The sequence below is a fragment of the Mastigoproctus giganteus genome, chromosome 8, assembly GCF_048544385.1.
Source record: "Mastigoproctus giganteus isolate SK-2022 chromosome 8, ASM4854438v1, whole genome shotgun sequence".
Taxonomy (NCBI): domain Eukaryota; kingdom Metazoa; phylum Arthropoda; class Arachnida; order Uropygi; family Thelyphonidae; genus Mastigoproctus; species Mastigoproctus giganteus.
In genome coordinates, this window is record NC_143582.1 from 137,690,631 (window position 1) to 137,812,526 (window position 121,896).

At 37.2% G+C, this 121,896-nt stretch overlaps 1 protein-coding gene across 1 annotated transcript; it reads right to left on the reverse strand.

Annotated features, from left to right (window-relative positions):
• Positions 1 to 45,655: 45,655 nt before the first annotated feature.
• Positions 45,656 to 115,946, reverse strand: holn1 (CD2 antigen cytoplasmic tail-binding protein 2 homolog holn1). The gene is made up of 4 exons (XM_090379750.1): positions 115,630 to 115,946; positions 81,101 to 81,267; positions 64,889 to 65,372; positions 45,656 to 46,035 (listed from the first exon to the last, which is right to left on the reverse strand). The coding sequence occupies exons 1-4, from the start codon at positions 115,802 to 115,804 to the stop codon at positions 45,830 to 45,832; spliced, it is 1,032 nt and encodes a 343-aa protein (XP_090235876.1). The 5' UTR covers positions 115,805 to 115,946; the 3' UTR covers positions 45,656 to 45,829.
• Positions 115,947 to 121,896: the final 5,950 nt, after the last annotated feature.

Here is a 121,896-nt window from a genome sequence, read left to right on the forward strand (position 1 = left end):
TCTTGAAAATGTATCATACTTGTGAATAAGTCAAAGCATAAATTCTTGTGGAGTATCTGTTGTTTCACATTTAATTTTGGGTTGGCTGATGCTGGTAGTTTGAGAAAATAATGCAACATTGTATTATGTTTTTCTGTCAGGGCTACCTGGTGACACTTTTGTCCCTCCAGTGCAGAGCTTGGGCTTAAGTTCTTTAGAAATGACTACATTTATTCATAAGTAGACTTCTAAAGTAACTATAGCAGAGAGAAAAACAGGTGACTCAAGACAACTCACACAGTATTAGTGGTGGGTGGAAAGTCAATTGATACCTTAAGCTGTCTGTGGTTTTTCTCCCTACTTAATATAATTTTTAATCAAAGAAACAAATTCACCTCGTAGGTGAATTTGTTAAAAATTCAGTCACTATTTGTGACCAGTTTTAGATTTATTTGGGTCACTCATCAGACAAGTAGTCTCAATTGATAACTTTGTGTCTGTAGTGAATAAATAACAGTGTTGCACTATTTTCTTACACTATTTTAATACCTGTGTTGAAATAGTTTTTAATATCAAAGATAAGTTACTTTCCTGCCTGGAGGATCTTTCTGACATTAGGCCTCTCAATGCAAACGAATGTATGAGGTAAGAGGACCTTCCAACGATGCTACTAGTCATCCAGAAGCATCAGTGGTGGGGTGGGATCCAATACCCACACCACAGGAATCCAGCACAAAATGCCACTGCAACCAATGGAAACTGGAATCCTGGGAATTGGAGTCCAGCTTTAACATGGTGGGAGATTCTGTGATGGCTTGCCCAGAATCAATTGGTTAACCCATTAGCTGATTAACCTACCCCCCTATGCTCATGGTCTGAGGAATAGGATTTAGGCTGGTGGAGGGGGAAGTTTTGGGCTTTGGCCTGGTATTCGACTCCTGAACACATTCATTCATTCTTGCAAAGTAGTTGGCATATCTCTTTGGGCTCCATGGTATGTGGGAAGCCTAAGTACCAAAGTAAGAAAACGCTCATGAATTCTGATAATCTATATCTTTCTTCTTGGTCCCTATCAGAAAATAATGGTTCTGAATTAGATACCATCACCTTAGTGAAAAGGCCCCAGAAAGTGAAACCCTATAAAGTCCAACACCTAAATACCTTACAATCCATTCCACTGGTAAGAAACCTATAGCAAAACCCTTCTTTGTTTGGAAGGGCTGGCCAGTTCCGAAAAACGTAAAATCTGTAAAATGACTGTGCTCAGGAAACATTCTCATTTAAACAAAATTTAAAAAGCATTCAGAATGGCTCCTCCAAACCAGCTCTATGGGGGAATGCCATTGTGATAATACCCCACCAAACTCACCCTTAGATATCATCTCAGAATGAATCTCCTTGAAGTGTCTGAAGAGGAAATCTGTTTGGAACTGAAAACAAGGAGTGACAGTTGCAAAACAAATATCCATACACACTGATGGGAATCTAGTCCTCCCTACTAGAAACCTCAGCCTTACTTTTAATCTTGTCTCTTAATTCAATAGCTGGGTATCCCAGTGCCCATTATAGCCACATATACCAAACCCTTTAAAGTCTCCACTTAGTGCTGGAAATTTGGACACTCACAAATGGCATTGTAATGACCTTGTCGCTATCTATTGTAGTCACAATAATCACACCACAGGTGTCACTCATGTGATTTCATGATCCACTGATCATGAAACCACAGTATATTCAGGAACAAAACCCATATGCATTAACCATTAAGGAAAACACCCTGCATACCAGTAGTATATAAAGGCAGAACTGAACATTTCATACCAGGATGCAAGAGAAGCCACGAAACCCATAAATAGCAACAAACCTCTGTACACTCAGAAGACTGAATGGAGGTTTTCCATTGGAACACAAACTAAAATAACTAATCCATCTACTACCATTCCATGCTATTTATTAAGCTTGCAAAAACTCACACAGGATATCAGCTGCACTATTTGCTAACTGTGCCCTTCTTTATCAAAACCCAGAGGTAAAGAAAAACCACAGAAAACTTGTGCCACCAGTAGCACACCAAAAAAATGAATGTAGAAGTAAAGGGTGAATTTTTGTGATTGAAGAAATAGACACTAGTCAATGGCCATTCTTCTCCTAAAAAAGATACAAGACTGGGGGGGGGGGGAATCATACCCTCAACAGACAGATCCATTAAGCCCAAATAATGGCTACATTCTGGCAGTGTAATTGTGAAAATTCCAGCAAAATAGTAGTGGACATATACATGAAGGCAAATGATGACCCACATCTTGCACAATTTTACTAACATTCGTAAGGGTTAGAGTGAGCATAGTCCCACTCATGGAAGAGTTGCTATCCTTGTGAGCAACCAAACTCTATTTTAGTATTTGTTACTCACAACCAACAGAGACTAAATTTATTATAAACCCAACTGCAGTAAGATGCAGTTGGGTTTATAATAACACTGTTCTCCCTCTATTTGCCACCTGGGACTGATATCCTCCAGAATGAACTTATTAAGCAATTGCTTTCCGCAATCATATTATTAGGGGATTTTAATGGACATAAGATCCTCTGGAGTAGGACTGACTTTAATGGAAGGAAGACCATATCACAGGGCAGCTCACTGATTTCTCCCTTTTAACGTTTTCTGCATTGAATGGTACTATAAGTGTTGCAATGCCATTGCATGGACGTGTAATGGCACATTATGGCAAGTGCTGTGCCTGGGGCTTTTTTTTCTGCTGGAACAGTGTTCCAGAAGTTAAAAAAAAAAAAAAAAGAACATTTTTAAATAAAAATTTATCATTACTAGTGTACTGTTCTTGGTCAGAGAGTTAAGCTAGAATTGCATCTTGACTTTGTGATTCATCTATTGAAGCATTCAACAATCAGAATGCTTAAACAGTAATTAGACTGATGAATAAAACCATACGCAATCTGCTTCCTCTGCATCTAAAAAAACTGGGTTTTCGCTTTTGCTCTTGGTGTTACTTTTCTGTCAAACAGCTGTTCACTCTATACAAATTGCAAATCCGCCCTACCATGGAATATTGTTCCCACAAAACCTCTCAGGTTTTTAGATTCCATTCAAATGAAGGCATTTAGGTTAATTAATGACTCATTTCTAAGAGTCTGTCCACTCTGTCTCATAGACATTCTGTTTCTGCTGTATGCCTTTTCTATAGATGCTTGAGATCCCACCATGTTTTCCAATTAAAAAGGGAGCACATAGTGGCAGCAAAATGAATCAGGTGCCCTTGTGTCAGACAGATAAGTAAGAGTCTTTCATTCATTCCCAAAGGAGTCTTACTCCCTTTGGGAATGAATTACACTTAGGAAATTTTAAGTTATTTCAAACTTTAGCAATCTTAAATATTAACAGAAAGTAAGAATAAAAGTTTCACTTACCCTAAAATATGTCTTTCTCTCAGCCCTGAAACTGAATTCACTACAAATTGCAAACCCTGTTATAGCACTTCTGAAGGGACAATCTCAAAGAGCACTACAAGTGGGAAAATGTTATAAGTTATTTTTCATAGTTCATCAATATTTGGTAAATATAATTATTATTTTTTTTCCTTTTTTTTTGCAGAATGTGAAACAATGGCTAACATAAGTTGAAAACCTGTACTTGTTTTACGCTTGTTTTTTTGGAACCCTCAATCTGTTTTTTCATGCCATTAAAAAAGAATGAAAATTTTTTAAAAGATTTTATTAAAATTAAACATATCCAGAGAATTATAAATGTAATAAAACTGTCATTAACATATATGTTACCATTAATGAACTGATGCCTTGTTCAACAAAAGACTTACTACTTTACAAGCAAGGAAAGCAGATGAATAATGTTGAATTTAAAAAGCTGAGCAGATTGTGCACAACTTTGATTGTTAATTATGAAATCAACAATGGAATCAGAAGTTTCATTTGGTAGTGATTCAACTTTTAATATTTTTATCTAAATTCCTTTTGTTTTGCAAAAATAATGAACAGTTAAAGAGAAAATCTTTTCCATTTTGTGATTGCTTGCATCAGAGATGTTCCAAAACACTGACTTTTTTAAATCTGCCAATAAATCTTGTCTACAACATACCCAAATGTTTTTAATAAGAGCTGCAGTTTTAGTTTTGTGCATAAGTATTTACCAGCTATTTCTGAGTCACAAAATATTTCTTTAAAGTTCGTTGTTGCAATCAGCTGATCTAAAGAAATGGTGTTTAATAATATGACAGGCCATTGTCAACTCACTTTGCTACAGTGAGATGGTCATCGACTGGACTTTTCATGAAAGTACTATGTAATATTTTGTGAAAAACCATCATTTCCAGGGAAAGCTGATTTGATTTTATCCCTTTTTGTATTAACATGGTTGATTACATCAGATTTCCCGCAGTGACCAATGTTTATGTGGCACTTGCACAGTTCACACTCCACTTCATTATCAGTTCTTCCTCTCTTGATGAAGCTCCACTGTTTTGAATATTCATCATTAAAGGTACATTTTCTCTTCTGCATTTCTGCTTAGAGGCTCTTAAAAACTATTACCAGTGAAAATAAAAATTTACTTAAACTTTGGCAGATTATGTAAAAATACATAATTTTTCATCACTCAGATTCAAAATAAATTTAATAATTTAAATTTGGACTTTTTGGACTATTTAAAAGTTTTAAATAATATATAAATTTTTTTTCACTGAAAAGAAATAATTTTATAATAAGCAAAAACTAAACTTTTATATCCATAGTACTTTTCATTAACACTTTTAAAAATGAAAGCCAAACAAAATTTTTTCTACAGTAAAAACAAAATCTAACTTAGAAACAAATGGAGTTTTAAAGGTTCATAGTAACACAATTAAAAACACACACATACATCACTGATAAAGAGTAGTTTTAAAGGTTCATAGTAACACAATTAAAAACACACACATACATCACTGATAAAGAGCTACTTGGGAATACTCAAAATTCACCTCGGAATTTTTTTTTTTTTTTTTTTTTGCAAGAAAAAAAATATTTTCTCCATATTCGTATTTTTTGTAAATTAAAATTAAGGTATAATTATTTTTTTCACTGCAAGTAGGCACACAATTATAATTTTTCTAAAGCTTAAAGTACACAATCCACAGACTTGTGGATTGTGTACTGTCAATGTTTACATTTTGTAATGTATTTATTTCACTAACCTACACAAATATATAATTAGAGAAGAGTAAATAAAAATGCCTCACCTTTGAACCATAAATAACATCCTCTGTGGATTTGGATGTCCACTCCAGTTATCTACCAAAAAGAATATTTGCTATTCTTTCTTCTTCTCTTGAAATATCACAGGAGAACAGATCACAATGTTCTTTCACCAGGTACAACAGTGTAATGTGTTTACAAATCTATGACTCACTGAACTTAGCAAGAGTTAAAGAATATGGTTGGAAATTATATCTTGAATAATGACCATTTGGTTAAGGCATATGATGCAAGAAAGCAAACTTGTGCAGCATCAGCCAAAAAATGATTCACCCTCAGGTTTGTAATCTGAGTAAGAGGAAGAATCCCATCAGCATTGAGCTTGCTCTACAAGGACTTATACACCTCAATCAAACCACCTCACAGTTGCCTAGTCTCCAGGCACTGCAATTTGCAGGTCTTAAGCCAGAGATTCCCAAACTTTCTCGGTTCACGGCGCCCTTAGTGTCCCACTAATTTTTTCATGGCACTCCTAGGCCAAAAGAAATACCTAACACAGTGGTTTTCGACCTTTTAATATATAATATTTTTTTCTTTATATAGAGGTACTAAATAAAGATCAATTATCGATCACCACAAAATTAAAAAGATACGGTACAATGGATACCGTACACTGTTTTATAATGAAATAAATATACAAATTAAAAAATAATAATAAAAACAACTTTAAGTAACTGAAACCCAAATTACATGGCACCCCTATAATGTTGTTGCGGCACCCCGGTTGAAAACCACTGACTGCCTTTATTGGTAAGGCACCCCTTTGCTCCCCTCACCAATCTTCTTTGTACTCGTTCTAGCAACTCTACATCCTTCCTAAAATGAGGGCTCCAGACGTGTACACAGTAATCAAGGTGTGGCCTGACCATTGCCTTGTACAATGGGATAATCACCTCCTTGTCCTTAGCAAAATTCCTATATATCATTGACAAGACTCCATGACCTGCTCTGGCAGCCTGTCTGCACTTCTCAGCAAACTTCATATCTCACTGCACAATTACCCCCAGGTCTTTTTCACTCTCCAGTTCCCTGAGTGTAGCACCACACAGTTGGTATGTTTCTCTTGGATTACTGCTACCCATATGCAGTACTTTGCATTTGTCAATGTTAAACTTCAGTTGCCACTTTGCAGCCCATTTACCGAACTTATCTAGATCCTTCTACTGTGACTATGCTACTGCAAAGTCTTTACTATTGTTAACAACCCTACCAACCTTTGTATCATCTGCAAACTTAGTCATTAAGCCTGATATACCTTCATCAATGTCATTGATGAATACACAAAACAGCCATGGGCCCAGCACTGAATCCTGGGGAATTCCACTAATAACATTAGACCAAGAAGAGCAGTGTCCATTGATTACCACTCTGTCGTCTCCCACTCAACCATCCCTTTATCCATTGTAGCAACTTGTCCTTAATCCCATACTGCTCTAATTTGTACAGCTGTCTTCCATGTGCAACAGTATCAAAAGCTTTCCTAAAATCCAAATATATGATATCAAAATTATTTTTTGCATCCAGTTCCTTTGTGGCCACATCATAGTATCCATTCAAATTGGTCAGACAAGATCTCCCTTTAACAAACCAATGCTATGTCTTAACTGTTACTGCAGTCTTGTCTAGATGATCCTGCAATGCTTCTTTAACGAGTGACTCCATTATTTTCCTCGGAACACAAGTTAAACTAACAGGCCTATACTTACTTGTATCACCATTTGAACCCACCTTTGTGAATTGGGGTTACATTTGCACATCCAGTCCATGGGGACCTCCCCTGAGTCCAAGGAAGTTCTCATAATTATGACTAAGGGTTTGATTACTTCCATTTCTGCCTCTTTTAATATAACTGGATAGATCCCATCCACCCCAGGTGCCTTCATTTTGTTTAACTTCAACAACTTCTCCACTTTGCCCTCAGTTATTACAAGATCACTTAGCTCCTTGTTAACTTCTGGCATTTCCCTCCTTGAATAACTCCTCATATCTGAATGATACAAAATACTCATTCAGTTTATCAGCTACCCGAGCAGGATCATCAATAGTCGAACCATTTATGTTAACTGCACCAATATGATTCATTAGTTTCCTTCTAGAGTTTATATAAGTAAAGAACTCTTGGATGTTTTTCTTTGCATCCTTTGCCAGAGATCTCTTGTAATCTGCCTTTGCCTGCCTAACCTCCTTTGTGCTTGATTACAGACTATCTTATATCTGCCATAGCCTTCTGTGTCGCCTGATAATTTATATTCATCCCATACATTTTTCTTCTCTGCCACGAGCCTTATTAATTCATCTGATATCCATTTAGGCCTAAACCTTGAACAGTACTTCTTAGTTGGTATGAAAAGCCTAGTAGCTTCCAAGGTTAATTCCTTGAATGCTTCCCAATTAAAATTTGCCATTGGTCACATCATCAATTGATCACACTGTATAAAATTTAAAAAATCTCTGAGACCACTGTAGTCACCTTTATGAAAGCAAAAACCCTTCCCTTTACCTCTGATGGTACGTACATCTTTAAGTAATAAATCCCACATCAGTACACTGTGATCACTGTCACCCAGTGGTTCCTTTACCTGCAAATTCATAATGCATGAATAATCACTGATGATAATCAGAACAAGAGTATTACTCCCTCTGGTTGCCTCTCGAACATGTTGCTGTAGAAAACAGTCATCCAATAAATCCACAAAAGTCTTGCTAGTGTGCGAGTTACCAATCTACAAGTTCCAGTCAATATCTGGGAAGTTAAAATCCCCTTATAAGACATTATGATTTACTGGCCCAATCTATTTCTCTTCACAATTGTTCACTATACTTATCAGAGTCATTAGGCCTATAACATACACCTACTCTCATTTTCCCTTTCTCGGTGCTTATGTCACACCACACTGACTCAACATTGCACTGTCCACCAATGTCAATTGGATGCACTTCCTTAGATTTTATGAGTTTCTTAACAGCATAACCACTCCCTTTCTGTACACATTGTACTCCCCAAATTCCAATTCTGCACTGCTTATATCTGTGTGACACCATGTCTCTGATATCCCAATAATATCCATCTTTGATGTCTTGACCAGCACTTCAAATTTATTAACTATACTTCTAGCATTGGTTTGTGCAAGTATACATGCACAAACTCTAACACAGTCCATGTATTTATTTGTTCTGCGATGACTTCCAGCTGTCCTTGAATTCCCCAGCACCTTGCTTTCCAGGTTGCTGCTCATTCTAATAGCGGTGCGAGAATCACTTTCACCTCTGCCTGTGGCCACTGTTAATCTTTCAGTCTGTGAATCTTCCCAAGCTAGCAGTTTTCCGACCACCTAACAATGCCTCGACATCATCAGCAAATATTCTTGCACCCTTTCTATTTAAGTGTACCCCATCCCTGTAGAAGCAGTCTCTCCTGTTAACAAGCACAGACCATGCTTAAAGAAATTTTAGCCCATGAGCCTTGCACAATCTTTCCAGGGCTAAGCTGATTGACACGGCTCTTATCATATACTCCCCGCCTATTGTATCTAGGCAGAATTGCAGACACTTTGGAATTCAACCCTAACTTAGGACTTTTTTTTTCAACATTGACCTATATTTGTTAAGTAATTCTGCAGAACTCTTACTCTTAATGTCATTAGTGCCAATGTGAAATACAATATCATCTTTTGTGCCCTTAAAAGATGTTATCTACTCTACATCAACTTTTGCCCCTGGCAAACATACCCTGGTCCTGTTCCACCTATCCTTTTTTGCATAATATATTCCCCGTCTCTCTGACAATAGAGTCACCAACAATAACTAGTTCATGTGGGAACAGCGCATTCTGCCTTGGAGATTGCCATTGTGTTGCCTGATGCACACAAGTGAGATCTGGCATTCATTTGGGCAGCTGAGAGCTTGATGGGCCCTCATATTAATTTCTTCGAGGGTATCTACCCTACACCTCAAACACTCAGAGATGCCCACCAGAAAGCTGAGTTGGTGCCTAATTAGAAAGGATAGTGAATTACGTAATAAAAAATATGTTAACAATGAACTCTCAGTACTGCCTAATGACACTGTTTCGGAGAATTACTGGGTTCAGACAGTAAGCATGGAAGGTGGTTGCCATAACGCACCATTTTATTCTTAATGCAAGATTCTAAGGAAAAGTAAATTGAGTGAATAGTTTGATTTCCAAAATAATTACATATCAATGGGTGAAAAACTACTGCATAAACCATCACTATTACTAAAAAAAACAGAGACATTACTACATCCGGAAAAAAAAATTTTCAGGACACCAGGAAAAAACTATGAAATCCAGGTAAACCGGGACACCAAGCTAAAAGACAAAATATTTTTAAAATCTTGGAAATATTTTAAAAGGTTGTTTCCGATATTTTTCAGATGAGTTTGTTTTTTTTAATGCAGATACAAATACAAATACAAAATTGTATTTGTATTTGTATACAAAATTGCCAAATAAAAAATTGTTCAAGGTAAGTCACTGTTATGTAAATGAACTTAAACTTTTTGACAAAGTTTAATTATTCTATAAACGTGAGAAATTCATATCATAATATTAAAGTGACAGCGCAAACTGTTTCTAAGGAACTAGAGTTCTTACATTTAAAACTGATCTGCATTTACTCAAAGATAACAAACTTTGCATGTTAACTTCACAAATATCGTAAAACTGTAATCTTATAACATTAATACTATCCACTCTGCATTCCTATAAGGTTTCAGAAAGATTGTTTCATAAATATTTCAAAAATTATTCATAAAGACACCAGAAAAAGATAAAAACTATGTAAGTACAGCGAAAAGAAATGCACGTATTAAAAAATAATAATAAAATATATATAATCCATTATATACCAATCTAAGAACAATACAAATCAGAACTCTATAAAATCTCAAAAATAAAACCAAAACTATTGTAAACAGTTAAAAAGTATAAAAATTAACTATGGTAAAAAGCTCTGAATGACTGCAAACTGCTCTCCAAATGGATATTTTGGATAACAATGGATAAAATGCATCATGGAAAATAGATGTATTAAAAAAAAAGAAAAGAAAGGTAGAAAAAATCACTTCGTGTAGCTGTGGCTCCTATGTTATGATACACCTGGAAAATGGGGAAAAAATCATCAACACGCCATCCAAACACATGAAATAAATACAGAAAATAGCACCATGTGAAAATCAAAGAAACAAGCATACCATTAAAACTGCAAGAGAGAAGGGGAGATGTTAAATGTCTGAAATGTAAACAGAAGAGGCTTCTATGATATGTGAAAACTACATAAAATTTGTAAGGCAGTGGGAATTAGCCATAATTATGAGAGCATCCTTGCACTCGGGGGAAGTCCTCACAGATTGGAGATGTGCAAATGTATCTCCAATTCACAAAGGGTGACACAAGTAATTACAGACCTGTTAGTTTGACTTTTGTTCCAGAGAAAATAATGGAGTCACTGGTTAAAGAAGCATTGCAGGATCATCTAGACAATACAGCAGTAATAATTCAGACACAGCATGGGTTTGTCAAGGGTAAGTCTTGTCTGATCAATTTGACTGGATTCTATGATGTGGTCACAAAGGAACTGGATGCAAAAAAATAATATTAATTTTATATACTTGGATTTCGGGAAAGCTTTTGATATTGTTGCACATGGAAGACTCCTGTACAAATTGGAACAGTATGGCATTAAGGGAAAGTTGCTATAATGGATAAAAGGATGGTTGAGTGGGAGAAGACAGAGAGTGGCAATCAATGGGTACTGCTCTACGTGGACTAATGTTATTAGTGGTGTCCCTCAGTGTTCGATGTTGGGCCCATTGTTGTTTTGTATATTTATCAATGATATTGATGAAGGTATATCAAGCTTAATATCAAAGTTTGCAGATGATACAAAGGTTGGCAGGGTTGTTAATAACAGTAATGACAGTATGCTGCTGCAACAGGATCTGGAAAAGTTGGGTAGATAGTCTGAGAAGTGCCAACTGAAGTTTAACATTGACAAATGCAAAGTACTGCATATGGGTAGCAGTAATCCCAGAAAAATGTACCAACTGGGTGGTGTTACACTCAGGGTAGTGGAGAATGAAAGAGACCTGGGGGTAATTGTGCAGTCAGATACAAAGTTTTCTGAGCAGTGCAGACAGGCTGTCAGAGTAGGTCATGGGGTCTTGTCAACGATATACAGGAATTTTGCGAGCAGGGATAAGGAAGAGATTATCCCGTTGTATAAGGCAATGATCGGGCCACACCTTCCAGACCTAAAATGAGGTCTGGAAGCCTCATTTTAGGAAGGATGTAGAGTTGCTAGAATGAGTAAACACTGGTGAAGGGAACAAACGGGTGCTCTTATGAAGAAAGGAAGGCTTAAGTTCTGCAAATTGCAGCTTCTGGAGACTAGGCACCTGCAAGGCGATCTGAGGTGTACTAGGTGATTAATGTGTACTAGGCCTTGAATGGATTGAGCAGGCTCAGTGCTGATGAGATTCTTCCTCTTGCTCAGATTATAAACCTGAGAGACATAGATTCAAAACTGAGGAAAGACAGTTTTTGAATAGATGTGTGGAAGTTCGCCTTTAGCCAGCAGGTAGTTGATTGCTGGAACAAACTTCCGTCTGTTGTTGTGGAAGTTGATAGCTTAAATAAATTCAAGGCAGAACTAGACAAACATTTGGAATGAATGATCTGTGAAATGAGAGGGTTTTTTTTTTTTTTTTTTTGGCTGATGCTGTATAAGCTTGCTTTCTTGCATCATGTGCCTCTACTAATGCTAATACTAATGATGGAGGGCTGGCAGTAAAGAATGGGCTCTGGCATTCAGTCAATAGCTGGCATTTTATTCATTATTACTATTTAAAATTTAGTTCTATAACCCTATATTATTTGTTTAATTTCCAAAGTGCACACACCCCCAGGGATGGCCACATGTGCCGTAACCTTAAGACTTCTATGACATTTGCAAACTAAATAAAATTTGTAAGGCAGTGGGAATGAACAGTAATGATGGAGAGCTGGTGGTAAAAAACAGGCTGTGGTGTTCAGTCAATACCTTTGGCATTTTATTCATTATTAATATTTAAAATTTAGTTCTATAACCCTATATTATTTGCTTTATTTCCAAAGCACACACACCCCTAGGGATGGCCACCATGTGCAGTAACCTTACTTTCTGTATTGAAACTACACATTGCAATGTTGTACATTAAATACAGTAGTTTTGATAATTGTAGGTAACGGGCCCAGAGCTAACTTGAATGACTGAAAATATGGATCGTATAGAAATATAGGGTAAAAGTGTATTTTGTAATTTCTTTTATTAAAATTAATAAAAATCTTTGAACAAATGAAAGAAAAGAAAAGAAAACAAAATTATGTATTTATGAAAAAATAGATCAAATCAAAAGCATATATTTTGTTTGCACTTTAACCATGTAGCAAGTTATACAGTCAACACGGATTTTAAAATTTTTTTCAAAAGATGTTTAAACAGTTTTAATGACAAAAAATGAATTTTCATATTTTTGTTTTGATATCTATACCAGTCAATAAAGTTACTAGATAAATATAACTTACTTTTTTTTTCCTGAGAAGAAACTCAGATTATTAACACTTGTTTGTATTAAGTTTTCCATTGTAATTTCTCCAGACTTTTATTTTTTTTTTCCCAAAAAAATGTGTACGCCAGAATCACTGAACTTATTATAAGAATAAGTTCAGTAATTCTGGCTAGTGTCGGAGGAACAAGATATTGTCCCTCTGATGCTAGCAGTGACACTAGCAGTTCAGAAAGAAGTAAAATTAATGTGTAAATATAATCAAGGACACTGCACTCTCTGGTCTCAAATTTGTTCATTTATTCTTCCCATGTATTCTTTTGTTAACTGAAACAAGCGATAATTACTGGAGGCTAAAAATCCAAATTAGGTTGGGTTCATGATTTCCTAGCCAATGGCTGCCAAATGTTATTGTTGTCAAATTCTGTACATACGGTTTTAATGACAGAAAAAATTAATGCGCATAAAATTTCATGTTGTTCTCATATAGCAAAAGTACAACCTAACTCTGTTCTTAACTGCCGCAGGCTAGCAACTTCTTCATGGCATTCAGAAAACTTCTTGCACCAATGCACCCTTTCTCTGACAGATCTCTTCTCCATATGTACACATAACTTGCAGCTGATAATTTAACCTGTTTTACCTTCTCTTTTAACAAAAATTTTATTATTATTATTAGTAGTAGTAGTGGCATAATATGATGCAAGAAAGCATCAGCCAAAAAAAAAAAAAATTCCCACATCACCTGTCCATATCTCTAATAAAGTCTATATTATTAGTCCAGTTCTTCCCTGCATTTATTCAAATTACCAACTTCCACAACAGATGGAAGTTTATTCCAAACTTCCATCTTTTGTTGTGGAAGTGGGTAATTTGAATTTGTTCCAACAACCAAACACCCATTTGCTGAAGGCAAGCCTCTGCACAATCAATCGTCCTTCAATTTGAATGTATGTCCCATCATGCATGTCATCAATACATTCAAAGCCTTAAACACCTCAATCAGATCATCTCACAGGTGGATAGTCTCTAGACCAGGGGCAGCAAACCTTTTTGAGGGTGCGTGACAAACTTTGCTAAATCTTTTAAAAAACTACCCTCGTGTTCCCCCCTCAGAATTTTTCATGTGCTCCTCGGAAGGCGATATTTGGAAATGTGCTTCTTGGAAGGCATGATCACAGAATTTCGTCAGTACATCTCACATCTCACCACTCCGTCTTCAAACAAATCACTGCAAATAAATCAAACAAATACAGCTATTTACTGAATGGTGTGACGTCACTACATACCTGGCAGAGAGAGAGAGAGAGAGAGAGAACGGATGTGCACAGGTCACGACTCAAGGTAGATAGATTCCTGTAGTGATGTTTTGAAATTTTTTTTGGGACGCTCTGAATTCTGTGCCCAAAAAATTTCTATGCGTGCCATAGATTTGCCACTCCTGCTCTAGATGCTTCAATTTGTAGAACTGACACCTTCTTTGGTTAAACCACCCTTTCATTCCTTTTACCAATCTTGTTGCCCTTCTCTTCACCCATTCCAGCAGATCTGCATCCTTCTAAAAAGAGGCCTCTAGACCTGCATGAGTACTCAAGATGCGGCCTAACTACTGCCTTGTACAATGGGATAATCACCTCCTTACCAATGCTAGCATTTGTAAGTGTAAAACAGCACTGTTTTACACTAAGAGTGTCTGACACCATCTTGTACTGCTTCTGACATGCATATGAAGAGGGCATGAGAGCAATGTTTCCACCACTATCACAAAAACAGTATTCTGCCATTCTGGAGTACAAATCCAAAAAAGTAAAACAATGTAAACAATCCTTGAATCATCCCTTTATATAAAGAGCTGATAACATCTAACTATCCATAAACTAACAAGACACTACACATTGCCTATTACACATACTGTATATTAAACACCACTTGCTGGCAAAATTAGAATGCCCTCCATTGTGATTAATGTACTATGCCAGTACAACAAAAGACAGTGCTGGCAGCCTCAGTTATATCAAATGGTAAGAAGTGCAGCAACAATAGATAAATATTGTGATTTAATATATGATTTTTAAGAAAAACTATTGTCAGTAATACAACATGTCACAAAGGCCAAAAAGCGCATAACATGCAGCAATTAGAAATAGCATCCTGAAAAATGGTAGGTTATCCCATTGGATGAAAGAGTGGTGCAGTATTCTATCTGGCCAAGAGGAGTGCAGTAGTGGAGGAAATTGCCATGGGATGAAAGAGTGATACGGTATACTATTTGACCAACAGGAGGTCAATAATGGAGGAAATTGCCATGGAATATAAATAGTATACCTCTTCTGGCCACAGGAAGCCCACAATGACACTGCAAATCTGATTCAATGCAACAGAAAATACCAATTCTTGGAATTGCTATTTTCTGCCAGAAGCATTGTAACTGAGTCTAATAGTGTAACAAATAATGCTACCTTTTACATCTTTTTATGATGGCATGAGTATGAGTGTGCATAGTCCAGTACAGTCATATCAGATCATCTTCCCACAGTTCCCAACAGAGATAGCAAGTTTCCAAGAAAACAATGTACCATGTCACCGGCAAAATATAGACATTTCAGTTAACATTTGTAATATTCACACTGCTCCTCCGTCCAGCCACTGCCAAGGATTTCATACTGAGCAAACATTTATGGAACATACTATGGATCCATCACCATTTAGAGTATCATAGTTATGGAGTAAATCTGTGGGCAGATCATTACACAACTAACATACTGTAATAATTTCTTTTCTGATCATTATAAACCACATACTCTGCAACCATTTTTTTCTGATAATAATTGTAGTGTAACACATGATGCCTCTACATTAACTTGTAAAATGATAACTCTGAAAGTTATGCTTTTCTGCTGTTCATTTATTGACAAATGAATAATTTATTCAAAATATATTTTGAAGCAATTAATCATTCATAATCCTATCCAGTTCTTAAAACTGCTAAAATCACTGAACAACATTAACACCAATTCTTAAAACTGTAGCTATTAATAATATGCTTATCTAACTCTTAATATTCATATTAAAATTTCTTCTTCATTGTCCATCAGTTAGTTTTTCTTTTGCAACTATAGGTTGCAATAAGCTGATCCAGACTGTCAACAGCTACTTTTGTGGAATTATAGTCCAATATCATTTGCAGTTTAAAATCATTCTAATCACATATCTGGTTGTTATGGTGAATTGCACTCATAAGAATAATGTTCTTGTTTTTCCTTAGGAACATAATCTACCATTGTAGCACGTGGAATAAAATAAAAAGTAGATCTATAAACTTCCTTTTTTGTTGTTATCATAGGTAGTTCAGTCTGATTTTTCTAATAGTACCTAACATTTTAAGTTTGCATTTCAGTAGCATTTGACCCAATTTATAGATGCGAAAAAGTTATCACAAGTAATGTTCTGCCCAATATATTCACATCCGGTAACACTAACACTACACGCATACCTCAATTTTTTTTCAGGAGCTTCTCCAGGTCCTTTTCCTGTGTAAACCTGCATTTTTCGGATGTAGGAACTTGTACTATCAGAGTCTAAATTTTGATGCCAAACTTAGGCTGATTTGCTAGGAATATATTGTTTGAAAGGATGCACAGTCCTCTAAAACATACTGACTGTTCATCCAAAGTTACATTTTCACCTGGTTTATATAACTTTGGAAGGACAATTCAAACCACTTTCCCCATAATTCTCTTATTGCAGCCGACTTTTCATTTGCTCTTCTTTCTACACAATCAGTTTTATCATCAAAGCATAAGACGCATGGATATGCAGCAAAAACGTTTATGACACTGTTGCATGAACAACAGGTCTATCTGTCTCTAGATCCCACAGATTCTTAGTCGATCACTATATGACTTATAAACACCAACCAACAGCAGCAACCTTAATAAACACTGATGTTATCAAGGTCTTCCTAGTTGTTGCCATACACTTTACTCCCTTCAATGTTACAAAATGTTTTCAGGATTAGGACCCATGATGAGCTGAAATGCACTCTTTATATCCTTTATTCTGGAAGTGTCATATCTGTTCGAATCAGGAGCAGTTCTTATTATATTAGCAGAAGTTGTTCACCCATGTTGAGGAAATGATTCCATCTTCCAATGTATATTTTATTCTTTGACTAAACTGATCGCACTGCTTACACTGTTGGTATTGCTTGCACAGCTTGCCCTGTATTACAAAACCATCATGGTCCGAGGTATCATAATCATCTTCAAAAGCAGGCCTGGCCACATGCGGCCCGCAATATTATTTTTTGCGGCCCACCAGATGATTTTTATACTACTGACTACATCAATTGGAAATCATTCACTAGCTGCATGAGGCACAATAACGAGAAATATAATACTAGACCAGCCGTACTTGTTTGAATCCCAACCACTCATTCCCTTCTTTGAACCAGAAACTGCAGATGAAAATAACTGACTTACAGTGAAAAATGAATTAAAACACACATACCATGACATCAAAAATCAGCTTTTACAACACATATCTGACAGCGGAAAAGTATCCTAAATTAAGATTTTTTGCACAAAAAATTGTGAATACCTTCGGATCCACATACATTTGTGAAACTTTCTTTTCAAAAATGACATTTATTAAAAGTAAATCTCAAGCTTCAATAACAAACCAATTAAGATGTGCAACTACCGACATTGAAGTAGATTTTTAAAAAATTTCAGTGATCACAAAAAAAAAAAAAAAAAAAAGAAGCAAATATCGCATTGATGTAGATATATAATAAAAATGAATGAATAAAATAAATTTTTATGGCATTTGATTTTTTATTTTTAAAAGATTGTTTTATTTTATGTGTGGCCTGCAGAAAATTTGTAGTTCATCAAGGTAGCCCGCAGAACGATTTGAGTTGGCCAGGCCTATTCTAAAGATTTGTAATCATTGTCTTCAGATGTGTGATTTTCTTCTTCAGATAAAACATATCCCTCATGATCCTAGAGTCACTGGCTTATTTCAGCCAGTTCATTGTCGGCAAGATAATGCCTTGTCACTGTTTCACCGTTATACAGCCAAGAAAAAATCTAACTAAATATTTATTTATATATGCACAAAGCAAGATATACACACACAGTAGTCAGAATCTCAACATCTCAACGTATATTCATTATTCGTTAGCATTAGCATTAGTAGAGGCATTTGATGCAAGAAAGCAAGCTTATGCAGCATCAGCCAAAAAAAAAAAAAACACTTCCACTTCACCCCTCTGTTCGTTCAAAATATCTGTCCAGCTGAGCCTTAAACTTATTTAGGCTATCAACTTCCACGAAAAGGGATGGAAGTCTGTTCCACCAACCAACCACCCGCTGGCTAAAGGCAAATTTCCGCACGTCTATCCTACATCTGTCTTTCCTCAATTTGAATTTATGCCCTCTCAGGTGATTATTCTGAGCGAGAGGAAGAATCCCATCAGCATTGAGCATGCTCAAACCATTCAAGACTTTATACACCTCTATCAGATCACCTCGCTGGTGCCTAGTCTCCAGACACTGTAATTTGCAAAACTTAAGCCTTTCTTCGTAAGAGCACCCCTTTGTTCCATTCACTAATCTTGTTGCCCTTCTCTGTACTCGTTCCAGCAGCTCTACATCCTTCTTGAAATGAGGCCTCCAGACCTGTATACAGTACTCTAGGTGTGGCCTGACCATTGCCTTATACAAGGGAATAATCACCTCCTTATCCCTGCTAGAAAAATTCCTATATATCATTGACAATACACCATGAGCTACTCTTGCAGCCCGTCTGCACTGCTCAGAGAACTTCATATCTGCCTGCACAACGACCCCCAGGTCCCTTTCATTCTCTACCACTGTCAGCGTAGTACCACAGAGTTGATACGTTGCTCTGGGGTTGCTGTTTCCCATGTGTAGTACTTTACATTTGTCAATGTTAAACTTCATTTGCCACCTCTCAGCCCATCTGCTCAACCTTTCCAGATCCTGTTGCAGCAGCATAGTGTCAGTAGTGTTCTTGACAACCCTGCCTACCTTTGTATCGTCTGCAAACTTCGACATTAAGCTTGATATACCCTCATCAATATCATTTATGAATACAGAAAACAATAATGGACCCAACATTGAGCCCTGAGGGACTCCACTAATAACATTAGTCCATGACGAGCAGTGTCCATTGATTACCACTCTCTGTCTTCTCCCCCTCAGCCACCTCTTTATCCACAGCAGCAATTTGCCTCCAATGCCACACTGCTCCAATTTGTGCAGCAGTCTTCCATGTGCAACAGTATCAAAAGCCTTTCTAAGATCCAAGTATATAATATCAAAGTTATTCCCTGCATCCAGTTCCTTTGTGACTGCATCATAGTATCCAATCAAATTGGTCAGGCAAGACTTCCCCTTAACAAAACCATGCTGTGTCCGAGCTATAGCTGAAGTCTTGTCTAAATGATCCTGCAGTGCTTCTTTAACTAGTGCCTCCATTAATTTTCCTGGAACAGAAGTTAAACTCACAGGTCTATAATTACTTGTGTCAGCCTTTGATCCTCCTTTGTGAATTGGGGTCACATTTGCACATCTCCAGTCTGTGGGTACCTCCCCTGAGTCCAAGGAAGCTCTCATAATTATGGCTAAGGGTTTGCTTACTTCCTTTGCTGCCTCCTTTAATATAACTGGATAGATCCCATCCACCCCGGGTGCCTTTCTTGTGTTTATCTTCAACAATTTCTCCTCCACTTTACTCTCAGTTATTACAAGATTCTCTAGCTTACTGCTAGAGTTGAATACACCTCTGGCTTTCCCCTTGCTAAATAACTCCTCACGTGTGAATGTCGATGCAAAATATTCATTTAGTTTGTTAGCTACCTGAGCAGGATTATCAACAGTTGAACCATCGATATCAAGTGGACCAATCTGATTCATCCCCTTCCTTCTAGAGTTTACATAAGTAAAGAACTCTTTGCTGTTTTTCTTTGCATCCCTTGCCAAAGATTTCTCGTAATCTGCCTTCGCCTGCCTAACCTCCTTTGTAACTTGGTTACAGATCAACTTGTATCTATCATAGGCTTCTGTGTCATGTGTTAATTTGTATGTATCCCATGCATGTTTCTTCTCTGCCATATGCCTCATCAGTTCATCTGACATCCATTTAGGCCTAAACCTTGAACAATATTTCTTGGTTGGTATGTATAGCCTAGTAGCTTCCAAGATAAGTTCTTTGAATGCTTCCCATTTTGAATTTGCTGTTGGTAACATCATCAGTTGGTCCCACTGTATAGAATTTAAATACTGTCTCGGTCCATCGTAGGAATGTCATTTAGTCCATTTAGAATGAAACTAAATCCATTTGTGCTGGATTTCAATTTATATGCTTGCATAAATGCATGCATGCATTTATGCAAGCATATAAATTGTACAAAACAAACTTGTACAAAAATTTGAGAAAACAAACTTTGTACAAAAATATCTTAAGATAGTAGAAACATTCTATCCTTATCATTCTATTCATATCATATCATAGTTTAGAATTTAATTTTAGACACAAAAAAAAAAATTTTTTTTTTCCACATTGGGTCAAACTGACCTGAAGACAATTATACAAAAATCGTAACCTGTATTTTTCCTAAAATAAGAAAAATATAAAACTTTTCATCTGAGAAACAAAGTCATGAAGCATTAGAACAAAATGTTAATAAGCAAAAAAATTATAGGCACTTAAATATCATTTTGGATCATATAGAATATGATGAGAACATTACTATGAGAGAACTGCATGGTTAAAAATGAAACACCTTAAGGGATGAGATGCTTGATTGTGTGACAGCAATGAGTGCCTGTTGAAGGGTTAAGGTGATTTGGGATGAAAAATATTTTGGGGTTATAATAAAAACAAACTATGTAAGCAAGCATGTGGGGACACATCAATAGTATAACCTAAGCCAAGAAGGCTCAGGTTATACTATTGATATGTTGACTGTCTGCTGCCTGACATTGACACCCATCCACTGTGGGATAAAAAGCCTCGAGTACTTCCTTCACAGTCTGCTACGATGGAGAAAACAAAGCTTATCACACTGCTGCCACTGAAGGATGACATGGTACAAGCAGTTCCTGACTTTGCGAATTAATTCGTTCCTAGCGCCTGCTCGTAAAGCAGGAATTTATTTCCCATATACATGTTAAAATATGTTAAAAACGGGTTATGTTCTCAACAATAAAATTAGTTAGCTAATTAGATTTTATTATTACTATTATTATTACTACTACTAGCCATATAGTGGAAGGAAGCCTGAGGCTTATTATGTGGCACCAGCTAAAAAAAAATTTCAGAGGTAATCTGAGAGAGTAAGAGAGTCAAAAGTAGAAGAGAATCACCAAGAAAGAAAAGAATAATGATATCCGGCTCAGGACCCCTGGTGTGCCAAGCCCATACTCACCAGATGTGAGCCTCTGAGGGCAATGATTGATTTATCTAAAGAAATGAAAACGTAGCCTGTAAAATCAAGCAAATTATAATAATAAAGAAATTATTTATGACTTACAAATGTTAAAGCATGTTTATCCTTCATCATCATCATCATCATCCACTAAATGCACACTCATTGATCACTCACTATTGGCCCGGCACTCATTGGTTTGTTGCACAAGGAGTGGTTTTCTTTATAAATTTAATGATAGCATGCATAAGCATTTTTTAAACAGCATGTACAAATTTCGTGTTAGATGCAAATCGTGTTAGATTGCATCTAACACAATTTGCACGGAGTAACAAGTTTACAAAGCTTAAAAAAAAAAGGAATGAAGAGAAGATTCTGAAACTATTAATGTTTTTTATATGATTGAAGATTTCAGTAAAAGGGAAACACATTTCACCATAATAATGTAAAAAACTGCACAATTCCAGCTATCATATTTTTGCAAATACAATAACATCAAGTTTACTATCCTTTTATAATTGCTTGTACTAACAGAAAAGCCCAATAAACTAGAAAGTGTAAATTGTTTCTACTGTTTTATGGTCGTGACCTCCAGAAATGTGCTTTAGAAAAATATCACAAAGGCATTCAAAATTTATTCTTATAACAGAACGTATGATAACGATGAAAGTGTAGTGCATTTTAAAGATTTTAATTGGTAACTAATACAATTTACACTATAAAAATTGCCTTTTAGAGAAACAGCTTAATTATATAGCGAAAATTTCAACTTCCGAGGTCTTGGAACGAATTATCAAAAAACAATGTGTTATTGGGTTCACATTATATTTTCACAATACGTTGGTGTCAGTAAGAGATATCGTAAAGCGAGGTACACTATATTGTATAGCTACACGCATGGTTTGAAATGTGGTATTTATGAATGTTTAACATTAATTCTTTTGCAATTAATGTTAATATTTTCAATTTTGTTGATACTTGATAATAATAAAAAAAAAACTCTTAAACCCAGGAACTTGTAAAGCAAAAACTCATAAAGCAGGAACTGCCTGTATTGTCAGCAATCACATCTATTCTCCACTATTCTGGTATTCTGATTAGAAGAGTCAGAAGTAGCAGCGGCCGAGCAGTTACAACCTATTCTGTTTGCTGTATTACTTTGATTGGGCCCCTTAAGCAGAGGCCTTTCGGTATGGGGCTGCTGTCTGTGCATTGGATAAGAAAGGACAGCTGGCAGCATTTGATGAATTTAGAGTTTGCTAAATCACATCCCTTCAATTCTTGGGGAATGCTGTACCTTTAAGTACTTATGTGAGAATTAGAGAGCATTACTATCAGTCAGGCAGGTATCCGAATGTGGAAGGTAGATACAATAGCAGAAATTTATTAAATTTTGATTTCAGATTTGAACATTAACACTCGAGTATACAAGGAAATTCTTCTTTTTTTCTCATTTAGGCATGCTGCTTGTTGGGTTAGGATAGATCATCCTCACATTTTCTTTTGGCATTCCTCTACTTTGTTTGTCTATGGCAGTGTTTCTCAACTTTTTTTTATTATTGCCCTCTAAAGGGTTTTTTCCAGACATTTTTTTTGCTAATTGCCACCCATGAAATTTTCAACAAGAAAATACTTTATACCTACTCTTTTTATTCAATGAGATCCCTGAGCCTTTTTTTTTTTTTTTTTTATGAAAACCCCAAACATGAGAAGTATTAGAACCTATAGTACTTAGTACCGTGCTTGGATTGGAGGTTGAGAAGACGAAAGAAGATAATTGTTGACATTAGATTTGAACTTCTGTAGACTGTAATTTTCAGGAAATACATATGAAAGAAGGTTGTTCCAGAAAACGGCAGTTGAATGAATAAACGAGGAATATGAAAAGTTGGTTCTGTGAGTTTTAAGTTGGACAGTAAATGGATGTTGGCTGGTGGCGGCACGTGTTCAGATTGTTTTGAAAGAGAGAGCTGGAATTATAGAAGCCAATTCAGAAGAACAGTGCCCATGGAAATATCTGTAGAAAAGGCATGCAGCAGAAACAATACGTCTAGGAGACAGAGAGTGGAGAGACCCTGTTAGAGAGGAGTCCTTAATTAACCTAATTGCCCTCTTCTGAATGGAATCTGAAAGCCTGAGAGAGGTTTTGGGGGCACCGCCCCAGCTGTGGGAACAATATTCCATGATAGGATGGATTTGAAATTTGTACAGTCAGAGTGAACAGCTGTTCGAAAGAAAAGTAAAGCCGAGAGCAAAAGAGACAACCAAGTTTTTCAGATGCAGAGGAAGCATTATTTGTAATGTGCTTATGCCAAGAGAGATTAGAAGTCAGGGTAATCCCCTAGAGATATATCATTTTGCCTAGAAATCGGAGTGTCACCAAAGATAAGCACAGGAGCAGAAGAATCCTTTTTACGAGATATAAGACAAGACTGAGTTTTAGAAGGATTGAAATCAACTAAGTTGTCTTTGCCCAACTGGAGAATTACCTGAAGATCAGCATTTAAGGAACTGTTGGCGGATATTCGAGAATTTGAGCCTGATTGAGAAGGGCAAGATTTTTCAAAATGAAAAGTGGAATACAATGTGCTATCATCAGCAAAACTATGGATAGGATTTCCAGTCAATAGAAGAAGGTCATTAATATATAAGAGGAAAAGAGTGGGGAAAGAACTGAACCTTGGGGGACACCAGCATTAGTGGAGAAGTTAGAAGACAGAGAAAATCATCTACCATCACCCTCAGCGAGCGGTCAGAGAGAAAACTGGATAACCAATTACAAAAAAACAATTGGCAAACCATAAGATGGAAGCTTATGTAGAAGACCTTTATGCCAAACATGATCGAAAGCCTTTGAGGTGTCAAGAGCAACTGCTTGTGTTTCACCAAACTTTTCCATTGAATTTGTCCATAAATGGGGAATGTAAGCCAGAATATCACCAGTAGATCGACAGTGACAGAATCCATACTGGCAATCGTTCATCAGACGGAAGGTTTCTAGGTAGTTTAAGAGTTGGTGGTTAATTGATTTCTCCATTACTTTAGAAAGAGTAGAAGTAATTGCAATTGGACGATAATTAGATGTGAGGGACTTGTCACCATTTTTAGGAACTGGCTGGATATGAGCAAATTTCCAAGCAGAAGGAAAAACACCTTTGGAATAAGAAAGTGAAAAAAGGTGGCAAAGAACAGGAGTAAGTTCAGGAGCACAGGTATTGAGAACAAGTGAAGAAACACCATCAGGACCTGGAGCTTTCTTAGCACTGAGATTCGACAAAATCCTTCTGACATCCTTTTGACGGAAGACCACAGGAGGCATTGAATGGAGCGTGTTGGGAATGGTGGGAGGTGTTTTACCAAGATCATTAATACATGAGTTGGAAGGAAAATGGGATGCTAGCAGGTCAGCTTGATCCTTGGCTGAAGTGACAACAGAACCATTTGGTTTTGAGAGAGGTGGGAGCAAAGATTAACAAAAGTTTTGTCCATCTCTGCCAATAGCTTTGGCAAGAGACCAGAATCCTCGGCTACCATTAGGGCAAGAAGCAAGTTTGCTACTCTTAGACTGTTCAAAATCTAGTTTGGACTGATTAATAACTGCTTTACAATTGTCGTGAGCTTTGGTGTAGGCAGAAAATGAAACGGAAGAATTGGAAACAAGCCAATTATGATATGCAACATTCTTCTCTTGAACAGCCTTACCACATTTATTGGAAAACCAAGGTTTAGATAAAGGACGAGATTTTAAAGTGGAGTGTGGAATAAAGGATTCCATTCCTACAAGAATAATTTCACTGACATGATCAGAGCAAACAATGACATCAGAACTTTTGAAACAGTAGTCTGACCAAGGAAAAGAAATCTCGCAGGTCACCCCATTTTGCATTCTTGTAATGCCAAAGAATACTAGGTTGGGAATAGCCATGAGATAAAGGCTCCATTGGAGAAGAGACAATCACCAAGTTGTGATCTGAGGTACCTAAAGGACCACTCACTTCGACAGTGTACTTAGAAGGGTTGTTTGTGAGAAAAAGATAAGCGTGTTGGCTTGTTGGCTGTATGGTTAGGATTGTCCAGTATTCTTGTAGGTAAATGTACAATCTGTGCAAGGTCATCAGAAATTGCAAAAAAGCCTCAGCATCTCGACCAGCTGATTTGGTGTGACTAGAAAACTGAAGCCAGCTGGAGTTGTGAACATTAAAATCACCAATAAAAATTACCTCACTGTTAGGAAGGTTGGACTGGAGAAAGTCAAGTTGCAAAGAGTGGAAGTCAAAGAGCTCCAAGTGATTAGTGGAGTTGGGAGAATGGTAGAGACAGCAGATGAATTTGACACAATGAGGTTGAGAGATTTTAAGCCAGAGAAGATTGAAAAAGAGGATATTCCAAATTACCAATTCTCTGACAGGGAATATCGGAACAGACATATGCACAAGTACCACCTTTGAGGAGAATGGAATCATACAGTGAATGATTTGGGCAACTGAGATGAGCAGTATTTGAATCAACTGATAACTAAGATTCTGTCAGAAAAAGTACATGGGGTTTGGCATATGGCAAGTGGAAATGGACATCGTTGAGATTAGAATTGAGACCACGTATGCTTGTGAAATGAACTAGGAAGTGTTTGGGAGGTTTAGATCTTTTTGCAGATAAGCTTACTCTATTAGTTTGACAATTCATGGTGTATTCAATAATAAGAAAAAGTGTAGTAATGAAAAAAAGTAATGAAATTTTTGGATATGGCATACACATGGTAAGGATATACCCAGATCCTTGACATAACGTGGCCTCGACAATGCCCCCCCCCCGCATACACACTACTCGGACTCCCTCCAGTCACTATCTGGCAGAGTAAAGGTAGCAAGATTATACACTAGCTGATCCGGAAGCCTCCTAAAGAGTTACCAATAGGTTCAGTGCCGTGTACTAACTAGCAGCCAGCCTGTGAACTCCGTTTTAGAGCTGTACCCTCTAAATGTAAGGAAGATTGGATCTTGCCATGATGTTCATCATATCCTCAAAAGTCATCAGTCATACTACATGATGGAAGAGTTGACCGGAACTTAGCTCTGGAGACTAAACATGGGTTCCACCACTTCAAGCCTCCAATAAGCAATGAGGTAGTATTGCACCAGTTGATGAGAGTCATCTACTACCTAGTATTGTCTGGTAACACAGAGGAGTGGCATTCCTCCACGTGGTGTAGGCGCCACACCTCGACCCCTGCTTACGTTGGTTCATACCTGGGTAGTCACCCACAGTGTGCTTGTGCATGGAGGTTATACCCAGCATTACTAACAGTCCCCACCATCGTGAAAGTGCAAGAAGAGGATTTGGCTGTCACAGACCATCCGGACTTTGCCAAAATTGGGTCTACTTGACTTGAATGTCACCTGAATATCAGTTCCATCAGCGTTTTAGACCCCCAGGTAGCCAGTACAGCTTGTCTGGCATATCTGAGAGAAAGTCTGTGACATTCTCAAGGACCATGATGCTTCTTAACTAAAAGTTCAATGTTCGGTATGATGTTAGTAAATTTAATTCTAATATCTCCTCTTGAACATATATCAATTCTGTTTCTTTCCTTTGTTAATATTTTATTTACTGAACTAAAACCACTTTCAACCATATAAGACACCGGAAAACAAAGAAGTACTTTGGCCATTTCAGACCACATTGTTGGATAAAGAAGTTTAGTTCTTTTTGATCCCCACAACTCAGCCATTTCACCTTTTTTGAATTTATATTTGCATTCTTCTTTACATTTTAATTCAACAAGTTCTTGAATTTCTTCACTAGCAGACTCGGCATCACATCCAATTGGATCCAACATCCAAAGCTTCACTTCTAAAGAAAATAAATCTGAAAATCTATTTTTCATTTCACCTTTTAAAGAACACAAATGATCTGAATAATTCTTAAGATCATTCTCGGTGGGAGATTCAGGGAGATTCATTGATTTCAGCTAACTCTTGCATACCATGAAATTGTTTTCTCATTTAATTGCTTTCAAATATTTCCAGTTTTTCAGTGAAGGCTTTTAACACACGTTTGCAGTCTATCATTATAATTAATTTCCCTTGAAGTTGAAGTGATACTTCATTAAATTTTCGAAAAATCCAAGCCATATAGTGTATGTTGTTTTTGTGCTTGCTGATCTCCTTGGCTAAATCTGTCTCCTTTGCTTTCTGAAAAACTAATAATCGTATCAAAAAGGTTTATAAATCTTGTGAGACAGATTCCTTTAGAAAGCCATCTGACTTCTGTATGAAAAACAAGCCTCACATACTGTTCTTCATTATCAACACAAAACTTTCTGAAAAGGCGATGATATTTGCTATGTGACTATTTTATTGATGGTTTTAATAGTTATGCTAAGAGATGGGTAAAGAACTGGACTAATATTTTTTGCAACCAGATGACGTCGGTGCACAATGCAGTATATTTCAAGAACTGTTGCACGTGGAAGACTACTGTACAAACTGGAGCCAGTATGGCATTAAGGGCAAATTGCTACAATGGATAAAAGGATGGTTGAGAGAGAGAAGACAGAGAGTGGTAATCAATGGACACTGCTCTTTGTGGACTAATGTTATTAGTGGAGTTCCCCGGGGTTCGGTGTTGAGCCCAGTGTTGTTTTCTGTATTTATCAGTGATACTGATAAAGGTATGTCAGGGTTAATGTCTAAGTTTCCAGACAATACAAAGGTTGGCAGAGTTGTTAATGACAGTAATGATAGTATACTACTGCAACAGGATCTAGAAAAGTTGAGCAAATGGAGAAGCATCGACTGAAGTTTAACATTTATGAATGTAAAGTACTGCATATGGGTAGCAGTAACCCCAGAGTAACGTACCAACTGGTACTATGCTCAGGGTAGAAGAGAATGGAAAGGACCTGGGAGTAATTGTGCAGTCAGATATGAAGTTTTTTTATATGAAGTCAATGATATACAGAAATTTTGCTAGCAGGGATAAGGAGGTGATTGTCCCCTTGTATAAGGCAATGGTTAGGCCACACCTTGAGTACTGCATACAGGTCTGGAAGCCTCATTTTAGGAAGGCTGTAGAGCTGCTGGAACAAGTACAGAGATGGGCAATGAGATTGGTGATTGGAACAAAGGATTGCTGTTACAAAGAAAGACTTAAGTTCTGCAAACTGCAGTGCCTGCAGACTATGCACCTGCAAGGTGATCTAATTGAGGTGTATAAGGCCTTGAATGGGATTCAAGCTGATCCGGAAGTCTTCTCAGATTACTCACCTGAGGGGACATAAATTCAAATTGAGGAAAGATAATTGTAGAACAGATATGCAGAAATTTGCCTTTAGCCGGTGGGTGGTTGGTAGTTGGAACAAACTTCTATCTGTCGTAGTGCAGGTAAAAAACTTAAATAAGTTCAAGGCAGAAAGAACTACACAAGCATTTGGAGTGAATGGATGGGTGAAATGGGAAGGTTTTTTTTCTTTTTTTTTTTGGTTGATGCTATATAAGATTGCTTTCTTGCATCATATGCCTCTAGTAATGCTAACTTCGAGGCATATTTCCTTTAGGTGGGCTATAAAACCTTTATGTCTTATAGCAGCATCAGTGGCACAGGATAACAAATTTTCCAATTATACTTGTTTTTCATTGAATCGTTTTTACAAGAGCAAAAATGGATGCTCCAGTACAGTTAGTTTCTATAGATTTTACAAACAACATCTCTTCTAGCAATGGTATACAGAAATAATGAACATATGCCATTAGCTCATCGATTCGGCTTCAAATTGAATCGTTAATCAATGGCAATGCTTTTAAAATACTGGAACAGTTTTTATGCATCTCTGTTGAAATTAGAGTCTCTAACTGGGTTGTATAACAGTCCAGCAACTGTATGAGCACTACCACTTTTTGCAATGATTTCTGCAAATTTATAAGATGCAGTCATTCCATCGTCATTTGTTTGTGTATTCTTCTTAAATAAGGAAGTAACAGTGTTACATTGCTCAAAATTCTGTTTTAAATTTTTAAAATATTGGATATTTTCCAACTTTATCAGGATGTTTCCTTTTTAAGTGATCTAAAAGTCTTGATGGTTTCATAGCCTCATTTGAAAAAGAACTATTACACATAAGATAAATAGGCTGTCTTGATTTGAATGGGCCTTCAATAAAACCATAAGCTAGACTTTCATACAGATACTGTCAACATTTTCTTTTCAGCACTTCACATAATTGATGATGGAATGAATAACTACAAGGAATTAAATAATAAAATATAAACTATTTTTATTTAACTCTCGTAGCCCATGTCACTCACAAAAGCACTGTGGATCAAAAATAAACAACTTCCACAAGAAAACAATAAATCAATACTAATTATCGCTTAGGAAGCAGAAACAATAGACAAACATTTCCTCATCCCATCCATGTCTCATATATTGACCCATGAAACAAAAGAATAAATAAATAAATAAACCACACTCACCACACCACCGCCAGGGTCGCAGCTGTCAGAAAGGCGCAAACAACTAGGATTGCAGAGACATTACCTCTGGAAGCACTTAGGCATCTAATACCCATGAAAAGTAAAAGTGGTTGAATTAAATCAAGCCACTACCTTCCTTTTATCAAAATTTCTCACTCATTCCTAACATAATATAGCTATATGTTAAAAATCAATTCTCTCAGGGGAAAAGAAAACCCAACGAGAGAAATTAAATATTAAGGAATAAGATGTCAGATAGGGCTGAACTTTGGAGGGCCACAAACCATTGTAATCCTATTATTTTTTCACCTCCCAAAAACCAATTTTTGCCCCCGGTGAGAATCCCTGGTCTATGGGTCTCCAGTTTCTTACTATTTTTGCCCACCTATCATTATCCATTCCATTTATATATTTTTCCCATTATTTTTTTCTATTATATATTCATTCATTAATAGGTTGTATTTTACGCTGTTTTCTGATTTCCTCATTTTAAACTTTATCTCTTAATGTTTTATTAGTTATTTTCCTTAGTATTTTTGTTTCTATGATTTCATTTATTTGTCTTATTTGTGCTGTTGTACCTCTTGTCTCAGCTTGTCTGTTATAAGTCTTACTATCATTTTATATATTTTAACTTTAGTATCCTGATTGATGTTTAGATTCTTCTAAATTATATAAGTTACCCCCTCCCCCAATATTCTACTCACTTTCAATGCTTGTTCTTCTTCATGAGTTATTCTTGAACTATTTATCTGTATCCTAGGTAGTTAAATTTCATTATTTGTTCTATCATTTTCCCTTCTGAGAACAGAGCCTAACAATAGCAAAAGAACCACTCAGATTTATATCTGAGTGGTTCTTTTGCTATTGTTAAGATTTTTGTTTTCCTTACAGATATTTCCATATTATACGCTTTTGCTCTTTCATTAAAATGATGTAGCATTCTTTGTAAATTGTTTTCATTTTCTGTCATTAGTACTGAATCATTAAATAAAATCTACATAGCAGATTATATTTAATTTTTTTATTCTAATTCCATTATTTACTCTATTACTTCATTAACTAATTCATCAATTATAAAGCTGAAGAGAGCTGGACTCAGCAACTCGCCTTATCTTATTCCTTAGTTATTTCTATTTCTTCTGTATTTCCTTGATTGTTTTGTTATATATATATAACAAATATATAATTATATTTGTTATATATTATCTATGCTATATGTTAAATATTATCTTATTTTAATTATAAATAAATTAAAATAAGATTATTTTTATTAATTGTTTTGGAACTTTGTGCAACTTTAAGATTTATATTATATCTTTTATTTTAACTGTCGAAAGCTTTTGTTAAATCTACGAAACACATAAATTGCTCTATTATACTCTGATGATTTTTCTATTATCTGCTTTATTATAAATATTGCATCTACATGTGATCTATTTTTTTCTAAATCCTTATTGTTCATCATTTAATTCTAAAATTTCATTTATGTTCAATAAATTTATAACCCTAATTTTCTAGCAATCACTTATCTCCTATTTTTTATATATTGATATTGTTATTTTCTGTCAATCACTTGGTATGTTTCTTTCTTAAAAAATCTGTTTAAATAATTTTATTAATTCTGTAGTTAGGTTTTCCCCTCCATAGTTTAATAACTCATTATTTATTTTATATATACCTGCACTTTTTCCTATTTTTTTTTTTTTTTTTTTTTGCTGTTCTAATTTAATTTCTTTGGCATTTAATCCCACATCCTCTTCATCGAACTTATTTTCTTTGTTTATAATATAATAATTTAACATTAACAGGAAATGTTGCAAGAAAGCAAGCTTATATACAGCATCAGCCAAAAAAAAAGAAAATTTCTGATTTCAACCATCCATTCATCCCAAATTTTGTCCACTTCTTCCTTGAATTTACTTAAGCTTTCAACTTCCACGACAGATGGAAGTTTGTTCCAGCAATCAACTACCAGCTGGCTAAAGGCAAATTTCCACACATCTATCCTATAACTGTCTTTCCTCAATTTGAATTTATGGGCCCTCAACTTTATAATCTGAGCAAGAGAAAGAATCCCATCAGAATTGAGCCTGCTCAACCCGTTCAAGGCCTTATGTATCTCAATCAGATCACTTCACAGGTGCCTAGTCTCCAGATGCTGCAATTTGCAGAACTTAAGCTTTTCTTGATAAGACCACCCTTTCATTGCCCTTCTCTGTACTCATTCAAGCAACTCTACATCCTTCCTAAAATGAGGCCTCCAGACCTTTATGCAGTACTCAAAGCTTGCCCTGTCCATTGCCTTATACAAAGGGATAATCACCTCTTTTTCCCTAATAGCAAAATTCATGTATATCCTTGACAATACTCCATGACCTACTCTGGCAGCCTGTCTGCAATGCTCAGAAAACTTCATATCTGACTGCACAATTACTCCCAGGTCTTTTCCATTCTCTACCACCCTAAGTGTAGTACCACACAGTTGGTACATTTCTCTGGGCTTACTTCTACCCATAGGCAGTACTTTGCATTTGTCAATGTTAAACTTCATTTGTCACGTCTCAGCCCATCTGCACAAATTTTCTAGATCCTGTTGCAGTAGCATACTCTTATTGCTGCATTGACAACCCTGCCAACCTTTGTATCATCTGCAAACTTTGACATTAAGCCTGATATACCTTCATCAATATCATTGATAAGTATACAAAACAACAGGTTTCGGTGGGCTCAACACCAAAACCTGGGAGACACGACTAATAACATTATTGATTATCACTCTCTGTCTTCTCTTCTCCCAATCAACCATCCCTTTATCCATAGCAGTGCAATCGGAATATGACAAAGCAATTGCCAAGTTGGAGATCTACTTGGAGGGAAGGGCAAATCAAATTCCACAGCGTGCCCCTTCCTACGCACAAGTGCTGAGGACCACACCTTACCAGACGCCGACTGCAGACTCTAGTGCACAACCTGCCAAACAGAAAACACTCCTAAAGCAACTACATCTGGTCGTTCTACGCCCTGTGACACCGGACAAAACGCAATCCAGCGAAGAGCTCAAGACACAAGTAATCACCAATCTAAGCAATGACCTCAGAACAACGAGGATATAAGCAGTTAGGAAGACCAGAAACACCAGCATACTAATAGAGATGGAGACAAAGGAAGAAGCAGAAAAGATCATCAATAACCCAAAAATCCCAGAACTAGGCCTTACCGCAACCTTGCCCAAGCGAAAAGGACCATCCATAACAATATATGACTTAGAAAATGACCTGACGCCAAACCAATTGGCAGACGAGATCTACCAGAGAAATTTCTCCGACTCCCTACCTAACTCTGACGCCCAAAACCTGCTCACCCCAAAGTACTCCTACAAATCTAAAGACGCTAGATCCACCAACTGGATTGTGGAACTTAACCCTGTCGCCTGGCAGGCCCTGAAAGGACAGACAAGGATCTTTGTAAACTGGAGCAGCCACCGCTTCCGCGAGCACGTGGGTGTGCTCAAATGCTTCCGTTGTTGCAGATATAGCCACACTACACATACTTGCACACAAACGGCACCAACCTGTGGTCACTGTTCTGAAAAAGGCCATTATTATAACAACTGCCCAAATAAAAGCACACAACCAGTTTGTACAAATTGTAAAGGCCTAAAAATGGACTCTGCGCACTCCATAAGAGACAGCAAATGCCCAGTGTACCTTAAGGCTAAGAGTTTATACCAGGCAAGACTCGATTATGGGGACACGCCTTAAGGAGTACAACACCACTGAGGTTAAGTTCATACAAATAAACGCACAAAGGGCCAAGGCAGTAGCTGATCAGTTACGACTTAAAGCTGAAGAGGAGAACACTGACATCTTAATTTTGCAAGAACCATATGCCCACATGAAAATGGTCCGGAGGTATCCCCTGAAATACAAGACCATCCAGGTGGAGGATGAGACTCCCTGGGCAGCCATTGTCACCCGGAATCCAGACATCACAGCTACCAGAATTACACACCTCTGCACTGCCTGGGCCGCATGTGCTCACATTGTTACTGCCATGGGAGCCCTTTATGTTGTGGCCCTGTACTGCCGCCCAGGTGAGGACATCACCTTCGCCATAAATTACCTTCACACGGTAATCAACACCTTTCCAAACTCGAGAATAATCATTGGCGTAGATGCCAACTGCAGATTTCCGGTGTGGCACAGCCACACACCTGATCAACCGGGCACAAGGAACGGTCAAAAACTAGAGGAGTTCCTGGCAAGTGCACCAGTAACGGTATTAAACCTCCCACACAACCTGCCGACCTTCTGCAATACATTGTGGGAGTCAACTATAGGTGTCACCATGGCCTCCAGAAACATAGCCAGAAATATTACTGGGTGGTCGGTACAAGATGCCTGGACCACCTCCAACCACCGTGCCATAACCTTCCAGCTTACCCACTCACTAACTAGGAACCCAGTACCAAGACAAATACAGCACAGGTACGCTATTCAGAAAGCAAATTGGGACACCTTCCAGACTGAAATCTCAGTTGCCTTACAGGAACATAATGCCGAACTCCAGACCATTAGCAACCCGGAACTCCTTCAGCAAAAGACAACAGCCCTCATCACTCAGGCCTGTGAAGCTGCAATACCTAGGAAACACCCAGCCCCGGGTGCAGTGCCATGGTGGAACCGGGACCTGCAGCACCTTAGAAAGGAAACTCAGATCCGACGCAAGGCTTTTCAAAGGGCCAGAAGATCTTGGCCAGTTGCAGAAGTGGAGGCCTTACGGCAGCGGTACAGAGAAGCGAGAAATTCCTACACGGCGCAGATACGTTACTGCAAACAGGAGACTTGGCAGCGATTGGTCACAACTACTGGCAATAATGATCCCTGGGGAGTGGTCTACAAGATCACCACAAACAAGCTCCCTCGGGGGGAGGTTGTTGCTACTACTAGAACTCCACAAGGTGCCATGACTACAAACTGGGAAAGCACCATAAACAATATTCTTGACGTGGTCTTTTAACCACCGGCTGAACCGCAGACTGACGATCAGAAGAAAATGTGCCAAGATAATGCGACCTACAATAACCAAGCAATGGAAATGCCTTTCACCAGGGAGGAGCTAACTGCAGCAGCATCAACTATCAGAGGAAATAAATGCCCAGGGCCAGACCTGCTAGAACCAGAAATTGTTAAAAAGACAGTGGAACATGCCCCTGACCTGATGCTAAATCTTTACAACAAATGCCTCCAGGCAGGAGGCTTTCCAACATCTTGGAAGGTTGCCAATGTCAAACTTATCCTAAAAAATCCTTCCAAGTCGCCTATCCTCCCAGACTCTTACAGGCCTATAGCTTTGCTCTCCGTGGTCAGCAAGCTCTTCAAGCGCCTATTACATGCTCGTCTCCAACATCACTACAATACTGCAGGACTAACAACGTCCAACCAGTTCGGCTTTCGACAGGGTCATTCTGCCATAGATATGTCCACCAGCACCTCCTGGGAAAAGTGGAGAACTGCAACAGAAAATACTTCTTGGTGATATCTGTGGACTTCGCTGGGGCATTCGACACACTTTGGTGGCCAAGCGTCCTGGCCAGACTTAGAGCGACAAATCTTCCCAGCAACCTCAACAAGACCTTACAGAACTACCTATCCAACAGATTCATAGTAGTGAATGCGCCCTATCAGACCCTCTCTAGAAGCATCCACCAGGGCTGCCCGCAGGGTTCGGTCCTGGGACCATTCCTATGGAACGTCGTCTTGGACAGCTTCCTCGCCTCGGACCTTGGAGAAGTGGATGCTCAAGCATTTGCCGATAACCTCATTCTCTCCGTCTCGGCAAACTCAAGGGCAAAACTGGAAGAATATGCAAACCTGGCCTTGGAGCTACTGCAGAACTGGACAAAACAGAATCACCTGAGAATATCACCAGGAAAAACCAACTCAGCCTTGCTGAAAGGGAACTTGGTCCTACGACGGCCTCCTCAAATTAAGATAAACCAGACGACAGTAAAATTCTCCAAACAACTCAAGTATCTAGGGGTCATCCTAGACCACAACCTATCCTTCAAAGACCACCTACAAAACATCCGAACCAAGATTAGGAAATATGCTGCCCTCGTTGCTAGGGTGGCTCAAAGGGACTGGGGCCTTGGCCGGCATACGCTACATATCTTGTACAAAGCCATATTCATACCTATCATCACATATGCCTCTGGCATATGGTATCACAAGGCTACTACCGCAGTCAACCGACGTATCATCGACTCAACCCAAAGATCGATTCTACTATTTACTTCTCGTGCCTGCAGCACGGTGAGCACCCACGCTTTACAGGTCCTGAACAGAGTTCTCCCCCTTGACCTAGAGATTGTGGGCAAAGGATTACCTTATCATCTGGCAAAGGGCACCTCAAGGACTTGTCTCAGACATACAACTGACCAAGCAAATAACCACACCGCTGAAAAGAAGAAGCTCTACGCTCACCTGCTGCAGGTGTGGCAAGAGAGATGGACAAACTCCCATACAGGGGAGATAACCAGAAAGTTTATACCTGACGTCGGCAGGGTCTACCCTAAGTTCCCAACATGGTTCTCACCTGGACTCCATGCGGCATACCTTCTCACCGGACATGGCGGCATCAATGCCAAACGTTTCCTTTTGGGAATTGAAGAGGATCCTACCTGTGTTTGCAGCGGTCTGGAGAGCTGGCAACATCTAATGTATGATTGCGAGCTTTATGATGACCTCCGCAACATCCTAATAACAAAGATCCGATATTGTCGTAGGGGACGGGAGCACAAAATACTGGATACAAAACAAGAGTACCTGGCTTTCTCCTGCTACGCCCAAGAGCTCTTTGCAAGAAGATGAGTGCTCGCTGCAGTGGAGCACAACTGAACCCTATACATGACAAACAGGAATAACAACTGAACCTACTTAATAAAGGACAAGAACTGACTTGACTAAACTGGATGGGACCTGGTCCCATGAGTGATATCACAAATGGGAAGACCAACTGCAGCTTGCTGCTGGCCATCTTGGCTCTCAAACCATGCTCCCTTGCATGGTTCTATCCTCTCCCCCAGCAGGGGGAGGGGACAGTATTTTTCGTCCCCTCACCTCCTTGCCACTCCTCTCTTCACCTGGTGGGGAATGGGCCTGCCCCACTGATTATCTGGGGTCACCTTCTCTATCGTCCCCATATTTCTGTCTTTTCCCCCCAGCCTTCTGTCTCCCCCCACTCTACCTAATACGCAAGTGTATACCGCACACAACTTAAAATTTAATGACTAAATTTAATTGCGTTCATACTAAACTCATTTGGCCTTTCTACTCAATTTTCTTAACCCCCACTGATCGAAAATTTTATTTTATTTTATTATATATATATATGTATATATATATATTTTTTAGGTCCTAGCCACTGAAATCTCAGGAAATTAGGTGGCAGGACCTGCCAGAGTAAATATTTCAATACTAGTGTACCTGGTCTGCCTCCACGAGGCATAGTGTAGACAATGTTGGGCCCCAGCAGGGGGTCTAGCGGCTAAATGGCCAGAAGAACGATACACAACACTACACTCATACAATATCCATACACTTTTAAATCTCTGGCCTTTACAGTGAACTGTTACACCCACAATGAAAGCAACGCAGAGATGGGGGAAGCCCCTGGTGCCGTTAGAAACGAACACACTATACACTATCCATAGCAGCAATATGCTCTTAATGCCATACTGCTCCAATTTGTACAGCAATTGTCCATGCGCAACAGTATCAAAAGCTTTTCTGAAATCCAAGTATATGATATCAAAATTATTTGTTGCATCCAGTTCCTTTGTGAATACATCACAGTATCTAATCAAATTGGTCAGACAAGGCTTCCCCTTAACAAACCCATGCTGTGTCTGAACTATAAGTGCAGTCTTGTCTAGATGATCTTGCAGTGCTTCTTTAACCAGTGCCTCCAATAATTTGCCCGGAACAGAAGTTAAACTAACAGGTCTGTAATTTCTTGCGCCACCATTTGATCCCCCTTTGTGAATTGAGGATACATTTGCATATCTCCAGTCCGTGGGGACTTCCAGAGTCCAAGGATGCTCTCATAATTATGGTTAAGGGTTTGCTTACTTCCTTTGCTTACCTCCTTTATTTATAACTGGATAGATACCGTCCAAGGATAGGTGCCATTCTTATGTTTAACTTTAACAGTTTCGCCTCTACTTTGCTCTCAGTTATTACAAAATAATTTTGCTCCCTGTTACAGTTTGGTAAACTGCTAGCATTTTCCTCCCTTAATAACTCGTGTGAATGTAGATACAAAATACAGTAAACCCCCGCTATTCGCGGTATCTGTATTCGCGGTTTCGCGATCGCTGATTTAATATAAAATGAAACCTAAAAAAATGTGAATTTTAAAGCGCCGTGAATATTTTCGGCCATAAAAAACATGGGCGTGGCTAAAATTATCTTTCCCGGTCAAAACAGCATTCAGTGGGTGGGGGAGAGGGGTGACAAAATCGCGAGTGTGGATGTTTCTCGCTAATCCTTCTTCAGTATGTGTTATGCGCTTGTCATGGAAGGTTTGGTCGTTTGCTTTTAATTTATATGCTTATAAATTAAATAAATTTATCAATTTATAAATTGATATGCTTACAAAAGTGATAAATCTACCGTAAATGCAGTGCAAAACAGACTTTTCGAGTGTGTTAACGGAAGAAAGTGCCTTTATTGTGGACAAGTTCTTTTTTACACGTACAAAAATATGGCTAAGAATAACAAGGGAAATGTGAAAATATCAAAGAAGGTGATGACATTAGCGAATAAAATTGAGTTATTAGACAAAATTTCTAATGGTGAAAGTGTCTCTTCAGTGGCAAAACATAAAATCAATGAGTCAACGGTACGATCAATCAAAAAATCGGAAGAAAAAATCCGCTGTAGTGTCTGAAAACGCACTAATTGCTTCAAAAATTTGCTCTGTAACTGGTGATGTTAAATTAGAAAAAAAATGGAAAAAGCTTTAAATCTGTGGATAGAAGACCGAACTCAAAATAAAATTCCGTTAAGTTCCCTCATCATTCGTGAAAAGGCAAAACTCCTTTATCAACTCTTTAGCGAAACTGGTGATAGCACTAGCGGGATAAGTTTTTTTGCTAACAAAGGCGCTGGTTTGAAATTTCTAATAAATATTACATTTAATATTAAATTGTTTCTTATTTTCATTTCGATGTCATATGCTTGCATTTCACTATGTACATAGTCATATTATGAAGGTACATATAATACATACATAGACAAAATTTTAGACTAGTTTTTCTTATATATTTCATACTTTGGAACGGAACCCCATTATTACTATGGGAGCCATAACTCAGTATTCGCGTTTTCGGTATTCGCGACATTTCTCAGGAACGTAACCCCCGCGAATAGCGGGGGTTTACTGTACTCATTCATTTTATCAGCTATCTGAGCAGGATCATCAACAGTTGAACCATCGATATCAAGTGGACCAATCTGATTCATCCCCTTCCTTCTAGAATTCCTTGCTGTTTTTCTTAGCATCCTTTGCCAAGGATTTCTTGTAATCTGCCTTTGCTTGCCTAACTTCTTTTTTTATTTGATTACAGACTGGCTTCTATCTATCACAGGCTTCTGTATCACCTGATATTTTACATGCATCCCATACATTTTTCTTCTCTGCCACAAGTCTCAATATTCATTCAGGCTCAAACCCTGAACAGCACCTCTATCGGCATGAAAATACCAGCAACCCCCACGACTACCCCCCGAATGCCTCCCATCCAGAACTCCGCACCTGCTTGAAACAACATTTGAAAAATTCCAACCCTACACTTTGCAGTTGTTTGAAACATTCCATAATACAGGCACTCCCTGGCTTAAGTAATACTCAACTTACAGAAATTCACTTCACGTAAGTTTTTGCTGGCCGGTGGAAACAAAAAAATCGTGGAAATGTATTTTGCATCCTGTAGGAATAAATGGATGGGGGGGGGGTCATGAAAATATCATAATGTGAACCCAATAACACATTGTTTTTTTTTTTTTTTTTGGTAATTCATTCCAAGACCTTGAAGTTGAAATTTTCGCTATATAACTAAGCTATTTATCTCTCTAAAAGGTAATTTTCATAATGGAAGTTGCACTACACTTTCATTGTTATTATATGTTCCATTATAAGAATCAATTTTGAATGCCTTTGTGATATTTTTCTGAAGCACATTTCTGGAGGTCATGCCCATAAAACAATAAAAACAATTTGCACTTTCCGGTTTATTGGGCACAATCAATTATAAATGTGTAGTAAACTCGATCTTATTGCTTTTGCGATAATACTGATAACTGGAATTCTATGGGTTTTTACGTTATGGTATTACGGTGAAATGAGTTCCCCTTCACTGAAATCTTCAATCATATAAAAAACAAAAAAATTTTCAGAATCTTCTCTTCATTCCTATTTACTTATTACAATGGTGAAGGGAAAGGGGCCAATGGAAAGTGCAAGTGCTGGCAGTGCTAGAAAAAAACAAAATTGATTTAGAATGAAGATGATTAATTAAAAAGTTTGAAGCAGGACAAAGTTTGTCATCTATTGCATGGAATTAGGTCTCCCTGCTTCAACAGTGAATACTATTTTAAGGGACAGTGCAGATATAAAAGAACAAGTTAAAGGATCGATGCATTTAAGATCAACAGTGATCACAAAACAGTGTTCAGGTGCCATATTGAAGATGGAAAAGTTATTAATAACATGGATGGAAAATCAGATTCAGAAGCAAGTGCCCCAGAGTCCAATGACCATTCAAGCAAAAACAAGAAGTATTTATGAAGATATTAAGGATAAGTATGGCAACCCCAAGCCAAGTTCATGGCAAGCAATGGGTGGTTTAATAGGTTCAAGCATATCACTGGTTTCCAAAACATTAAAGCATGCAGTGAAGTCACCAGTGCCAATTCTGCAGCTGCAGAGAAATTTTGTAATGTTTTGGAAAACACCCCTTCTAAATCTCCACAGTCCTCAACTTCCACAGCAGCGTGCTTATCAGCTAGAGAGTTAATTCTGGTAACGAAGCTAGAAAGGTAAAACTTGCTGCCAATTATGCCTATCTCCTCTCTCTTTTTGTAATTTTATCATTTTGAAATTTTTGTAATTTTGTACACTTTTTTCCTGCGCATGAGATAAAAAAATTAAATAATTCAATTTACATGTTTTTTTTTTTTTTTTTTTTTGCTTCAATCAAATTCAGAAAGCATAGTTGCGAGTGCTGCATAAGCATTTAGGGAAATTCCGACTTACGTAGAGTTCTGCGGAATGCAACCCTTATGTAAGTCAGGGAGTGGCTGTATATAATACCAACAAATTTTCAAAATTAAAAAAAAAAAGAACAGAGTCAAACTAATAACTTGATTCTTCCTCGTTTTTAAAACTAAAAATTTCCTAATTTTTTCCTATATTGTCCTAATTTAAATAGATCTGGTAACCCTACTCAAAACATACCTACTGAGGAAACCAAATAAATATGATATCAAGTTGCATTTAATGAATTTTAGAAACTCACTTTTGTTCATATTGGGAGGAAATACACAGCAACCCTTCACTTCCTGGACAATCAGTTCTCTGGCTTATTAGTTCTAAGTGTCATAAAAATGAACAAACTACAGACTGCAAAGGAATTCGGGCATTATCACAATCAAGTCATTAGTTCAACTGTGTTCTCTTTTTTTTTTTCTCCTTTTAATTCTGAAACTTGTTGGTTACACATACAGAATTTTTTAAACAACTGTCTAATGTTAACCTCGCAGCTATGTAATTCTATCGATATATTATAAAAATATATTCCTAAGATAATTTACATAAACTTAGCACAATATATATGTATAGTATACCCTACCTTCACCTAATGTATAAGTTTATAAAATAAACTGTTTCTTAGATAACTTATGAGTTTTTTTTTGTTTTTGTTTGTTATTTAGTTTTTAGGAGCATTAGCAACTAAGGCCATATTGCTCCGGGCATATGCGGTGGTCATTCCCTGACCTTTCAGCATACTCCGTATTTGGTGGTCATGGGCTCGAACATAAACTTATGAGTGCCATTTTTTTCCCCACAGGCAGAATTGAGGTTTATTTTTAAATACATTAGAGAAATTCTTGATATTTGGGAATGAAATACTCAATCACAAAACTGTTAGCAAATTAAGCAGCCAATTATGTATGTACAAGTGTCCATATCCCAGTATTCAAAATGAATCGGTCACTTCACAATGGTTATCTTTCGTACAGCAAAACGTATACAATGACCTGCACACCTATAGTTTTAAACAATAAAATTTCACAAGTCACCTTTTCAAAACAACAACATATAAATAAGTAAAAATTATAAATTCTCATGGTGAATAAAAATCTGAAGTTGTTTTGCTTTTCCATGAAAGCTACGTTCAAAGGAAAAAACCACTTAAAAAAATTAGTCAATAATTGAAGTGAATCAAAAAATACTACATCATATGAAATTATATACTATTATACTGCAGAAAATGTAATCAAATACAAAAATCTATAAGATTTTATTTTTTCTCACCAAACTGAAATTCAACAACAGCAATTCACAACCGTTTCTCCACTTTATTAAGATATCCATGTAGTCAAATCTGTTTATTATTTTAACATATTCATTTAATTCTCTTCTTTGATTTTGTATTATTCATCAAAATTTAAGCTAATATTTAAAAACTGTACATTATGACATCTTTTTTAGATCAATATCTCTGATTAAAAATAATAATAATAAAAAAAAAAAGACCAAAAAATTCACTCAAACGACTTATGTGCTACCTACAATGCATTGTTGGCTCATTGCTTTTTCACTTGCGTTTATGCTCCGATCAGACGTTCTAGAAAGTAGTACATGATTGTTTGAAAACCTGTTTTGTGCTGGACTTGGAGTTATACTATACTAGGAGAAGCTGTAGTTTGTGGGTCCACTGGTTCTGAAAGAGTAATGAAAGGAGTGTCATTTAGTCTTCTGTCCTTTCCTCCTTGCCATGAACAACTATGGCTGATCTGAGGAAACTACTGGGTTGTAGGATGGCTAGACATCTGCACGCCTACTTCTTCCATCTGTTCTATTCCCTTCCTCTCCTCACCCTAAATTCTAGTTTTTACCTCCTCCTGAGGCTCTGTTGTGTGTGTGGGGGGGGGGGGGGTCTGGTCTTCTGCAGAGACCCGAAGTAAAGGTTGTAGATGTTGCTCCTTGGGCTGTTTGTTAGCCTAAGAATCTTTTAATTGCACCATCCTACTGTGGCCAATACAAAGGATGTGTACACCCTTGAGGTGAAATCAGTGGTTTTCATTAGAGTGAGAAGTAATGTTGCTCGCCCCCTTCCCCTGGTGTCAGTGGAATGCCCTCCAATTTGGAGCTAGAGCTTTTTGGTAGGATTTATTTCGCTATTTAGTGCTTTTTGCACATGGCTTAAAACAGCCATCCATCACGCTTTCATCATTACTGGATCCACCCAATTATGGCTTCTTCCAGTATAACTAGCCTGATAAACTATTACAACTGTGTCACTCACAAGAACTTGATCCAAGAAACAAGCCAACCTGTAATCCTTGGATAGATAGGTGGCTAATGGGCAATCATTTACAAGGAGAGATTTCAAACATGTAGGTTAGACATTAAGGATGCTAGAATAAGGAAACAAATACGGTTTGTAAGAAGTATTCCTTTGGACACTGAGCTGTTAATCACTGGAATGTGTCCTCACAGGAAAATATACAGTGTAGTTTTTTTTATTTTTTTGACTGGTATAGCAAAGCTTGTTTCCTTGCACCGTATGAACAATACTAATAACATAATGCCTCAAACCTAACAACATTTCAGAAAGTGGTAACCAACCAATCACATTCCACCAAAAACAAAGATCCAAGTAGGTTATCAATGACTAGGTCAAATATTAGAGAAAAAGTGGTAACAATAAAATTCTCTCTGCAGTGCACACAAGCTGCTAGAACAGCTCAGGCATTCTGTTAATGATATACAGATGACTCCAGGGTAATGCTGATAATTCGTTCCAGAAAAACCAAGCACTAAGTGAGTGCCGTATTCCCATAAGGTAATATGCATTTCTGAGTTGCAGTCTGTAGCATGGGATATTTCCTAATCAATAATGGAACAGCTGTCTTTCTTATCTGCCATTATTAACTTTTCGAAAATGTAGCTGTGTTGCATTAATTATGACACAATGTTCGAGTAAACTGTCCGTTACGGACAATGTCTAATACTGTACTGAGTGATGACTAGACTTTGGATAAATGCATATAACACAAATATTACAAGCAATATTGCATATTCCTTAACTTGATAATTTTTTTCAAATGTTGATCTAGGAACTACGTAACAAGTCCCTAGACTGAAATTAAATTAGCGTGGGAGAGAATTTCACTGAGCATGGGAAATGTTTTAATGTTGTTTACCCGATTCAGGTTTCAACTAATAAATTCTGTAATATCTACTCTATCCACAGAGCTGAAACTCGCCACAGATGGAGCCAGAACTGTTTTCTTTTATCTTCCCAGTTCGAATTTCTATTGATTATCATGCAAATGACAAAAATTTACCATTGCCTTTTCAGTTATTTTTTCACCCCCGCCTTAACTAGCCTAGTGCTCGTGAAATGCGATACACCATTTGTTTGTTATTTTAGCAAGCACACACCTCTGTTTACAAAAAGGAGTTGTGTTTACGTTGGGCCATGAATGCTTCGGCATTGTGTCATAGTTCTCCATACATGCCAAAAATTCAATCCGTAAAAGAATTCAATTCAAAAATTCAATCTGTATGCTTGTAAAAGAACGTTATAGTGAGTTGTGACAGCGTTATAATGAGATAGGGTTATAATATAAGAACAGCATTATAGCGAACCAGCGTAAAGCGAACCGAATTACAACAAGGGCTTGCTGTATACAAGAATTTTGCCAGCAAGGGAAAAAAAACAAAGGTGATTATCTCATTGTATAAAGCAATGATTAGGCCACATCTAGAATACTGCATACAGGTTTGAAAATCTCACTTTAGGAAGGACATAGATCTATTGGAAAGAGCAGAAAGACAAGCAACAAGATTAGTTGGTAGCATAAAAGAAAGATCGGGGTTTTGTAAATTGCAGTCTCTGGAAGTTAGGCATCTATGGAGTGGCATAGTTGAAGTGTATAAGACTCTAAAAGTGCTGGCTAAGTAAATTAAATACTGATGGCATCACTACATGAAACAATGAAATGAAGTGAAACATTTCACAATAATGAAACATACAAAGGAGAATAAATTTAAATTGGAAAAGGATGGCTTCAAAACAGATTTGCAGAAGTTTGCATTCAGCCAAAGAGTAATCAACTGTTGGAATTAACTTCCATCTAGTGTTGTGGAGGTGTCCAAACCTTTAAGGAAGGTTTTGGACAAATTACTGGAAAGCAAATGAAGTTTATTATTATTTTTATTTTTATTTATTTTTTGGTACGATAAAAGCCTTGCTTTTTTGCATCTTATTGCCCATTCTAATACTATACTAAACTGTAGGAAGCATGCAAGTGTTTCCGTAAATTTTTTGGGTTTTTTTTTTTTTTTTGCTATGATTATCTCTAAAACTAGCTTATCTTAAATTTTTATGTACACACAAGCGCTAAAGTTTTAGACCACAAAATTTAATACTTTCCATTGTTATTGTACACGTGAACTTTTTTTTCTCTCTCATTCAGGATATATGTACGAATGACAATAATTACCTTCGATTTTCATATTCTTCAAAGAAATATAATGGAAATATAATATAAACAAAAATAAACGTGTGTGTGTGTGTGTGTGTGTGTGTGTGTGTGTGTATATATATATGTTACAAATACACTGTATGTATTTATTTATTTTTCAAATATATAATATCCACACAGCATAAAACCTCTGGGTAAATTCATGCCATCATGATCCCATATTTTCATTTTTAGTATTCCCAGTTAATGAATGAAGTTTTATCAGTGAAGATAACACACCACTTCTTTAGAATAATAAATTTCATTTGTTATATATAGAGTTCAAAGTCAATTCTCTTAGAACTGTAGAATGGGGCATCTTGTTTTCCGTGCTTTCGAACCCACACTCCTTCTGTAAAGTAACCTTCATTTACCCAACGGATCATCTCTGTAGTTGGATGTGGTCCATATATAGGAGCCTCATCGGTATTTTCCCATTTAAATTCCCACATTTCTTCTGATTCTAGGTTGTTATCTAGATCAAATATCAAAAATAAATTATAATATATTTCTCCAATGTATATTTCAATAGCCTATAGACAGAACAGACTATAAACACACATTTATGAATTCTATTTTTAACAAATGCATATACTATCCATGAATTATGATATCCCTTTTATTTATGTTAGAAATTATGAAAATATACAAACCTACAAAATACTAAACGCAGTAATCCTATCCAGTGAGGGATACAATCCTGAAAAGACTAAGATCCTATTGAAAATGAGGGATTACAGGAAAAACAATAGTCATGCCAATAAAATATATGATAAATTTCATTTTCCATTTATATAACAAAAATATGATGATAATAGTAGTAGTAGTAGGCATATGATGCAAGAAAGCAAGCTTATGTAGAATCAGCAAAAAAAAAAAAAAAAAAAAAAAAAACAATGCATTTCACACATCCATTCCCTCTAAAAGTTTGTTCAGTACCTTGAATTTATTTAAGCTATCAACTTCCACCACGACAGAAGGAAGATTGTTCCAGCTATCGACTAGGGGTGGCTAAAAGCAAATTTCCGCACATCTATTCTACAACTGTCTTTACTCAATTTAAATTTATGCCCCTCAGGTTCGTAATCTGAGCAAGAGGAAGAATCCCATCAGATTTGAGCCTGCTCAACCCATTCAAGGCATTATACATCTCAATCAGATCACCTCGCAAGTGCCTAGTCTCCATACGCTGCAATTTGCAGAACTTTAGCCTTTCTTGGTAAGACCGCCCTTTCACTGCTCTTCTCTGTACTCGCTCAAGCAACTCTACATTCTTCCTAAAATGATACCTCCAGACCTGTATGCAGTACTCAAGGCATGGCCTCACCATTGCCTTATACAAAGGGATAATCACCTCCTTTTCCATACTAGCAAAATTCCTGTCTATCACTGACAACAACCCATGTCCTGCTCTGGCAGCCTGTCTGCACTGTTCAGAAAACTGCATATCTGACTGCACAATTACTCCCAGCTCTTTTTCATTATCTACCAGCCTAAGTGCAGTACCACACAGCTGGTACATTTCTGTGGGGTTCTACCCATATGCAGTTGTTGGGCTTCTGCACATATGCAGTACTTTGCATTTGGCAATGTTAAATTTCAGTTGCCACTTCTCAACCCATCTGCCCAACTTTTCTGCATCCTGTTGCAGTAGCACACACTGCCATTACTGTCATTAACAACCCTGCCAACCTTTGTATCATCTGCAAACTTGGACATTAAGTCTGATATACCTGTTAAGCCTGATTTTGTATATTTATCAATATCATTGATAAATATACAAAACAACAGTGGGCCCAACACCGAACCCTGGGGGACTCCACTAATAACATTAGTCCATGAAGAGCAGCGTCCGCTGATTACCACTCTCTGTCTTCTCCCACTCGACTACCCTTTTATCCATTGTGGTAACTTGCCCTTAATCATACTGCTCCAATTTGTACAGTAGTCTTCTATGTGCAAGAGTATCAAAAGCTTTCCTGAAATCCAAGTACAGGCAACCCCAGCTTTGCATAGTTCTGATATCCACGAATTTCAGTTACCACGGTTTAGTTAAATAACACCAGCCCCCAACAACAGTTCAAATTTCAGTTACCATGGTATATTAACTGTGAGTAATTGCATAAAGTATAAACTTCGCTGCTAGCTCTTCAGTCTAGAAATCACTAAATAACAGATGCGCATCATGATCAGTGACCAATCATGTCACTTCTTTCAAAGTCTGTCAGTAATTGGTCATTGTATATCTGTTATTCAGTTCATGCACAGACATCAAAGCATGTAGCTGTGTTGCCTCCTTGTTTCCCAGTGATAAACCCACATGCATCTTACAAAAATGGATAATCGAAAGAGGGAATTGGCCAACAAAGATGAAAATGCAGCAAAGACACAAAAAGTGATAATGCTGGAAGTGAAAGTGGATGTGATTAGAAGAGTTGAAAATGGCGACAGCAAAGCGAAGATAGGATGAGAGCTAGGCCTGCATGAAGCTATGGTGCAAACCATATTGAAAAAGTCCAATAAATATAAAAAAACAAGGTAAAGTCGTTTCAACATTTTTTAGTTTAAATTGCACTAGAAACAGAAAGCCACTTATGGCTGAAATGGAGCGTTTACTTCTACTTTGGATTGAAGACTGGAATAATAAAAAAAAAAAAAATTCCAATCAGTTTGGCTAGCATTTGGGCCAAAGCGTTGAAGTTGAGAGTGGGTGCGACAGTACATGTGAACAGGCGAAGTTTTTACAGCTCCAGCAAATAGAGAAATTTTTGCTTTTTTATTGGCATATTAATTTATTTTTTAGACTTGCTTTATATTCCTAGTAACAATACTTTAGTTTAAATTGAATTTAGATAGAGATTTTGTAGGTTATTACTTAGTATCGGTAAGGGTATCAAATTCACGTGTGGACAGGTTTTGCAGCTCCCGCAAACAAAAGTTTTTAATTATACTTAGCCGCTTTATTGACTTAATTGTTAGATTAAATTATTTTCTATAAGTAGCTTATAGACCTAGTCAAGCTCTGTGATTTATTCTGAATTTAGATAGCGCGATTTGGAAAGTAAATAATACCTCGTGTCCGTAGATTAATCGTTCATAACTTGCCACCATTGTTATATGATAGAACATGTGCTAGCATAAGGTATAACGGAAAACTAGATAGCGTAGGGTTTAATGGAAAACTAGATAGCGAGTATAGCAGTATCAATTAATCAGTAAAATTTGTTAATCTTATTAAATTTCATTGTCAATTGAATTGTACTTTTTTTAACTAAATAAATATAGCAACCTAGTTATTACAAACGTAACATCATAAATTAATACATATAAGTTGACAGCGGATAAGAAAGTCATATAACATAACTCGGAGATAATATTCGATACCGAAATACATATATATAGTGTTATAACTGCATTGGGATATAGGTTTAGGGTTATATTTTGTATTGGAATTTTACTGAACTTGAATAGAAATCATGACTCAGACCAGAGCAGCAAAGCAAAATGCTCAAACTAGTAGAATGCTATCGCTCAGGGAAAAACTGAGGGGGGGGGCGGTTGTCCTCTGAATCACAGTCTATTGAAATACACTGCTTGTCTGATGTTTGTGGAGCAATCAGGAACGGGACATGATATTGCCAAAGGGAATGTCTTTGTGTGTGTGCACGCGATGTACGGAGTCCGAGGAAATCAGGCACCAACTCGGCATTGTTATGGGCTTATATGAGAGCTTGAAGGACAGGGGGGATGCCCTCGAAGGATTTAAATTGAGGGGCCCATCAAGCTCTCAGCTGCCCACATCAATGCCAGAGCTTGCATGTGAACATCACACAACACAACGACAACCCCCAAGGCAGAATGCGCAGGTCCCAAAGGAACTAGTCATTGTAGGTGACTCTATTGTCAGGGAAACGGGGAACATATTGTGCAAAAAGGATAGATGAAACAGGACCAGGGTATGTCTGCCATGGGCAAAATTTGATGATGTTGTAGGGCAGATAGCATCCTTTTAGGGCACAAAGGGTGATGTTGTTGTACACGTTGGTACTAATGATATTAAGAGTAGGAGACCGGCAGAATTACTTAACAAGTACAAGACAATGCTGAAAAGAAGCCTTCAGTTAGGGATGAATTTGAAAGTGTCTGCAATTCTGCCCAGACACGATAGGAGGCAGTATATGATGAGAGCCTTGTCGATCAATTCGGCCCTGGAGAGATTGTGCAAGGCTCAAGGGGTAGAATTTTTCTAAGCCTGATCTGTGCTTGTTAACAGGAGAGTCTGCTTCTACAGGGATGGGATACACTTAAATAGAAAGGGTGCAAGAATATTTGCTGATGCTATCGAGGCAGAGTTAGGTGGGTCAGAAAACTGCTAGCTTGGGGGTATACAAGGACTAATAGATTAACAGTAGCCGCTGGCAGAGGTAAAAGTGATTCTTGCACTACTACAATTGAAATGTAATTGAGCAGCAGCCTGGAAAGCAAGGCAATGGGAATTTCAGGACTGCTAGGAGTTATAGTGGAACAAGTAAATACATGGGTTGTGTTAGGGTAACTAAGAGCAGAAACAGGTGCATGTACATTTGCATGTACACCAATGCTAGGAGTATAGTTAACAAATTCGATGAGCTTGAAGTGCTAGTCAGGACATCAAAGGCAGATATTGTTGGGAAATCAGAGATCGGTGTCACACAGACATAAGCAGTGCAGAACTGGAATTTGGGGAGTACAATGTGTACAGAATGAATAGACAGGACAGGAAGGGAGGAGGGGTTATGCTGTTAGTTAAGAAACACATAAAATCTAAGGAAGTGCATCCAATTGATGTTGGTGGACAATGCAATGTTGAGTCTGTTTGGTGTGACATAAGCACTGGGAAATGAGAGTAGGTGTGTGTTATAGGCCTAATGAATCTGATCAGTATAATGAGCAATTGTGCAGAGAAATAGAATGGGCCAGTAAAGCAGAATGTCTTATAATGGGGGGATTTTAACTTTCCATATATATTGACTGGAACTTGTGGGTTGGTCACTCACACACTAGCAAGAATTTGTGGATTTATTGGAGGATTGTTTTCTACAGCAACATGTTCGAGGAGCAACCAGTGAGGGTAATACCATTGATATGATTATCAGTAATGATTCTTCATGCATCAAGAATCTGCAGATAAAGGAATAACTAGGTGGCAGTGATCACAGTGTGCTGAAGTGGGATTTACTCAAAGAGGTAACTACCATCAAGGGTAAAGGGAAGGGTTTTTGCTTTCATAAAGTTGACTACGGTGGTCTGAGACAGTATTTAAATTCTATACGATGGAACCAACTGATGATGTTACCAACAGCAAATTCAAAATGGGAAGCATTCAAAGAACTTATCTTGGAAGCTACTAGGCTTTACACACCAACTAAGAAATATTGTTCAAGATTTTGGCCTAAATGGATGTCAGATGAACTAATGAGACATGTGACAAAGAAGAAAAATACATGGGATACATATAAATTAACATGTGACACAGAAGCCTATGATAGATAGAAGCTGGTCTGTTATCAAGTTACAAAGGAGGATAGGCAGACGAAGGCAGATTACAAAAAATCTTTGGCAAAGGATGCAAAGAAAAACAGCAAAGAGTTCTTTACTTATGTAAACTCTAGAAGGAGATGAACCAGATTGGTCTACTTGATATCGATGGTTCAACTGCTGATAATCCTGCTCAGGTAGCTAACAAACTAAATAATTATTTTGCATCAACATTCACACTTGACAAATTATTCAGGGAGGGGAATGCCAGAGGTGTATTCAACTATGGCAGTAAGATAGATAATCTTGTAATAACTGAGAGTAAAGTGGAGGAGAAATTGTTGAAGATAAACACAAGAAACGCACCTGGGGTGGATGGAATCTATCCAGTTGTATTACAGGAGGCAGCAAAGGAAGTAAGCAAACCCTTAGCCATAATTATGAGAGCTTCCCTGGACTCAGGGGAGGTACCCATGAACTGGAGTTGTGCAAATGTGACCCCAATCCACAAAGGAGGATCAAAGGGAGACACAGGTAATTACAGACCTGTTAGTTTAACTTCTGTTCCACGGAAATTAATGGAGGCACTGGTTAAAGAAGCACTGCAGGATCATCTAGACAAGACTTCAGTTATAGCTCGGACACAACATGGGTTTGTTAAAGGGAAGTCTTGTCTGACTAATTGGATTGGATACTATAATGTAGTCACAAAGGAACTGGATGCAAAGAATAATTCTGAATAATTAAGCCTTTGATACTGTTGCACATGGAAGACTGCTGCACAAATTGCAGCAGTGTGGCATTGGAGGCAAATTGCTGCTATGGATAAAGGGATGGTTGAGTGGGAGAAGACAGAGAGTGGTAATCAATGGACACTGCTCTTCGTGGACTAATGTTATTAGTGGAGTCCCTCAGGGTTCGGTGTTGGGTCCATTGTTGTTTTCTGTATTTATATATGATATTGATGATGGTAAATCAGGCTTAATGTCCAAGTTTGCAGACGATACGAAGGTTGGCAGGATCGTTAATGACACTAATGACAGTGCACTGCTGCAACAGGATCTAGAAAAGTTGAGCAGATGGGCTGAGAGGTGGCAAATGAAGTTTAACATTGACAAATGTAAAATACTACATATGGGAAACAGTAATCCCAGTGTAACGTATCAACTCTGTGATACCACACTGACAGTGGTAAAGAATGAAAAGGACCTTGGGGGTAATTCTGCAGGCAGATATCAAGTTTTCTGAGCACTGCAGACAGTCTGCAAGAGTAGCTCACGGTGTCTTGTCAATTATATACAGGAATTTTTCTAGCAGGGATAAGGTGATTATCCCCTTGTATAAGGCAATGGTCAGACCACACCTTGAGTACTGTATACAGGACTCAAGGTGTGGTCTGACATCATTTTAAGAAGGATGTAGAGCTGTTGGAAAGAGTACAGAGAAGGGCAACAAGATTAGTGAATGGAACAAAGGGTTGCTCTTATGAAGAAAGGCTTAAGTTTTGCAAATTACAGTGCCTGGAGACTAGGCACCTGCAAGGTGATCTGATTGGGTTTTTAAAGCCTTGAATGGTTTGAGCATGCTCAATGCTGATGGGATTCTTCCTCTTGCTCAGAATAATTGCCTGAGAGGGCATAAATTTAAATTGAGGAAAGACGGTTGTAGGATAGATGTGCAGAAGTTTTCCTTTAGCCAGTGGGTGGTTGATTGCTGAAACAAACTTCCATCTGTCGTTGTAGAAGTTGATAGCTTAAATAGATTCAATGCAGAACTTGAATAACATTTGGAGCGAGTAGATGGGTGAAATAAGGGTTTTTTTTTTTTTGGTTTTTTTTTTTTGGCTGATGATATAAAAGCTTGCTTTCTTGCATCATGTGCCTTTGCTAATACTAATGCTAAGTTAGTTGCCACATTGAAAGAAAACAGTAATTACAAAGAGACTGAAGAAGAACCTTTTACTGCCAGTAAAGGTTGGTTTCATTGTTTCAGAAGTCGGCATGAATTTATTAATGTAAAGCTATCTGGTGAAGCTGCTAGTGCAGATAAGGATGCTCTGTGAAATTTGTGAAATATTCCAAGGATTAGTTAAGGCAGGTGGTTATGATGATCGTCAAATATTCAATATTGATGAGAGAGGTCTTTTTTGGAAGGCAACCCCATAAAGAACTTATGTGATGAAAGACGTAGGATCGCGAAGTGGCCACAAAGGATTTAAAGATAGATTAACTCTTTTATTAGGAGGCAATGCAGAGGGTGACTTTAAATTAAAACCTATGCTTATCTATCGGTCTGAGAATTCCAGACCATTAAAAAATCATAACAAAGCATCTCTACCAGTCATTTGGCATGCAAATAAAAGGTCATGGGTTACAATAACATTGTTTCAAGACAGGTTTCTATTGTATTTTTGTCCAGTGGTAGAGAGATACTGTAGGCAAAATAATTTAACTTTTAAAGCACTACTACTGTTGGATAATACTCCAGGTCAGCCTGATTTTGGATAATGCTCCAGGTCCTGCCTTAACATGTTCAACAGACACTAAAACAAGTTTGATTACAAACACTGAGCATGATGAATATTATATTTTCTAGTTAAGCAATTATAACAGGTTGAGAAAGCATGCTTTACTTATATGCCTGATAAGAATGACCTTTACAGACACAATGTGAACAAACTACATCTTTTATTATAATATCATGCTATGGTGTTCGCCATAGCAGAGGGACTGCAAACCTAGTTACCAAATAAAAGCATTTAAATTTGTAATTCCTCTGTCCAATAAAAATCATTTCTGACTTTCCAAAAAAATTAAACCTCTCCAGTAACTTGACTCAATCAATTTTGACCTGTCCCGTTTTTATTTATCCTTGAAAACCCATACCAAACATTCCACCTTAAAGTCTACTGTTGATATCTTGAACCTCACAAATGTGATTAATAATTCCTTAATTAAGTCATCTTCTTCTATCTTTAAATTCACATCACCCATAATCATTTGCATTCCTAAGGCCACTGTCTTCTCATAATTCTTTATTAAAATACCACGTCCCTCAGCACTTCATTCCTTTGAACTATGTCATGATATACTATATCCATGTTTCTAGTATCTTTAATTGATTTCATTTTGAATTCATATATACTTGTATTAATTTCAGTTATAAACACTTTCTTAATATAACTGGAAGAGCATGGAGTTTTATCCTCCATCTATATGCATAATAAGAATTTCATAGTGATCATCTAAGAAGTTTAATACTGCACTCATAGCTACTTTAAAATTCCTCCTCATAATTCATAATTGTAGCATCTTTAGCTACCTTCTCATCAAAATCTCCAATGTGCAAGATTAGGTTAGATTACTTAATTTTGCTACCTATGTTTAAATAACCTCAACAGGGACTCACATCTGGTGAGTATGGGCTTGGCACACCCAGGGTCCTGAGCTGGATATCATCATTCTTCTCTTTCTTGGTGATTCCTCTCTCTCTCTCTCTCTCTCTCTCTCTCTCTCTCTCTCTCTCTCTCTCTCTCTCTCTCTCTCTCTCTCTCTCTCTCTCTCTCTCTCTCTCTCTCAGGGTAACGCAGAAATTTTATTTTTGGCTGGTGCAGCATAAGCCTCAGGCTTTCTTGCACTATATGGCTAGTAATAATAACTTTCCTGTTATTTTGAAATTTCCCAAATACATGAAATATCATTCAGTGAGCCAAGATTCCCTCATAATTCAGTCCCAAGGTCAGATTTTAACAATCATAAGATAGTAATTCATCATCAGTATCAATTGTATTTATGACCAGAAATACTGATAATTACTTAAGAAACTATGATTCAGCTAGACACCCTCAACTATCAGCAAACTCAACCTAGAAGGGGTCCTCTTACCAAGAAAGGCTTAAGTTTTGCAAATTGCAGCGGCTGGAGGCTAGGCACCTGAGAGGTGATCTGATTGAGGTGTATAAGGCCTTGAATAGTTTGAGCAAGCTTAATGCTGATGAGATTCTTCTGCTTGCTCAGATTATGAACCTGAGGGGGCATAAATTCAAATTGAGGAAAGACAGTTGTAGAATAGATATGCAGACATTTGCCTTTAGCCAGCAGGTGGTTAATTTCTGGAACAAACTTCCATCTGTCGTTGTGGAAGTTGATAGCTTCAAAAATTGTAGATCTCTTAAAGTACCATTTATAACTGACACAATATAATAGCGTAGCTTAATTTAATTTATTATGATACTCACCTTTTTATAATCTGCATTAATGTTGGAATAAATTGGATGATAATTTTAAATTTAAGTTAGCATGAATAAGTTAGAATTTAAAAACAGAATTAAAATGTGCGCAAGGAAGTAGAAGTGCATGTCTTCGTCCTTGGTTGTCAATGTTGAAATTTGAAACGATTTAAGTTATACGGTTGGAAACAGAAGGCCAATAGCCATAACAAGTGGCTTTCGTTTTACACGTCTTCAGTTGGCAATGGTAGAATGAGAGTAAACGTGTGTATTTAAGAAGACTAAGTTCCCGTGATGCTCCTGGATACACGTGGGAATCTCAGGTGCATGAGATTCCAGACCAGTGCTATGTTATAGGGCAGTTTGGAATTTAATACTTGGAGAGTGGAATGGCGGCAAAACCATTCTATAACTAGGGCTTCATACTGGAAAATTTTAAAATTGGATTTTAATTTGATAATAGGAATGGCTGAATCTACTAAGGGGGTGTGGTTGTGGGATTGAACATGTGTTGCTAATTCGGTATTGGACTGTCCCGTCCTAAATCTATCGTAGTGGTAGTGGTAGTACGCACGTGTGTTTGATGTTTTGGTAGAACCGTATTTTGTGGTGGTGCTACCAATGTAGCAAGCGTTACAGTTATCTTGACATTTTATTAAGTAGATGATATTATTCATGTCACTAATGTGGTAATTTTGTGTATCTTTATATGAGTTGAATAATGAACCTAGTTTATTGTAAGATAAGAATGTAAGGGTGATATCAGTACTTTTGAATAAACGGCAGAATTGGTTGGCAAAATTACTATGATAAGAGAGGATAATACGTGGATTATTATTGGAAATGCATTTGGGTGGGTTGTTGATATTATTTTGGACTGTGATGATAGTTTGTTTGATTAATTGAATAGGATATTTCCTAGATATGAATTTACTTGTAAGATATTGTAGTTCATTATTAAGGTCATAATGTGTGGAACTGTATTTTATAGCATTGTAAATTTGATTATAAAGGACTGCTTTTTTTGTGTTGAGGGGGTGATGCGATTCAAAGTGTAAGTATTTGCCCGTGTGAGTATTTTTTCTGAAATTCTTGTTCCTAGTTTTGTATCGCTTCTGTATATAGTGAGGTTTACGAAATTAATTTGTCTCTTTTCTTCCAATTCCAGGGTATATTTTAATCTATTATGCATGGAATTAAATTTAATGAAAAGATCATTTATTGTGGATTTGTGCCCTATTAAGAGGATATCGTCAGCATATCGTATAAATAATTTAATATCTGGGGGGTATGGTTGTAATATAGGATTTTCTACGGAGGCTAGGTAAATTTCAGATGGGGGGGTTGAGATCCCTAATCCCATAGGTAGACCATAGGTTTGCTGGTAAATCTGATTAAGAAATCTGAAGTATCTGGCAGCTAATAGAAAGGTTGTGAGCTCTAGTATGCTATTAAATGAATTAAATGAGATTTAAATGATATTAATTAAATGAGATTCCCACGTGTATCCAGGAGCATCACGGGAACTTAGTCTTCTTAAATACATGCGTTTACTCTCATTCTACCATTGCCAACTGAAGACGTGTAAAACGAAAGCCACTTGTTATGGCTATTGGCCTTCTGTTTCCAACCGTATAACTTAAATCGTTTCAAATTTAAACATTGACAACCAAGGACGAAGGCGTGCACTTCTACTTCCTTGCGCACATTTTAATTCTGTTTTTAAATCCTAACTTATTCATGCTAACTTAAATTTAAAATTATCATCCAATTTATTCCAATATCAATGCATTATAAAAAGGTGAGTATCATAATAAATTAAATTAAGCTATGCTATTATATTGTGGAAGTTGATAGCTTAAATCAATATCTCTCTGCTCATAATGATTCTTGTTTTCTTTACCCAGAAAAGAATCATACTCCCCCTTAATAAAATTCCACAGTTATAGATTCAGATTCTTCCGAACTGGATCCAACTACTTCCCACTTCAGGATCTAGCTCCTTGCAGATTCACCATTCATTGTACTAAGTGGATTCTGATTACAAGTCACTGGAACTGCCGGAGTACTTAGACTTTGATCAGTCACAAACTATCTTACATCCATTTGAACTTGGGATAGCATAGAATTCTAACTTTTAATAAATTAATTAATTTAAGCCTAAGATACAGAGGATGACAGATTACTTTACTGTAAAACCAACAGTCCAATATGAAAAATCAGAACGTGCACTAATACATGTTTCTGCATGCAGATGTCAACAACATATCTGCAATAAAGAAGAAATAATTCAGTTTTCAATAAAAATTGCCGTTGTTGCCTTTCAATGGAAAACTTCATACATTACGCAATGAAGATTATCTTAAATTCTCCTAACAACATCTGACCTAAGATATAAGTAACTACCCACTTTCTTAAACTATCAACTGATATACCCAGTATATAGGCCCGATGTAGTTGAGTGGACAGGAGCAAGAGTAGCGATGCAGTAGCATGTGCTCTTTGAGTGGACCGGGGTTCAAGCCCATAACTACTAAATACGATTAACATTTGTATCAATGATTTACTGTAAACTCCACTGACCTGGTTCTCGTGCTGGAATATAAACAAGAAAAAATTTTTTGTTTTTATAAATATCTAAGTTATTAATCTTTTTGTAGTCCTTGGCTTAACTACCCAGGATTTAATTCAAACCTAGAAGTATTTCAATGGTCAGGTGATAAACTGTAGTGACAAATGTTGCCTTCTCTATTCAATCAAACTTACCTTCTCCTCTATGATATATGTAACAACTTGCAGAACCAAAAGTAAGTATGTGTAATGCATGAATTAGGCATATGTTTCCATGGAGGGCTCAATAGCTGAGTGGTCAGAAGTGGGAGTGCAGTAGCACACAGTCACTGAGTAGACCAGGGGTTCAAGCCCCTGATTGCTAAATACGGTTGATCCGCCAACCCACGCTGGACCAGAATGGCAGATTATAGTCCATTTCCCTCAACATGAATTGTTGAGGAGACTTCTATCCTGCAGTGGTTGCAGCTTACCTTTCCCCCTCCCATGGAATACAATAAAGAGAAGCCCACACTCACTAAATACAACAGCATTCCATGTCTCCCTTCTGTTGCAGAAATACAGTGGACATATTTTATGACTACTTTCAAATGTTCTACTATGCAAACAAATGATTCAAAGATTAGAGTCAGCAAAAATAAGTTATTTCATTCATAAGAAACCCATGATATTATAATTTAAATTATTAAAAAACTAATTTTATAAATATGAAATACAATAAGCAAAACTAATGTACAACGTGGATCAAACTGTTTTATCGAAAATGTTACAAAGTTAACCAAAAACGCCTCAAGAGAAACACTTAAACAGTTTGGTGATGTTCCAAGAAGTCACTGTTTCTCAACATTAGACCTACAAAGTGGGTTACAACAACAGCCAGTTAAAAATTAAAACCAAGACTTAATATGGATTTTTATTCAAAAGAATATTAAACTTAAATTTGCAACTATAGTACTAACTATAGTACTAGTCTCAATGATGTCCATTTCCACTTACAGTCTGCCAAACCCAATGTACTTTTTCTGACAGAATCTCAGTTATCTGGTGATTCAACCACTGCTCATCTCATTTGTCCTAATTATTTGCTGTGAATGACTCCTTTCACTTCAAAGGTGGTACCCCTGCATATGTTATGTCAGTTCTGATATCCCCTGTCAGAGACTTAGTATTTGGAATCTCCTCTTTTTGATCTTCTCTAGCTAAAAATCTCTCTACCACATTCTGTCAAATCCATATGTTGCATCTATCGTTCCTCCAACTCCACTAATCACTTGAAACTCTTGGACTTCCTCTCTTTGAAACTTGATTTCTCTAGTCCAAATTTCCTAACAGTGAGGAAAAATTTCCTTGGTGATTTTAATGTTCACAGCAACAGCTGACTTCCGTTTTCTAGTCAAACGGATCCAGCTGGTCGAGATGCTGAGGCTTTTGCACTCACTAATGACCTCACACATTTACATATGTTTCCAGACAATCCTAACCACACAGCCAATACCCTTGATCTTTTCCTCACAAACCCTTCTAAGTACATGGTCAAGGTGAGCGGTCCTCTACGCACATCAGATCACAAATTGGTGATGGTCTCTTCTCCAACGGAAGCCTTTCTCTCATGTTATGTTATGTTATTTGGTTTTTAGGAGCATTAGCAACTAAGGCCATATTGCTCCGGGATATGCGGTGGTCATTCCTTGACCTTTCCGCATACTCCGTATTTGGTGGTGACGGGCTCGAACCCCGGTCTAATCAAGAAGCATGTGCTACGCACTGCTGCTCCTTCCCACCTGGCTACGGAGGCGCCCCCTTTCTCTCATGGCCATCCCTAACTCATGTTGTTTGGCATTACAAGAATGCAAAATGGGATGATCTGTGACATTTCTTTTCTTGTTTTCCTTGGTCAGACTACTGTTTCAAAACTTCTGATGTTAACATTTGCTGAGATCATGTCAGTGAAATTATCCTTGTAGGTATAGAATTCTTTATTCCACACTCTACCTTAAAATCCTCACTGTTTATCTAAACCTTGGTTTTTCCAATAAATGTGCTAAGGCTGTTCACGAGAAGAACACTGCATATCGTAATTGGCTTGTTTCCAAATCTTCAGTTTCATTTTCTGCCTACACCAAAGCTTGCAACAATTGTAAAGCAGTTATTAATCAGTCCAAACTAGATTTCAAACAGGCTAAGAGTAGAAAACTTCTTGTCCAAATAGTAGCTGAGTATTCTGGTCTCTTGCCAAAGCTACTGGCCACAACTATTACCCATCTCTGTTCCCACCTCTGTCAAAACCAGATGAGCCTATTTCCACTTCAGCCAAGGATAAAGTTGACCTGCTAGCACCCTATTTTTGTCTCCAATTTGTGTATTAATGATCTTGGTAAACAACCTCCCACCATTCCCAGTGTGTTCCATTCAATACCTCCTGTGGTTCCGACAAAAGAATGTCAGAAGGATTTTGATGAACCTTGATGCCAAGAAAGCTCCAGGTCCTGATGGTATTTCTCCACTAGTTCTCAAAACATGCGCTCCTGAACTTACTCTTATTCTGCATTGGTTTTTTTCACTTTCTTTTTCCAAAGGTGTTTTTCCTTCTGCTTGGAAATTTGCTCATATCCAGCCAGTTTCTAAAAAGGGTGACAAATCCCTCACATCCAATTATCATCCCACTGCTTCTACTCTTTCTAAAGTAATGAAGAAATAAATTAACTGCCAGCTATCCAGAAACCTTCCATCTGATCAACAATCACCAGTATGGATTTTATCAGTGTCAATCCACTGGATATTCTAGCTTATGTTACCCATCTATGGACAAATTCAATGGAAAAGTGTGGTGAAACTCAAGCAGTTGCTCGTGATGTTTCAAAGGCTTTTGATAGTGTTTGGCGTAAAGATCTTCTAAATAAGCTTCAATCTTATGGTTTGCCAACTGTTTTTTGTAATTGGGAATCCAGTTTTCTCTCTGACTGCTCACTGTGGGTGATAGTAGATCTCTCTGTCTTCTAACTCCTCCACTAATGCTGGTGTTCCTCAAGGTTCAGTTCTTTCTCCTACTCTTTTCTTCTTCTTCTTGTTCATTAATGACTTTCTTCCATTGACCGAAAATCCTATCCATAGTTTTGCTGATGATAGCACATTGCATTCTACCTTATAGTTTGAGAAATCTTGCCCTGCACAAACAGCTTCAACTTCCTGAATATCCACTACCAATTCCTTAAATGCCAATCTCCAGGTAATTCTCCAGTTGTGCAAAGATAACTTAGTTGATTTCAATCCTTCTAAAACCAGCCCTGTCTTATATCTCACAAAAAGGATTCTTCTGCTCCTATGCTTATCTTCGATGACACTCCGATATCTAAGCAAGATCATATATCTCTATTGGGGATTACCCTAACTTCTAATCTCTCTCTTGGCATAAGTGCATTACAAATATTGTTTCCTCTGCATCTAAAAAACTGGGTTTTCTCTTCTCTTTTGCTCTTGGCATTATTTTTCTTCCCTGTACAAATTGCAAATCTACTCTGCCATGGAATATTGTTCCCATATCTGGGGACTACCCCCAAAACCACTCACAGGCTTCTATATTCCATTCAAATGAGGGCAGTTAAGTTAATTAATGACTCATCTCTGACAGAGTCTCTCTCCACTCTGTCTTACAGACGTTCTGTTTCTGCTGCATGCCTTTTCCATTGATACTTCCATGGGCACAGTTCTTTCTTTTGAATTGGCTTCTGCAATTCTGCTCTCGTTTTGAAAGCAGTCCAAACACATGGCTAACCAGTCAACATCCTTTTACTGTCCAACTTCAAGCTCACAGAACGAACTCTTCTTATTCTTCATTTATTCATTCATTTTCTAGAACAAGATTCCTTCATACGTATTTCCTGAAAATTAGTCTACAGAAGTTCAAGTCTAATGTCAACAAATATCTTTCATCTTCTCAATGTCCAACCCTTGCACTGTACTAAGTACTATAGGTTCTAGATCTAAAACTCAAGACCAATAGTGTGAATACTGTAATATAAAAATTAATGTATAATAGATTAACATTAATTATATTGCAATAATCACATTAACAAACAAGTTACCAAAGTCGTTGAGTTATTCTTGTGGTGGGGGGGCTGAAAAATATAACCTAGATTTAACCACTAACTATATTACTTGTAAGAACTGAGAGGGTTGAAATGAGGTACTTTCAGTTGTACCAAAAAATAAAAAATAAAAAAAGGGAAGGAATTGCAGTAAATAGCTATATACCATATTTTTTGTTGATCATGGACACTGAAGCATTTAATAAAGTAAGCTTTTTTGAAGTCTTTCTTCAGAATAAAGGGTCAGTTGGGAGGATGTTTTTACTAGTGAAAGCCCATGAACTGCAGGAGATGAGCTACACTTTCAGATTTGTTAGAGTCTCTTAGACCCTGCAAAACTGCCCCCAGGATTAGTCTTCATCTCTAGGGATTGTGTTATCTTTGTTTATAGGCTTATAATATACATCTTGATCTGCTAGATGCTCCAGGATTTTCTGGCAGCAGTATTCCTGATTTGGAATTACTGTTGCAATGCCTGTGTCCACTCTGGAGATGTGGGTTGTTGACGCAATCTCCCTATATGATTTTGACTGCTGCTGCTTCTTGCTTGGAGATATTGATGGATCTTTCAGTACTTTTTCTTCCTACTCCACCTTCAATGGCTTCCTTCTTCCAATAAATTTCAGTGCCAGGAAACTCACTGTGCCCAGAACTGAAAATTTTCTGTCTCTTTTTCTATCAGAATTCTACAGCACACCCTTTAAAGATTAAAATACTGATGATATATGCCATCAACATCCTTCACATTTTGAAACATAGAAAGATCACTTCAATTATTCTTCCAAAACTACAATGGTTTTCACCAAAAAAAAAACTTCACAAAAGAACTAGAAGAGAAACAGCAGTTACCGTTTCTGGAGATTCTTTTAACCAGAATTCCAAATTCCAAACAGATTAAAGAGGACAGTCTACAGAAAGCTTGCATGCAAACACAGGATTTAACCTGAACTGAACTCATCCCACCAACACTCAACTATGATAGTAGTCATGAGATTGTACATTCTCTGACCACATGGGCTCACATCTGGTGAGTATGGACTTGGCAAACCTAGGGTCCTGAGCTGGATATCATCATTCTTCTCTTTCTTGGTGATTCTCTTCTCTCTCTCTCTCTCTCTCTCTCTCTCTCTCTCAGGGTAACTCATAATTTTTTTTTTCCTGGTGCAGCAAAAGCCTCAGGCTTCCTTGCACGATATGGCTAATAATGACATTATTATTCCATGATTCCACCTAGCAGCAGTCTCATAGCAAAAGTAGCCAAGGCATACAACATGCTCACTTTCTACACAGGCACTCTGTCCTTAAAAGACAAGCTCTCCAGAAACACTCAATAGGCATCCAGCCCTAAAGGTCTAGCCTATTAACTGTACTGCTGCAACGCATCATACACTGGCAAATCTTACAAGACTAAAAAAAAAAAAAAAATGCAGCATCTGGGAATATAGAATATCCCATCCCATGTTATATCCAGAAAGCCCAAAACCACAGTCCATGCCATAATTTGCAGAGGTATGGGATTTCATCAACAAAATTATCCTCCCACCAACCCCATTCATACTCTAGAAGGAAAGGACCTTCAAAGACACTTACTTTATCAAATGTTTTGGCGCAATAGTGATCCAAAAAAAAAAAAAAAGTCCTTCAAATACAGCTTAATCCAATTTACTTCACACAAAATCTTAAGAAAAACTTTTAAGGACTTTTTCAAAAGACTTTCCAGCAAGGCCATTAGCATTAGTAGAGGCATACGATGCAAGGAAGCAAGCTTATACAGCATCAACCAAAAAAAAAACTCCTTCCCATTTCACTGATCCATTTGTTCCTATGTTTGTCACATAGTTCTGTCCAATGTTTGTCTTGAATATTATAAAATAACTTAAGAATGGATTCTTAAGTTATTTTATAATATTCAAGCTTATTTTCTTACTGTTCTGCATAACCTTCCTCCCCACCCCTTTTTTTCATGTCTTCCTTTCCAACTCATTTTTCTCATTTCACCCTTCCAATCATAATCTTGTCCTCAACTTAAAGCCCAGTTACCCCCACCCCCCAAAAAAAAACTAAGAATGGCCAATTTAGCCATATTCTTAGCTTTCCAGTAATCTTTTTCTCAAGCACCCCATATTTCATTTAATTTACTAACCTTGATTTGTTACTCTAGGTACCAAATTTAATCTCACCGGTAGGTACCAAATTTAATCTCAAATACATCTTTCTTGTATTTTCATTACCATTTTCTTCGAAATTGTTTACATACCTACATCCTATTGATTGCCTCATTAGCTTCCCAAGCACAAGCCTATACTCCTATAAACTCTCCAGTTTCAGGTAGTTTTCATTCCCCATCAATGCAGGATCCAATATAACAAATAAGCCTTCTTCATTTTTCTGATGTTTTCTCAGGTTATTAATTGTAATTTCTTCACTGTAAAACTGCGTTTTTCTGTAGTTATTTACTGCAATTCCTTCCCTGTTATTTCCCTGTAGAACTAAGAGTACCTCCTCATTCCAACCCTCCTGGCTCTTACAAATATAATATTAGTGATCAAATTTAGGTTATCATTTTCACCAACCATTATCATTGCACTTTTCGTCTTACCCCACAAGAGTAACTGTATGATTTCAGTAACTTAGTTATATTAATGTAACTACTGTATATATAATTAATAATTATATTAACTGTAATTAATTTCTAACTTGGATATTATTTTAACCCACTCTGTACAGCCTCATAAAAAAAAAGAAGACTGATTTCTTAAAGTTACACCAAGCTGTTTTAAGTGTTTCTACTGAAATGTGTTCAATTAACTTTCTAACATTTTCAATAAAACAGCTTAATCTTCACTCATGGCAGATTAGTGTTGCTTATTGTATTTCATATCCACAAAATGAATAACCGTGTAATCTGCTAATTAAACAAATTTTACCTCCTTTTTCTTCGTTGACACTTTGTCTTCTTGCTGAATCAGCAGCAGCTGCTGCTTTGGCATCATATTTTTCAGCAAACATGTCTAATGCTTCATCACCATTATCTGAAAATATATTTGTTGTACTCTCTTTTGCCCTCTCTCTCTTCAGTAAAAAGTTCAACCGTTCATATGTCTGTTCATAAATATCCATGTCACCCGTCAGCAGGATTTGATTAGCTAAATCAGTAAGTTTTAATAGCTTTTCATGACTGTCACTCATCTGTTCCTCTTCAGTGATGCAATCATCACATTTCTTTTTTTTCCAGCGGCTGCTGGCAGATTGCACAGATTTTTTGCCTCCTAACCTGCATATTGCCTTTTGTACTGTTTCGCCTGGATTCATAATTAAAAGCATATTTTTGTAGCATTCCTGTACATCAATAGATTCTGCTTCATCTTCACTACTGTCCAAGTTAGAATGTTTTTTATTAAAATGTTTTATCTGCAAATTTAAAAAGGAAAAAATTATAAGTATAAAATGTTCATACATATTATGAACCATTAAATGCCAAATATACCTAAAACATCTGTTAAATTAACACTCTGGTTATCTTAGTTGAAAAACTTAAGAAAATAGCAGACAAATTTAAGGTAAATTTTGGGTGTGATGTATGAAAATTAAAGAGGATATCACCACTATAAAGAGATATACAATTAAGTAAATAAATGGCCACAGAAATGAAAAAACTACAAAGAAGAAAGGCAAGCTGGCACAAAACTTTGTGAATAATCTAAATTTTTGGGACTATGTAAAAAAGAACACTAATTATACCACAAAACTAATGCAACAATTAGGGTTATACCTGCCAAGTCGAGATTCTATTTCCTGAGAACCAAAATACCTTAACCATCAAATTAAAATAAAATCGTAAAATGAATTGTGCCACACCCACAATAAGTGAAATAAAATAAAGACAAGCAACCCACAAGTACCATCTCCACAAGCACTTATGAATTTCAAAAGGATCCATTTCAGTTGTTGACAATTTTACTAATAAGCAAAATGTAGCAGATGTCCCAGTGTGATCCAAATACCTAATGTAAAATAACGAAAGAACTAAACTGAAAAATATAAGTGTAACATAAAATCTGTGGGTCTAAACTAAAAACAAATATAGCCACTCCCTGACTTACGTAAGTTGGAATTTCCCTAAATGCTTATGCAGCACTCGCATATGTGCGCTGAATTAGACTGAAGCAAAAAAGAAATGTTCAATGAATATGTAAATAGAATTATTTTTATGCAATTTTATCTCGTGCAGGAAAAATTACAAAAGTGTACAAAATTAAAAACATTTCAAAATTATAAAATTACAAAAAGAGAGAGAAGACAGGCATAACGTCAGCAAGTTTTACCTTTCGAGCATCATTGCCAGAATTAACTCTCCAGCTGATAAACACGCTGCTGAAAAAGTTGAGGGCTGCGGAGATTTAGAAGGGGTTTTTTACCAACACATCATAAAATTTCTCTGCAGCTGCAGAATCGCCACTGGTGACTTCACTGCATACTTTAATGTTTTGGAAACCAGCGAGATGCTTGAACCTATTAAACCACCAGTTGCTTGCCACGAACTTGACTTTGGGTTCACCGTACTTATCCTTAATATCTTCATAAATACTTCTTGTTTTTGCTTGAATGGCCATTGGACTCAAGGGCACTGGCTTCTGAATCTGATTTTCCATCCATATTATTAATAGATTGTCCAACTTTCAACAATTGTATTCACTGTTGAAGCAAGGAGACCTAATTCCATGCAATAGATGACAAACTTTGTCCTGCTTCGTACTTCTTAATTAATCATCTTCATTTCGAAATCAATTTTGTTTCATTTCCTAGCACTGCCTGCACTTGCACTTTCTGTTGGTCCCTTTCCCTTCACCATTGTAGATTGTAGATAGAAGAGAATATTCTGAAAATTTATGTTTTTTATATGATTGAAGATGTTTGTGGAGGGGAACTCATTTCACTATAATACCGTAACGTAAAAACCCACAGAATTCCAGTTATCAGTATTATCGCAAATGCAATAAGATCGAGTTTACTACTCGTTTATAATTGACTGCGCTAACAGAAAAGCTCAATAAACCGGAAAGTGCAAATTGTTTTTATTGTTTTATGGTCGTGACCTCCAGAAACGTGCTTTAGAAAAATATCACAAAGGCGTTAAAATTTGATTCTTATAATGGAACGTATGATAATGATGAAAGTGTAGTACAATTTCCATTATAAAAATTACCTTTTAGAGAGATAAATAGCTTATTTATATAGTGAAAATTTCAACTTCTGAGGTCTTGGAATGAATTATCAAAAAAAAAAAAAAAAAAAACAATGTGTTATTGAGTTCACATCACGATATTTTCACAATACCTCCATTTATTCCTATGGGATGCAAAATACGTTTCCAAGATATTTTAAGTTTGCACCGGCCGGCAAAAACTTACGTAAAGTCAAATTTCCGTAAGTCAAGTATTACAGAATTAACACAATAAACAGAATTAACATAAATAGATAATTCAGTTATAACAGAGTTCAATAAGGTAAACCAAATTAAGATAAAACATAAAGTAAGAGCTTGTCTTGTTGGGCAGGGTGGGAGGAGGGGGGGGGTGCATTTAGCATTGGCATTAGTAAAGGCATATGATGCAAGAAAGCAAGCTTATATAGCATTAGCCAAAAAAACAAACATTCCCATTTCACCCACCCATTAACTCCAAATATTTATCTAGTTCTGCCTTGAATTTATTTAAGCTGTCAACTTCCACAATGATAGATGGAAGTTTGTTCCAGCAATCAACCACCCACTGGCCAGAGACAAATTTCTGCACATCTATTCTACAACTGTCTTTCCTCAATTTGAATTTATGTCCCCTCAGACAATTAATCTGGGCAAGAGGAACAATCCCATCAGCATTAAGCTTGCTCAAACCATTCAAGGCCTTATACACCTCAACGAGATCACCTCACAGGTGCCTAGCCTTCTGAACTCCAGACACTGCAATTTGCAGAACATAAGCCTTTCTTCATAAAAGCATTCATTTGTTCCTCTCACCAATCTCGTTGCCCTTCTCTGCACTCATTCCAGCAGCTCTACATCCTTCCTAAAATGAGGCTCCAGACCTGTATACAGTACTCAAGGTACGGCCTGACCATTGCCTTATACAAGGGATAATTACCTCCTCTTGCAGACTGTCTACACTCTCACAAAACTTCATATCTGACTGCACAATTACCCTCAGGTCTTTTTCATTCTCTACCACACAGTTGATATGTTACTCTGGGGTTACTGCTACCCATGTGCAGTACTTTACATTTGTCAATGTTAAACTTCAGTTGCCACCTCTCAGCCCATTTGCTCAAATTTTCTAGATCCTGTTGCAGTACCACACTGTCATTAGCGTCGTTAATAACTCTGCCAACCTTCATAACGTTTGAAAACTTGGACAATAAGCCTGATATGATTTACACTACTAAGGACAATATCCCTATTATCTTCTTTCATTAATTAACAACACCACATTATAAGTGAGATATAAAATATCTGTCCTACACAGTGCTAATAAAAATCCATTATATCTGATTCCTCTAAAGATCTTTCACTCAATATGTGATTATCTCTGTTGATGAAAATTTTGAAAGCAAATTCATGAATATGTAAAAGAACTTATTCTAAAATAGGCTCCTTGTGCAAAAATTGTACTGAAGTTATTTATAATATGCAATACCTCAATAATATATGCACCTGATACTGTCAAGAACATATTCAGCTAAATATGTAAATTCCACCTCTACTAGATATTACTGTTTGATTGTATCAAACATACTGCTATACTTCCACGATTACTATTTCCATATGTGGATTATTATCTTCATAAGCTGGTTAGAAAATATTGCATATAATATTTTCATATAATTAAGGCAAATAAACAGTGTATAATGGAGGCACTATGCAAAGATCCAAAGGCTCCAAATGCATGCTTACCCACAGATATTTTCAATGCATAGACATTTTGACAAGCTAAGCCCTCCTCACCACGTGTTTGCTTCCAATATTTATTTGCAGTCTGGTCTTCGTATACAAAATATACAGTACAAACCTATACAAAGGGTACTAGGAAAGTTTTGCAATATGACGCAACAATGAATCACAGGAAGCTGTTTGTTGCTGCATGTTGAGACATGTTCATACGTGCATAGTAGCCGCCGCGCCAAGTCGATGGGCTCAGTTATTCATTAGTAGTGAGAGTGTAAAGTGCTTGCGATGGCATCGTGGTCACGAAATGAGATAAGGACAGTTTTGCGGTATAATTTCGTGCGTGGTTTAACCATAGACCAGTGCTTAGAAGAAATGACTCTTGCACTAGATGATGATTGTCCACATCGTACAACGATATTCAGGTGGTATAGAGAATTCCAAAGGGGAAATTTCACTCTGGAGGATTCTGAGAGGCCGGGAAGGCCACGAACGTCAGTTACGGAGGAAAACGTTACTGCTGTGAGGAAAATGCTTGACGAAAACAGGCGAGTGACCTACCAACAGATAGAGGATACTTTGGGCCTAAATGCACCAGCAATTCGTTCGATTCTGCAAGATCATTTGCACGTGAAGAAACTTTGTTCTCTCTGGGTGCCGCATCAACTGACTGAAGAGCAGATGACACGACGTGTGACTTGGTGCCGGGAGATGTTAAAAAAGTTTGATAAGGGACAATCTCGGTATGTGAACAACATCGTGACAGGTGACGAGACTTGGCTGTACTATTACGATCTGCCGACCAAGGCTCAAAACAAAGTTTGGGTCTTTGATGATGACGACACACCCGTAATTGTCAGAAAATCCCGATCTGTAAAGAAGAAAATGATAGCTGTATTTTTCAAATCGAGTGGAATTGTGGAACGTGTCGTTTTGGACACGCAGAAGACAGTCACAGCTAAGTGGTATACTGAACAATGCCTGCTTAAAGTCATTGGATCTATGAAGAACCTGCGGCCAAAGTCAAGAATGGACACCTGGTACCTCCATCACGAAAATGCTCCAGCTCACCGCGCCAAAGCCTGCACCGAATATTTGACCACGACAGGACTGAAACTTCTCGAGCACCCTCCCTACAGTCCAGACCTTGCTCCCTGCGACTTTGCACTGTTCCCCGCATGTGAAAATGAAGCTAAAAGGGAGGCGGTTTTCCAGTGATGAGGACCTTCTACGGGCTTGGGACAACGAGTGTGCTTTACTCCCTAGTGAAACTTGGCAGAACTGGTTTAAAGATTGGTTTCGGAGGATGGAGAGGTGTATTGAATGTAGAGGAAATTACTTTGAAAAAATTAAATAAACAAAGCTGTATTGCAAAACTTTCCTAGTACCCTTTGTACAATACAACCCATACTATACAGACACAACCAATATTTTTCTCCTTATTTTATTTCCAGGTCTAATCCTACCCATTCCTGTATATTTTTAGTTGAAGACTGAGGTACACTTCTTAATAGCAATGTCCAGTCTTTATTATTATTTTTTTGTATTTCATGACGTTCATGTCAAATGTTTACATAATTTATTATTTGTTATATCAAAAATAAATCACATTTCAGTATTCAGTCTCTATTCCCAGTTATAAGCTTTCTCATTTATATCTATCATTTCATCACTTCCTTCATTTTTTTTGTCAAAAAAAAAAAAGGTAAAAAATTAAAATGCATATTGTCCACAATTAGATTTGATTGTGAATGCCAAGAAATGACTACACCACATGAAATTCATCCACCATGGAACAATCTTACTAAATCACTTAAAAACTCTAGTGGTTACTATTACCATGATATAATAAATGAGCAACCACATGCAACTTTGTGACAAAAGTGATTATTCTATTTCATATTTTGTAATTTATCAATCTATTTAATTTTGGTTAATATCATCAATTTGATTCCCCCAAAGACCTTTCAAATGATACATGATACGTCTCTGACTCAAAATTGCAGGTATGTATACATTCAGGAACAATTCTGATAATGTATAATAGGTAGATTTACTAGAATAACCTTTACAATTCCATTGAGAGTGTAGTTATTACTTTAGTAAGTAAGGCCTTTTAATTTAGTTTTTATCTTTCTTTCTTTTGTTTTTTTTTTTGTGGAGTTGATATCTTTGTATCAGTCTTTTGCATATACAGTAGAGGGTCAAAAATCTGAACAAGCCAGCATTTTTTTTTTTATACTGGTGCCATAAAATAATCACAGTAAGCGCTGGTTATTGTGATCACGTTTGCAAATTGAATTTTGATTTCATTAAAAAGCAATTTTAATACACGAAAATCGGAGGAATATTATCCACAGGCTATAAAAATGAAGATATAAAACACAAATTTACACTTTTATTACCTTACCAATTAAATGGTAAAATTAAATGACACATGAAAATCGGAAGAATATTATCCACAGGTTAGCAAAATAAAAATAAATTTATGCTTATGTACATAGCTTAATTAATATACGTACAGTACTAATTAAACATAACACTTTATAATCTGTTATTCAACACACTTTGTAATTGATATTATGTTTATTGACATTTTTTTGGGGTTGTAAAATCTAAAATAGTAAAAAAAGATAAGTTCAATCAATAACAAAGAATGCAGCACACAGAAATTGCAACTAACATTATACGCGCGTGAGATACGGAGTAAAAAGTATACGAAGTTTGGATATAGGAATGTAGAGAAGATTTTGAACATTTATTTACAGAGTTTTATTTTACCGTACTGTAGTTATGGCATCTTCTTCCCATCTTTTAAAAGGAAGCAGAAATTTTTAACAATTGAATCGAAGATTGAGATTTTAAACATACTTTCAGAGGGAGAAAGCGGGTCTTTGTTAGCAAAATTTTACGAGGTTGGAAAGTCAACCATAACAGGCATTAAAAACAACAAGGAAAAATTTTAAAGTTCGCATCGAAATTTGATTCAGATGATGGTGCAAAAAAAAAAAAAAAAAAGAAAACTAAGAGAACAGCTAATGATCTATCCCTTGAAGATGCCGTTTTGTGGTTCAAACAGAGACGAAGTTTAGGAAAACCCATATTTGGACCTTTGTTGTTTGAAAAGGTGCTGGATTTTAACAAAAAATTAGGTGTTACAGGATGGCTAAAAAACTTTAAACTTTCAATCACAGCATATTAGAGAGCTTCACATTGAAGAGGAAATTTTATCTTGTGATTTTGCTACAGCGGAATCGTTTTAAAAAAAGTTTATCAATCTTATGGAAAGTGAAGGATATTCCAAAGATGATGTATACAACGCTGACGAGACTGAAATAAACTAGAAGTCACTGCCTTGAAAATCTCTTGCATCTTGCCATGAAGCAGCTGCTCCTGGGTTTAAAGTGAGTAAAGAGCAAGTTATGGCTATGGTTTTTGCTAATGCCAATGGGATCCATGCTTTGCCATTGATGTTGATAAGAAAATCAAAGAAACCCCATTGTTTTAAAAATGTCTCCTGCCTCCCTATGAGCTATAAGGTGCAAAAAAATGCATAGATGAACTCAGAAGTGTTTATCGATTGGTTTACCAACGATTTTATTCCAAACGTCAAAAAAGTATCATGAACGAGAAGGCAAAATTGGCAGGGTCTTCCTTATCCTAGACAACACATCATCACATCCTTCAGTGGAAACATTGAACAAAATAGACGACAGAATCAACTTAGGATTCGAGGTAATGTTTCTTCCACCAAACGTTACCTCATTCAACTGATGGACCAGGGAATCATCAAAAAGTTGAAAAGAATCTATAAAAAAACGAAGTCTTATGTCATTTACTTTTAGCAGAAAACAACGAAGAAAGCATCGTAGCTATTTTGAAAAGGCTCAGTCTTAAGGACAGCTGCTACATGTCAGCTGACGCATGGGAATCGCTCACTGCGCAGAATTTAAAAAATGCTTGGAAAAACTATGGCCTATTGCAGAAGAAACCTTAGGAGATGAGCAGAATCGAACTGAAGATGAGAGACAAATACTGAATGAGATGATCAACTTGTTTCAGTTAATCCCTGGGTTTGAAGATTGCGATGAAGGTGATACAAAGGCGTGGTTGGAAAATGATATTGCTGCTACAGGGTTTCCTGTTTTAAATGAAATTGTGAATGTAAAAGATACTGAAGCTCCTGAAAATGAAATGGACGAAGAAAATGACATCAACACTGGGCCTACGCATGCTGAGGCATTCGTCACATTCTTCTTGGAAAAAAACAAGCAGGATGTGAGTAACCAACTACAAAACAGAACAAAAATTAAGAATACAGAAAACATCAAATCAGAACTCCAACATACGCAGGAAGAGCAAGAAGGAGCACAACTCAGAGTGGGAACAGACAAGGTTGCAATATCCAGAATAGAAGATGAGTGGAAGAAGGCCTCAGCAGAATTCAAGGGAATGGACCCATACAAAGGACCACACCACCTCGACTGATGAATAACACTAGCAAACAGAGCAAAGAGGGGGGATAAAGAATTCTTCACATATATAAATGCCAAGAAGAGCAGGACAAACCAGATCGGACCTTTACGTAAGGGAAAGGGGATAGTAATAAATACACCAGCTGTCGTTGCAGATGAACTCAACAGTTATTTTGCATCGATATTTACAAATGAAAAGCCTTTTGTGGCAATGGGAAATTGTGGGAGCGAAGTTAAAAAATATGTAATTAATGATATTGAAATTTCGCAAGATTATTTAATGAAAAAACTTTCGAGCCTGCAGACCAGTAAGGCTCCTGGAGTTGATGGAATATACCCTCTAATCTTAAGAGAGGCGGCAAACGAGTGCATTGAACCATTGAGGCTAATTATGCGAGCATCACTAGACTCTGGGGAGATTCCCTTGGATTGGAAAAGTGCAAATGTATCTCCCATACATAAGGGTGGCTCTAAAAGTGAAGTTGGAAATTATCGACCTGTCAGTCTGACTTCAGTAGTAGGGAAAATCATGGAGGCAATGATCAAGGGTGTAATTCAGGATCATTTGGATCGAATTGAAATTCTCAAGGATACTCAGCATGGTTTTGTAAAGGGAAAATCATGTTTAACAAATCTGGTTCGCTATTTTGAAAGGGTCACTCACAAGCTGGATTTAGGGAATAATTTCGACATTGTTTATTTAGATTTCAGCAAAGCTTTTGACTCAGTCCCACATGAGCGGTTGCTTTATAAGCTGGAACAGGTTGGAATCACTGGGAAAATCCTTAGATGGATAGAAGGATGGCTTCAGGGCAGGAGGCAGAGGGTTGTGATAAATGGCTATTCCTCAGATTGGGTTGATGTAAGAAGTGGGGTTCCCCAAGGATCAGTATTAGGACCACTGTTGTTTTTAATTTTCATAAACGACATTGATGAAGGGATAGAGGGCGTGATGTCTAAATTTGCAGATGATGTTAAAATTGGTAGAGTAGTTAATGATCACTGTCAAGCTGAGCTTCTTCAGAGAGACCTAGATAGACTTCAGGAATGGTCAGAAAAATGGCAGCTGTGCTTTAATCCAACAAAGTGTAAGGTATTACACCTAGGAAACAGTAATCCCAAAAAACCTTATTCACTTGGTGGAGTTCAACTAAACCCAGTACTGGAGGAAAGGGACTTGGGTGTTACGATACGGTCAGACATGAAATTCTCTGAGCATTGTAAACAGGTTGCAAGGAAGGCCCATGGTGTCCTATCGATGATCTATCGAACTTTTGCAAGTAGAGATAGGGACGTGATAATCCCATTATATAAGGCTTATGTTAGACCACACTTGAAATACTGTGTTCAAGTATGGAGACCGCACCTAAAGAAAGACATCGAGCTTCTTGAAAGGGTGCAAAGAAGGGTAACTCGCCTGGTGAGATCGGCAAAAGGGCGTCCTTATGAAGAAAGACTTCGACACCTTAGAGGAGATTTGATTGAGGTGTTTAAGGCTCTGAGAGGCATCAGTAAAATGAATGAGGACAAAATTTTCAAGATTATAAATGATGCTAGAACTAGGGGACATAAATTCAAGTTACGGGGGGAAATGTTTAGATTGGACTGCAGGAAGTTTTATTTTAGCCAGCGAGTTATAAATTACTGGAATAAGTTGCCTTCGTGGGTGGTAGAGGCCGACAGTTTGGGGAAATTCAAAGGTCATCTGGATAGTACTTTCGGGTAAGGGAAGCGCATAGGATGATAGGTTTATTTATTTTTTTTAATTTTTTTTTTTTTATTAATTATTATTATTTAGTTTTTTTTTTTTTTTTTGGCGGTGCAGCATAAGCCATAGGCTTTCTTGCACCATGCGGCCGTTACTAATACTAATAATACCAGACTACGTCAATAACAATGAAGTAAAGATGAATGCCATTCACACAGCTGGGTACTGTGCTGCTGTAGGGACCACCAGGAACAATGGAAAAGAAAAAAAGAGACCAGCAGAAGAAGAAACACAAAAACAGGGAACCAACAACTTGGAAAAGGCTTCCCAAGCTTGAAGAGTAAGAATCAAGATAGGCCACTAACCCAGTACTAACAACAAAACAGAAGTAAAAACTGATCAGAAACGTGAAGGGCATCATCCTCAAGAAAGACAACACCTACACTAAATGTGAGACCAAGAATCAGAGGATAGAAGAATACCTAAACACCCTGAAGCAGAACCTTCTCATACTCAGAAAGAGACTACACACACACACACACACACACACACACACACACACACACACACACACACACACACACACACACACACACACACACACACACACACACACACACAGAGAGAGAGAGAGAGAGAGAGAGAGAGAGAGAGAGAGAGAGAGAGAGAGAGAGAGAGAGAGAGAGAGAGAGAGAGATGCCCAGAGGAAAACAAACAACCAGATCTTTGATGAAAACCTAGGAGTCTTCTACAGAAGCACTGGACAAGAGAAGGAGCATAATGGACCATCTGAACAGAAGGCAATTGAGGAGCTCTGATACAACCTGTGGTCTTCTTCCATTCAGTTACCTAGAATGGAAGAAAACCAAGAAAATACAAGAGATGGCAGAATGGGAGATTCACAAGGAAGAAGTATACAACAGATGATCAAGAAGTCCCACAACTGGCAAACTCCAGAAACAGACAACATCCACAACTACTGGTACAAGAAGTTCAGCAGCACACACATGAGCACCTAGCAGAGCAGCTACCCAGATGATAAGACACCCCAAGATGATAAAATAAAATAAAACAAATTAAGGGGGCCTACACACACGAAGTAATGATTACATTCTCTCGGCAGAACTGCAAAGGTTAATACAGTAAATCCACCTATTACACATTATCAAAATAGGACCTTATCAAAGACAGTTTAAAATATTGTGTCATTATTGCATACTGCTAATATATGCTTTCTTAGAATGTAACTTACAAAATTACATATTTAATACTTATATTAGGTCCCACAGTGTTTTAAACTGTGGCTTTGATATGGTCCTAAAAATCTAATTTTTAGTTACAATAATTTAAAAAACATTCATTTTATGTAAAATAAATAAAATAAAAATCATGCTTTCACTGCCCCCTCCTCTAACTCTAACAAATCATCTTTGGATCGTGATTTTGAAAAGGCTGCACAACTTTAGACAGTATTTGCATTCTAGGAGAGGAAACACAACCAATAATATATATGATATTTTATATAACAGATAATTATTCTTTTTTTAGGAAAGCTGGCTTTCCTATGTGTCCATTTCCTCTTCTATGAAGATTTCCAATATTGGGTATCTTGATGAGATTTATCTCTTCTTGATAAGATTTATCTTATTTTTATCAAGATAAATGAGATTTATCTTGATGAAATTTATCTTCTATATATACATGTGATGTCAAATATCGTTGTTTTGCTTCACAAATTGCTTTGTTACTGTGCTGTAAGAGTAGTGTGAGCAGTGCTGTTGTGTTGTAATTGGGTTTGTTGCTTTTTTTTCACTGCATCTGACTTGGCATTGATATGTTTAATAGCAACGAAGTTCAAACAATGGTTTGTTTGTTGGAATGGTAATACCTCTTTAAATGATTACAGATTTTTGTTTCTTTACCACCTATAAAAAGTAGGTTGTTTGATAATTTTCTACCTCTATTGACTTCTTTACTTCTACACAAGTGACATATGTTCTGCCATGTATCACCATTGTATTTCCTTTTTTTCCTCTCACCAGAGACATTTTCTTGAGTAGGCTATGCTGATATACTTTTAAATGCTGTGAAAGCTGATAGAGAGTGAAATTTTGATCTTCGTCTTTACTCAGTGAGAAAAATGTTATCTTATTTTTTGCTCAAAGAATTGTCCAAATTATGTTACTGAAAAAAATAAATAAATAAATAAAATAAAATAACTATGCAAAATGGTTAGTTATATATCCTTCAAACAGCAATTCCTGATTCCTTATTTTCATTTTGTAGGATGTCTAATGATCCATCCGGAGATGCAGAATCAACTGACCATAAGGAATAAAATAAAAGTAGAATAAACAGAAATGATAGTGATTTCTATAACACCCAAGTGATAGAAATCTGTTTTGCTAAAATTAGGGAAGTCATTTCAAGATTTTGAAAAAACACAGAAAGGAAAACAGAATATTCAATCAAATTCCAAATATTTCATTTAAAATTTTTAAGACATCAGAAAAGCCGTCACAAACAAGTTTGGCACAATCACAAAATACCAAGGAAAAAGAGTATTCAATAAAGCTTTATGATTGCAATATAAAGGTACTGATCTTTCAACTCTTGGCAACTTGAATAATCTGAAGCATTAGCTGACAGATGATTTTTACAAAAAAACTCCTAGTATATACATATTTTTCAATGGAATGTGTATTATGCATGCTGTACAGGTGAAAAAATATAATACATTTAGTGAAATTACTAAAGCCTATTTCAAAGTTGTAACTTCCTTTCCATGATTCAGTGTATGCCAAATTAACTGTTTTCCATGATGATATATTGCAACAATTGCCTGGAAACATATAACAGGTCTTTAATGGTTGCATAACTCACCAGATGCAACTTTACCCACAATACCATGTGTTATTTCTGGTTTCAGGGGTAGCCATTTTCTTATTGCAATGTGTGCCACAGCAAGGGAAATCACACTTTTCTTTATGCAAATGAAAATGGATAACCAGAACAAAGTAAAGTATCTACAATAGATCGAAATAGTATAATAGCATACATGAGTGCTATTATGAATCAACAGGGCTTACCTTTATTTTTGATATAGGAAGCTTCTTTTCCAACTCTCCTTGTCCAACTCGCTAATAATTCATGGGGAAGGCGATATCAATTTTGCAAAACATTGTCATAAAGTTAGATTTTGGAGGTCTAAACAGGCTAATAATTAAGGATCGATTTTTCTTTTTGGTCCTGTGGCTAGAATTTTGAGTTAAATTTAGGGGTCTAATAATTGGGTAAGGGGCGGGGGGGGGTAGGGGTTGGGGGTTATTCTCTACATTCCTTAAGTTGGACTGGAACTTTTCGGGGCATCATGTTCACAGGAAGAGAGTTACTCACAATTAATCCGAAACGTTTTTTCTTTCCTTATGTTGTAGTATTTGTTCTTCACGCATGCGTATCGAGCACGTAATAGCTCTCTAGTATCAAATGAGTGCTATTGCACTCTTGAGTGGCCCATAACTCAAGGCTGCATGACTGCTAAATAAAGTTCACGACTGCATTCACTCCAGAAATTAACTCTAAACTCCGCTAATCTACTAGTCGTGCTAGAGTATAAAGATAACTTTTTTTTATATATACACAGGATTACAGTAAGGTAAATACAATTACATACCTTGCTGTAATCATTACCATTCTATACTTTCTAATTTGATTATTTTACAGCTAAGGATTCGGTGCCAAAATGACTGTGACATCAAATGAGGCTATCATTAATATACAAACTCATAACTTGACATGACATTTATAATCAGAAATTATTAAATAACAAAATTCATACCACAAAATTCAATAGTCATAACTTTTCTTGCTAACATTTAAAATAATGATCTCATATTTTTTCTTAAATTAAAACAAAATAGGCGCATAAAATTAAAATGCTGAGAAATTGGCAATATCATTACAGTTTTCAGAATCGAAATTGCAATCAAAGAAGATTGAGTTCAGATATAAAGGTCCCAAGAGATGCCAAAACGATTGCTACAAAGTCCCTTGGGACTTTGATGCAATTTTTGCAATGTTTTCATTAGCACAAAAAAGAGCTAATTAATTAGAATTTTTTGGTTACCAATTTCATTGGATACTATGATGTGGCCACAAAGGAACTGAATGCAAATAATAATTTTGATATCATATACTTGGATTTCGGGAAAGCTTTTGATACTGTTGCACATGAAAGACTGCTGTACAAATTGGAGCGGTATAGCATTAAGGATAAGTTGCTACAATGGATAAAGAGATGGTTGAGTGGGAGACAACAGAGTGGTAATCAATGAACACTACTCTTCGTGGACTAATGTTATTAGTGGATTTCCCAGGGTACGGTGCTGGACCCATTGTTTTATTTATTCATCAATGATATTGATGAAGGTATATCAGACTTAATGTCCAAGTTTGCAGATGATACAAAGGTTGGCAGGGTTATTAACGACAGTAAAGACATTATGCTACTGCAACTGGATCTAGATAAGTTGAACAAATGGACTGAAAAGTGGTAACTGAAGTTTAACATTGACAAATGCAAAGTACTGCATATGGGTAGCAGTAACCCAAGAGAAAAGTACCAACTGTGTGGTACTACACTCAGGGAAGTGGAAAGTGAAAAAGACCTGGAGGTAATTGTGCAGTCCGATATGAAGTTCTCTGAGCAGTGCAGATGGGTTGCCAGAGCAGGTCATGTAGTCTTGTCAATGGTATATAGGAATTTTGCTAGCAGAGACAAGGTGGTGATTATTCCCTTGTATAAGGCAATGGTCAGGCCACATCTTTGTATACAGGTCTGGAGGCCTCATTTTAGGAAGGACGGAGAGTTGCTAGAACGAGTACAGAGAAGGGCAACAAGATTGGTGAGAGGAACAAAGGGGTGTTTTATCCAAGAGAGACTTAAGTTCTGCAAGTTGCAGCATCTGGAGAATAGGTGCCTGCAAGGTGATCTGATTGAGGTGTATAAGGCCTTGAATGGTTTGAGCAGGCTCAATGCTGATGGGATACTTTCCCCTTGCTCAGATTAAAAACCTGAGGGGGTATAGATTCAAATTGAGGAAAGACAGTTGTAGAATAGATGTTCAGAAGTTTGCCTTTAGCCAGCGGGTAGTTGATTGCTGGAACAGACTTCCATCTATTGTTGTGGAAGTTTATAGCTTAAATAAATTTAAGGCTGAACTAGACAAACATTTGGAGTGACCGGATGGGCGAAATGGGAAGGGTTTTTTTTTGGCTGATGCTATATAAGCTTGCTTTCTTGCATCAGTCTCAACTAATGCTAATATGCTGACAGTTAAAATATAAGTTGTAGGTTCTTTTATATTTTGTAGGAAGTATCTGATGGAAATATTTGAAGAATTATACCATTTCCAGGAGGTTATTCACCTTCCACTAAAATAATGAAAAATTCATGGAACAGCAGTTCAATGGGACTGTCTCAAAATTCCTTCTCTTTGTATTATAGCCACTTGCACTTGATTCCTCTTCACCTGCATTTGAAACTAAGAAATTATACATTGACTAATTAATAGTATCCTTCTTTCTAAATTTGCTTATATATTTGATCATTTCTAGTGCAAGTGTAATAAGAACCAAAATGACAAGTTCAACCAAATAACAAAACACAGTAGTCAGCCAGAAGTGCAAGGATTTCCTCAATGTATTCCAGGTTTATCACTCTGCAATACGCAACCAGATAATAATATAAACACAGCTATAGTTACCCCCATAATGTAGCATATATCATTCTGGTGATGAAATCAATAATAAATTATATGCATGGAATAGCAAAAGCATGTCATGTGAAAATATGAAATATGGCCTTGAACACCTTGCAACGCAAAAAGAGAAGAGAATTCAAAACACATGCAGTAAGAGAATTGAGAACATGGATTTTTATAAAAAAAATTTATAAAATTTTATAATGAAATTCAAAGGGTTAAAGTATAGAGGATAACTAAAAAATTCCACCAACCTTTATCCAATCAATATTATCAAGCCAATGATCTTTAATTTTGTTTCCATTCTTTTCAAATATGAAAGTGCCTTCTTTATCAAAATGTCCTTCTTCTAACTCTTCATCCATGTTAAATGGAGTAATTGTGATCTCACCATCATGATCAATTGTGGCATCTTCCTGACCTATACCATGATCAAAAATATTTATAAAATACTGCATATGCAAAGCAACGGAATTAAAATTACACACATCTTTCTATACACAGATATGTATAGACACGTGACACATCTTAATAATGATAATAATGGTGGGAGGTGACAAAGAATATAACATCTGTAAAGCTGTAGCAGTGTATTTCATGTAGAATCAATGGTTTCTGAATAAATGCAGTTTGAAATTGAAAATTTAAGAAACCAGCCAAAGTAGATAAAAATGACACATGTAGAACTTGGCTTTATGTATTAAATGTGTTCAGCAAACAAAAAATAAAGTTTAGTTCACATATTTGTGATGTGTATTGACATAATACATGTATTTTTATATCAAAACATTGCTATACTTCGTATCATTACAAAGTGGGAGTGGAAAGGATTGTTATAAAATGTGGAATACAGTATCACGATGAAAGGTATTCAAATGGCCACCTTTAACTTCAATTTGTATTGAAGTTAAATGTGGCCATTCAATTTGTGTTTAATTTACTTCATTTCTAGATTAATTCATGTATTCCAGCCCACTGCTCTAAATCTTGCAGGTTTCCTAAGGTGGCATGGCTAAACTCTCTTCAAGTAGCTTTAGATGTAAAAATCCAAAGTCAGTTAATCTTGGTATGGCTATGCATCCATCCTCAATTAAACATCCATTCAACCACCTGAGTGCTAAAGTTTACTGTTTAAAGTCTGTTAAGTCAGCCACAAATGTTGAAGGACTATACTAAGGACATATCCTCAAGCCATGCACCCCAAATTCAAATACTGATTTTCTGAAAAAGCAGAGACCAACAAGCTTTGACTCATATACCATGCTACATTTAATACCTGTATATAGACTTCAAAAGAATTTCCCAGGGTTTCTTTTTCTGTAATGTGTATCACTGTATAGGTACCAAATCCCTTATCTGGCATCCTGAAAATGAGGACTCAAAAATTAGACATAAGGATTTGATTTTTTTTTTTTTTTTGCATAACTGATTCATTTGAATTTGGTTAAAAACTGGTTCTCCAAGTAGTACTATTTTTCAGCTATGTTTGGCAACCAGCCAATTTTTGATTGCTGCAAATAAATGCTGTGGTCTTGCAAACTTATGACAGATAGTCTGCTAGCTGCCAAACTAAGTCCATAATGTACCAGATTTATTTTTCAAGTCATACAGCTTCTGCTAAGTGCATAATAACACATTAATCATTGAGAGATAAGACAGTGGTATTCTTCACAGTTCAACAAGCCTTGAGACTCACTCAACCTGTTGCATGCTACTTATTTACTCAAGCTCTGTGAGATAAGAGACACTTCCCATTGTGCACTGAAACATATGGATGTTTCAAGTATGTGGCCTGGGAAACTTGAATATGACTTTACCCTGCAGTTATTTGAATTTATCTAATAAAAAGTTAGGCCTTTATTGAACACCCTTTTGTGTATCCTTCATTACATTCTAAATTGAGAAGTTCATGACAGTTCTGAAATATACAGTGACGCTAATATAATAAACCCAAATATTTTAAATTATTAAGGGAAAAAACTCATATAATAAAGAAATTTTTAAAATTTATAAAAATCTTTATATGCTCTCAACTAAATACTCAAATTAATATTGCATTCTTATAAACTTTTATTGGAAAATTTTTAATAATAATGCATATTGATGATACAAATGGGGGTACAGTGGTAAATGAAAGTAATCTGAATATGCTACTCTGAAAACTTTAGCCATAATTATGAGAGCTTCTTTGGACTCAGGGGAGGTACCCATGGACTGGAGATGTGCAAATGTGACCCCAATTCACAAAGGAGAATCAAAGGGCGACACAAGTAATTATAGACCTGTTAGTTTAACTTCTGTTCCAGGAAAATTAATGGAGGCAATGGTAAAAGAAGCACTGCAGGATCATCTAGACAAGACTTCAGTTATAGCTCGGACACAGCATGGTTTTGTTAAGGGAAAGTCTTGCCTCACCAATTTGATTGGATACTATGTGGTCACAAAGGAACTGGATACAGGGAATAACTTTGATATCATATATTTGGATCTTAGAAAGGCTTCTGGTACTGTTGCACAATGAAGACTGCTGAACAAATTGGATCAGTGTGACATTAGAGGCAAATTGCTGCTATGGATAAAGGATTGATTGAGTGGGAGAAGACAGAGAGTGGTAATCAATGGTCACTGCTCATCGTGGACTAAAGTTATTAGTGGAGTCCCTCAGGGTTCAGTGTTGGGTCCATTGTTGTTTTCTGTATTTATAAATGATATTGATGATGGTATATCAGGCTTAATGTCCAAGTTTGCAGACGATACGAAGGTTGGCAGGATCGTTAATGACACTAATGACAGTGCACTGCTGCAACAAGATCTAGAAAAGTTGAGCAGATGGGCTGAGAAGTGGCAAATGAAGTTTAACATTGACAAATGTAAAGTACTATCTGGGAAGCAGTAACCCCAGAGTAACATATCAACACTGTGGTACTACACTGACAGTGGTAGAGAATGAAAAGGACCTGGGGGTAATTGTGCAGGCAGATATGAAGTTTTCAGAGCAGTGCAGACGGTCTGCAAGAGTAGCTCATGGCGTCTTGTCAATGATATACAGGAATTTTTCTAGAAGGGATAAGGAGGTGATTATCCCCTTGTATAAGGCAATGGTCAGGCCACACCTTGAGTACTGTATACAGGTCTGGAGGCCTCATTTTAAGAAGGATGTAGAGCTGTTGGAACAAGTACAGAGAAGGGCAAGATTAGTGAATGGAACAAAGGGTTGCTCTTACGAAGAAAGGCTTAAGTTTTGCAAATTACAGTGTCTGCAGACTAGGCACCTGCGAAGTGATCTGATTGAGGTGTATAAAGCCTTGAATGATTTGTGCATGCTCAATGCTGATGGGACTCTTCCTCTTGCTCAGAATAATCACCTGAGAGGGCATAAATTCAGACTGAGGAAAGACGGATAGATGACGGATAGGATAGATGTGCGGAAGTTTGCCTTTAGCCAGCGGGTAGTTGGTTGGTGGAAAAGACTTCCATCCTTTGTTGTGGAAGTTGACAGCCTACATAAATTTAAGGCTGGGCTGGACAGGTATTTGGAACGAACGGAGAGATGAAATGGGAGAGTTTTTTTTTTTTTTTTTTGGACTGATGCTGCATAAGCTTGCTTTCTTGCATCATGTGCCTCTACTAATACTAATGCTAAATAAGCAGATGGCCTGAATAAATGACAATAAAGTTTTAATATTGATAAATGCAAAGTACTAACATTTAGGTAACAATAATTCTAGCTACAAATGAAGACCCTAGAAACAGCCCAACAAAAAACCCCCACTACCTGTCTGTAAGATGATCAATATCCAGGTTCTAGTTATTCTCAATGTATAGATGCTGTGGTTCTGCTTCCCCATTTCACAAAATGGTGATAGCGCTATGCTATCTACACTAAGCCCTAGCCATCTGCTTCATAAGGCATGGCACAGAGCTTCATCAAGACTTCATGGCATAGGTACTTCCTCAGCATCATCAAGACTTCAAGCTGCTCAACTACCAAAGAATATGAGTCATAGCATTTTTGTTTTCTTCATGAATCCAAATGCAGGCCCCATTCAAAGTGGAACTTACTCAGCATTCAAAAATGAAGTGGATGACTGTGACCCTGAGATATTAGCACACCCGACAAACTGGCCAATGGGTGTTAAAAATTTGCCCATTCTACAATGCAGTCAAAAATTGTTGGAATAGCAATTGTGCAAGCAAACTATTCATTCTGATGACAGCTGACAACTACTTTCTCATGGTGTTCTCAATAATATGCATTTCACTGACTCAACTAGAAAGCCCTCCAATCATACTCTTAAACCCTTCCCCCAAGTACTACTGATTTGTCATTGCTCCAACACTGTCTTGAAGCAGCCTCAGCCATTCCATGATACTGTCTTCAGTATTGTGATCAGAGCTTAACAATAAATCTCCTAAGTAAATGAATTCAAACAATTTCTAACTATTCTGTCTCTAGGAAAATCACCACCACTGCACATTCCAAAGCCTAGTGGACTCCATCATTGAACAGTAGTTTCAATACCAAACAGCTTCCTCAGAAGTGAAAACCATCTAGTAATATGCAAGACAGAAAAAAATTGCCTTCTCATGCTCCAGAGCCATCTTCAATTGACAAAAAGCTACAGCCATCAAGGAGCATCTAGAAACAACTCTCAAGAAAAGCAAACCCATGTATAATTCTCAAGCACCAGCATCATCCTTAAGGATTGATCTTTACCAGCGGATGAACTAAACAGCTAGATTCTCTGGCTAGATTCTCTCTCTAGAGGCCTCCAGTCAGCTACAACTTCAACTTACCTGTTGAACATTCATCTGATGGGCCTGCTAGCCACATTGAGGTTAACCAAGCAACAACTAATCACTGCAATTAACACCCTATCCCCATTTGCTACAATGGGGGATAAGATTCTCCAATTTATGTTCTAAAGTGTCTCAGCCCTTATCCTGCCAATACCTTAACCACAATATTTAATAAAATAATTCTCCCAGCACCACTCCCGGAATCACAACACAATAAAATCCCTCCCAAAATTTCAAGCAGCCAATGCTGACCAATAGCATTGCTCTTCAAGTCTCTTAAAGCTTTTTGAGTCTTGTTTCCTATCCTAACATGGCAAATTCTTCTGCACCTGCCTCCACAGATACATTATGCAGTCTCTGGTCGATTTACCAATCAACAACCTAGCTGTCACTATATCTGTAATTCTTCAATCTTTTGAGGATAATGCTGAGATGGCTATTACTTACCTTTACCTCCACCAAGCAACCATTGATGCCATCCACATCCTGACACTATCACCCTCTTGGAACATATATTTTGAAATCCATGGGGATGTGCTGTGGTTCATAGTGCCCCCAAAAATCGTACAATTCCAAGAACCATTACTGTAGGGGCCATAAGGAGGGAGGAGGGGAATACACTTTTTGGAATTTTATTCACAGCCATCACCATACCCTCAGAAAGAATAGGTCCAGCATCATATGCTATGCTAATGATTTAAAGACACTAACCCAAATCAATCCAGGAGGTAAAATGATAGATATAAATGCTAACATAATTGCAAATCTCAGTGACTTTTAACACTGCCTCAAATGCTTCAGGCTCTCCATAAGCATATCAAAATGAAACAAGATTATTTTCTCACAGAAAAATAATCCAACACAGACCCTATTGAAGGAATCCGGATACTAAATGTACCTATGCACACTGACTTAGGCATAGTCTTTGACTCCAAGTTACAATTTCACAATCACATTGGAAAAATACTTGCTAAATTCTGTTGGATGCACTGACTAGTGAAGTACCAATAGCTCCACATCTGTAAGCCTGTGCTAGCTTGCAATACATAACTACCTTCCTCTATGTTGGAATCCTGTACCAAGCTGAAATCTGAGCATTGGATGCCCACATTAACATGGAGGACATTTATGCCAAAGAATACTGGTGGGTAAAATGGACCGCCCACAAATTACATCTTCCCTCTGCACAATGGACAATAGCAATGGCACAAAAGCTGGGACTAAAAAGGCTACCAAACCTGATTGAAGACAGAAGATTTCTATTTATTGCTAAAATGGTGACTGGCATTATATCAGAGCCCAATATATGGGACATGCATTCATGGCGCATCCCCCCCACATGTCTACGGTGTCAAAATCAACCCCAATGGTAATTATGCATTCCAACAGGCTTGCTTATCGAACCATTTCCTGCCCAATCAGATGCTTTACAGAATCTGAGAACTCTGCCAATTTGCCAGGTTATATGGCACCATGTGCTTCTCACAGCAATGCAGCTTATATGGCACCATGTGCTTCTCACAGCAAGCTCCCCCTGCTGACTTGTCATCATAACTGTGTGAACTGAGCCATCCAATACTTTCCACTTGGCATCTGGCTTCAGCATCTCCAGCTGTGGATGGATAACTCACCATAAGTTTGAGCTAGACTACACATCTGCCACAGTGCTCCATATGACTGTCTCTCCCCCCACCCTCAATACACATATTTATTATGTTGTACCTTCCTGTCTTTACAGGATGTTATTTTGTTTTTGATTTTCTTATGTACTATTTTTCTATATGTACAAGTTTTTTCCTATGAAATATCCATTTAGTAAGTAAAACCCTGGCAACTTGTCATGATAGGAATAAAGATTATTTATTTATTTAACAACATAACATTTGGGTGGTACCTAACTCAAGGAAGTGGAAAATAAAAAAAACCTAGGAGTAACTGCACAGCCCGACATGAAGTTCCTTATCAGTATAGCCAGGCTGCTAGTAAAGCTCATGGATTTCTCTAATTGCCAGCAAGCGAAAAAAAAATAATTTAAAAAAATAAAAATAAAGAGGCAATTCATCCCATTGCAAAAGGAAATGGGTTAAGCCACATTTTCAGTACTACAGGTTTGGAAGCCTTACTTTAGAAAGTATGCAGATCTGTTGAAATGGGTGTAGAGAAGAGCTGTTTGCAAAATTAGTCGGGAGTGCAAATGGATATGCTTAACAAGAAAGGCTCGAGTTCTATAAATTGCAGAGACCAGAAACTACATACCTGTAGGAAGACCTGACTGAAGTTTTTGAGCTTTAAATATAATGAGTAAACTAAACACTGATGTTTTCATACAAAACACACAAATATAAATTGGAAAAGGATGGTTGCAGCAATCTGCTTTCAGCCAGAGAGTAATTTTGTTTACTGGAATATTGTTGGAATTGAAAGGAATGGACAAATTAAGTGAGGTTTTTTTTGGTTGCTTCTGTATAAGCTTGTTTCCTTTGCATCATTTCACTACTAATGATGGTGTTACACCAGTGAAAGTCTTTTTTTATTATTATTTATTTATATTTATAATAGAAGCCTACTGAACAAACATTTTGCTTGCTCTTTGTCAGTTTGCACTTTGAGATGATTTAGATGATTCAGAATTTAAACCATTATTTTCACTAATAGAATAATTTCTGACTAATGAATTTTTGTCATTTTATTGAGAATCCAATCAGCTCTTGCTTGCCTTTGTAGCATATGTATGTTTTGTGTAGGTGGCATGAGAGCTAAAATATTATCTCATACTGCAATGACATTTTCTTTATTTATACACTGAGTAGGCATTGCACTGGCAACCCCCCCCCCCATGCAGGAATGGACTGGTCTGCAATATTGGTGAATGCTCAAAGTCAAAATCAGCTGATAAAATATTGTACAGTAGACTGTTGAAATAACAGCACCCCAAATAATGGTACATTGAGATTGGATGTTTACATACAGCGCAGATGTCTTGCAGTGTCAGAAAAAATAAAATGGCAAGTCGTGTGATTACTTTGTTTAAATTTGCCATTTTGAAAGTAAATTCTGTACTGATATCACAAATTATAGCACTGTTTTACATTTATTTTAAATTAAATCCTCTCACTATGGCTCCAAAAATTAAAACTTCATACAGAGAAGAAAAGAAGAATAATTAAGAATATTAAAGCTTAGTGACAAACTTGATATAATAATAGAAAACAGAACAGATTATTATTATTATTATTATTATTATTATTATTACTAGCCATATAGTGCAAGGAAGCCTGAGACTTATGCTGCATCAGCTAAAAAAAAAATTCTGAGTTGTTTGTTTGTTTGTTATTTGGTTTTTAGGAGCATTAGCAACTAAGGCCATATTGCTCCAGGATATGCGGTGGTCATTCTCTGACCTTTCCGCATCCTCCGTATTTGGTGGTAACGGGCTCGAACCCCGGTCTAATCAAGAAGCGTGTGCTACGCACTGCTGCTCCTTCCCACCTGGCTACGGAGGCGCCAAATTCTGAGTTACCCAGAGAGAGAGAGAGAGAGAGAGAGAGAGAGAGAGAAGTAGAAGGGAATCACCAAGAAACAGAAGATGTAAGTAGGAGTGTATTAATGGCAGAATATAACATTGGATCATCAATGTGTTTGCTTTTTTATGTGCAGTTAATAAAATTGCATTCTTAATCTCTATATTTCTTATTTACCCTTATTATTTCTGCATTAAATACAGTGGATTCCGGTTATTTGGGCCACCGGTTAATCGGGGCAGCAGTTTATTTGGGGCAAATCTTAAAAAAAACAGAACCCAATCGAGAAAATAACCAGAGTTTACTTCGCTTAATTGGGACAACATGCCGTTTAACTGGGGCAGGAGACTGCAACACTGGAGATTACCCTACGATTGTCTCCAACCATACCGTGGTTCGGTCGGATTTCTGGAGGTCATAACCATAAAACAATAAAAACAATTAGCAGTCACCTGTTTATTGGGCTTTTCTGTTAGTGCAATCTATCATAAACGGATAGTAAACTCGATCATATTGAATTTGCGATAATACTGACAGCTGGAATTCTGTGGGTTATTATGGTGAAATGTGTTTACACTTCCATGGAATCTTCAATCATATAAAAAAATTAATTTTCAGAATCTTCTCTTCATTCCTATTTTTAAAGCTTCGTAACTTGTTACTCCCACTTGCATGTATCGTATTACTTGCAATTTGTGTGTGCCGAGTTCTTTGTTATTGATTGCTTACCTTTTTACTGTTTTAAATTTTAACCCCCATCCACAAATGTCAGTGAACAGAAATGTCAACTAGTTAGTATGTACATATTACAGTATGTATTAATTATTCCGATTATCATGTATATTCTTCCAATTATCACGTATCATTTAATTTTTTTAATTGGTAAGGTAAATTTGTGCTTAATATGTCTTAACTTTTACAGCCTTTGGATAATATTTTTCGCTAAATAGAATCGTTGTTTAATAGAATTAAAAGTAAAATTCAATTCACAAAAGTGATCACAATGACCGACGCTTACTACACATCGTATAGTGAACGGTACTTTACTATGGTGAGTCCATAGTAACTTTTAACTTTTTTTTTACGTGAAACTTCGGATAATTGGGGCAGCCACTTAATCAGGCCAAAATACACTAGTCTCGATGTATCCCAAATAACCGGAATCAACTGTATATTAGAAATAAAACTTTCTAGATAACAGAAAAATTTAAATAACAGCATCTTGAATCCCCAAAGATGCCATTATTCTGAAAGTTGTTGTTGTTATTTGGTTTTTAGGAGCATTAGCAACTAAGGCTATATTGCTCTGGGGATATGCGGCGGTCATTCCCTGACCTTTCCGCATCCTCTGTATTTGGTAGTCACGGGCTCGAAACCCAGTCTAATCAAGAAGCGTGTGCTACGCACTGCTGCTCCTGCCCACCTGGCTACAGAGGCACCTATTCTGAAAGTCTACTGTAGTTTGCATACAAGGCAATCAGTTTGAGTGCCTATAAGGAATAATGGGTCTACACTGAGACCTTTCCGACTTTTAATGTGAAATGACTGCAGGGCAATGGGACTCAGTAAAACCATGATGGCTCAACAGGGATTGAACAATCAGCTAAAGGTCATATGTGGGACAGTAAGCGTGGTCAACACTAGTGGCGAGCGTCATTTTGTAACACAGCAGCGATGCAGCATAGTAATCCAGCTATCCACCCAATATGTTGAACAAATAAAATACCAAATTCCCATGAACTATGCAATGAATATTAGCTCATATAGGATGTGGCTGTCATTGGCCATCATGGGTACCCATGCTCACTGCAAGACACAAAAAATCAAGCTTTGCATGGGCACATCAGCACCAATGCTGGAGCACTGACATGTGGAAATCTTTAGCCTGGTCTGATGAATCCTGTTTCCAACGGCGCCTCCGTAGCCAGGTTGGAAGGAGCAGCAGTGCGTAGCACACGCTTCTTGATTAGACCGGGGTTCGAGCCCGTCACCACCAAATACGGAGGATGCGGAAAGGTCAGGGAATGACCACCGCATATACCGGAGCAATATGGCCTTAGTTGCTAATGCTCCTAAAAACCAAATAACCAACCAACCCTGTTTCCAACCTTATCATGCTGATGGGCATATCCACATTTGGAGAAAGTAACAAGAGGCCATAGCACCTGGATGCACTATAGTGTTTGGCAGGCTGGAGGCAGTGGTGTTATGGTTTGGGGTCAATTTTCATGCATGCCCTGGATCCTCTGATCACCATTAATCAGCGTCTCGATGGGAATGCCTACCTTTCTATTGTCATTGAAGACATACACACCTTCATGATGACCGTGCACCCAGAGAACTCTGGCATCTATAACAAATCAATGTGCCATGCCATAGGGCCTGGTAGGTTGCTAACTGGTTTCAGGAATGTGACAATGAATTCCCCATCCTCCCATGAACGACCATATCAGCAATCTTAACACAATCACACAAGTTTGGGACCTACTGGTAAAAGGCATATAATGCTATAACCATCCATATGACGATGTAATGGGATTACCAGGTACACTGTGCAACTCATAGGTAGCACTACCACAAGACACCCTACAACACCATGTGGCTGTCATTGAACCGGTTGTTAAATAATTTTTGTAATCTTTGAACCGGTTGTTTTGAAATTTTTGAATTTTAAGAAAATTGTGAAATTTTCGTAAAAAACGAACAATCTTAATCTTATAAAATGATGCAGAAAATAATACAGTGTATAAAATGAACTTCAAATGCAAAGGAATGCAAATTTCTAGTACAGTAGTTAGAAAGCCATTTCTGCAACAGTGCATGCACTTCTTGTCACAGGCTGCAATACACATTAAAGTTCATCCTGATGTGAGAGTCGAGACAAAAGTCTAGTTCACTATTTTACCAATGGAATCAGTTGTGCATGTTTTGTTCTTTACGTTGCTATCTGCATGCAGTTAACTGTCATCACTGTCGAAGTTCATCCTGTTCAGAGAGAGAGAGAGAGAGAGAGATAACATCTTATTTATTATTATTATTATTATTATTAGCCATATGGTGCAAGGAAGCCTGAGGCTTATACTGCACCAGCGAAAAAAAAATTCCCAAGTTACCCTGAGAGAGAGAGAGAGAGAGAGAGAGAGAGAGAGAGAGAGAGAGAGAGAGAGAGAGAGAGAGAGAGAGAGAGAGAAACAAAAGTAGAAAGGAATCACCAAGAAAGAGAAGAATGATGATATCCAGCTCAGGACCCTGGGTGTGCCAAGCCCATACTCACCAGATGTGAGTCCCCGGGGATAATTTCTTGTATTAATTTGTCAAAGTTGCACTTGCTTTAATTGTTTTGCTATACAATTAAACATGACCAGTCCTAATCAAGCCTGCTTGTTTCTAGTAAATTGCATGTGATATTTTGGTTCATAATACTAACTGGTCTGTTGTTGTAAGATTAAAGTTTTCTATTTAATATTACTTTCCCTTAAAATTTAATATTACTTTCACCAGAAAAGCATTAGTGATTGGTTTCTCAATAAAATGACAAAAAATCATTAGTCAGAAATTCTATTGGTGAAAATAATGGTTTAAATGCTGAATCATCTAAAAATGTATTATCAATGGAAAAGGATTTATATGATCGTGAAAATTTAGTACCAGATTGTTGGAATTCCGGAAAAGTTAGTACCATTGCATCATATTTGTAGTCCGCCATCAAACTTATGGTATCCGCCGAGAATAAGTAACATTAGTCCTCTCCACTGGTAAAGCGCTGCTTATTCGAGGTAGTGAAATATCATGGCAACTTGTTGTGAAGGTTTTCACAATATGAGATATAATTAAAATGATGCCAATTTATCTACTTTGGTAGTTCACTACTAAAAATATGATGAAATGGCACTAACCTGTCTGCTAGTGAAACTTCCACGTAGTTTGAGGCTTTAGCCAAAAAACTGCCTTTATATATATATGATGGCTTGATAATTAAAAGCAAAAAACTTGGCTATTCCCACTATGCAAATACATCACACTGGGGTGGTCAATGGAGGAAAATCTTTGCACATTTCTCTGGAATGGCAAAAGTGTGCTATTAAAGCAGATGGAACTGATAAAAAAAGTTCAGCAAGCTTCACTAATCAACAAAAATAAGGAACCAAGCTCTGATTTGAGAGTTATATTTTAAATTAATTTAAAAAAGAACCTCTCACTACAGTGATTGATAAACTTAAAGAAAAAATATTGCCATAACAAGCAAAATTTTCAGCATAGTTTACAGCTTTTTAAAAAGAAACCGATCAATATCAGATATGGAGGATGAAGCAGAGCTACAAATTAAGAATGAAATCAATTTAGGGAACTGCTTACATTCTTGATTTTTGGCCATCAGAATTGTAGGGCATGTTGCTGAATTAATAATAAAACAAGTTTTTAGTAAATCATCGAAAATAATTCACAGATTTGTATTATTATTGATGAAGCATCTACAATTTAAAGTAAAACTGTACTTGTAATTCTTATTCTTATTCTAATTCTTAGCAGATTCTTCACCAACAATTTTTCTTGATTTAGTGGAATTAGAATCAACAAAAGCAGAAATTATTTATAATGCTTTGAGAAATTTGTTAACTGATACAGGTTTTGACACAGAATATTTAAAGAAAAATTTAATTGGATTTATTCTGATGGCACAAGCATAATGCTTGGACATAAATCTGGAGTTGCTACAAGACTGAAGATTTTCCAAACATTATAATTTGGCACTGTTTGAATCAATCAGCTACAACTGGCTTTAGATGATAATATAAAATAATATCAATGTTTGTTAGTTTGTTTGTTTGTTATTTAGTTTTTAAGAGCATTAGTAACTAAGGCCATATTGCTCCGGGATATACGGTGGTCATTCCCTGACCTTTCCGCATCCTCCGTATTTGGTGGTGACGGGCTCGAACCCCGGTCTAATCAAGAAGCGTGTGCTATGCTGTTTGTTATTTGGTTTTTAGGAGCATTAGCAACTAAGGCCATATTGCTCCGGGATATGCGGTGGTCATTCCCTGACCTTTCCGCATCCTCCGTATTTGGTGGTGATGGACTCGAACCCCGGTCTAATCAAGAAGCATGTGCTACGCACTGCTGCTCCTTCCCACCTGGCTATGGAGGCGCCTATAATATCAATGAAATAAGCCATTTTAAGATTTTTTTTGTAGAAAATGTATGCAATTTTTTACAGTCAAATAAAAGTCAGAACTTAAAAAAGTTTCTGAAGAACTATACATTGAAATCGTCAAAACAGGCTTTTTTTTTTTGGTCCACAATGGGCTGCTTCTTGTAGCCTTAGATCTGTCAAAGTCGTCTGGAGAGCTCATCCAGATTTTATATTTACCTTTCAAAATACAATTGAACCAGTCCTTTTGGTATACAAGTCCTCTGATAAAAATGAAGCTGATCATACATGTGCATGTGATGATTAGTTCTAATCTATTCCATGTGATCTACAGCAATTTTTTTTTTTTTTAATACTGAGTTTGGATCTTTTGCTATATGTGTTAATTTTGCAATTTATTATTTGTTGTCATTATTCTGTAGTTCTGCAATATGGAAAAGTTTAAATGAGAGAGTACACTATCAGAATTTTTCCAAACTGTTCCTAGGTATAATTTTTAAGTATACCTTAATAACTAACTTTAGGAGGAAAAAATTTCAACCTCCCTTCCCACATTAAGATTCCAATTATGCCTATGATCTAAATCATTATATCAATTAATCACTTTAACCTGTTATCAATCAGTTTATTATCAGTTACTCCCACCTGCTGTTCAATCAGTTAAGCTGTATAAAATCTTATTCACTGTTATAACATTGTTTGATATTAATTTTGCTGAGCTAAAAATGTTTTACATTAACTGAAAATGATCTGTGTCTGATTTTTCTATCAGGCTCTCCTACATTCCTTCACGCAATATGATATTTCTGTTCAGTAGCTAGTTATATCAGCCACTGAAAGCTTTTGAAAGTTGTCATTTCTAATGGCAAAGAAGATACCTGGCTTTTAACTTCTGTTGTTCTATACTTGACTTTTTAATTTTAATTAAGGTTGTTTTATGAGCAAATGTCAAGCATAATGATAAGAAATTTTAAATGATTTTAAGAAATTTTGAACGAAGAATTTAATGAGATGAATGGAACTGTTTTACATCTTTTAAAATTTTTTAATTTCGGGTGTTAATTTTGTAGTTGAGATTCTTAAAACTGCTTGTAAATGTTCATCGGTGATGCTTGATCGTAAAGAATTTTTATTTAGATTCATGATGGAAAATGTTTGTTCACATATGTAGGCTGATCCAAAAATAACCAATATTTTTCGGGCAAAATCTTTAAGTTCGTCGAATTTGTCCGAATTAAGAGTATTGTAAAATTTACAGATTTCTTGAAGACGGTGCAATTCCCTTAAATCAGTATCACACTGCATATTTATAATCTGAAGTTGTAGTTCACTCAGTGCACTATCAATTTCTATTGAAAATGGGTCGCACACTATTGCCAAACTTGTCTCAATTTTTCGGAAGTTGGCAAATCTTCATGAAAAGTCGTCATTCAGCGCGTTGATAATTTCACAATATTTTTAAAATTTATTTTCTGGAATCTTCAGCAACTTCATGATTGGAAAGTGGTCTATCTTGTTAATCAATAAATGTCGAAGGAACAACTGGAGTTTTAATTGAAATCCATTCAAACTTTTTACCATATCATGGGGGTATAAATTTTCCCCTTGTAATACGGTGTTGAAAGTACTTAAGTGTGTCACGATGTCTAGGGTAAACGCAAAATCACAAATTCAATTATTATCAGTTAATCCGGGAAAGTCCATAATATTTTTCGGTTTTAAAAATAGAACGATGTCATCTTTAAGATCCCATACTCGCTGAAGAACTTTTCCTAAGCTAAGCCATCGAATTTGGCTGTGATAAGGAATATCTGTGTACTCAGATTCAATATCTTGAAGAAAATTAACGAATTGTCTGTGTTTCAGGCCCCTCGATCGTATTAAATTTACTAGTTTAATAATACAAGATGTGACACGTTCAACTTTTAACACATTTTTACATAATACTTGTTGATGTATAATACAGTCAGTCCTCGTATAGCATGATAGTTGTGTTCCTAGAAACCGTTGTGCAATGCAAAATCGTGCAATATGAACAACAGGCCCTATGGGAAAAATAGGGTTAGGTGCCGACCACCCAAGATTGAACACACATTTGTAACCAAAACATTATCGACTATTACGTAATAAAATATTGCTAATGCTTTTGCTTCTATCATAAGCAAACTTGTTTTTTGTTTGATTTTCTATCCAAACAGATGACAGCCGTTCCATCTCTTCCAATTCTTTGTGTCTTAATCTAATGGATTTTAATTACACTTTGAGTTGTTCCTGCTATGAAAGTTGTTTTTATTTTCTCTGCATTCTTTGTAATTCTCGGCGTTGCCTCATTTAGGTCTGTAGCACGTGCAATATCACATGGTCTTTCATTTCGCTCAAAGCGTTTCACAATTTCATATTTTTTCTCTATCGACAGAGGCGGACTGGCCATAAGCCTTACCGGGAAAACCCCCAGTTGGCCGGAGGCCACTGTGATTTTGGCCATAAACGCTAGTATAAGGCCACTATAAATTTTCCCGGGTAAGAATTTCTGACCCAGTCCGCCTCTGTTTATCGATATTGCTTTTATTTTTCTCTCTGAATCTGTAGTGTCTTCACCAAGACGCTTCCTTTTCACACTTTTTAAGTATTTTACTCATTTTTAGGGAATAAAGCACAATTATAAAATGAGGAGGCACGCTTGATACACATAAACAAAGATGTAGCAACTGAATAAACAACACCGTAAAGGCAGAGATTAACACTATTAACACCTCACATTTTACTAAAGCACATTTCTAGGAGTTACTACCATAAAACAATAAAAACAATTTACAGTTGCGTTTCTGCTAGTGGAATCTGTTATAAACTGGTAGTAAACTCGATCTAATTGCATTTGCGATTATACCGATAGCTGGAATTGTGTGGGTTTTTAGGTTACTATGGTGAAATGTGTTTCCCCTTCACTGATATAAGAAACATACATACATTTTCAGAATCTTCTCTTCATTCCTATCGTGTTGCGTTCAGTTGGGGTGATTCTGCGTTCGACTGCCATTTCTTGTAAACACAAAGGCGAATCGTGCATAAGCGAATTCGGTTCGTGTTATGTAAGATATCGTTCCCCTATTTATAAATCGTGTATGATCGAATTCGTGTAATGTAAACACGTGTTATACGAGGACTGACTGTATAATGAATTGTAATTAAATTATAATCAGGATAATTTTCACAAATTTTATCCTGAATTTTCTTTAACACCAACATTTTTACCTGTCAAACTTGGTGCTCCGTCAGTTGTTACGCTTACCATTCTGTTCCATTGTAACTTATATCTTGTTAAGCATTTTTCAACTTTTTCGAATATATCAGCTCCCGTTGTTTGGTCTTTCTAAGAGATTCCAATGAAAGAAGCTCTTCAATAATTTCAAAATTAGAGGTACATCCATGTATGAAAATTAATAACTGTGCAGTATTCTTTTGGTCGTTACTTTTGTCGAGAGCTATCGAGTACCATGTTATGGATTCTAATACTGATAATAAATGCTCATTCAAATTTGTATCGATACATTCAATTCTTCTTACTACGGTTCGCCGAGATAAACTTATATTCTCAAATTTGTGTTTAATGTCAGGACATATAATTCCACAAGCTTCGGTCATACATTCTTTAATATAGTCTCCATCACAAAAAAGGCTTGTTGCTTTTTCCAATTATATGATAAATAACAAAACTTGCCTCTACAGTAGCTTCTTGTTCCTTCGTTAGCCGCGTAAACACATTTGTTGTCTAGATAAATTTTGAATCAATCCATCAGCAGTTTTCTTTCTCGCTTCCGGAGTTAAATTGGCACCATATTCGGAATTTTTAGTAGTGAAATGTCTTTTAATATTGTACTCTTTCAACACTGAGACACTCTCCTGGCAGATGAGACAAATAGTCTTGTTATTTATGTTAGCAAAAAAATATTTTGTGTTCCACTCTTCATTGAAGACACGATGCTCTTGTTGAATTTTTCGTTTTTCATTCATTTTTAAAAGGGCGTAAATATTATTTTTATCGCTGTTGGCACCAAGATAATAACTGAGGATAACGCAAAAAAAACTTAACTGCGGGATGACCATCAGAGAAAAGAGATTGCAACTGCGCCCAGTCAGCAATCCTATCCTATTACTCCGCCACCGCAGCAAAGCCGTTGTCGTCATCACCGGTTGTCTGTTACCATAGTTCCACACGGTTAGTTTATAATCGAAAATTATATCGTTATAAAAGCGCCCATTGGCTCGCTCCGGTTCCCGCACAATTTCAAATTCAATTTGAACAATACAGAGATGATAAAACAATTTACAAGTCGAGAAATTCTATAATGTATTACATATACAAATTTATTTTTCAAAAAGGCGTCGCAAAAGGCATAAAATAAGTAAACATTTTTTTCGAAAATACAATTAAAGCTCATGGGCCGCACAAAAATGTACAGCGGGCCGTAGTTTGCCCGGGCCTGCTCTAAAAGCTTGCTTTCTTGCATCATATGCCCCAACTAATGCTAATGCTAATAACACTCTCCTATTCTCATTTTTTCTCTCCCAGTGTTTATGACACACGAAAACCAATTCAACACTGCACTGTCTAAAATTGTTTCTTTTTTTTCTTTCTTTTTTTTTTTTTATGAAAACCCCAAATACGAGAGGTATTAGAACCTATAGTACTTAGTACCGTGCATGAGTTACAGGTTGGGAAGACGAAAGAAGATATTTTCTGACATTAGCCTTGAATGTCTGCAGACTGTAATTTTCAGGAAATATGTATGAATGAAGGTTGTTCCAGATAATGGCAGTTGAATGAATAAATGAGGAAGATGAAAAGTTGGTTCTGTGAGTTTGCAGATGGACAGTAAATGGATGTTCGCTGGTGATGGCACGTGTTCGGACTGTTTTGAAAGAGAGAGCAGGAATTATAGAAACCAATTCAGAAGAACAGTGTCCATAAAGTATTTATAGAAAAGGCATGCAGCAGAAACAGTACATCTATGAGACAGAGAGTGAAGAGACTCTATTAGAGAAGAGTCATTAACCTAACTGCCATCTTCTGAATGGAATCTAGAAGCCTGAGAGAGGTTTTGGGAGCACCGTTCCAGATGTGGGAACAATATTCCATGGTAGGGCAGATTTCCGATTTGTACAGAGTGAACAGATGTTTGGAAAAACGACGAGAGTGAAAGAGAAAACCAAGTTTTTTAGATGCAGGGAAGTATTATTTGTAATGTGCTTTTGCCAAGAGAGATTAGAAGTCAGGGTAATCTCCAAAAGAGATAGATCATCTTGCCTAGAAATCGGAATGTCACCAAAGATAAGCATAGGAGCAGAAGAATCCTTTTTGCGAGATATAAGACAGGACTGAGTTTTAGAAGGATTGAAATCAGCTAAGTTGTCTCTGCCCCACTGGAGATCAGCATTTAAGGAATTGGTAGTGGATATTCGAGAAGTTGAAGCTGATTGAGCAGGGCGAGGTTGTGGAAAGTGGAATGCAATGTTCTATCATCAGCAAAACTATGGATAGGATTTCAGGTCAATGGAAGAATCAAATTGTGTGGAATTCAGCAGGCACAGGTTTGCACATTTTCAAGTGATCTTTTACAATATTGTGAGCACTACCTTATGAAATGGGCATTCTAACAGCTAATTCATGAAGTGTAATTCACCTGTCTTCATCCAAGATTTCCTGTCCTTTTGCGATTTTCTCAGGAGTTGTCGAGGAAGAAAGCTGACCAGGTCTTGGGTCATCTGCAACAGACTCGTGACCTTCACTGAATCACTTGTGCCATTTAAATATGGTCGTCCTACCAAGACACTCAATACCATATGCTTCATTCAGCTCTTTAACTGTTTCCATACATTTAAGCTCGATCTGACACAATAATGAATCACATATCGCTGTTCAATCTATAGGTCAGACATGATAATTGCTTCAAAACGATCGTCAGTGGCTCACCCTAAAACAATAGCTCGTACTGGCATGCATACACAGAGTCTGCTAAGTAGCAATCAGGGAGAGTGTAGTGCCTCTAGCAGCAGTTATGGAAAGTTTGCACAGTAAACATAAAATCGTGCACCAGTCCGCAAATTAAATGATCACCCCTCATATTTTGGTAAACTAGAAAGGTTTACAGCTCTGAACATCCATTGGAATGTAAAAGTGCTGGCAACTGAAAACATGGTATTTCATAAATTTTAAAATTGGAAATTTGTCAAAATGCCTAAAACACTAACCCAATAATATTATACTACCTCATTCAAATTGTCTAGCAATAACATTTTAATGAGCACTTTTTTTTTAGCAAGTATTTTTCACAGTTTTTTTTGCAAGTATTTATTGATAGTATCTCAGTTTGAAAATCAAATTTGCTACCACACACACACACATCATTTAATTTGCAGAATGGCACTACCATCACTGACAACTGAAGTTTTTGTGAACTTCAGGTAAATGTATGACCAAAAATATGCTGAGACAGTTGCAAGTTCTCACATGTTTTCTAATAGTTGCAAAGTGGTTTTAAGTAAATGCTGTAAGTATGAACTGTTTTGCAAGGTGTTTTTGGATTAGAAACTAATCCATGTCTCATCCAGTCACTATGCAACTAAGAAATTCTTCAGTCTCTCAAACTGTGTTAGCTTTCTCTACACCCTTTTATGAAGTTGTTTCCGAACAAGTGTCAAAAGGTGGACAATCTAGCAACTACAGATTCGTGACAATCACATTCCGCTGCTTAGCTAATGGAATGTGATTCTCCAGTGCTTTGCAATTTGATCTTCAGTGATTGCAAACAAGGCTGCAAACAGTTATTTATAACTTTTAAATAAACATGGTTACATTACTGCACAATGTTACATTCAAAAATAAAAATCACAGTTCAAGTGGAACATCATTAAGTCCTAGAAGTAAACCATGTCAACCTGCAACTACACTGCAACAGAAACAATCCTTAGGAAAGTGGGCTGCTCTCCTCTCCTATGGGAAACACAAGAGGATTAGTACTTTAAACTTTCCCATAACCATAATGCAATATGAGAGTAGTACTACAGTAAGCAAGTAGCTAAAGCTACACTATTCTAATGTTGAGTTTGGGGGATAAAATAAAATAAAATTGCAATTCTTCCCTAAGGTGAAGTTTAAAATATATGAAAGAATGAGTGATGGCTTTCTATGAAAGGGGATTCATGCACAACTGATCTATTCACTGACAGTATATGGATGGATGTTGTTTGAGAGCTATTCTGCAATGGTTATAATGCAATTGGCTAAAGTTAAGAAGAAAATTTTGTCTGGTGTTCCATAGTATGTGAGATTCATGAAAGAGTACCTTCAGTCTGTAATATAATTAGGTATTTCCTAAATTTTTTGTCCTCGCCCTTTTCCCATTATATGTGAAGTCAGCATTTTTTTACTGTTTTGGCATGAAATTTTTACGGCCGGATGCCCTTCCTGACGCCAACCCTTACCCTTTCTCTGGGCTGGGGATATGCAGTGGTTATTCCCTAACCTTCCGCATCCTCCATATTTGGTGGTCACGAGCTCGACCCCCAGGTCTAATCAGAAAGCGTGTGCTACACACTGCTGCTCCTGCCCACCTAGCTATGGAGGCGCCAATTAGGTATTTCCTAAATATTAGTGTCATATTCAATGTTATGTGTTGGAGGTAACCAATTAACTTTAAAAGGATGAAAATGCCAGTGTTTTGTCTCATCTAGGATTGTTTTAAGAGTTAGGTTGTCTTGCACGTTAATCACAGCTTTGAAATTCTCTATGATGTTCTTTCAAATTTCAAGCAGTTTGGTATAAAGTGTTGGACTATTAGCGGGACTAGAAGAAAAATACATGGGATGCAAACAAATTATCTGGCGATACAGAAGCCTATGGTAGAGCAAACCAGTCTGTAATCAAGTCACAAAGGTGGTTAGGCAAGCAAAGGCAGATTACAAGAAATTTTTGGGAAAGGATGCAGACAAAAACAGCAAAGATTTCTTTACTTACATAAATTCTAGAAGGAAGGGGATGAATCAGATTAGTCCACTTGATATCGATGGTTCGACTGTTGATGGTCGTCCTGCTCAAATAGCTGACAAACTGAATGACTATATTGTATCTACATTCACACATGAGGAATTCTGTGGGGAACAGAAGACCAGACATTTATCAAACTCTAACAGGGAGCTAAATGATTTTGTAACAACTGAGAGCAAAGTAGAGGAGAAATTGAAGTTAATCATAAGAAAGGCACCTGGGATGGATGGGATCTGTCCAGTTATATTAAAGGAGGCAACAAAGGAAGTAAGCAAACCCTTAGCCATAATTATGAGAGCATTCTTAGATTCAGGGGAGGTCCCCATGGACTGGATATATACAAATGTAGTCCCAATTCACAAAAGGGGATCAAAGGGTGACACGAATAATTACAGACCTGTCAGTTTAACTTCTGTTCCGGGGTAAATAATGGAGTCACTGGTTAAAGAAGCAATGCAGGATCATCTAGACAAGACTGCAGTATAGTTCAGACACAGCATGGGTTTGTTAAGGAGAATTCTTATCTGCCCAATTTGATTGGATATCATTATTATTAGCCATATGGTGCAAGGAAGCCTGAGGCTTATACTGCACCAGCCAAAAAAAAAAAAAAAAAAAATTTCTGAATTACCCTGAGAGAGAGAGGTAGAAGGGAATCACCAAGAAGGAGAAGAAGGATGATATCCAGCTGAGGACCCTGGGTGTGCCAAGCCCATACTCTCCAGATGTGAGCCCCTGGGATTATGATGTGGTCACAAAGGAACTGGATGCAAAAAATAATTTTGATATATACTTGGATCTCAGAAAAGCTTTTGATACTATTGCACATGAAAGACTACTATACAAAATGGAGCAGTATGGCATTAAGGGCAAGTTGCTGTAATGAATAAAGGGATGGTTCAGTGGGAAAAGACAGAGTGGTAATCAATGGATGCTGCACTTTGTGGCCTAAAGGTATTAGTGGTGCTCCCCCCCAGGGTTTGGTGTTAGGCTCACTGTTATTTTCTGTATTTATCAATGATATTGGTGAAGGTATATCACACAATGTCCAAATTTGCAGGGTTATTATTAATGCCAGTAAGCTACTGCAACAAGATCTAGAAAGGTTGGACAGATGGGCTGAGTGGTGGCAACTGACATTTAACATTGACAAATGCAAAGTACTGCATATGGGTAGCAGTAACTTCAGACTAACCAACTAACTATGCGATACTACACTCAAGGTAGTAGACAACGAAAAAGACCTGGGGGTAATTGTGCAGCCAGATACGAAGTTTTCTGAGCAGTATAGACTAGCTGCCAGGGCAGCTCATGGGGTCTTGATGATATACAGGAATTTTGTTCTGATCTCCAGAACAGGGTATCATTTTGCAGGGGTGGCCGAAGAATGGAGTAATTATCAGGTCAAGTTCTCTGATTAGCTGATTACTGGAAATGCATAATTTCTGATGGTTTGATTGGATGCAAATTCGCTTCTGATTTCAGTGGGAAATGTAAATCTTGTCTTGCTGTTGTTTAGCCGTCATCGTGCTGCTCTGCCGCTCTTGGTTATTGTGTGTTATTGTTATTCAGTGTTCATTGTTTGCCAAAGGAGTGTGAATTTGATATACAAGTGCACTTCGGAATACAAGTGTTTTCAGTGTGGATGATTGATGAAGTGTACCAGCTGGCATGCAAGGACTGATGAGGTGAGTTCTTTTTGTTTCCAAGACGTTTCTTTATAATTCTTTTTCCAAATTTTTTTTTCTCTTGATAAAAAAAAAAAAAAAAAAAGCATTTCTCTTGACATGCATGAGCAATTCTCATTGTTAATGCGCATAAAAATGTCAATAATGTATGGGGGAAGAAACATCAGCAGTTGTATGCAATGTTAATTTTTCTTAGTTGTTTAAAAAAAAAATTCCATTTTGCCATTTCTTTTTCTTCATTTCAGCCCCCCCCACATATCTTTATCTCACATAAAATCCCCAGTAACATGCAGGGGAAAAGCAGTGGGTGGGAAGTGCCTTCATCCTCTCTTTCTCGCTGAAGGGGTGTTGTGCCCATGTTCTGGAGTATAACCGAATTTTACTAGCAAGGATAAGGTGATTATTCCTTTGTATAAGGCAATGGTCGGGCCACACCTTGAGTACTACATACAGCTTTGGAGGCCTCATTTTAAGAAGGATGTAGAACTACTTGAACGAGTACAGAGAAGGGCAACAAGATTGGTGAGGGGAACAAAGGGTTGCTCTTACCAAGAAAGGCTTAATTTCTGCAAACTGCAGCGTCTGGATTCTAGGTATACGTGAGGTGATCTGACTGAGGCAATGAATGGTTGGAGCAAGCTCAATGCTAATGGGATTCTTCCTCTTGCTCAGATTACAGACCTGAGGGGACATAAATTCCAATTGAGGAAAGACAGTTGTAAAATAGATGCGTGGAAATTTGCCTTTAGCTAGCGGGTAGTTGATTGTTGGAACAAACTTCCATCTGTCACTGTGGAGGTTAATAGCTTAAATAAATTCAAGAAAGAACTGGACAAAGTTTTGGAGCGAATGGATGAGTGAAACGGGAAGTTTTTTATTTTGACTGATGCTGTATAAGCTTGGTTTCTTGTGTTATATACCTCTACTACCCACACCATTATCCACCCCTCCACCATATATCCTTGTTAAAACAGTGGGAGCTGTGATCCATTTGTTTTTGTTTTAGCATTAAAGTGATATAAATTCTATTATCATACTTATATCCTTTTCTGATTGTTAACAGTGATATATGGGCAGGTAGAATTTCTCTCCATATATCCTTGTATAAAAATCAGGTGAAATATTTGGTACTGATTATAAAAAGATCACCTTATTCTGGTGTAATGATTATTGAAAGAGCATCTTGTACTGGTATAAGTTATAATTATCATCAGGGGTAAAGGGAAGGGTTTTCACTTCCATAAAGGTGACTACAGTGGTCTCAGATGGTTTTTAAATTCTGTACAGTGAGACCAACTGATGATGTCATCAACACCAAATTCTAAGTGGGAAGCATTCAAGGAACTAATCATGGAAGCTACTAGGCTTTTCATACCGATTAAGCAATATTGTTCAAGATTTAGGCCTAAATGGATGTCAGATGAATTAATGAAACTTGTGGGAGAGAAGAAAAATGCATGGAATCCATATAAATTATCAGGTGACACAGAAGCCTACGGCAGATATAAGAAAGGCAGATTACAAGAAATCTTTGGCAAAGGAGGCTAAGAAAAACAGCAAGGACTTCTTTACTTATATACACAGTGCACCAATTAAATAAGACTGACGCTACTACAAAAAAAAAAAAGAATAACACTAACATCAAAGTAAGGTTATATTTTCGAAGTAATCACCTGTGATGTGTACACACTGTTTATATCTTTTATACAAGTTTTGAAAACACTTTTGGAATTCCTCTTCTGGAACCACTTTCAGTTGGTCGGTCACTGCAGCCTGGATGCCCTCCGTCCCATATTTTGTTCCTTTCATGGCTGTTTTCATTTTGGGAAAAAAAATAATAATCTGCGGGAGAAAAATCCAGAGAATATGGGGGTGTTTGATAAATGAAATCGATTTTTTTCGTAAAAATTGCTTCATGAATTCCTGGCCGACCAAACAAGATCGGTCGGCCATGTCGGGAATAATCCTCTAACGACTCATCCTTTACGAAAACGACAAAACCATTCAAACACTCTTAGTCGAGACAAACATTCATCAGCATAAACTTTTTTTAAATCGTCAAAAGTTTCCACAGCATTTTTTTAAAATTTACGATAAAATTTAATAACTGCTCTTTGCTCCATTTTCAATTTTCTGACCATATAAACAAAACTACTATTACTCTTTCCGTCATAAATCACAAACTACTGACCAGACAAGTTTCAACTTGCACTCATTTGATAGAGCACACAAGCATATCTGATCATGTATGATTTTGGCCTCTTACGATAATACTAAAAGCAGAGCACACGCAGTCTTGTTATTTAATTGGCACACTATGTAAACTCTAGAAGGAAGTGGATGAATAAGATTGGTCCATTTGACATCGGTGGTTAAACTGTTGATGATCCTGCTCAGAAAGCTGATAATCTGAATGAGTATTTTACATCTACACTCACACGAGGAGTTATTAAGGGAGGAAAATGCCAGATGTTTATCAAATTGTAACAGGGTGCTTAATGCTTTTGTAATAACTCAGAGCAAAGTTATATTAAAGCAGACAACAAAGGAAGTAAGCAAACCCTTAGCCATAATTATGAGAGCATTCTTGGACTCAGGGGAAGCCCCCCACAGACTGGATCACAAACGGGGATCTAAGGATGACACGAGTAACTACAAACCAGTTAGTTTAACTTCTGTTCCGGGGAAAATAATGGAGTCACTGGTTAAAGATGCACTGCACAATCATCTAGACGACACTGCAGTAATAATTCAGACACGCATAGGTTTGTTACGGGAAAGTCTTGTCTGACAAATTTGATTGGATACTATGATGTTGTTACAAAGGAACTGGATGCAAAAAATTATTTTGATACCATATATTTGGGACTCCACTATTGTTAGTAGTGTAGTCCCACAGTGTTCGGTGTTGGGTCCACTGTTCTTTTGTATATTTATCAATGATATCGATGAAGGTATATCAGGTTTAGTGTCAAAGTTTGCAAATGATACAAAGGTTGGCTGGGTTGTTAATGACAGTAATCATAGTGTGCTACTGCAACAGGATCTAAAAAATTTGAGAAGATGGGCTGAGAAGTGGCAACTGAAGTAAGTATTAGTAGAGGCATATAATGCAAGCAAGCAAGCTTATGCAGCATCAGCCGAAAAAAAAAAAAAAAAAAACACTCCTATTTCACCCCTCCATTCGTTCGAAATACCTGTCCAGCTAAGTTTTAAATTTATTTAGGCTATCAACTTGCAGAACAATGGACGGAAGTCTGTTCCACCAACCAACTACCCGTTGGCTAAAGGCAAATTTCCACACATCTATCCTACATCTGTCTTTCCTCAATTTGAATTTATACCCTTTCAGGTGATTATTCTGAGAAAGAGGAAGAATCTCAACAGCATTGAGCATGCTCAAACCATTCAAGACTTTATACACCGCAATCAGATCACCTCGCAGGTGCCTAGTCTCCAGACACTGTAATTTGCAAAACTTAAGCCTTTCTTCGTAAGAGCAACCGTTTGTTACATTCACTAATTTTGTTGCCCTTCTCTGTACTCATTCCAACAGCTCTACATCCTTCTTGAAATGAGGCTTCCAGACCTGTATACAGTACTCAAGGTGTGGCCTGACCATTACCTTACACAAGGGAATAATCACCTCCTTATCCCTGCTAGAAAAATTCCTGTATATCACTGACAAGACACCATGAGCTACTCTTGCAGCCCGTCTGCACTGCTCAGAAAACTTCATATCTGCCTGCACAATTACCCCCAAGTTTAACCTTGACAAATGCAAAGTACTGCATATCGGTAGAAGTAATCATAGTGTGCTACTGCAACACTATGATTTAACCCCAGGGGAACATACCAACTGTGTCTGTACTACACTTAGGGTGGTAGAAAATGAAAAAGACCTGGGATTAATTTTGCAGTCAGATATGAAGTTTTCTGAGCAATACAGAGAGACTGCCAGAGCAGTTCATGGGATTTTGTCAGTGATATACAGGAATTTTGCTAGCAGGGAAAAGGAGATGATTGTCCGTCTGTAAAAGGTAATGGTCAGGCCACGCCTTGAGTACTGCGTACAGGTCTGCAGGCCTCATTTTAGGAAGGACATAGATTTTCTTGAGTGTGTACAGAGAAGATCAACACGATTGGTGAAGGGATCCTCTTATCAAGAGAGGCTAAAGTTCTGCAAATTGCAGAGACTGGAGACTAGATACCTGCGAGGTGATCTGATTGAGGTGTATAAGGCCTTGAATTGATTGAGCACGCTGAATTCTGATGGGATTCTTCCACTTGTTCAGATTACATACCTAAGGGGGCATAAATTCAAATTGAGGAAAGACAGGTGTAGAATAGATGTGCGGAAATTTCCCTTTAGCCAGTGGGTGGTTAATTGCTGGAATAAACTTCCATCTGTCGTTGGGGAAGTTGATAGGTTAAATAAATTTAAGGAGGAACTAGACAAACATTTAGAGGGAATGGTTCTGAATTTTTTTTTTTTGGCAAATGCTGCATAAGCTCATACACTGGCTTTCTTACATCACCTGCCATGATTACTATTTCAGGAAAGCTTTTGACACTGCTGCACATGGAAGGCTACTGTACAAATTGGAGCAGTATAGTATTAAGGGAGAGTTGCTACAATGGATAAAAGGGTGGTTAAGTGGGCGAAGACAGAGAGTGGTAATCAATAGATGTTGCTCTTCGTGGACTAATGTTATTAGCATTAGTAGAGGCATTTGATGCAAGAAAGCAAGCTTATGCAGCATCAGCCCAAAATAAAAATAAATAAATAAATAAATAAAAAATAACCACTTCCACTTCACCCCTCTGTTCGTTCGAAATATCTGTCCAGCTCAGCCTTAAACTTATTTAGGCTATCAACTTCCACAACAAGGGATGTAAGTCTATTCCACCAACCAACCACCCGCTGGCCAAAGGCAAATTTCCTCACGTCTATCCTACATCTGTCTTTTCTCAATTTGAATTTATGCCCTCTCAGGTGATTATTCTGAGCAAGAGGAAGAATTCCATCAGCATTGAGCATGCTCAAACAATTCAAGGCCTTATACACCTCTATCAGATCACCTCGCCGGTGCCTAGTCTCCAGACACTGTAATTTGCAAAACGTAAGCCTTTCTTCGTAAGAGCACCCCTTTGTTCCATTCACTAATCTTGTTGCCCTTCTCTGTACTTGTTCCAGCATCTCTACATCCTTCTTGAAATGAGGCCTCCAGACCTGTATACGGTACTCTAGGTGTGGTCTGACCATTGCCTTATACAAGGGAATAATCACCTCCTTATCCCTGCTAGAAAAATTGCTATATATCATTGACAATACACCATGAGCTATTCTTGCAGCCTGTCTGCACTGTCAGAAAACTTCATATCTGCCTGCACAACCACCCCCAGGTCCCTTTCATTCTCTACCACTGTCAGTGTAGTACCACAGAGTTGATACGTTGCTCTGGGGTTGCTGTTTCCCATATGTAGTACTTTACATTTGTCAATGTTAAACTTTATTTGCCACCTCTCAGCCCATCTGCTCAACCTTTCCAGATCCTGTTGCAGTAGCATAGTGTCAGTAGTGTCCTTGACAACCCTGCCAACCTTCGTATCGTCTGCAAACTTGGACATTAAGCTTGATATACCATCATCAATATCATTTATAAATACAGAAAACAATAATGGACACAATACTGAACCCTGAGGGACTCCACTAATAACATTAGTCCACGATGAGCAGTGTCCATTGATTACCACTCTGTCTTCTCCCCCTCAACCACCCCTTTATCCATAGGAGCAATTTGCCTCCAATGCCACACTGCTCCAATTTGTGCAGCAGTCTTCCATGTGCAACAGTATCAAAAGCCTTTCTAAGATCCAAGTATATAATATCAAAGTTATTCCCTGCATCCAGTTCTTTTGTGACTGCATCATAGTATCCAATCAAATTGGTCAGGCAAGACTTCCCCTTAACAAAACCATGCTGTGTCTGAGCTATAACTGAAGTCTTGTCTAGATGATCCTGCAGTGCTTCTTTAACCAGTGCCTCCATTAATTTTCCAGGAACAGAAGTTAAACTAACAGGTCTATAATTACTTGTGTCGCCCTTTGATCCTCCTTTGTGAATTGGGGTCACATTTGCACATCTCCAGTCCATGGGTACTTCCCCTTAGTCCAAGGAAGCTCTCATAATTATGGCTAAGGGTTTGCTTACTTCCTTTGCTGCCTCCTTTAATATAACTGGATAGATCCCATCCACCCCAGGTGCCTTTCTTGTATTTATCTTCAACAATTTCTCCTCCACTTTTCTCTCAGTTATTACAAGATTCTCTAGCTTACTGCCAGAGTTGAATACACCTCTGGCATTCCCCTCGCTGAATAACTCCTCATGTGTGAATGTCGATGCAAAATATTCATTTAGTTTGTTAGCTACCTGAGCAGGATCATCAACAGTTGACCCATCGATATCAAGTGGACCAATCTGATTCATCCCCTTCCTTCTAGAGTTTACATAAGTAAAGAACTCTTTGCTGTTTTTCTTTGCATCCCTTGCCAAAGATTTCTCGTAATCTGCCTTCGCCTGCCTAACCTCTTTTGTAACTTGGTTACAGATCAACTTGTATCTATCATAGGCTTCTGTGTCACGTGTTAATTTGTATGTATCCCATGCATTTTTCTTCTCTGCCATATGTCTCATTAGTTCATCTGACATCCACTTAGGCCTAAACCTTGAACAATATTTCTTAGTTGATATGTAAAGCCTAGTAGCTTCCAAGATAAGTTCTTTGAATGCTTCCCACTTTGAATTTGCTGTTGGTAACATCATCAGTTAGTCCCACTGTATAGAATTTAAATACTGTCTCAGTCCATCGTAGTCGCCTTTATGAAAGCAATAACCCTTTCCTTTACCCCTAATGGTAGTTACCTCTTTGAGTAAATCCCACTTCAGCACACTGTGATCACTGCCACCTAGTGGTTCATTTACCTGCAGATTCTTAATGCATGAAGAATCACTACTGATAATCAAATCAAGAGTATTACTCCCTCTAGTTGCCTCCCGAACATGCTGATGTATAAAACAATCATCCAATAAATCCACAAAAGCCTTGCTAGTGTGTGGGTGACCAGCCCCCAAATTCCAGTCAATATCTGGGAAATTAAAATACCCCATTATAAGACTCTCTGATTTACTGGCCCACTCTATTTCCCCGTACAGTTTCTTATTATACTCATCAGGGTCATTAGGCCTATAGCACACTCCTACTCTCAATTTTGATCTCCCAATGCTTATGTCACACCAAACTGACTCGACACTGCACTGTCCAGCAATGTCGACTGGCTTCACTTCCTTGGATTTTATGTATTTCTTAACTAATAGCATAACCCCTCCTCCCTTCCTACCCTGTCTATCCTTTCTGTAGACATTGTACTCCCCAAATTCCAGTTCTGCATTCCTTATATCTGTGTGACACCACGTCTCTGAAATCCCCACAATATCTGCCTTTGATGTTTTGAGCAATACCTCAAATTCATCAAATTTATTTAATAAACTCCTAGCATTGGTGTACATGCAAGTATACATGCACCTGTTCTTTTTCTTAGCTTTTATTTTTTCTTTTTTATTTTTTATTTTCTAAGCTTTTTATTAGTCGTGTCCAGTGGTGGGATTCAGCCGGTTCGCACCGGTTCGGCAGAACCAATACCTAATTTTTTGTTGAGTTCGGCGAACCGGTTGTTAAAATGGCACTTGTGATCAGGGTTCTCTCTAAAGTGGGCGCCTGGTATTCTATCGTATTTAATCTGCATAGCCTATGCCATTTATTAATTCAGCAAGAAATTTCGTTTAGTATCGATAAAATGAAGAAAATGTATGTTCTGACTGATGTTTATCAATGGTATAAGCATTGTGCTTTGTTTATAAAAGTTTATGATATGACCACACGTGGACAGAACCAGTAAAAATATTCAAATATATAGGCACATATCCGCTCCTGCTCTATAATATATTAAAATAAAACATTTTAAAATTTTTTGCAGTAGCCCTTAAAAGGATGAAAAGGCAACAGAGTTTGACAGATTTTTTCAATAAGAAACCAAAATCAGAATTTTTTGTATTAGAATTGGCCTTGGATTCAGTTACATCACCAACAATTTTCGTTGAACTAGTTGAATTGGAAAAACAAGATGGAGAGACAATATGTTCTTCAGTTATGGAAAAAAACTAAGAACTACCTAGAAAAAAATTTAATAGGATTTTGCTCCGATGGTGCCAGCGTTATGCTTGAGAGAAAATCTGGAGTGAGCACTAGGATTGCAAAAGAGTTTCCAAACATAATAATATGGCACTGTTTAAATCATCGCCTCCATCTTGTTTTAGATGATTTGATAAAGGAAATAAAGCAAGTAAATCATTTTAAAATATTTATTGATAAGATATATACTATTTTTCATCAATCCAATAAGAACCAAATTGAACTTTCCAAAATATCCGAACAACTTAGGATTGAAATTATAAAGATTGGTAGAGTTCTGGGACCAAGATGAGCTGCCTGTAGTTTAAGGTCAAATAAGAAGTACTTAGGTATGGCTGCCCGTCTTGAAAATATATATTTTATAACTGATTTGGCATTGATGATTGATATTTTAAACGGAATTTCTCTTCTTTCAAATGCACTGCAAGCAAGAAATATAGACATAATAAAGGCTGAAAAACTCGTGATAAGATCTATTAAAGCATTTCAAATGCTTGGAAAGGAAAAGGGTCCATACGAAAAAAAAAGTTGATGAATTAATTACTTCAGAAACCTTCAAATATATAAAATTTGTAGAAAATCATAGATTTGTTGGGCTTCCTCGGGGAAGACTTTTAGAAAACATTGTAACGAATTTGAAAAAAAAAGACTAATGGATTGTGAACATTTAAGACTAATGGAATGTGAGCATTTAAGAGCATTTGTAGCCAATTTAAAGATAGGAATAAATTACAATTTCTCAATTTTTTGGAGCCAGATTACTGGAATATTGAAGAAGTACTAGTTCCATGGAAAGCAGCTGAAGAACAATTGCTTGTATTTAATGACATTTTTAATTACCAAATTGATATTAATGATTATCGAGATTTCGTGGAAAATGTTTTAAAAAATTCCCAGAATTATGCAATTCCTGAAAGTGTTCAAAGAGCTAAAAATATTGTCAGAACAATTGCTGTAAATTCAGTAGAAGCGGAAAGGGGTTTTTCAAAGATGAACATAATGTGTTCAGAGAAGAGAAGTCGCCTAACTGTTTCTAATATATCAAACACAATGACTATTAGACTAATCGGCCTACCTCTAAAGGAATGGGATCCTACTCCTACAGTGAAAAGATGGTCAAGAATAAATCACTCAGCCAATGATGCTCGGATAAAAGTGAAGAAAATTGCAAGTGAGGACGCCAATCAAGAAGCAATGGGGAAATATCTTAAATAACAGTTTTATTGTTTTTTGTCAGGTATTATTTAATATTTTTTCATTAATATTTTAAAACTCTTTCTTATAACATAATCTAGTTTTGTGGACCTCTTTTATTGTTCTTATTTAAGTATTAACTGCATGAAATAATAAACTACCTTTCGGTATATAGTTTTCTTATACTTAGAAAGGTCATTAGAGCAGCGAACCGGTTGTTAAATTATTTGAATCCCACCACTGGTCGTGTCCCCCTGAGTTTGGTCTTGGACCCACTCTTGCTTTGTATATTTATCAATGATATTGATGAACGAATATCAGGCTTAATGTCAAAGTTTGCAGATGATACATAGGTTGGTAGTGTTGTTAATGGCAGTAATGGTATGGTGCTACCAGAACAGGATCTAGAAAATTTAGGCAGATGGGCTGAGAAGTGGCAACTGAAGTTTAACATTGACAAATAAAAAAGCTGCATATGGGTAGAAGTAACTGCGGAGAAACATACCAACTGTGTGGTACTAAACTTAGGGTGGTAGAAAATGAAAAAGATCTAGGAGTAATTGTGCAGTCAGATATGAAGTTTTCTGAACAATGTAGACAGACTGCCAGAGCAAGTCATGGGGTATTGTCAATAATATATAGGAATTTTACTAGCAGGGAAAAGAAGGTGATTATCCCTTTCTTTAATGGTCAGATCACTCCTTGAGTACTGCGTACAGGTCTGCAGGCCTCGTTTTTCAGAAGGATGTAGATTTGCTTGAATGTGCACAGAGAAGGGCAACAAGATTGGTGAGGGGAATGAGGTGGTCCTCTTACTAAGAAAGGCTTAAGTTCTGCAAATTGCAGCAGCTGGAGACTAGGCACCTGCAAGAAGATCTGATTGAGGTGTATAAGGCCTTGAATGGGTTGAGCAAGCTGAATGCTGATGGGATTCTTTGTTTTGCTCTGACTAAGAACCTGAGGGGGCACAGTTTCAAAAACTGAAGAAAGATAGTTGTAGAATAGATGTGTGGAAATTTGCCTTTAGCCAGTGGGTAGTTGATTGGTGGAACGGGCTTCCATCTTTTGTTGTGTAAGCTAATAGCGTAAATAAATTTAAGGCTGAGCTGGGCAGGCATTTGGAACAAATGGAGGGATGAAATGAGAGGATTTTTTTTTTTTTGGATGATGCTGCATAAGCTTGCCTTCTTGTATCATATGCCTCTACTAATGCTAATCTGTCATTGTGGAAGTTGATAACTTAAAATAAATTCAAGGAGGAACTGAACAAACTTTTGGAAGGAATGGATGTGTGCAATTTTTTTTTTTTTTTTTTTTGGCTGATGCTACTTAAGCTCATATGCTTGCTTCCTTGCATCAAATGCCTCTATTACTATTATTAAAAGGGTGTTACTATTATTAAAAGAGGGTTTTTTTCCTGGTATAATGATTATTGATGAAAGTATAATGAAATGGTAAAATATGTGGTATATTGATCCAATTCTTATTTTTACGCTAATTCAATAAAACAACTATAACTGGCTGTAAGTTGACTCGAATAGTGTCACACTATTTGATTGTTCTAGCATGAGACAACTTATATTTTAACTGTTGCCTTAAGTGGTAGTTAAAATGGTCCTCCTCCAGCTCACTTTGCACTGACATGTGGTGAGTATGGGCATGGCATACCCAGGGTCCTGAGCTGAATATCATCGTTCTCTTTTTTGGTGATACCCCCTACTTCTCTCTCTCTTCTCAGGGTACACAAATTTTTTTTTGACTGGTGCAGCATAAGCCTCAGGCTTCCTTGCACCATATGACTAATAATAATAATAAAAAAAAAATCCAACTTTTTTGGGAGGGGAGGATTTGCCATGACAATCATGCCTAACATATTATATAGATTATATTACTCAGGGGCTCACACCTGGTGAGTAGGGCTTGGCATACCCAGGGTCCTAAGCTGGGTATCATCATTCTTCTCTTTCTTGGTGATTCCCTTCTATTTTTCTTTCTCCCTATCTCTCTCTTTGTCTGGGGTAATTCAAAATTTTTTTTTTCGCTGGTGCAGCAAAAGCCTCGAGCTTCCCTGCACCATAAGGCTAATTATAATAATAGTAGCAAACTGCCTTAAAATCAATATTTTGAAATACCTTGAAGCTCTTCAGGATCAAGAATATCATATTTCTTAGCTTCTTCTTCATCGTCTTCTTCATCGCTGTCCAAAGAATTCTTGAACTTTTTTAGCCTTTTTCTCTCAGTTACATCTTCCATTACATAAAGCATTTCTTTAAATTCCTCGTCTGAAACTTCTGTTCTTTTGGCCATTTTAGTAGCCTTTCCGTCTTTCCGCAAAAATTTTTAAATTCGCTATTTGAACAACCAACTTTTCCGATACATAGTCCAACAGATACTGCAAATTAAGGCTCTACCAGAATAATGAGGTTTATTTAGTTTTCAACACAAAATCTTCTAATATAATTTTCAAGCAACAGATCCAATGCGCATTATTCAGTAAACATTGCGACATCAGCCACCTACAGATGTATCCATTTGTTTAAATATATTAATTGCATTAGAAAATAAGAAAAATAACAAGAATAACATTGTATAAAGCAGTTATGTGAGTTTGAACAACGGTAAACTTTTTTTTTTTTTTAAGAAAACCAAAACACAAGAGGTATCAGACCCAATAATACTTAGTGCCACGCATGGATTCAAGATTGAGAGGATGAACGAATATATCTGTTGACATTAGACTAAAACTTGTATAGATTGAAATTTTCAGGAAATATATATGAATGCACCTGACGTGGATGGGATCTATCCAGTTATATATTACAGAAGGCAGCAAAGGCAGTAGGCAAACCCTTAGCCATAATAATGAGAGTTTTCTTGGACTCAGGGGAGGTCCCCATGGATTGGAGATGAGCAAATGAATCACCAATTCACAAATTACCCTTAATTGGGATTAAGGGTAAGTTGCTACAATGGATAAAAGGATAGTTGAGTGGGAGCAGACAGCGGGTGGTAATCAATGGGCGCTGCTCTTCGTGGACTAATGCTATAAGTGGAGTGCACAGGGTTCGGTGTTGGGTCCACTGTTGTTTTGTATATTTATCAATGACATTGATGAAGATATATCAGGCTTAGTGTCGAAGTTTGCAGATGATACAAAGGTTGGCAGCGTTGTTAATGACAGTAAAGGCAGTGTGCTACTACAACAGGATCTAGAAAATATCGGAAGATGGGTTGAGAAGTGGCAACTGAAGTTTAACATTGACAAATGCAAAGTACTGCATATGGCTAGAAGTAACCCCAGAGAAACGTACCAACTGTGCGGTACTACACTTAGGTTGCTACAAAATGAAAAAGACTTGGGATTAATCGTGCAGTCAGATATGAAGTTCCTGAGCAATGCAGACAGACTGTCAGAGCACGTCATGGGGTTTTGTCAATGATATACAGAAATTTTGCTAGCAGGGAAAATGAGGTGATTGTCCTCTGTATAAGGTAATGGTCAGGCCACGCCTTGAGTACTGCGTACAGGTTTGGAGGCTTCATTTTAGGAAGTATGTAGCTTTGCTTGAGCGTGTACAGAGAAGGCCAACAAGATTGGTGAGGGGGAATGAAGGGGTCGTCTTACCAAGAGAGGCTAAAGTTCTGCAAATTGCAGAGGCTGGAGACTAGGAACCTGCGAAGTGATCTGGTTGAGGTGTATAAGGACGTGAATGGGTTGAGCACACTGAATTCTGATGGTATTCTTCCACTTGTTCAGATTATGGACCTAATGGGGCATAAATTAAAATTGAGGAAAGAGAGCCGTAGAATAGATGTGCGGAAATTTCCCTTTAGCCAGTGGTTGGTTGATTGCTGGAACAAACTTCAATCTGTCGTTGTGGAAGTTAATAGCTTAAAGAAATTCAAGGAGGAATTGGACAAATATTTAGAGTGAATGGTTGTTCAATTTTTTTTTTTTTTTCTGGCTGATGCTACATAAGCTCATACGCTTGCTTTCTTGCATCACATGCCACGATTACTATTACTATAGAAAGGATAAAAGAAGATATCTGTTGACATTAGACTTCAACTTCTGTAGATTGCAATTTTCAGGAAATAGGTATGAAGGCACCTGACGTGGATGAGATCTATCCAGTTATATTAAAGGAGGCACCAAAGGAAGTAAGCAAACCCTTAGCCATAATTATGAGATATTGTTGGATTCAGGGGAGGTCCCCATGGACTAGAGGTGTGCAAATGAATCACCAATTCCCGAAGGGGGCTCAAAAGGTGACAGCAGTAATTATAGACCTATTAGTTTAACTTGTTCCCGGGAAAATAATGGAGTCATAGCTTAAAGAAGCATTGCAGGATCATCTAGACAATATTGCAGTAATAGTTAAGACACAGCATGGGTTTGATAAAGCGTGGTCTTGTCTGAACAATTTAATTGGATACTATGGTGTGGTCACAAAGGAACTGAATGCCAAATATAATTTTGATAAAATATACTTGGATTTCAGGAAAGCTTTTGATACTGATGCACATGGAAGACTGGTATTGAAATTGCAGAGATTTGGCATTAAGGGTAAGTTGCTACAATGGATAAAGGGATGGTTGGGTAGGTAGACGACAGAGGGTGGTAATCAATGGACACTGCTCTTCGTGGACAAATGTTATTAGTGGAGTTCTCCAGGGATCGATGTTGGGCCCGTTGTAGTTTTGTATATTTAACAATGATATTGATGAAGGTATATCAAGTTTAATGTTCAAGTTTGCAGATAATACAAAGGTTGGCAGGATTGTTAATCACAGTAAAGGCACTATGCTACTCCAACTGAATCTAGATAAGTTGGGGAAATGGACTATAAAGTGGCAACTGAAGTTTAACACTGACAAATGCAAAGTACTGCATATGGGTATCAATAACCGAAGAGAAACGTACCGACTGTGCTGGACTACACTCAGGGAAGTGGAAAGTGAAAAAGACATGGAGTAATTGTGCAGTCGAATAGAAGTTCGCTGACAGTGCAGACGGACTGCAAAGGGCAGGTCATGGAATCTTGTGAATCATATATAGGAATTTTGCTAGCAAGGATAGGGAGGGGATTATCCTGTTATACAAGGCAATGGGCAGGCCACTACTAGAGTACTGTGTAGAGGTGTACACAGTACTGTGTAGAGGTGTGATTGAGGTGTACTGTGTACACCTCAATCACATCACCTCGAAGGTGCATAGTCTCATTTAAGGAAGGATGTAGATTTTCTAGAACGACTACAAAGAAGGACGACAAGGTCGGTGAGGGGAAGAAAGGGGTGTTCTTACCAAGTAAGGCTTATATTTTGCAAAAAAATGCCAAGCCTCGAGATTAGGCACCTGTGAGGTGATCTGATTGATGTGTATAAGGCATTGAATGGACTGAGCAAGCTGAATGCTGATGGGATTCTTCCTCTTGCTCAGATTAAGAAACAGAGGGCTCATGGATTCAAATTTAGGAAAGACATTTGTAGAATAGATGTGAGGAAATTTGTCTTTAGCCAGCGGATAGTTGATTGGAGGAACAGGATTCCATCTTTATTTGTTGAAGTTGACAGCTAAATAAATTTAAAGCTGAGCTGGACAGCCATTTGGAACAAATGGAGGGGTGAAATGGGAGGGTTTTTTTGAGTGAAGCTGCATAAGCTTGCTTTCTTGCATCGTATGTTTCTACTAATGCTAATGCAAATGCTAAGGAATCTTGCTCCAGAAAACCGAAATTGGATGAATAAATGATGAAGAAGAAAAGTTGGTTCTGTGAGTTTGAAGTTGGACGGTAAACGAATGTTTATTGGGTATGGCACGTGTTAGGACTGCTTTGAAACAGATAGAGGAAATGTTAGAAGCCAATTCAGAAGAACTGTGCCAATGGAAGTATAATAATAATAAGATATTTAAGGCAAGCACTACACGCAGGTACCACGATTCTATAATACCCTTCACGACATCATGCCAGGGGCTAACAAGCGGTAGAGGTAACCTCGCCAGGAGTATAAAGATTAAATTATAGCCAGATCATATATATATATATATATATATATATATATATAAAAAACGAAAAACAGTTCGCATAGCAGATAATATTGATTGGAAGGAAAACTAATACAAAATATAAATAACTAAAATAATACCAATTGCGATAAAAAATGTAGTCTTCTTGAGTCCTGTTTTCTGTGAGATTCGTGCCCAGCCATAACGATCTGAGATCAGTTGGTAATTGTGGAGCCCACGTGCCGATCTATGATGAGCCGTCTATAATTTTTATAATCTTTATTTTAAACAAGTCAGCATCCTGGGATTGCACTAGACAGAACTTCTGATAAGGGACGAACGGATCTTTAAAATGTAACCAAGAAGGAAGAGCAAGAAGCTTGGGAGTGGAGTGCAGAGCTGGCTGGGGGAAGCGCGAACACACGGTGTCTCAAATATGGGGCGCTGAGACTCTTCCTGCGATCATTTTGAGAGTGAAGATAAGTATTCTCTCGTGCATTAATGCTGAAAACCTGGTTAAATTCAGGGTTTGGCCATGGATATAAATACTGTGTGGTGGGAGATGACACTTCCTGGTTACCTCCTTCAGGAACCAGTATTTTGTGTCTTTTAATGGTTTCATTGTGGTGTTTCCAGCCGAGCCCCACAAATCTACTGCGTACAGTACACCTCCGAATATCATCATCCTGATATACATTTTTATCAGGTTTTATTCTGTTCAGAATGAATAGCAAGTGCTACCATTAGCATTAGCATTTGCACATGATATAAGAAAGAAAACTTATATAGTATCAGCCAAAAAAAAAAAAAAAAAGCAATTCTCATTTCATCCATCCACTCACTTCAAATGTTTCTCTAATTCGGCATTGAATCTATTTAAGCTTTCAACTTCTACAACAACAGACGGAAATTTTTTCCAGCAATGAAGCATCCGCTGGCGAAACGCAAACTTCCGCAAATCTTTCCTCAATTTGAATTTATGCCCTCTCAGGCGATTATTCTGAGAAAGGGGAAGAATCCCATCAGCATTGAGCATGCTCAAACCATTGAAGATTTTATACACCTGAATCACATCATCTCGAAGGTGCATAGTCTCCAGACTTTATTATTTGCAAAACACAAGCCTTTCTTCGTAAGAGTGACCCTTTGTTCAATTCACTAATCTTGTTGCTCTTCTCTGTACTCGTTAGAACAGCTCTACATCCTTCTTGAAATGAGGCCTCCGACCTGTATGCAATACTCAGGTGTGGCCTGACCATTCCCTTATACAAGAGGATAATCACCTTCCTATCCCTGCTAGAAACATTCCTGTATATCATTGACAAGACACCATGAGCTACTCTTGCAGACCGTCTCCACTGCTCAGAAAACTTCATATCCGCCTACACAATTATCCCCAAATCCTTTTCACTCTACCTCTGTCAGTGTAGTACGGCAGAGCTCATACGTTACTCTAGAGTTAATACAATTCATATGCAGTACTTTACATTTGTCAATGTTAAACTTCAGTTGCCACCACCTCCCAGCCCATCTACGCAAATTTTCTAGATCCTGCTGCAGCAGAGAACTGTCATTAATGTCATTAATATCTCTGCCAACCTTCCTATCGTCCGCAAACATAGACATTAAGCCTGATATACCATCATCAATATCATTAATGAAAACAGAAAACAATGGACCCAACACTCAAACCTGAGTGACCCCACTAATAACATTAGTCCACAAAGAGCATTGTCCATTGATTACCACTGTCTGTCTTCTCCCACTCAACCATCCCCAGAAGCAATTTGCCTCCAGTCCCGCACTGCTGCAATTTGTGCAGCAGTCTTCCATGTGCAACAGTATCAGAAACCTTTCGAAGATCCAAATATACGATATCAAATTTATACTTTGCATCCAGTTGCTTCGTGACTACATAGTATCCAATCAAATTGGTCAGACAAGCCTTTCCCTTAACAAACTCATGCTGTCTCAGAGTTATCACTGAAGTCTTGTCTAGATGATCCTGCTTCTTTAACCAGTGCCTTCATTAATTTCCCAGGAATAGAAGTTAAACTAACAGGTCTGTAATTACCTGTGCCTCCCTTTGATCCTCCTTTGTGGATTGGGGTCACATTTACATATTTTCCAGTCCATGAGTAACTACCTAAAGTCCAAGCAAGGTGTCATAATTATGGCTAAGGGTTTACTTATTTCCTTTGCTGGCTCCTTTAATATAATTCGATAAATTCCATCCACCCCAGGTGCCTTTCTTATGTTTATCTTTAACAATTTCTGCTCCACATTACTCTCAGTTATTACAAGATTATCTAGCTTACTGCCAGAGTTTAATACACCTCTGGCATTCCCCTCCCTGAATAACTCCTCATTTGTGAATGTAGATGAAAATATT

What these genes read in the sequence shown, in the direction of transcription:
- holn1 (XM_090379750.1), bottom strand. Translation starts at nt 115,804, where the DNA reads ATGGCCAAAAGAACAGAAGTTTCAGACGAGGAATTTAAAGAAATGCTT. An exon ending in ATAATATTGATTGGATAAAG is followed by an intron (nt 65,373 to 81,100) that starts GTTGGTGGAATT and finishes TTAAATTTGCAG; the next exon opens with ATAAAACATTTTAATAAAAA. An exon ending in TGTCAACGAAGAAAAAGGAG is followed by an intron (nt 46,036 to 64,888) that starts GTAAAATTTGTT and finishes TATTTGATCTAG; the next exon opens with ATAACAACCTAGAATCAGAA.